Genomic DNA, 139,577 nt, shown 5'->3' on the forward strand with positions numbered 1-139,577 from the left:
GAGCTCTGTCCGGGTCCCCCCTCGTAAGCAGAAGCCTGCTGCACATGCCAGTTGCATGCTGAGAGCTGGAACAGCCGAGGGCTGTGGTTAACCCCAGAGGGGGATGTGGTCCAGCTGATGGGCCAGATCCAGCCCGTGCAGGCAGCAGAGCAGAATTAGCCTGGTTTGGACATGGTGGGAAAGGGCCAAGACCCTGCCCCATCCCTGGGCTGCGAGGGGAGCGCAGCATCCCAGACCCGAGCCCTGGGATCTGCTCTGAGGAAGCCCGGACCACCCAGAGTTACGCCTCTTGCCCTGGGGCTTGTGCAGAGAGTGAGATAAAACCTGCCCGAGGAGGCAGGTTGCCGAGAGGAATGTTGCTTTAGGGGCTTGGAAGTCAATACATATATATTTTTTTGTCTGCCGTGCTCAAGTGCAGAGCCGGATCTCTAAATACACTTTTGTACATTCTCTTAGCAACTACTGCTCTCTCTTTTTATCTCTTTAACAAAGGAAATGGATGATGGTCTCGACGAGGCATTTTCAAGGTAATTCTAATAACTCCCTTTACAAGTTCATGCCACCAGGGACCAGCCCAGGAGACTTGACTAGTGACTGGCTTTTAATAATGCTTCTAATCTAATCAGCCACCGTGATCTGACCTAGGCAGCTGCCCCATCAGTGCCTCAGCCGTTAATTGAAAGATAGGCTTTGAGGCTGGCTGATAAGCCAAATATTTTGACAACCTTTTAAGGATGGAGAGAGGCTGTATGTGATAGGGAATTTAATTCCCCAAGCAGTTGGCGTGTCTGCTCCCGCTTGCCGGGGTGGTTTGAGGCTGCCTGTTTCCAGCCTCTGCGCTAGCTGCAGCGATGCTGGTCCCAGCTTCTGGCACGGGGGACTTTACCCTTCCTCGCCCCTCCGTGAGGTTTGAACTAACTCTGGGACTTCGTTCCCATCTGTCCCCAAACCAACAGCAACTGCTGAGGGCAGCCTCCCTGCTCCACCGGTCCTTGTTGCAGCGCGGTTGCATCAGGATGACTCTGATGCACCAATTTTGAATTCAAGCACCTGAGCACATTTAGAGTTTGTGGCCGTAGCTTCATGGGGCTTAGTTCGCTTTCCAATCTGAATTAAGAGCTTTCCTGCACATGCATGCCGAGCAATCCAGCAATGTTAAACAAATCCATTTTCTTTCAAGTGAGTTTTCCTGTCTGTCCTCGTGCAGGCAGGCCCCTGCGGGGTGATGGGGATGCTTTAGTTTATGTGGGTCCCATCCTCCAGATAGTGCGTGAAGCCACCCGGCCGCCGTTCGGGCAGCATGAGCTGCAGAGGGCCCAGTTTGGGCAAAATACTGCCTTGGGTGCAGATGCTACAGGCAGCAGCGAGGTGCCAGACCTCCTCCTCCGGCTGGGAGGTGCTGGAAGAGGGAGTCGGGCAGTAGCAGGGCTGAGCCCAACGCTGTCACCCCCCCGAGAGCCGCTCGCCTCCGCCGGGGTTTGCAGCAGTGCAAAAAGTGCACACTCAGCCCCAAGAAAACAGACCTTCGTGTCTTGTTTGGCTCTCGGGAATGATTTACAGCTTCCACTTCCACGGCAGCCCTGTCCCAAGTCGTGTTTGATAAAGGGGCTGCTTGAATTTACATGTTAATGTCATCTATTTTCCTCACCTCTGTTCCTTGCCCTACTTAATTAAGCAGATGTTGTTGGTTGCGGTCTTTTGTTTTGCATTGCTGGATGCCAAGCTGTCACATCACCCTTAGCCTTCTGGTGACTCAGTGTTTGGACTGCTCATCCACCGAGGCGGATGCTTCTGAAAGCGTTCCTGCCACAACATCATCGCTGGGCATTTTTCTTCTTTATTTAAAAACGTGCATGTGGCTACTTTAATCTGAGGCTTATTCGACACCATGCCTCCCCTGGACGAAACACCAAATATGAGTTAACCTTTGGCCCTGGGAGAATTGATGCTGCAGTGTTACGTTTTCACAGAGGTATTTAATAACACAACAATAAACTGGGGCTTGTTAGGTTTTGCAAAACATCTGGGGTGTGCTGAGATGAAGACCTCTTAAAGCTGATCCCGTGGGCTATTAAACATCATCTGAGTCCGGCTGTGTCTTAACCCAAAGAGTTAAATGCTTGGGCCGGGGAGTGCTGCGGGCAGCGAGCTACAGCACACGCTGCTGCTGCTGTGTGTGTCCAGACACAGCACCATGAAAACTGAGTCATTGCAATGAGGCTGCTCCTTTGGTCAGCAGAGCCTTTACGTTAAGATCCCAGCTAACGATGCACCCGCCAGCAATAGCTCGGGGGAGGAAAAGGGCACTGTTCTGCCAGGCCATTAATATACGGGATGTCCGGACTGCAAATTCCCTGGATGCCTGTAGGGGAGATGTTAGGATAAACCAGCAACAAAGCTGCAACAAACTTGAGAGAGCTGCAAATGGTATGTGCCAGCTCTTCCCTTACCGAATTATTTCATTCCATTGGAGGATTTTGAAATGTGGAACTGCAGCTAGGGTTCAGCATTACGGATGCATCAAGCATCCAGGCTATAAACTGCACGGATTTGCGTTCTTACTTTCTGTTTTTCTCCCCTCAGACTGGCTCAGTCGAGAACAAACCCTCACGTCCTCGAAACGGGACTGACGGCTCAAGACATCCAGAGTGCAGAAACGCTCTCACCTGCAGACTGGAACAAAGTAGATTCCAACACAGGCGAGAAAGATGATCTGTTCATGTTTTGAGGTCAGATGCATCTAAGAGCTGACAAAAGAAAAACCACTAAAAGTCTACAGACTGAATCATGCTGTTCTGGGTGCTGTACACAAGGGACTCTTCTGAGGGCTCTTCACCAAGTCAGATGATGTTACAGCACAGCTTAGACCAAAGCTTTAGAAATCTAATGCAGATTTTTATACCTTGCTTTTATCTAAACCACGAGATGCTCTTGAACATATTTATTCATAGCCGTTACAGTTTACATGTATTATTGGAAGGTGTGTAGAGCATCTACAGTATTATGTGGCAATATACCATGGAAGAACCTTCAGCAGTGCCTGTTCCTCTCTGAAAAAAGACTATGCAACACCAAAGTCTCTCTGTATATACTTTTCTAGACAAAGGTCTGCAGATGCAAATGCAATTGCAAGCACAACTGTTACTAATCCACTGTTTCTTGAACAACACATCACCTGCCTAGGCGGAGGGGAGGAGATCTGCAGCAGCTGCTAACAGTGTTAAAATCAAAGAGGTAGCAGAGATCTTGCTTTTGTTGCGAATGTCTGTGATATTCTCACAGTTGTCAATCACCCCTATGGGTTCTGGCTGTTTCTTCGCCAGCTTTGTATGGGAATTGACACTTTTATACCCAAAGACTCTATGAAGTTTTGCACTTTAAAACTTGAACTGAAAGCAGTGGTCCGAATTGTCAAGGTAAGCAGTGCCTGTAACTTCTCTTCAGAAGCTATTTACCCCCCAAAAAAACCCAACCCTGCAATGCTGCAGATCTGTTTCAAAACTGACTACTCGCGTGCACCATTTCTGATGCGACTCAAAATACTAAGGCTCCGTTGCACTGTTGGCTTTAAAAGCAAAACCACCAGGGAGTAACAATTTGTTTTGCTAAAGCGTGTTGAAAGTTGCAGGTTGGGTGAACCCAGTAGCGCAATAGATCTGTGTTCTTAGCTCTGCTAAGTGGATTTGGCTGTGCATGCCTTTTTACTGTCTCAGAACCATTTGGTTGTTGCTCACTCAATAGACTCAAATGGAATTGGATTAGGCAACACCAATACCTGGATGTTCAATTAGCAAGAGGTGCCCCTTCCAGCAGGACTCCGATCCTTTTCCCCCACCCCCGACAGCCGCATCTCTGGTGAGGCTTGGGAAGCTGTCTTCATCTGCTCCTGGAATTGAAAATAAGTAATGGAGGTATAAAGCTTATGCTAATTAAAAGATTAACTTTAATGATCCTAAATAGTCGCACTGACCGTTTGCAGTGTTTGTGGCCTTATGTGAAGTATACTAATCTGTTTTATAGATTTGTAACTTGGTTTTGAAACACTAATTCATTCCCCAGATAGCTCTTTATAACTCTTTTAAAACTGCTTGCAGAAAAAAAAAAAAGAAAAACCTCTTTGTCAGCTGTAAGAATTTATTAGGAAACAGCTGAGTGACTCTAACTTAGATTTAATTTTTTTTTTTTCCCCCTAAGTGTTACTGTGATAAGGTATTGAGGACTTGTGAAGCTGACTCATCATGTCTCTTAATAAAAAGTGTGCTCTGTTTATCCTGCAAAATTGTGTTTAAAGCAATTTTACATCTTGAAACTACTGTGCCCGTGACTTACTTGATCTTATGTGTAGCATCAGTCTCTCACAACTGAAGGAATTATTCAGAGTCTGTCTGTGCTAAAGAGGCACACGGTAGAGACATGAACCTATCGCGTAAGCGATGCCAAAACTGTGCAGAAGTGGTTGTAGTAAGCGCCTTGTCCCGACCCCAAGGAGTGGTGATCTTCCTAGAAAAGAGCTTGGGCTGTAGGAATGGACCGTGAGGATTTCTCTGTACATTGATCTTTCTCCTTTTCTAGAGACTCTAGGAGCATGTACTGAAATGCACAATACTATATATGTATGTATATAGTTTTTTAAGAAAACCTTAATGCTGTAAAGAATATCTCTACTGAGGAAAATAAAAGTTCTACCATTTTTTGGAGTGTCTGTGCTGGGTGACTTTATTTTTACCGTGGTCCTTTTAATGTGTAGAAGCCTTTATATTTCTAACTGGTTGAATTCTCCGTCTCCCTTGATGCACAGCAGTAAGCCATCGGAAACATCCACGGGAGGTTTCTGTCCCTTGGAAGGCTGTTCCCAGGGCCATCCAGGTGGGAAGATGGCTGCAGTTAGACACTAGTCCGTGGTGTTGCCTCCAAGAAACGCTTATGGGACTGGATGCGGCCACGCAGGATGCACAGAGGATGCGCAACGGCCGCCTTCCCTCCTGCATGGGGCCGGGACCGTCACGGCCAGGTCAGTAAATCTGTCCCTGCCTCAGCCCCTGCGTCACTGGATTGTCCTCCAGGTAGGGGTGTGACGGTGGATGAGAAGAGGGAGGTTGGTGCTTCGGGCTTGTCTGCAGAGAAAACGTGATGCTGGTAACATCAAAAAACAAAATCTCTTAATTGATAGAGATTTCTGAGTCGCTGTGCGAAATGCTTCTCCCTGGGGGGGAGTTTAATTTGTACAGCTGCCTTTTAAATACAAACAGCCCAGAGATCCCGGCACAGCCCTGTGTACTCAGCCTCCCCCTGCAATTCCTGCCTTTGCTGGCTGCGAGCTTGGAGCGACTGGGCTCCCGCAGCTCCCGGGCTAATCACACTGCTAACGCTCGTCTGGGAAGCAGACAGAAATTCATTTGGGGATGCTGACAGATTTAACCTGCGCGTACCACCACGCTGCCTTTGGGGTATTGGAGCTGGGCTGTGGGCAGAGCAAAGGGGCTTTGCAGAGATGCCTCTCTTCCCACAGTGTTAGACTTAAAAAAAAAAAAAAAAAAATTCAATAAAAGTTCATTTTCCTGTTTAAATTGCCTGTTCCAGTGTGAGGAGATGTCCCAGATTATGAGTACTGAGTACCGGCAGTCTGCGCCTTCATGCATAACTGATGGCGATGCCGAGGAACAAATTGATCTTTCAGTTTTGATGTGACCTTTTTTTAAGTGCCAGTTAAGAAACTTTCAGCATCCATTTCCTTCACCTGCAATGGCTGCGTGCCTGGCGGGGAGGGAGAAAGGGGTTCACGGCGGTGAGACACAGCTATGTCACAAAAAGGCAGCTGCCTGCTGGGGGAAGCTGAAGCATCAACCGTGAGCCGGTGGCTCTGCTCACCCCAGACTCGCATTATTTTTCGGGGGGGACGTGGGGTGACTTCGCTGCCCGTTTTCCTCCCTTTGAGCAGCCGCAGCAGCAGAGGTGGTGGTGTGGGCTGTGGTTGTGCTGTGAAATGCTGGTCTGTCACCTTGCATTGGCACGGGGTGTATATAGGATGTAACGACTCCATCCATCCTATGGATGGTAGCCAGCATGGGTGAGGAAGCTAACTCAGAGCCCATCTTCAATCTCCCTCTCCAAATCACCTGCTAAAGAAACAAAACCTGCAGCTAGCACAAGCCATGTGGTTCAGAGCTAATTTCTTTAACTGCTGGTGCTGTAACTCATTTAACGCATCCCCCAAAACTGCAACAACAAACACAGCTTGTTGCTGCCGAGGTACAGGCTGGGTTTGCATGTAGACATTAAGTTTATCGAGTGTTGCTGTTTCCTCTCTGTTCAACGAGTGCTCTCGAGTGATGGTCAGTTGTGTTACGTGAGTCAAGGCCAAATCCAGCTCTGAGGTTACAAACCGGCTGACTCAGGGAAGCACTGAGCTGTTAAGGACGACCGCGTGCGGTGCAGCAGGTACTGAGCTCTGAACTTCTCTCCTCTCTCCTTGGAGCACCAAGAGAGTTTGTAAATTTGTGCCAAGCTCGAGCGAGAGCTGTAGGACTGTCATTACCCAGATCATTCCTTTTTAAAGTACAAATAAAGAGAGCAAGATATCATCTGAACACCTGAATGCAGTATTATGGTTTTTATAGCCGGCCCCAGGGTGCCGGGAGCTGTGGGCTGCTCTGCAAAGCTTTCTGTGCTCTGAAGCAAGAAGAAATAACTGTCCTCGTGGAGAAGCACAAATGCATTTTGGCTCAGGATGGAGGGGGGACTGTGTGGGAATGGAGGGGGGTGTTGGTTGAGCACTGCTCTCCTCCGCTCAAACATGTCAGTGTTGCGTGACGGCTGTCTGCAACGGCAACAGCAAACTGCCAGACCCCGATGAGATTCGTCCCTGTCAAAGCCAAGGGGAGCTGAACCAGAAAAAACACTGGGCAAAGGTGATGTTTGCTGAAAGCCTTGCTGGGACCCAGGGCAGGGGCTTGCTCAAGAGGAGCTCGCCGCAGGTCAGCAAACGGCGCTGAAGAGGTATTTTGCAATATGTGTCTTTGCCTCTGCTTTTGAACTTCTTCCAGGGTTTGCAGCACTTAATGGCGGGAGACGATATTGCAGCGGGAGACCAGAGCGGTGATGCAGTGTTAGCAAATGGCTTTTGTCAAAGTTTCCATCGCAGGGAGCTGCGGAGCCGTGTGCCAACGCGGCCGCCCTCGGCCCATGCGAACAACGAGGGGTGTGGAATTATTCTGCCAAATGTGTGAAAATATCTCCTCCTGAAAAAGCAGTCATTTCGGTGCCAAAAATCCATAAAGTTGTCAAAAAGTTAACTTTTTTACGCCCTCCTTCAGAGGAAATCCTGCTGACCGTCTCGTCCAGCTTTCCCTAAAACCTGGGGCCTCGATTTCATCAAGTCGGTGGTAACTTGGGGTTGACGGTGCCCGTGTTGTGCCCCTGCTGTGTTGCAAGATAAAATCTCCCGGAGCGGCTCCTTCTGCGGTGACAGCACAAGTCCCGTCGGACACCCGGAGCCAAGCGAGACGCAACGTGGGCTTGGGAGGACCCAGAAGCTTTCCCAGGGGACCTGGGAGCCCACACGAGGGGCCGCAGGGCCAGAAGCTGATGAAATTACCTGGCGCAAACGAGAAGCGAGGAGAAACTCTTGAGAAACTCTGCTGCCAGGCCTGGGCTTGAAAGTCCTTTTAGCAGCAAGGCGGCATCTGACTGCGAGCAATTTATCAGGAGTGAGTGGATACTGCTTATGACAGAGGGAGTCTTAATATTGCATTACTTCATTTATTTAGCACCTCTCCTCTAATGCCCAGGGGAAGGATAATGGGAAAGAGTGTTGTGAGTTGCTGGGGGTTGGTTGTTATTTTTCTTCCTTGCTAAAAGCAAACATCTCCAGCTGGTTCTTGGCTCAGAGAAGAAATATTGGCTTTACAAAAAGAAGGGATGTCAAGTCATTAAAAGCTGCAGGAAGTGGAAGTCTTCTGAGATGGGAGTGGAAACGGGGCCAGAGGGCTGGAGCCAGAAAGCAGATGTAGGAAGCGCGGGAAGATCGGAGGCAGTTGCACAGTGAACGTGCAGGTAGAAAGTAATTAGTAACCAAGCGCTGGTTAATTTTACTGCCACCGGCCTCTCACGCTGGACACGCACTTAGTGCCTTCTCTGCTGGGCTCCGATCTTTGTCAGCAGCGATTGCTTCTCACTCCCAGCTCCGCAGCAGTTCCCAGCGAGGCAGTTCCCAGCGAGGCGGCTCTCTTGGCCGAGCAGAGCCAAAGGGACCCTCCGCTCTGCCCGGAAAGCGGATTAACGCTCTGCTGTCGGGGCCACGCGGCGGCGTCAGCCGGTGCTGGCCCACAGCCAGGCGCCTCGGAGCAGGGAGCCGGAGCCTGGGGCTCTCCATCCCACCCAGCACCCGGCTGGCACCATTCACCTTTGGCAGCGCCAAGCGTCTCCCGGGGCATTAACCTGCTGGAAAGCTGTTGGCCTCGGCTGTGAGCAGAGATGTGTCTTTGCAACAGAGTGCTCGTTCCTTATTCCCCATGGCGCGGTCGGGGGGGGCTCTTTGGAGGACGTCGGGAGTTGCAGGAGCCGGGTCGTGCCAGCAAACCCAGCGTGGGAGCGCTGGGGAAAGCGGTGCCGGCTGTGCTCACAGGCAGGGACCATGCCACCTTCCAGCCCTCCTCTTCACTTTTCTTTCCAGGAGCCAGGCATGATTATCACCAACGTCACTGCTCCCACGTCAGGGCCGCGGGGTCGCTCCTCTCCCTGCGAAAGAAAATATCAGGAGAGGCAGGTTGTGAAACATCAACCCCGTCAAGTTTTGGCTCTCAAATCCCTGCTGACTCCTGTGATTTATCACTCACCCAGCTGCTACTTGCAGCTTGGAAAAGATAGCGAGGGGGGAAAAAATATGGATTTTTAAAAGCTTGGCTTTAAAGCCCACAGACTCAGGCCAAGACTCCTGTCCTGGCCAAGGTAACGGGGTAGGAACAACACTACCGGTCATGGCTGAAATACAACAGCCATCTGCTTCAGGCTGCGGTACGAGGGTAATTCTGCCGCCTTCTCCTCCCTGACACACACCTTTTGAACCATGATGTGAGAAAACCAGTATTTAGATACCAAAAGCCCCGCTGCCTTCCTTGGCTTTCAGTTTATTGCCCAGGCACCTTGTTTGCCCCAAACTTTTGCCATCAGAGTTTGTTTCAGGCAAGCAGAAGCAAACACGTGCCCAGGACATCACCAAGCCGTCGTCTCTCTAGGCAGACGGGGTGATGCCCAGGGGATTCTTCTTCCCCTCCTTTCAAACCAGCTGCTCTGCAAACTCTGCTCCAGATCACTCACTCTCTGCCTCCAAGGGTTTTTTTCACCTTTTCAGCCATCGCCATCAGCAATTTCTTCCCCAGCAAAAACTCCAGCCTCCACGCAAGAGTTTTCCCAATGCTCTCGCTGCAAACCACAGCGGCAGTTTCTGTCTCGGCTGTTAATAATCCCCTGGATGGTAACACCACTCCAGGCAAAGTTTTTGCTTAAAAGCCTTGATGATGATACTTTTCAGGGAGTTATTTGGCTTGTATCTTTGTGTTTCCATCTCCCTACCCAAATCTTGTCGTAACAGCCCCCAAACTTGCTGCTTGTCAGGTCTTGTTTTAGCTACAACCGTCCTCTCTTCCCCTGCTTGGCGGCATGAATTTTAATGTGACATCCCAGCACCAGGCCTGTCGCTTGGCTATTGCCTGTATCACACACCCATACGTATGAGCCCCAGGTCTAATTAATGTAATAAAATGTGTAAAAGTACTAAATCTCCTCAGACGTGGCAATTTTATCACTTCTATGTACTGTCACAGCACAAGTAAAACTGACAGTAAAGAATAAAACAGTTATGTCTCCGGCATTTTTTATTACTTTTAATATGCTAGCTTTTTTTGTTACTGGAAATTTAAATTATAATGGTATGCTTCACTTAAAAAAAAAGAAAGTATCCATAGCAACAGGAACATCTAAATTATTACAGGCTGATCACTTCTTTCCTAGAGTCACATCACATGCCTTTCAAAGACAGTCCCAGAGGTGCAGGATTTTAATAGAATTTTTTTCTTTAACCTTTTTTGCAAATAAACAACTGTATACACAGCACTTTCTCCATCAATATGCTGCCTACAGAAAGATCTAAACCTAATAACTGCCAGCATGCTTCATTACTCAGAGAGGGAGGGTTTCAAGCTTGCTCTTACAATCCTTACTTCATATGAATCTGTCTCATCTGTCGGTGTCTTCTGGTTATCCCGTGTGAAACTGGAGAATTTCTGTCGAGTTCAGCTGATGCAAATTCTGTCTTGAGTCAGGGGAAGGGGAAGGGGAAGACCGCTGAGACTGCAGCATCGGGAACCTGCTTGTTAGATTACAAGCTGGAGTCAGCCTTATTTGTATTTTATTCTTTCAAAATTCCTAGTTGTCACCCCCAGAAAACAACTTCAGCAGCTGCTCAACATTTAAAAGGCTATCGGTGGGAAAAATACCCAGATATTTTTCAGCCACCATCCCCACATCTGAGCTTCCTCGGTGACTTTTGGTCTGAAGAAGTTATAGCTTTCCACTCTTGAAAAAATTCCTTCACCTTAATAATGAAAAAAGCCTTACCAATACACACAGAGAGAGCTGTCAAATGTAAGAAACAAACATGCTGGAAGAAATAGAAATATTTTTTTTTTCCTCTAATCTCAATTATAGGAATCATATGCATCATCTGGATCAATAGTAGGTTGAAATTGCTCAGCCAGAAAGATTTCATTTATAAAAAAGCAGCAGCTGATAGCCTTCTTCTAAGCTCATGTATTATTATAACTGAAATTATGGTAGTAAACCATGTTTACAGGCTCTCTTGGAAAGCTCAGGTTAAGAACAAAGGTTTAATAAATGTACGTAGTAACAAGATCTTAAATGAAACCTGTATGTATCTGAGATCTTATCATGATCAGTAATAGCAGAGATTTGCTTTTTATGTCCTTTGTTTCCCACTGCCGTGTGGTACGTTCCTGGGTCATCATTTCCTGCATTTTCCCCCAGAGGTGGCTGCAATTCAAGGAGGATGTATTTGCAGAGCAGAACATGCAAATTACAGTGGAATGAGGCAGTCTTTAAAAATATAAAATATTACTTATCACTTAACCTTTGTAGAACAAGAGCTGATGTGCAGACAAGTGGTTGGGGTTCACCGAGGCCAGCCCAAAGCAAAAACATTAAAAACTAAGAAAATGTGTCAGAGTTCTTTGGCTGGTTTGATTTGTTTGTAAGGAAGGGTCAGGGAAACTCTGCATCTGTGGAAAAAGAGGGGGCTCCAAGGAGGGAGCTTGCAAGTTTTGAATACCGTTGTCATCGGGGGTGATGCCAGGCAAACGCTGTGACAGGAACCGGGTGTGTTGTCTGTCAGTGACTTTCAGATCAACTTGGTTTCGTATGCGAGTTAAAAAAAATTCAAGAGTGAGAGAAGGTGGGTGGTTAAAGACGACTGAGAATGATGCAAAAAATCTGTCGGACCTGCAGATCCGGCTCACATTTGAAAATCACCCTCTTTATGGCTCCCGTGAAATCACCTTTTAATAAAGAGTCTATAATAGGAACCTATAATTTTGTGGTTGATGCATGAGCCAGAAGACAATCCAGTTCACTCTTGCACAGCTTTATTAAAGCCATGGGTCCAGCTGGAGTCAGAAATATTTACTTTGTGTTGAGCACACAAGATCATACAGAAATACTAGGCACTGACCTTTGATACCAGGCAGCAAATTAAAGCTGTCATTCCCCAGTCTCACCTCCCTCCCAGCTGTACGGCATCAGGTCTCGCAGGAAGGTTTTCCTAATCGTAGGTGGAGCTCTTTGACTCACAGCTTCCCTGAATCCACCTTCTTGCTTCTTTGAGTAATTAAATAAATCCCAGAAGCCACAGCCCCAGGTATTTGGGAGTATTTGTCATCCAGTGGTATGTCTGTGGGCAGGGAGATGGGTCTGTGCTGCTCCACTTGGGATTTGCTTCTTAAACTGGGCCAGATTTGATCCTCAACATTTACATTTGAGGCTTGGATGCATCCGTGGTTCAGGGATGGGCAGTGGGTCAGAGCTAATCAGCAAAATGTGATTGCATGTGTCTGAGAACAGTTGGTGCTGGGAGGGCAAGACCTTTGCTTTTAAGGGGACAAGAGGGTGGACCTTGGTTGTTAAAACATTGTGATCCAGCGGATGGCTGGTGTTGTATGAGTCGAGACTAAATTCCGGGGGAAGACTGCCAGCATCTGGGTTACTTGCTCCTTTGTGGTCTCCCGTTTATATATTGAGCTGACCTGACTCAAGTCTGTCGAATGTGATGGGAGAATGGGAGAAGCTTCTGGTGAAGTTATTTAAGGACTTCAGACAGGTACAAACGTACGAGTCATTTTACAACTACTATGACAGGAGGAACTTGGCTAGCGCGCTGATTGTATTTCGTAGGTGCTTCCCCCTGCCCTTGATGCTATGTGCCTTTCCAGTTCTGCTTTTTATGTCCTCAAAATGAGAGCGCGGTCTCTCGAGGCCAGGGTAAGACAGAGCCAGCACAGGCAGGAGCAGATCTTTTCAGTTATGAGTGTTCCCTTGGCTCGTTAACCAGATTGCATAAGGAGGTGCAATACTGCTGAGCATAAAATTACATCTCTTTATTTCCTACCTGACACAGCAGCAGCAGATGAGAGAGACAGCTGCAAACAAGTTTAAAAGTATTGCTTCCTCAGAGCAAAATTCAGGAGATGAGACATTTGGGTTTCATCTGGCTAACCGAAAGCCCATGGGGAGCTCCGGATGCTGCTGCCTGTGACTGCCATGGCTGTGTGATATCGGCTCCGGGCTGGCCCAGAGGACTGCAGAGCTTTTGAGGGCACCCACCCGTGCGTTTTGCAACAAGCTGTGATTTATGGGATGCCTGTGGAGCGGCTGGTCTCTTTGTGGTAACGAAGGAGAGTCTGTGATGTGACTTCTCTTGAGAGCAGGGAACAAACTCTTCCAATGCTGGAGATCCTTTGTATGTCCCCATGCCACCTCTGCATTCTTGCTGACAACATGATCCCACTTGTCATCCCCTCTCTGGTCCACGATCAGCAGATCAGGTCTGATGGCTACAAGCTGATCTCCTCATTTTGCTTGGAGGGAGTGCAGGTGTGGTCCTGCCCTTGTATTGTCAACACTTCCCCCCTTATGCTGCTCCTGCCAGCTTTAGTTAAATGTTATTGAATTGGTCTCTTCCGAGTGATTAACTCGTTCTCAAACCCTTGGTATGAACCACACGCTGAGTCAGGAGTGATGGAGCTGGGAGCTGAGATTTGTGGCCAGAATCTGGGAAACGTTCAGTCCAGAGTAAGGTGAGCCTAATCCTAACCTGCCTCGTCCCTCCTGCTGTGGCTGCAAAGTTTGAACGAGGGAGTGATAAAACCTCTTTTAAATGCTGGCTACCCTGATGAGCTCAGGCTTTATCTGATTTGGGACCTACTAAGGCTGTTTCAGGAAGGTGCTGAAGTGATAACATAATGCAATATCTGGAAAGGTGGTTTCTGGCTGTGTGTTGAGAATAAGGGCAACAGACAGTAAAGCCAGGGGAAACCATTATCGGCATCTAGTCTGATTTTATACAGAAACACATGGTTCAAAGATGTCGCTTAGTAACATCTGTGCTGAACTCCAAACGTCCATCTGAGTTACCAGATCTCTTTAAAACCACACACAGTCTTCAAACTTGTAAAAAAAAAAAAAAAAAGACAAGCATTTCCTATATCTGAAAGACCTTTCCAGCCCTGATACAATACCGTATTCCCTCTCCTCAAAAGTTTGATCCACCAGGTGTGAAAGTCCTCTCAAAGAGCAAGAAGGTGGACATCTAGCTCAAGAGGAGAGCCCCTTCCATGTAAAGCAGCATTCTGCAATCAACCATTTGATCACCCGTCTCTTGTCTCTAGGTCGTCTCTCAGCAATGGCTATTTGAGGGCTGAAGTTCCTCCTCTTTTATCTCTCAGAGCTTCTGATGCCAACGCTGGGAGGATTTTCTAGGCTGAAATGGAAAGACCCCTGAGCAAGTTGGGGGAAAAAGCTTTGGAAGCTGGCCATTAACAAAGCACTAAAGGCTGAGCTGAATTTGCCTTTGGCAAGTACGCGCAGGCTTCCCTGGTTTCTGCAGGCTTCTTTCTGGCCCTGATTTGAGATGCTACCGGACGCTGCTGCTCCATCCATCCCGCTGGCAAGGAGTCCCAGTGCACGGGCTGCACGTGTACGTCTGCCCTCCTCCACGCCGCGCAGCCCACGGGCTGCCCTTGAGGGCCAGCACGGACTCGGTGGCTTGTGTCAGAGCGACGGCTGGAAAAACCACCTGACAAATTGAAGCAGACACAAAGCAACAACCTTCCAAGATCAGCCTAGGTGACATTGCTTTTCCCCTACCAACCAGCTAGAAAATGAGCAATTACAACCTCCCTACAGTGCTCGCTAACTCCTACAAAGGTACTTGAAAGTACGTAGCCTCAGCACTTGCTATGCTGATTCACTCCATACCCCGTACAGCATTTACAGTCTGTGGGCTTGTGCTCCAAGGAAGCTCAGCCCATCCTGAGTGTCTCTGGCTTCAAAGAGCCACAAAACCTGAGAGACTATCAGCAGCGTGAAGACTGTTGGTATTGCAGCTCCCCATCAGAAACCCATCAGCCAGGCTAGAGGACACTGTGTCCCCACGGGTCATGCGTTTCACGTCTTGATCAAGAAATCTTTGGGGTTTGTTTCCATTCTGAAGCCGGGACGGGAGGACACTGCCCTGAAACATTAATTTCCTTACCTCTCCCTTCGCCCATAACTACTTGATTTCCCTCCTCCCTCACACTTCTGATACCTGGCAGGTATTTTTATAAGCACACATTTTTTCTGTTCTCCAGTTCTCATTTTCTATTTTACAGCCTGGCCACCTGGTCAGAGCCTTTTTAATCTGTATGCAGCGTGCATGGCTGGTGCAGCCCATAGGAGACCTGTATTTAAAAATGTGTGCTAATATACAACAGCTTGAGGCACAGAAATACAAATGCTTTCTTCCCTTTCTTTTGGGCACTACTGCTGGCTGCAGCGAGCGCACTTGCTCATGCGGACATATGTATTGGGAGAGGGAGAAAGCACAAACCTATACAAGATTTTTTTAGGGTCCTTGAAGAGGTATCTGTTTAGCCTGGACGAGGATCCAAGGAAGATTTTTCTTGTTCTTTTGCATGAATTAGGCATTGCCCTATGTGCAAGCTTAAGGTAGGAAAAGGAAAGAGAAGCGTCTCCTGAAATGTAATTGGATCTATGGGTCCAAGTAGGAGATTTGTCATTCCATGGGATCTCTTGGATAACAGATGGAGAATGATGGGATGGTGGTACCACTGGGAGACATCAGGTAAGGAAAAGCATTTTCCTGTCTCGTAGGGCTTCAGCACCGTAAAATTGTTTTATTTTGTACTGACCCAGGAAAAATTGAAAGGCAACTGCAGAGAACGTTTCTGAAGTCAGTAGCAACCTGGAGGATCAAACCCCGCTCTCTCCCACCAGTACACAGCAGGGTCCTTCCTACGGCACTGGCTTTGCTGGCACACTTGCACCAGTAAAGCCCCATAGTTGGGAAGCGGCTGATAACTGGAAAGGGAGCTCCTCTGTCAGTGGAGTGCAATTGCCTCTCCAGTGCTGGGATGATGAGGCATTTACAAGCTGTGTCTGTGTCAGAGGATGTGTTTTGCTTGCATATGCCATGAGTTAGATGGGACACCTCTATTCACCAGACTTATACTGGCAAGATATCAACAGTTTAGTGTAGACCTCCCCAGGCTTCCGCATAAATATAGTGTAGACAGTGATTCATCTGAGTGATGTTAGGAGTGACCCGTTTCTCAGGTTGGGACAGATGAGCTTCACCCTGAAGGTGACTTAAAAGTTATTCTGGGCTATACTGAGCCCCCTCCATATTTCAGTGTTTACCAGTAAGCATGGTGCAGGGTACAGCAGAAAGAAGGCAACCAGCTGAGGTGGGTTTGGCCTTACAGGGAGATATTGGCACTCTGGGAAAAGTTTATTTTTTAAAAAACAGCGACAATCCTGCCTTTCAGGGGAAAAAAAAATAACCTGCAAAATAGGACTGTGACACCAGCATGTCTGCAAAGTGCAGATTCTTCTTCTTTTATGGCTTTAGCTTATGACTTCCCATGATCATTTAAAATCTTAACTCGTATTTCTTGTCTGGATACTAATGATCTGACACAGGAACTCCCACTCTGGAAACGTGAACTCCACAGTGTCTATTTTCCTGTATTGGTTAATGTCTGGATAGGGAAAAGGGTAATTCTATAATTTGGCAAAGCAATGCATAGCAAAGCGCTTCAACAACTTTTACTCCACTCTACAGGGAATAGAAGTATATTTAGCTGCTGGAACATCTGCCCCATTAACCTTATCTTTTCTTTTCTTTTTTCCTACGCACTATTGACCTCTTTGAAAGAGGTTTAAATTCTGCTTACCTTGAAAGTCTCTGGGGAGGGAATTCACCTGCCAGGGACCAGGATCCATGCAAAACACACGAGGCATTTATCCAAATCAATAACCTGGCAGCTTCGGATCACTACAGAAAGAGGCTGGTAACATCTGAGTAGTGCCAGTAAAATACTCTGGAACCTGTGTATTAATCTCAATATAATTGCCCAAAGGGCATCTACTGACCTACTTTACCCTCCGCTGTAAGTTACTGTACAGTTGACAAATGATTTTAACAGAGCCTTAGTGGTCACCTGAGGATGGCCAATATATAGTGCTATAAGCTGGAATTTTCATTGCAGCACACGGTTTAAATGACTTTTAACTCTTTGGAAGTGCTTCTTCTTCCCTGTAATGGAAATATTTACATTATCCCATTCAAATGCTCTAAGGTGTCTTTATTTCTCTTGGCCTGGCTCATAATGGCCTAATTCAAAAGCATTAAAGTTTAAGGGAAATGAGCTTGGCACCAAGGGAAGTAGGGAAATATTTTTTCCTCTGTAAGATGGATCTGTTTGTGTTAGGAAGGTGCTTGTCCTGTAATGGTGCAGCCTTCTCATTTACCGTGTGCAGGGGAGTGTCTCTGCAGCAGACTCAGGGTCTCTCTACATTGCTTCAGTAGCACAGGAAAATAATCGAGAGGGGTTGAAGGTTTGATCCAATGAGTTTATTGAGGATTTCCTAAACAGTGTCAGAGAGAATCCAATCTAGAGACAGCAATGTTGGACAGTAACTTATCCTATCTGTAGACAAATGGCCAGGGGACCTCCATGGCTCATGGAGTTATCACTTGCCATTAAGTCTAATAACTCTAGTTAATAATCTGTCCCAAGTTTTCTTATACTGCTATCTCTTGCTGAAAAAAACAAGACTGCTTGTCCTGTAACAGCTATTTTGATAACTTTCTTTGCAACCTCCATAAACTGGTGGGTTTTCGTCTTTGACTTGTGGTCTCCTAAAACAAATGTCCTCTGTGTAGATTTCTACATGGTTTAGATGAAATTGGAGTTTTTTTTCAGTATTTTTTTATAGATTACTACAGAGCAATGTATTAACCCCAAGGGTCTGCTAACCACAAGTTGGAGATCACTGTCCTAAATTATTGGAGCACTTATCTATTAGCCCAGAAGAATTCACATACTAATCCTCATCTAAAACCATCCTTTGGGCATGATCCTCTTCAGATTCAGCACCAAAGTTGAAAACTGCCGAAGCCCTGCTGAAATCACTAACCCCGTGGCATAATTATTAACAGAAGTGACAGTTCAGGCAGCAGGTCCAAAGCAGACCGTTGCTCGTGGGGCTGACATAAACCGTAAGAGCTCTGAGGCAGGTAATGAAAATGTATGACTGTGTTTCATCTTTGGCCAAAACACAGAGCAGAACTAAAAGAATTTTTTTTTTTCTTTCTTCTAGTCTGTGGACAATGAATAGGATGAACAGAAAGGCTTTTCCTCCCATGCTCCCACATGATGATTAATCTTCCCAGCATTTGAAGATGTTGGTCATTATTTCCAGGCTTGCCTTGAAATCCACACTTAAAAAGCAGCAGCAGCAGGATGTATTTATAGGATGAAAGAAGATTTCTGTGAAATATGCATTTTTTTCAACATTCTCAGAGAAACCCTAGCCCAACCCTTCAAGGAGAGCAGAGATTATCACATCTGGGGGAAAGCAGAGGCTGCTGCAGACATATGAGGATGTCTCTGGATTCGGGACTGACAATGGACTATACAGATGGTTGTCAAATAAATGGAAATTCACGCTTTGGGAGATTATTTTCCTTTAACGACTAAACCAGTCTTTAGTGACAACTAAGAAGCCTGGCAGTTTCCGAAGGCATCATCCTCGTTCCTTTCCAAATAGATCAGATGACTGCAGACTTGTTAGGAAACTTAGAATAGCCAGATTTTACCTGAAAAGGAAGGGAGGTCTTCCTGCTCCAAACACTTGAGATAAAAAACCTGCTATAGACGGAGGGTAATTCATTCCCCAGGATGCCATCAGGACCACCACATCTTATGAAAACTGCTTTTTGGATTGACTCCAGATACTTTTTTGACCCAAACCAAATATTTAAGTTTGATTTAAGATTGTTGGGTTTTCTTAATCCTTCCGTTTGTCAAAAACTGTGTTTGTTTCACTTTTCTTAGACAAAACTACTCACCAAGTTCATCAATGATTGTCTGCATTTCTGGTTAGCCTGAACTGCATTTTCTGACAAGTCAACTCTTTTTCTGAAAATTATTCTTAGACGTTTTCCACTTGGGATCTTATTTCTGAAACCATCTAAAATAGGATGTTGCTCCACATTCACAACAGCAAATTCATTGCATTCTTGTGGCCCTTATCTTACTTAAGTAGGGGAAAATGGAATACAGTCATTCTGATGATGCCGATTTTAATGAAAAAAAGCTTGTGCGGCCTGCTATATTAGTTTCTTGGTGTTATGAGAAAGTAATAAACTAGAACTGTTTCTGCTCCTTATGCTGTGTTTCTGCTTTTGCACTATTTTTCACCTTGTTTTATGTTTTCCCTGGCACAGAAGAGGTAAGATTGTTGAGACGTAGACCTTTACCATAATTAAGAAAGATTCCTCCTCTTGTGAAAGCTCATTCCTACCCAATTCTGGTTTAAGAGACATATAATGGATTGTTATCTCTGATGTGAATGGCTTTTCCCCTTTTTCTTAGAAAACCTAAGTCTGGCTGAGGTAGTGGTGGGTTTATATTGTACAAATGTCTCTCTCTCCTGCTGGCAGAGAACTGCCATTTGAATTCTCAGCAAGGCTTCTCTGCATCCCTGAATGTGAGTCTTAATTCAGATAATTAATATCTTGTATGTATGAATGTGGAGTTAAAACAAAAGCAGTCAAACCTGCAGATCAGTGCATGATGATGCGTCTCAATTCAGAGGTTTGGGGGCTGGATATGCTATTTTCTGTGTCTTGAATTTGGCTGTAGCTGCTACAAGCATTTCAATAGCTTCATAGGCAGGGTGAGGTAGCTGCCTTCTCTGCATCAGCCATTCACTCTTGACTGGTAAAGAGACGAGGTGGCTTAGTAGCCCCTTGCTTTACAGGTTTAGCACATGAATACTATCACACGAAAATTGTATGCCTGCACAGCACAAACTAAACAAAATTGGGGCAAAATCCACTACTAGTTTATCTGTTCTTGTAACTTACAGCCTGCAAACCTCCTCCTTGGCAGCACAAGATGGTCAATAGATGCTGATGGGATCGTCTGGAGGAAGAGGAAGGCTGCTGCAAAGACACATGCCTTAAACATGTCTTTCTACACCTTTATCATCTACTTTATACGTTAGTTTTCTTGCACAGTATGCAGGTTGGTACTCCAAGCTGTGGCTGGACGGAACTTTGTTGGCTGAAGTCATCTGGGCTATATATCCACCTTGTCTAGGTGACATTGCCATGGTTACATTACTATTACAATTTAGCCTTTCAGGTGTTTTATTAGAATACCTCCTACCAAAACAATTCCAGTAATCCATCAGCACATGGTCTAATGAGCAATCATGCTTTTCACTCTTTGATCCTTAAGTAACACAAGCAACAGCACACTTCCCTAGGTTAAAGCAAGCTACTACCCACACTGTGAAACTACAATCCACTTTTACATAGCAGATAATGAAGTTCCTAATTATCCAGGCTTCTCAGGAGCCTCATGTCCTCTGCTTGTATTTCTAAAACCTTAAAATAATCAATATCAGACAGATTTCTTCTGTCCTGAGTCATTACAGACCATCAGGGATTGTTTTGCTCATTCTCCCTGCGTGTAGATGAGCCCTGCTTCGAGAAAGTTTAGGGCTGTTGTTTGCATAATGTATCAGCCAGTTTAAATGTATGGATTTCCCCTTATCTGATCACAACCAGATAAAATGACGGTAGCTGCAGTGGGCCTGACAGCCTACACACATCTAAGCCTTTAAATAGACATTAGACCTTGCTGTTTGCAGGTGAGGGAAAGCAGCCTTGGGGCTGCACAGAGAGGGAAGATGCGTCAGAAGCTTTGTCCTCCCTGAAACGTTCCTCGCTGGGCCACACGTGAATAAAGAGCCCAGGATGGGAACAGCCAGCAGCCATCCCACACGGCGTGAGCCCTTCGGTCCCAGCGGGGCACTCGGCAGCTCATAAGATCAGGCTTCAGAAAGCTGAGCAACAAATTAGGTTCCACGCCATGGTAAAGTGTCAGAAATCTTTTAACTACGCACTGAAAGATAGCACCTTGTTCTGTCAACTGCCGTGCTTGTTCTTTCAGAGGTAAAGGATTCCTTCCTTTTTAAAGCTGGCAATTTCACCAGGTTTTGTTGTCAGTATCTATACTTTGTAGTAGCTATCAACAAAGTTTAGGCGTCTGGTTTACATGCTGAGGCTGCCCTGTTTTAAGGATGCATTTAAATGTACTATCCCTTTCCACTTCAATGAAACAAGGCTGAGTTGTTGGGTCGGTTTTCTTTTCTCTCTTTTTTTTTTTTTTTTTTGCCTTTTGCAGAACTAACTATGTTAGCTCTGAAACTGTCTGCCAGTAATACGGAGACTTTCTTCCATCTGCCTGCTTTATCCTTTCGTTGCTGTGATGCCTAAAAATCACAGGTTTGAGTGGTTCTGAGAGTCAGAGAGGGCTTTCTGGCTAAGAACTGGAGTGCTATTCCAGCACAAGAGAGACATCCCGGCCACTCTTGCAGCCAGAATGGAAGCATTTTCTACAGTGAGAGGGGGGAAAAAACATCAAGCCTGCTTTAAAAGATAGGCTGGAGGCTTGAGCGTAATTATCTTGCCAAACTCTTTTGCTTTGAATATTATCTATTGCTTTGTAGTTTTCTTCCTCACAGAAAGGTAGATATTAAATTCTATTTTTCTTATGGCCATAGAAAAGTAATTTTCTCAAAATTATTTCTTCCAGTCCTGCTGTATTGGCTTTGCGTGGCAAGGTTTTGGTAGCAGGGGGGGCGAGAGGGGTGGCTTCTGTGAGAAGCTTCCCTTATGTCCAACAGAGCCAATGCCAGCCGGCTCCAAGACGGACCTGCCGCTGGCCAAGGCAAAGCCCATCAGTGATGGCTCTAGTGCTTCTGGGATAACATATTTAAGAGGGGGGGGGAAAGTTGCTGCCCAACAGCAACTGCACCCAGAGAGAGCAGTGAGAGTATGTCAGAGAAAGAACTCTGCAGGCACCAAGGTCAGTGAAGGATGGGGAGGAGATGCTCCAGGCGCCGGAGCAGAGATTCCCCTGCAGCCCGTGGGGAAGACCACGGTGAGGCAGGCTGTCCCCCTGCAGCCCAGGGAGGTCCACAGTGGAGCAGATATCCACCTGCAGCCCAGGGAGGACCCCATGCCGGAGCAGGGGGATGCCCGAAGGAGGCTGCGACCCCGTGGGAAGCCCGCGCTGGAGCAGGCTCCTGGCAGGACCTCTGGCCCCGTGGAGAGAGGAGCCCACGCTGGAGCAGGTTTGCTGGCAGGACTTGGGACCCCGCGGGGGACCCACCCTGAAGCAGTCTGTTCCTGAAGGACTGCAGCCCGTGGAAGGGACCCACGTTGGAGCAGTTTGCGAAGAACTGCAGCCCATGGGAAGGACTCACATTGGAGAAGTTCATGGAGGACTGTCTCTCGTGGGAGGGACCCCACACTGGAGCAGGGGAAGAGTGAGGAGTCCTCCCCCTGAGGAGGAAGGAGCGGCAGAGACAAGGTGGGATGAACTGACCCCAACCCCCATTCGCCATCCCCCTGTGCCACTGGGGGGAGGAGGTAGAGAATTTGGGAGTAAAGTTAAAGCTGGGAAGAAGGGATGGGTGGGGGGAAGGGGTTTTAAGATTTGGGTTTATTTCTCATTATCCTACTCTGATTTGACTCATAATAAATTAAATTAATATTTTTCCCCAAGTCAAGTCTGTTTTGCCCGTGACAGTAATTGGTGAGTGATCTCTCCCTGTCCTTATCTCGACCCACAAGGTTTTTGTTATATTTTCTCTCCCCTGTCCAGCTGAGGAGGGGAGTGACGGAGTGGCTTTGGTGGGCACCTGGTGTCCAGCCAGGGTCAATCCACCACACCTACTAAACCCAAGAATTATAATGCAGCAGGACCCCCATCTTTCCGGTAATTACACTCTGCCTCCTAACTCCTTCAACACCAATTTCTAATTTTATTTGGCTTATGTCTGGAACTGCAGTCATATGCAGCGAGGGGGCTCTCTGTCTTAATATTACACAGACCAAATTGTTTTAAAAATGTAATTAAACATTTACCTTGAAGACAATGTTTTGTCTTCTTTAAGAAGAAGATCTTAATTTAACCTCATTTAGAAAACCTTTAATTTCTAAGCATTTACCTTCAAGACAATGTTATGCTAAACACAAAGCAAAACAAAAAGATTTCTTAATTTAACCTAATTAAAAGATAAGCCTTCAACTTTTCTATCACTGCTGTATAAAATGAAAAGCAAGGCATAGCCTTTTGGTTTGTTCAGAACTGTCTATTTTATTATCCCTCTGGTTTGTTCTCAGTTGTCGATTTTATTATCCTCCTTGATGCCCCCAAATCCTCTTAGAAACCAGAGCTATCTAACCTTTTCAGTCCTGGAGCCATCTATAAGAAGATCAAGGACCACCACCGCAATAGCAGAGGTTTTTGGTTTGGTGGGGTTTTGGTTGGTTGGTTTTTGGTGGTTTGTTTTTTTTTTATAAGGCTGAGACAAAATGCAGCCTGCTGCTTGAGGTCTCCCCAGGGAAGAGGAGATCTGAGGAGGGTGAAGGGTTATTTCCATTCAGTCTGAGGCCGAGACAGGGTCTTAGGTGTTGGAAGAAGGGATGATGGCAGCCCACAGAGTGATGGTCTCTTGCTGGTGTTGGCTCTGGGGGACCCCTGCTAAATGCACGAGGCAGGGCAGCAGTAAAAAAAATCCCTCCCAGCTGCATCGATGCTCAAAATAATGGAACTGGCAGCTGGCTTTCAGGTTTCTCTCCCTTCTCCCGAGCTGCCCCCACAAAGGCGTGCAAAGAAGCAAAACCAAATCATCCTTTGCAAGCAGCTCCCCTGGGCTCCAAGGAGCCTGTGGAGCATCTGCTGTGCTCAGCGAGGCTCCTGTGCGACCTGCCAAAATGGAGCAGCCAAACCTAGTCCCCTCTCCCTCATGGTGCAGCTACAGGGCAGGGAAGGGAGAGCAGCTGTGCAGAGCCCTCCTTGAGCAGCTGCTCCGGAGGAGACCGTACGCAGTTGCTGAGAGATGGTGCCTGCATCTTCCTCTTGCTCAGGCTGAACGGGTCCCACCTGCAAACCACAGGGGATGGTTCAAAGCACACATTTCAAAACCAGATAATCAAGATGCAAATTTGCCTCTGAGGGTGGCTGTGTTCAAGGTCCACCTGGCAGCCACCAGACAGCTAAAAAGCACAAGGCTTACTTTTTAGTTTTGGCTAGATGAAAACCTGCAGCGGTTGTGGAGGTGTAAGGAAGGGTAAGGCAGGATGATCACCGGCCTTGGGCATAGCTGGGTCGACAGCAGCTCCTGAGTCCTGCTCCCGGAGCTGCTCTGCTGCCTGCTATATACCACTTAAACCACTTTTCATCGGAAAATTACAACGTAACTGATTCTCAGCTGAACAATTCAAAATGTGGGGCCCTGCAATGTGCTGCCGCTAGACCCAGCAATCAGACCAGGTACTTCTTTCCTGTGGTGTTAGTTATTTATGAAGAAGGAGCACACTGAGTGCAGGAAGACGCAAACAGCAGATGATTTCTTTCCTTGCAGCTCCAGCTCCTTTCCAGCCTACAAAATGTTCTCTTTTAGCTCTTCCAAGTTTAGTCACATCAACACTTCGGTGGCTGCAGTTTACCCTTTTCTGTAAGCCTCCTCCTGCTGCAGCTCCTTTATCTCATGTTCACAGCACCCAAAAACCACCCCTGGTGACCTCCTCTACACATCCAGCTGTTTCTGAGCTGTTTCGGATGCGCGCGGTTTTGGGTGGTACCCTTTTTTTCCTCTTTCATTGCTAGTTCTGCAGAAGATGTTGGGGGTTTTTTGTAACAATTATGAGCAGAAACACTTCGGTTCACCATCTTCACCTCTGGTATAGCATTACCTCACGGGGTGACTGCCAGATTTCGTTAACGCTTGTATGGTACGTTGACAGTTAAGGTGTGTGATGAGGATTTAAGCATTTGGGATTCAGATGTGCTTCACGGCAGTTGACTGTGGGCTCATAAAAAAACAGAAGGACAGTTTTGTGTGCAGAAAGGTGGTTCCCAAGCCATCTCTGGCCCCTCTCTGAGGCCCCTGCTCCCCTCCTCATGCCCGGCAGTGCCTGCCAGGCCCTTGGGGCCACGTCCCCCCCAAGGTACAAAGTCCCTCCTGGGGGCCTTGACCCTCTGGCACACACCAGACCTCGGGCAGCAGGCTGTGGGGGCTGCGCGGGTAAATCCGCCCCCCCAGAGCCCTCACAACGGGTGAGGCGAGGGAGAGGCGACACGATCCCCTCCCCGCACCTGCCGAGCCCTCACAGCTCCCTGAGCCCGCCCTGCGCCCTCAGCCCCTATTTAAAGAAGCTGGATCCCCCTCCGCCAATCGCAGCGGGGATGGGGCATTCCTGGCAGCCAATGGAAGGCTGGCTGGATGAAAGGGGCGGGGCGAGACGCTCCCCCAGCTCGAGCCGGGCAACTGTGGTAAACAAGTGGGCGGGTCTCCCGGCTTTCCTGGCGTTTGGAAGAGCCAACGGGCGAGGCCAGGCGAAGCCAGCCAGCCAATAGCGAGAGAGGGCGGAGAGCGGCCCTGGTGGTGAGCGTCACGGCGGGCAGGACCTGGTCTGCTGATTGGCTGGCGACGCCCCCGCCTCCTCCCCCGAGTGACCGTTGGCAGGAGGAGGGGCGGGGCGAGGGGCGGGGCGAGGGGCGGGGCTGCCGGCGCTGTCGCAGTGAGCGGCGGTGGAGGCGGGAGGTGCAGGCGGGCTGCGTGTGCGGGCACCGGGCAGCGCAGCCCGGCGGGTCCCCTTCGGCGGGGAGGAAGGCGGGGCGGGGAGGAGGTGAAAAACAGAGGCCTCCGAGTAGCTTGGTGCAGTTAGGTGCTTCCCTCCTGAGTGATTGGATGGGCAGGAGAGAGGAGCTGCTCCCTGGAGAGCCCGGCAGGCAGCCAGCCTCTTCCTCCTCCTAATTTAACGGGCACTTGTGAGCGTTGACAGCAGCGAGGGGTTCTCGCATTTGAGATGCGTGGGCAGGACTGAGAAGATTTTGCTCACTGTAGGACCCAGAGTGGCTTGGATTTGTCAGAGGGGTGAGTAAACAGGGCTGGGGGTAGGAAAGCGTCTGCCCAGCGGGTTTGACGGCGTGTTTGGGGGGCAGCGCCGTTCCTACCCGTAGGAGTAGGGGTGATATGGGGCTTGGAGGTAGATCTTTAAAACGCGTCCTGCTTTTTGAAAGTGATCCTGCTTTTTTTTCGTGGTCTGAAAGTTGAGCTCTGTCTCTTACAGCGCGCATAAGGAGGGGATTGGTGGGGGCAATGGGTAACTCTTAACAGCGAGGCAGAGATTTGGGAGAAAGGGGGAATTTGCCGGGATCTATGTAGCAAAAACAAAATCCGTAGATTTTTTGCCTCAAGAAACTTACCCCGAGCCGAGCTTTCCGCCTGGCTTGTTTGCAGCCCCATCGTCTCCAGCCCTCTGCGGGCGAAGGCAGCTCCTGGCAGCCTGGTGAGGAGAGGAGCAGCCTCGTCCCTGTCGTCTGCTCTCTGTCCCTGGGCACCCTGCCTCTCCCGGGTTTTTCCTCGCTCCTCGTCAGGGCGCGGATCCTCCTCTTGGCCCCAGGGCTGCCCCGCCAGAAGAGCCTGGCAGCCCGGAGGTGTAGGGGATGGTGCAGAGCTGGGAGCTGCTCGCAGACTAGAGAGTTGATGGCAAGTCCGGAGAGAGGGAAAAGGAACTAGTGTGGCTGGAGCGGGGCGGGGGGGGGAACGGCTGGGGAGGCGGCAGAACCCTCCGGGACAAAGGCTTATAACGCCGGCTGCATCCTTCTTGGTGTTGAATGAAGGCACTCTTATCTCCCCCCCCCCCGCCCCTCCCCGCAGAAATGCTGCAGCATGAACCCACCGCCTAGAGAGAAGGGATCGCACCTCCTCGGCACCGCTCCCTGAGCCAGCCCGACAGCAGCCGTCCGGCGGGGGAGCCTGCACGGGGGACGGACGCCGGGAGCAGCCCAGCCCTGCCGCTCCGCCGCCCGGCTCCGGCGGGATGCGCTCGCCGCCGCCTTCATGCCGGAAGGGGGGACTCTGAACCGCCGCTCCGCGCCCTGCGAGCCTCTCGGGCAAGGACCCCGGGCAGCGGCGGGGCCCCGCGGCGTAGCCCGGTCCGGAGCCATCCACGTGTCACCCGCCGGCGGTCCCCGGTGAAGGCGCCCGCTCCAGCCGGCGGTGCGGGGGGGGCACCCCTGAGCCTTTCGCCGCAGAAGCCAGCGGCGTCCCCCGGGGGGGCGGCGGAGCCCGCCCGGCGGCCGCGATCCGGTGCCCCATGGTGCTGCTGCGGAAGCTGCCGGGCATGCCGGGCTGGCCGGCGGCGCTGGGGCTGCGGCTGCCGCAGAAGTTCCTGTTCCTGCTCTTCCTCTCGGGCCTGCTCACGCTGTGCTTCGGGGCCCTCTTCCTCCTGCCCGATTCCTCCCGCTTCAAGCGCCTCTTCCTGCCCCGCCGGGCCACCGCCTCCGCCTCCTCCGCCTCTTCTTCCTCCGCCTCCTCCTCCTCCGCCTCCTCCTCCTCCACCCGCGACACCGACCTGCCCCGCAGCCCCCCCGCCGCCGCCGAGCCCCGCCACGCCAGCCCCGCCGCCCCCCGCCGCCTCCGGGAGAAGCTCCGCACCGTCGCCCGCATGGCCGGCCCGCCGGCCCACACCGCGCCGGGCTCCCGACAGCAGGTGCAGGGCGGCGAGCGGCGAGCCGAGCCCGCCACCGGGGCTCCCCCGGCCCGGGAGACGCGAGCTCCGCTCCGCTTCGACTACGAGCGGTTCCGCCGGAGCCTCCGCCACCCGGTGCGGGGCAGGCGGCCCGGCGAGGACCCCGAGACCCGCGCCCGCAGGATGAAGATTAAAGAGGTGAGGAGCCCGTGCCTCCCCTCACGGCCGTGTCCCCCCCTCAGTGAGCCCTCGCCTGCCCTCACAGCCATTCCCTGCCTCAGTCAGCCCTCACCTCCCCTCATGGCCGTGTGACTCCCCTCAGTGAGCCCTCACCTCCCCTCACGGCCATTCCCTCCCCTCAGTCAGCCCTCATCTCCCCTCATGGCCGTGTTCGCCCCTCAGTCAGCCCTCACCTCCCCTCATGGCTGTGTGCCTCCCCTCAGTGAGCCCTCACCTCCCCTCACGGCCATTCCCTCCCCTCAGTCAGCCCTCATCTCCCCTCAAGGCCGTGTTCCCCCCTCAGTGAGCCCTCACTTCCCCTCATGGCCATTCCCCTCCTCAGTGAGACCTCACCTCCCCTCATGGCCATTCCCTCCCCTCAGTCAGCCCTCACCTCCTCTCATGGCTGTGTTCCCCCCTCATTGAGCCCTCACCTCCCCTCACGGCCATTCCCTCCCCTCAGTCAGCCCTCATCTCCCCTCATGGCCGTGTTCGCCCCTCAGTCAGCCCTCACCTCCCCTCATGGCTGTGTGCCTCCCCTCAGTGAGCCCTCACCTCCCCTCACGGCCATTCCCTCCCCTCAGTCAGCCCTCATCTCCCCTCAAGGCCGTGTTCCCCCCTCAGTGAGCCCTCACTTCCCCTCATGGCCATTCCCCTCCTCAGTGAGACCTCACCTCCCCTCATGGCCATTCCCTCCCCTCAGTCAGCCCTCACCTCCTCTCATGGCTGTGTTCCCCCCTCATTGAGCCCTCACCTCCCCTCACGGCCATTCCCTCCCCTCAGTCAGCCCTCATCTCCCCTCATGGCCGTGTTCGCCCCTCAGTCAGCCCTCACCTCCCCTCATGGCTGTGTGCCTCCCCTCAGTGAGCCCTCACCTCCCCTCACGGCCATTCCCTCCCCTCAGTCAGCCCTCATCTCCCCTCAAGGCCGTGTTCCCCCCTCAGTGAGCCCTCACTTCCCCTCATGGCCATTCCCCTCCTCAGTGAGACCTCACCTCCCCTCATGGCCATTCCCTCCCCTCAGTCAGCCCTCACCTCCTCTCATGGCTGTGTTCCCCCCTCATTGAGCCCTCACCTCCCCTCACAGCCATTCCCCGCCTCAGTCAGCCCTCACCTCCCCTCATGGCCGTGTGTCCCCCTCAGTGAGCCCTCACCTCCCCTCACAGCCTCGTCCTCTCCTCGTTGCCCCCACTCTCCTCACACAGCCCTCACTTCCCCAGCCTTGCCCCCATTTCCCACACAGGCCCTTCGTGCCCCTTTCTCTCGCCTTTGTCCCAAGGAAGGTGACAGGAATTGGGGGGTGTCCCTTTCCGTGGGGGTGTCCTGCAGCATGGCCTGCCAAGTGTCAGCGGGCGGACATGCCCGTCAGCATCTGCACACACCTTCCCTCACCAGAGAGGAAATGTTAGGGCAGCCTGATAGGGTGTGCCTAGAAATTAAAGAGCTGAAATTGGGCAAAGGGAAATTTCAGTTTGGTTATTAGGAAAAAAAACTTGCTTGGCAAAAGGTGTCTGCGGTTGTGCAAGAGGTTCCCTCCCCAAGATATTGGCATAAACCTGGCTGCTTTAAACAAAAGCTGGTAGGTGACAAAACTTGCGCTGGTCCATGGGGATGGACGGACGGGATGTGCCGTCACAGAAGTCGGGGAGGAGGCGTGAGGCTGGCTGTCCCTGTAAATCGTTTTGTCGCTTACTCTGGCTTACTTGAAGGCTGCCCTCGCTTAGACCCCACCGAGCCTGGGTAACCTCATCGGTAGGGTTACAGGGGTGTAACGGAGGGGAGAATTTGGCCTGGTGCCTACGGTTCGTGCATAAAAGCCTGGCAGCCTCACGAACGTTGCAGAGCAATCTGTGACCTAGTTAACCAAGAGCTATAGATTCTGTGTAGTATTCAGTTGTGTTTGTTGTATCTTTTGCTATGATGGGTGACCAACTTGGAGTGAATTTTGGTGTAGTAAGAGGTGCCGATAAGTAAAATGCACAGATTTAATTAAGCAGAGTATGAATTTCCTGGGTTTGTTCTCTCACAGAGGTGTAGGCATTCAGCAAAGATGCTGCCCCAGGTTGAACAGAGAAGGAAGTCAGAGTAACACACCGAGGGCTTTAATCTGCTGTAACCTGTGTTTTAAAAACAGTTTTTTAAAGCTCCCCTCCTGATATCTCTCTCAGTCATTAAAACAAAGGCTGCACCACTGGTAAAATTCCAACTTCTCTGCCAGGCAACCAGACACAACACACCCAGGGGTGCTGGGTTTCTTTATGATCCCAGGCATGATTGAGCCATCCTTTCGTTCTGCATCTCAGCTGCAGGGTATTCAGAATATTCCAGTACCCGGCCGTCTCGTGTGCTTGGAGTTGCGGAGCGTGTGCTTGAATATGCTGCAGACTCCCACTTTCAAAGTATGCTAGGATAGCACAGTGTACCCGTGAATAACCCAGCTTCCACTCTACAAACAAATCAAATTGGAAATCAAATTTATGAAAGCTAGTGGAATTCAGTCCTTTATTTGTAGTTAATTATTTTTTAAATATAGGATTATTGCAAGTTGTATGGATTCAGCCCCATCTGTTTGTAACAGCCATAATCAGCGCCGGGTAGCAGAGTTAGATTTTTTCAAGGATGAGAATCCATAAATACTAGTTTTATGCTGACAGCTAATTACTCTTCAAACAGAGCCGTTATTCCTTAAAAGTGGCTGCACTTCTATTTATTCAGAAAGAGAAACAAGTATGGTGCTGAGATATGAGACTGAATGTGCAAAACAAGGGACGGTGGTGCAGCTTGTGGAAGAGATAAGGTGTGTCCTTTTTTTGTGAATCAAAAAGACATGAAGAAAACAAACCAAGAGAGGTTAGAAGACAAATGCTGTATAAAAAGAAACAGATGGGTAAAAAAAAAAAAATTGCAAGGAAGAAATAAGTCGAGTAATGATACAGCATTTGGGTTAGCAAATACTCTTCACATGATGTGAGAGACACCAGCAGGGGCAGGTAGTGGGTTTGCTGGCTGTTGTAAGGTGTTGTGTGCAGTAGCAGTAAGTAGCTTTTCTCTCCTTCTGCCAGAGCTTTTAAGCCCTGTAACTTGCTAAAATGTGTTCCAAAGTGTCCTGGTACTTAAAGTTTTGTTTGTTCCCTGCCACCCCCTTAGGCCATTCTTACAGGTCAGCACCTATATAACTGGGAGGATGAATATGGATGGGATTTGTTGATTTTTTTTTTTTTTTTATTTCCTGCCCTCCCCCCCCGCCCCCATCTGTCTGCCAGAGCCTAGATGAACACCAGGAGAAAGAAGTGGTGGATGATCAAAGACTAGGGCTGATGCCCAGCCTAGAGACTTGGAACTTTCTGTTTTCTTGTAGGACCCTTCAGTCTGAGCAGGAGTCCGAGCAGGCATCTGCTCTTTCCCACCCAACCTCTAAGACGCTTGATGCTTCAGCCAAAGAAGAGGGTGTGTCATTAGTTTCTGGGCTGTTAGGTGTGGAAAGTGTCAACTAACGTAGTCCTGCTAGACTTTTTCTGCTTAAAAGATAGTGTTGTCCAGACTGTGAAACCCACCGCTGTGGTATCTCCCACTTTACTGCTGTTTGGGAAAGCTCTGAGCAGCGCTAGGGGCACTGGAGCTGTTTGCAGATTAAGGAGTCTGGCCCTGGGTATATCTGCCTCGCTGACTTGCGTGCTTTGAATGCTGTGTTTCCTAGTAGTCAGAAAGGAAAGGAGGTGGATTCTCAAGTTGAAATGGCATGTAGAATTCTGTTAAAAGAAGCGAGTGCTGCAGTGAGCTGAGCTGACGTGTGCATGCAGGTATGTTGCTTTGCACTGGGTAACTTAGCAAAGTGGCAGATGACTTAGGTTCAACTTACCTTTTTAAGGACAAGTCCAGAGTCAATAAGCAGTTGTTTTCCTGAGAAGCAAAAAAGAGAACACCTGTATTGCACAGACTGCTTACTGCAAAAGGTCATTGGTCACCTGGAGAATTGTCTGGGATATACTGCTGTGTGTTACTGTGGGCAGCTGAGTACTGTGGGCACTCTGACCTTTTGAAGAAAACTGCAATAAAACCAAGTAACAATCTCCCCATGCTGCAGGTAGAGAAATTTAGAAGAGCCTGGGATTATTCATCTCTTAAACTGACCTCTGAAAAACATTAGTTCTGTAACTGATCGGTCATGCATGGCTTCAGGGACTAGCTAAGTTTTTACATGTGCCAAATACTAATAACTGATGTTCAAAAAAAAAAAAGTGGTTGTAGTTGGAAAGTGACTGCAGAAGTGCCACAGTGGGATTCCATATTTATTTGCTCTCAACAATTTCCAGATCAAATTGGCTCAGTGAAAAGTCAAAATGATTTCCCCTCCAACTGCCGCTACTGCAGACTCAGCCTCAGATCTGGGAAAATCAGACCATGTGGTTTCTGCCTTTTGCATCATAACCAGTAATAAAGATTCTGCTATTGGAGCTGAGCTGACAGTTTTGCTATGATGGATGAAGCAAAACAGACCACTTCTTGCTGTACTGTTGCTGTGTTGGCTTCATGGGTCTCATAGGTAGGGAAGCTATGGGGAGAGAGAAGAGCATTCTGCTGAAGTATTTTTATACCAACTCTACTAATGCTGTCCAGTGCTTAAGGACAACCACTGCAACCAGCTAGACCAGAAAGTGTCCACTGAGGAAATTAAATTAGCTAGCTTACTCCCAGTCATGAGATGTGAGAAAAATGTGAACAGTGAAAGAGATTTACTGGTTTTTCTTTTCCTCTTTGGGTACAAAAGGCAAGTTTCCTTGCCTGATGTTCCAGAATACCTAATACCTTAACCTGACAGTGTCCTTTGTCCCCTTCAAGTAAGGGAATATGTCAAATTCAGGCAGGCTTTTAGTTCTCTGCTGGGATTGTACCCTTGGGTTTGACACATGCATTCATTTTCTCCAGATTAGTAATACTGAAGCCTATTTGTTTTTCAGTGCAGTTCTCTACATCCTGGCTTTTCTTCCTGTCTCCACCTTCATTTGCCTCACCTTGCTGTCTGCTGTCCTCTTTTAACACAGCTCTAAAGATGTATTTGCTTTTGAAAATCAGACCCCAGGGGGAAGAAGGCCATCAGAGTCCGTGTACACAGTTATCCTGCATCACTCTGCAGATTAGCAGGCTGCTATTAAGGTAGATCAGTCTTTTAAACACGAATATCTTGACAGTTTGTCACTGAAAGATAATTGCAAGAAACAGGAACGTTATCAGGAGCTCAGCTTTTGTGGAAAGTTACTTGGTGTTGGTTGCTGAGTTCCCTTTCTGTGGTTTGGACAGTCCTGAGCAGTGATCCCTTCCGCAGTGAAGAAGCACGCGTTGTTGGGACAGAGCTGGGGAAGTGCTGCTTGTTCTCCGTCTGAATTTGTGCCGCAGCCCTGACCCCTGGTGGGAGAAGTGTCTGGTCAGACACTCGTTCCCACTCGCACACCTTCGTGGAGGCAAGCCGTGAGTATTCTTAGGGGATTTTACATGGGTGCATAAGGACCGGGAACTGGATTTTTGAGCCCTGCTTTCAATAAATTGATGATCACACAGTTTGAGTTACAACTGGTCTGTTGGTACGATGCTGTGAATCACATTATCGGTCGTCCCTGAGCCATCTCATTTCTGAAGCCAGCAGTAAAAAGATTTTCAGACATGTCCCTTTCCCTACACTGTGCAACTTCTGTTCTTCCATTTGGAGAAAATGCTTTTTCTTTCTGTAATCTGGGGTTGAACAGAACTACAAGCAAATAACGTAATCTGTCAGTGGCTTCAGTACGTGAGTAGCACCACACACAGTTCTAGATGGAAGTGCACCTCCCCACGCACATCTTTCTCACTGAGGCCTGTAGAAAACATCTAATCCTTTGTGCTGGTCAAATCCAGTGACTTCCAACAGACTTAATTTGGACACTGGGGGTAAAGAAAACTGTTCTCAGGAAATACTTTCTATAATGGAATAGAATGATGACCTCAAACCAGTCAGGTACAGTATACTGTGATCAGATCATAATTCTTTCTCTGGGGTAGAAATACCTTTGCAATGAGAGAATTTCTCTGCAGTTTGAAGCACTGGCTGGCTCCAGGCTTGCTGGAATTTTCCTTTGCTCCATGCTTCTTCTCATGCATTTATTTACTGAACCTGTGAAAAAGGGTACTATACTGTAAATCCCACAAATGGTGCATACAGTGTATTTTTTGCTTCACTAGCCTTCGGTGGATTCATGCAAACAAAATTGAGACCTAACCTGTCTCAGCCTCTTTCGGCTGTAGGGTATAGAGTTAATTGACTAAAAATATATTTGTTCTGTTGGCATAATGCATGAGTATAGAAAATACTTAGCATGCTGTGATCTGTGCTACAGTGCTGCTTGCCTTAGAGGTGCTAGTGATACCTTAGTGCACACTATTACTGATGTTACTCAAGCTGAGGGCATTTTGGAATTTGGGTGTACTGTGCACTTTGAAGACATTTGTTCTTATCTACAAAATCTAGCGCTGAAAGCACTTGTTCCACAACAACTACAGGTGGTGTGAGACTAGTTTATAAACTGCCACTTAAAGACAATGCAGTATTCGCATAACAGCAAAATTGTTGGAGTGTGGACCTCTCCAGGCAGATTACAGATAATGACTGAATACAAGTGCTGGACATGGTGAAATGAGTTTCCAGGACATACACAAGCGTGTTGTGCAGAAGGACCTACACCTTGCTGAATTACTTCAGTAAATACACATAAGCTCTTTGAAAGTTCTCAGATAAAAAGACAAGGGGTTTAGTGCAGCAGGGCTGGAGCCTGGCTACTGCTGGTCGCTAACATCCTGCTGTAACCACATTCGCATACCATCAGGGAGCAGGACCGAATATGGCTGTGGTCTAAGTGGGGGGTCGCATAGCTGGGGGGGTGCACTAGATGAGGTGGCCTACTGTGCCTCACTGCGTGGTACCAGTGGTGGGCCAAGCTCCTGTCACTCTCCCCTGTTCTGCCATTAATCTGGGGACTGTGTATATGCAGTTGTGCAAGTATTTACTAAAAAGCAGTCACCTCAGTTAAGATTCCATCTTTCCAGCCAAAATACTTATAGACTCCTGATTAACTTTTTAATCAACGATTAAATCCTCCCCTTAATGGGAGAAAGATTTTTATGTCTAGTGTTCTTTCCTTTGGATCTGGATGCAAGGCTTTACCAGATTATGTTAATCAATCATGTTTGTTTTATCTATTAGTCTATTATTGTTTAGATTGTTTATAATTTTGTTTTGATGTTTTTGCATTTGTTTTTCAGTATTTAAAACAATTCAGATTTTAGATGGGAGACTGAGAGGGGGAAAGGAGAATGTATCTTAGATCAGTCTGTCATTTAGATCTGAATATAAAACTGACATGAAGCTGTCAAAAAGAGAAAGCAGGAAAGAGTATCCACTTCGTTGGTGGGAAGAGGAAATCTTGTGCTTGCAGCATTCTTATTTTTAAGCTTAGGAAAGAGCCTAAATTTACATTCCCCAAAAAGTACTTTTCACTGAGCGCTGTGAATGGATTTGGCATGAGAAGCGAACACACTCCCATGATTGCTGTCTTTACTGCGTATCCCCTTGGCGCTTCAGTTCATCATATGACACAATATTTTGGAAGGGCTCCAGAGAAGCTGTCATGGGCAGTGGTGTCAGTGATCCGTGCATAATGCGAGTGTATTGTGCATGATGGACCCGAACCATTGTAAGAAAGAGAGCACAGTGGGAACACTGAAGGACTGGATAATAAACATCCTCTATTTATGGGACAGTCGTGTTACTCATTTGTACTCTTACTGAAGGGGGCAGAGCACCTACTGTTAATTAGAACAGGACACTTGGTCCTGGGTTCTGTTCCTGACAGCAGATTCATCATGTCACTGTATAGATCCAGTATGCACCTCTGTAAAATGGGCACAATTTTTTTTATCCCTAATCCAGCAAGCTAATATGTGGCAAAACTGTTTCCTCTCAGGCACTTCAGCATTCCCTGGGAGGACACTGGTGCATAAGTAATGGCTAGAGGTTGCACTAAACTGAAGTGACTTTAGTGCTTCCCTTTTGCATCTACTTATCTTGACAGCAAAGATGCAGAGTCCCTTGTGTGTGTATCTGCTGCGTACTAGAATCAAAGGAGAGATCTTGACGGTGTTTGAAAAGGGAAAGTGTGTTCTTCAGACTTATTTCTCCTTTTAGTAGAAAGGTAGTAGAACCTGGCTTTCTAGGAGTAGGAGTTCTGTGTGCTGAAACCCCCATACGTCCTTAGATGGCCCTCATGCAGTTTGTGACTTTCCCCATCCTTGTGTCTGTAGTTCCTTCTGTCACCCACCCCTGCCCAGTGGTGTCTGTTGCTCTTCCCAGTGTCCCCCCTTGGCTGCGTGGGCCAGAGGCAATGATCCAGCTCCGGGTGCTTGGTACCCACAGCTGCCTGCTGCTCAGCAGGCTGTGGCTGAACAGAGCAGGAGCTTGTGCTGCTCTCCTGCCTTTAGTGGGGCATTGTGTGGGTCTCTCTGCCAGTCTGCTGGCAATTTGCACTGAACTTTAGTTTCTTTGTGACCTTTCCCCTCTGTCAAACCTGATCAAAGTTTTCCAGCTCAGAAGTTACCGGGGAGGACGGGCAGACGACAGCGGAGCAGAAAACAGTTCTTGGGCTTATTTGAGCTAATTGTTCTGATGGTTGTGATTGAGTGGGAGCCAGGAACTCGTTAGTTCTAATCTGGCCTCCAATACTTCTATTGCATGGCCATAGAGCTGTTGTTAAATTTCTCTCTCTCTTAGTTTATTAGTGGGTGGAACGATATCCTAAGAGTAAAGCTGCAAAGAATAATGAATGCAAGAGATTTAGAAATTCTACAGCATCTCATCGTGCCAACAGCACTTGCACAGGATGATGATGTACAGTGAAGCTATATGTTCAGTACATCCTAGAGGATGTCTCTTCTCTAAGAGCTGGTACTTGCTTCAGAGGAAGTCAGTGACACAACTCCCACTGATTTATGGAGCAAGATGGCTCTGAAGACCGTCTGTACTGAGAATTGGAGCCATGTTAGTAACGTCCGAGCAAACCGTGTTTAAAACAGGATTCTTGCTCTAATTGTGTTAACATGATTTCCCTGGGCAGTTAAGAAAGTGCATAACCATGTACTTTGCAAAGTAACAAAAGATAATTATAATGTAATCACATTTCATCCATCCTGAAACCCTTTGGCTGTCTGGGTTAGCCAGCCCAGCTCACAAATAAAATATTTCCAGTGGAAATGGGATGTTTCTGGCTCTTCTTCCATCTGAGCCTCCATTTTTCTCTGGAGTTATCTAGGAAGGTCAAGTATTTATGTTGGTAGTTCAGCATTGTGCTAGATAAACACAAACAAATCTTTGTCTGATTTCTGGTGCCGTTTTGGCTTTCTTGAAGGCCTTCCTCCAGTACTGAGACCAAATACTAGTTGTATTTGATTATCTTATCTAACAGACGCTTGTTCTGCATGTTAGTGAGCTCTCCAACAACCAGAACATTGTCGCTGCTGGGTGTGGATCTGCCCACTCTCATCAGTGGCTGCACAGTAGAATAATTCACAAGATTGATTTTTGAAAGGCAACTTCTTGGCTGGTGTAGGATAAAGCAATAGACAGCTGTCTTCTCTTCTGGTTCTTTCTTTTCTGGATTTCAAAGACTTAAATAAAATTTTGAGTTGAATATTAGGGTGAAATTTGGTAAGTGGAACAGAGTGGAAGCTTGTTCCTCAGGTCTTGAAAGGAAGCATGGCCAGAGCAGTACTGTGGGAGCCACTTCCACATTGGCAGGGACATGGAGTCTGTGACCTAGGAGGTGCCTTCTGTTTCTAATTTTGATGAATCTTTATGGTTCTTTTCTTTAGTTTATTACTCAGATCCCCTAACTTGTCATTTCTTGCTTTATTCTTTCAGGAGTTCATTAATCATTGTCGTATGATGACTGTCTAGTGCAGTGCTGGAATGATGCCAGGGCCAAGCCCTCATCCCTCTTCTGATGGGAGGTCAGGCTAAATGAAAGCGAGTCCCCTTCATCCTGCCAGCTGAATTCTAACATTGTTCTAACATCCATTCCACCAACTTCATTTTTATTAAAGATACAGTATTTGCAACCTTATTTGTATGATTTATTGTTGACTGTGGGACTCTTGGAAGAGTTTATCAGCCTCTGGCTAATAAATTTGCTACTGTGGTCCAAGAATCTCTTGTAAGACTTTTGTAAGGTGACAACTCTGACATGAGGCTCTAGGAAGGCTGTGAGTGAGTTTCTTGTGTCTGTTATTAGCTATTACCTTTGATAAATTATTGGTCTAATCTCTGCTGACTGCTTAATGCTTGAGAATTGCTCTGTTCCTCTCTTCAGAAGTTCAAATCACAAGTAACTCTTGAAAGGGGAGAGGAGGGAGAGGACAGCAATGCTCCAGTCTGTCCCTCCGAGCAAGGACTACAAAGACAGATGGGGAGCAGGTGAACCAGCAAGAAATCATTAAACTAAACTCATCCTCCCAGATCTCTTCTGTTAAGCCATCCAAGTGTGAGATAAAGCACGAGGTGTGCTGGCAGTTCTTGACTTCCCTCTTCTCTCCTGTTCCAGCATTTGGACTGATTTCCAAACAGATGTTTCTTCTGCTCCTTACGTCCATTCTCACAGTGGCAAACAGGAGCGATGCAGGGTAACTCTTGGCCTGTATTTACATTTTTTCGTTCTTTCTTTCCTTCCTTCAGTTATCCCATCTGCCTATGACTGCTTTTTGGGCCCGTGAGCCATCCATGTGTCAAAAGCAATTCACGCTTTACTGGTGCTGGGAGGAAAGAGGCAGATCAGCTGTGTGGTCCTGAAATGGAAAGAGTGAGACGTGTATATTGAGCCGCTGAGTGAACCTGTGACCGTGCTAAGTTTTTCTTCCAATGTGAAAGGATTCCTTTCATATCTTACAGCGTGGGTCCTATTCGGAGCTGTGATTCCCTTTTCCAGATTTAAGGGCTTAACAGAGGCGTGATCAATCTGTTTAGGTTGTCATTAGCCAAGATTGTACCTCGAGCTGTTGTGTGAGTCAGTTCAGTTTATCCACCTGGCTCCCTATGCTGACTTAGCAGCTCCGAGTCACTCGTGTTCCAAAGGATCTTGCTGTGTCCCAGGCTGACAAATTTCCTCCCAAAAGAGGATATGGCTGATTGTGAGGGTGGTCTTCACTTTTTATATCTGAGAATGCTTTGGAAATGTTTCTTTGGCTGAACTAGAGCTCTTCAGCTGTTGAACTTGGGCTGCTGGATTCAGAGCCTTACACAGAAGCTCAGCCTTCTGGTGCATCATAATTTCCGTAACCATGCTTCATGGTGACTGTCAGGATGTTTCTGCTCTGGGCAAGGAAGGCTTGCCTCAGGACAGCTCCGTGGCAGATTTACACACAGAGACTCTGGTCTCTGTTTCGTCTTTCACTTCCATACCCACAGAGTATTCCTGCCATGGTCCCACTCCAAGGCTCAGGAGTACAAAGCCTTGTATCTTCTCTGTTTTGTTTCTTTTCATAATTGATCTGTTTGACATCTGTCCCACAGGCTGTCAAACAGGTAGGCTTAACAGGTTCTAGAGACTTTTTTTCTTTTTTTTTATTATTTTCCTTGAAAAAGAAAAGAAATATGTCCCCACACTTTTTTTTTTTCTTGCAGTCTGCCCATTTTTGGTGAGTTGTCGCTACAGCTTCTTTTAGAGCATCCCCTTGGGCTCTGTCTCTCCAGAAATGAGAATCCTGTGCAGATGGTATCTTTAGAGAAAGAGAAAATGACTTACCTTGTCATAATGCAGGTCTGGAAAAACAATCTTGCTTAGTGTTTGTGTTTCCATCCACCTTCCCTTTTAACATGGATGTTTAACTAATCGTTGTACATCATTCACCTGGAATGTTGGTCACTTTTAAGGAGAATTTGTAGTCTGTGTGTAATTAGGGATTTACGAAGACAGTGTGCTGTACATGCTTGAAGGGACATAGTTGAAATGTAGGAGCCCTCAAGGCAGCCTATAGGTATGTCACAGTGCCCAAAATCCAAAGAGCTAGGGGAATTTCCTGCATGATTTATGCTGCAGGCACAAAACTCAGGAGGGGGACTCTGAGGTGACATTTGATGAAGCACAATTACTAGGTAAGTAATTTTTTTCTGATTTCTTTCCTCAAAGCATGCTGCAATGAAATAGTAGTCACTAAGAAAAGCCATTACCAGACTGTCCAACCTAGAGTTAAAAGGACTTGAAAAATCCTAATAATAGTGTCACACACAGTGTATTGCTTGCTTTCTGGGTCCACCTGCCATCCTTTGTGCATGCAAGCCCTGGCTGTAGCTGTAGGAAGAGTTGTTGCGTGTTTGACAGACATCTCCTAATATGCAACTTTGTTAGCAAAAGTAATCTTGTGAAGTGAACCATTACATTAGGATGTAAAGGTAATGATTTGTGACATTGCAGGAGTGTTGGAGAAAATATTTGCTTGATATGCCTCTTTGTGCGTGAAAGTCTTGATGTATGTATTTGGATATATGGTACCTTTTCACTTCCAAAGTGCAGCACATACAGTAATTCCTGAAACTAGCATCATGGTAAAGCATAGCACAGTGTAATGTAGTTATAGGTATAGGTATATATAGGTATATTTATGTAGGTATATTTTAATACTTCTAAGTATCTAATATTCTAATATTAGAATATTATTATCTAGTATTCCAATATTTTACAAAAAGAGATTAATTTCCTATCTTCCGTTGTTACTTGAACATGTTCTGATATCTTCTACTTTGAAAGCACTTTTAAGTGCTACAGATATATACTCACAACTTAAATTTCCATTTAAGAAATCTGGTTTGGATGGGAAATCTGAATGCAAGGAAGAAGTAAACCAGAGCTAAGTTTAAATTCTGCACAGTATCAAAAAAACATCCAATGTTTTATAAGGACCTTAAATTTCTTTTCTGATTTCCTCATACTTACAGATGTTGCTCAAAGAGCTACTTCTGCCTTCATTCTGTAGTAATAACAAGGGAGATCATAATTATTCCTATGGTTTTAAGCTCATCTTTCTTGAAGTGTCCCCTTTTCAATTTTTAATCTTTCCTGTATCTCACTATTCACTTTCTGTATGTTTGCTGGCACAACATCTTCACTTTCATCTGCATCACACAAGCTACAGTTAGATTTTCTCTTCAACACTGACCCCAATTTTTTTTCAGCATGCCAAATTACCTTTTGAATATCCATCTATGGAAGAAATCATCCCTCAAATTTAATAGGATCAGTTCCTCTGGCTAAGACGGCTGGGTGCAAACTGGACATCATGGATTGCCTTTTTGTGCACATTCTCTAAATCTCATGACAGCAAGTGCTTGAATAGCAGTTAGAGGTAACAAGCTTAGGACAAGAAGAATCTTCATCGTTTTTATTGCTGGACTTGTTGTACAGCATCAGCTTCGGTCATGCTCTGGAATATCATATGTTTGATCAGTGATAGAGGCTCGGAGGAAATACGAAGCTGACAGCATTAGGGTGGCCGAGAACACAAATACCTTTTATTTCTATTAGAATTTTCTGCAAGCTTTGATTCTGGGAAGCGAAGGAGATGAGACTACAGCTTTTCTCATCTCTACTAAATCACCCTGTGCTTTGGTCTAGACTTGCAAATTTGTTCTCCAAACCATTGTCGTCCTCTTACAGTCTAGCATCTCATTAAGAAACTAACTGCAAAATCAACTGCTCTTGCTGACATGTTTCCTGATTTAGATGCAGCTGGATCCAGCTGGGTCTTAATGCCTGAGATAGTCCTATCGAAGGATTTTTTTTTTTTTTTCCCCCCTCTTGACACGGTTAAATCTAGTTGCATTAGGAATTTAATTAGGAGTTAGTTTAATTGTGTTTCGAGCTGTTCTTTTTCCCATTCAGCTTTCCTAGCAGGGGCTGTGAGTCAGGAAGACTCTTGAGTTCTATTTCTGTCCTTGTCACTAACACTAACGACCTTGGACTACACTGTGCTGGTTTTTTTCTGTTCCCCCAGTGCAAATCAGGCTTCTAGTCCTGTTTTTTCCTGATTGTGGTGGGGAGAGAGTGCTTACCTCTGCAGATCTGAGCTGAATAGCTCTCCTTTACTCAGCTGGACCGTCTGTCTGGGAACAGCAAGCAGAAGTTGAAACTTTTTTTTTATTGCATCTTTCTGGAAGGTGCCTTGCAGCTGTGTGATGGAAGGTGATTTCTTCTAACTTCATAAAGAATTCCTCCATTGCTTCCAATGATGGAGATCAGTTTTCTGAGCAATGGTCTGCTGTGTCTTTGGCTCTTGTGCAAGAGAGAGTGAGCTGTCATAGTAACTGATGTAATATAAAAACACACCTATGCATGTTTGAAAACAAGCTGCCAAGACTTCGCCACAAAAATCTAAGCAAAGCCCCACTCACCTGTTGTTTGAATTACTCTGTTATTTTTACTTCTAGATAAAGCAACATGTAGCAAGTAATTCAAAGTATCTATCTACCATCTACCACTAAACAATCAGCTGATGTATTTACAGTCAGTAGGCTGACAAGGTTTGAAATTTTGTTTTAGAATTCGTTACAAAGAGCCGGAGCACATGGGAGGAGTTGTGTGCTGGGGCTGGTGCTTTGGGTGTGGAAACACAAGCCTTTATCTTGTATTTAAGGAAAAATTGAGTAGAACAGTGGCAAAAAGGCAGCTGTCAAGGAGCTGAGGCTTTCCTGAGCTTTGGGTGTCGTTCCAAAGGGTGTATTTGCAGAAATTTGCTTTTGAGGAAGTGGGCTTGCAACAGGAATCAGTCTTGTGTTATCTGGGAGGCTAATCAACCTCTGCCTCATTACGGTTGTGCGTATAATCCCAAGTGTTCACTTGCACTGATCATCTCTTTGACTAAGAGGTATGTCACTGTGTTGATGCAGCTGCAGCAGAATAATTTATACTCTCCTGAGGCAGGGACCTTGCCCAAGTACATGCACTTCTCGCTGCCATATTAAGTCATCACTGACGCCAGGTGCACGTAGACAGGCGTTGAGTTTTGACCCTGAATCTGCCACTGCCATCTCGTGGAAAATGGCTCTGGGTCTGCAAGATCACTAGGTGAAAGAATGTGGAGCACAAATTCACCAAGTGAACTCAGTCCCACACTGTTTAATACACTTTGGTTATTTATCATGCCTAGTGCTCTTAGAAGAACAGGATGAGGTCTGTGTTGTAAATGGATAAGTTGAGGCACACAGTAGTGGAAGTTGCCCGGCAGGTGTATGAGAAGGGTCAGGAACAGAAAGCGGTTGGAGTCAAGGAGATTGTGTTCACTTGATTTTGCCAGGGCTTTCATTTTGTGGTAATAGACTCAGGTTTTACTGACAGTCACCCCTTTACCATCAGTTGAAAGAAGAATGATACTTTATTTAAAGTTAGAGAAGTGGGGTGACGTTAGATTAACACTTACCAAGGTGAGACTCTGTAATGGTTATCAGTTGTTTGAAGGCCTATTAAATGAAAATCTCTGCAATTCGCTTAATGTTTTATTCAAAGACGGAAGCTAACATGGATGCTATAAAACAAGCAGGTTAGCTAGCATGTCTCTAAATTGCTCAAGTTCCTGTTGGGATCTATTGAATTTACTGTAATCTTTAATTATAAAATGTAATTACTTTAGAATGGATTATCAATGTTGGTGTCTGTTTCTGTGGGTTGCTTAGTAACGTCTTTCATGTGCTGAAGCACTATCTGTTCTGCGAGTTACAGGCTTTTAAACCCGTGAAGTAAAAGCCTGTGGATATTAGTGTCTGCCTAAATGGAACCTTTCAATCAACTGGCATTAACACGCAGCTTTTTTGTTATTATTTTGCTATTATGTAAAAACATTTCTAAGGACGATGTCCCAAAGAAGTAGCCTGAGAAGTTGCTCAGCTTTATATTAAAGATTTTCAAATAAATTCTAGCCTTTTTATAACATTCTGCCATGGTGTTTGTATGGATATTTGTATCTCCATGTGATAATATTAGAAACAGCAATGGATAATAAACATGGTATTGTTTCATTACCTTTCCCACAGTCAATCCTGAATTATACAAGTGTATGCAAGTCTGATTAGAAAAAAAACCCCATCCATTATTCCAAATATAAATGGCTTATCCTGATGTGTTCAGGCAGACTTTTTCTTCTGTCTGCAGGACTGACAGTAGGTTCCTCTTTTTCTCTGCATCTTGTCATCTGGCGAATTATTTTTTACACAGCTGGGGAAAATATGTGGCATTATATTGCAGGTTAAAAGTCCAAACTGGAACAGGGCTATTTTGGGGTAGCAAGAAGGTTAGAGATGGGAAAGAACAGGTCCTAGTTTTGAGACTGATGTGACAACTAATCTTCCTCCAGCTGCAGAGAAAGGAAGAGAAACCTGACTGGTAATTTGAGGTGGGAAAAACCAAGTAAGAAATACAATAGGGAAAGAAATATTGAAAATTACACGCTTTTTTTTTTTGCTTTTTCTTTCTTTTTTTCTTTTCGAAAACCCAAACCGGAAATTTCTTAGATAGCTTAATAGTTAAATATTTGAAGGGGAGTTGAAGAAAGGAGGCTAAAGAGCCACAAAAGTGGTTATCTTGTGAAGATAATGGCTTTGTGTAATGTTCCTTGGAAGTTCTTGAAAGGGTCTGATTGGTTGGTATATTTAGATTTCATCTTTTAAGCATTTACTAATTATCCCAGCCTAGATGGATAAAACTAATCAAATAGCTGTTTGGGAATGCTCTGCATTTTGAAATCTTCCCTGCTAACAAAAGGAGGGCAAGTGACAGTGTGGGGGATTTTTTTTTCTTTTTTTTTAACTCTCATCTCTCTGCTTTTTGCAAGTACATAAACCCAGGGATTTTCAGTGGTTTAGTTATTACAAATATTAAAGGACATCAGATTTGCACATCTCTTCAGAGTGAAAACACTTCCTTGGTCAAGTTTTTATTCTGAGCCCTGTTTCTTCATTATCTGGATCACAGAACTCACTAAACGCCTTTTTGTTCTGAATTCTTCCCGACTGCCTTTCCACTGGAGTGTGATGTTCCATAACCTCAGGTTCCCTGAAAATCAGTAAAGTGGTGGCACTCTGAAAATCAAGACTGTAGTACAAACGGGCAGAAGCTGTAAATCCCAGCTGTTAAGTATCTCCCATGTTACAGCCTGGGTGGCATCATAAAAGCACTGCCAGACCGAGGAGCTGTGGTGCCCTCCTGTAGTATGTCATGTAGTGTGTGCCAAGAGGAGGGGGTGTTATCAACCTTGTTGATGCTTTTATTTACTGAGTGTGGAGTGGTGATTTTTATTGTGTGATTTGGCATATTTGATTTTAGAAAACATAAGAGTTCTTGTTAAGACATGTCAAGAGCAAATGGAAATGAGAGAATGGGCAAAGCTGTGGTAGCCGAGTAGGTGCTGTTATGGTGTGCTTGTTAGGCCTAGCAGATGGAGAAGTTTGGGGTATCAGTGAAAACATTAAATACTTGTATGATTTCCTGCTGCAGTATTTGAAGGGACAAAAGCATTTAGTGTTTGGCTCAGTATTTTAAAGGAGAGTACTTATAAAGCTGACTTCTAAATAAAAATATTTCCATTCATTAAATAAAAAAATGCACTGAAAGCAGTTTTAACCTAGGCTTGTTCTGCATTGGTTTTGTGCAATCTAAATACTGCAGTGTTGTGAACCTGCAAAGACGTAGTTGAAGACCCTGAACCAGCAAACAGCTCGGTGCCGGACTGCACTCAGTGCCTGGCTCTGTGTGGCTGCAGGCTGCTGCCCATATGAAATACACATGGGCTTGAGAGCAAGATCTTTCTTGGGTTTGGATGGAGCAAAGCACAAGAAAAGGTAATGGCCTAAATGATGAAAGTGATAGTGTGGGTTTTCAGAATTCAGTTTAGTTACTTGTAGCTGATTTTCATATATAATCGTCTAGCTGGGTAGCTGAAAAACTAGAAAGTAAAAAGTGACTTACAGATTATAGAAAAGAAAGAGCAATCTGACAAATTCAATTGTAAATTTGGAAGTCTCTGCTATAAATCAGCTGAAATCCAGGGTGATTAGAATTTCCGGGCCAAATAGATAATTGTCTATTAGATGGCAGATGGCATACTGGTAAGAACAAAATCTAAAATTATGGATCTATTTCCATAATTTTTGTGGTTCTGGTGCCATTTTTCAAATCTAAAATGGCATAACGTTAATGCTGACGTATTGTGATTTGTCATGACTAGAATGGCATCAAATATTCACTTCTAACCTTGGTGTCTCATCAGAAAGTGGACTTAAACACCTCACTATGCAAATTTCCATTTGGCACCCCTCAGCTACATCCTCTTGTGTTTCAGCTTGGCATTTGGAACCTCTGTCAGAGACAGCTTCTGAAAGCTCCATCTCAGTCCTCTGTACAGTATATAAATGTGGAGTCCCCACTTTTAGAAACTTGATGAATCTCTTTAGTGGTTTGAAAGTTGAACTGCTAAATTTGGATTGGAAAGACAGCTGCAGAAAGCCAGAATGGGCAGAACGGCGCAGATGCTTTTGGCTTTTAAACTTTTCCAGTTGCTGCTTTTGGACCCATCATTAGAGAGAGGAAAGCTTGATCTTGGAAAAGGAAAGGGTACCACATTATGCATCTTGCCTCCCAAATATACAGGGTTTAAAAGCAGCGAGCAGAATTCTGTTCACGTAAAGGAAAACTGACAGCCCTTTAGTATGACGAGGCAGCATATCCAATCTCATCCATCCTCTGTCGGCCTGATTATCAGCTCAGGACAGAACACAGAAGGAGAGTTTAAGACACTGCAGCCAGCACAGCCTAAGAAATCATTTTGTAGTGGAACTTTCTGCAACACCGTGACAAATGCAGCTTAAATGGTTGAATAGGCAAATTAAGAATAAAAGTCTTTATTCAAATAGCACTTGGGAGTCCTGTGTGAAGTGAGTCACTTCGGGGAGTCTGTCAGCAGGCCTCATGTAGTCCCTCCTTGTGTGAGAAGACAGAAGGAGAGGAGGAGATTTCCCTTGTAGGACATAAGCGGCTGTTGGAGGGAAACCCAGGGTAGTTTTCTTGACTGTGATGGAGGTGTCGGGGAACTCTGGGTCCCAGACAGTCATCTGCAGGAGTGTGGCAGAGATCTCGCATGCTTTGAAGAAGAAACATCGGACCTTCTGAAATGGAGGGGTTAAAAAAGTGGAGGAAAGGAAATAACTTTAGATTTCATACTCAGCTTAAAATGAAGCTGATTCAGAATTACAACGTTAGGAGTTTTATGCAACTAAATAGAGTCATTTCCACATCCTCTCCATGTCTAGGCCCTCTGTGTGCCAGAAGGGTGGGTCCTCCTTTCTCAGCTCTGATTTAGAAGAGAAATGAACCAAATAGATTGCCTAGCTGTTTCCTTTCTGGTGCATGAGCCCTATCGCTCACTGTGGGAAAGCTGTCTTTATGGAAACACAATCTTTCCTGCAGTAAACTTCAGGATCAAGCTCGGAGACATAAAAGCATTTGATTGGTACCGTTAGAGAGAGTCAGGAGTTCTTCAAAGATTTGCCCTGTTACGTTCATGAAGAATGAGAACTTCCCATTTAGAATAATGCTGCCACTGAAAAAAAACCCAGGGATCCAGTGAAAATAAAATGAACACCCCAAGTCATATAATTGAGGCATGTCTGAGTGAATTTTGTGGAGGGTTTTCTTTTTTTTTTTTTCTTTTTTCCATGGTCATTATTTAGTTTCCTTGGAGCAGAGTACTCCAGTGACTAATTCATCCCACACTGAGTTTTTAAAACCCAAGTTGACTTTATTTGTTTGTCCAACATTCCTTCCTCTGGTGGTGTTGGAGTCTGAGTGTTATCAATCAGTTCAGCAAATGTTTATCCTTGTCCATATGACCAGCTCTCTGAAACTTTACTTTGGAAGCCTGATGTTTAAAAAGTGTGTGTGGGGGGAAATCTGGTGATGTGGCTTTTTGTGTATGTGTGCTAATTAAGGAGGATACTGCCAGAGGCTTGCAATGTTGGGTTTGTAAAACACACAGCTGGAGGGAAGGACAAAAGTAGGAACTGAAATGACAGTAGGCATTTCAGACCAAAGTAACCTGCATATTCTGATCCTGAAATAGAGCAGTAAATGCTGTTGCAGACACTAGACAGGGGCACTCTGTGGAGGAATGATTTGTTTTAAACTGTCATTTTCTCTCAAATGTCTTTTTTGAGTGAAGCATTTTAGAAGACTCTTATCTTTGTTGAGCGGCAGTGGAGAATATTGTCGATTCTCTGAAGCTGCTTTCTTCCCCTTTGTTATCTGACTTTTTTCCAGGGATTGAATCAAAGACTGTACAGGTCACTGTGATGCTGGGGCTGAAACTGCTCAGAGCCAAGCTGTGTGAATTATAAAAGGGGGCTTTATTTAAGGCACTCCTTAGAAGCTGACAAGTCCTAGTCTCTCCTAGCTGAAGAGAGGATATTTGTAGGTTTAAGTTTTCGTACCAGCTGGAGCCAAAGGGGCAGGAGGACAGAAAAAGCTGTGGTGGTGTGTGTGTGTGTTGGAACTTGCACAAACATGCTGCCTTGGAGTCCTCAGGGAAAGGTTAATGTGCTGAGCCCAGGCAGGACAGTTTAAATATCCCAAAAGGAATTGTTTGAGTTGGAATGGGCTTCTCAGAAATCACCCTGCAGGACTCTCTTAAGAAAGCACTTTCGAGTTTTGTTAGGAAGATATCAAAATGTCATGGATTTCCCCTTTCTCCTTTATGATTGTATTCTGTTAATTAATAGAAAGCAAATTTCTGTGCAGTCCTTAAACAAAGACCAATTTCTTCCTTTGCTCACCACAGTATTAAGTGCATTGTACACCTCCATGGTGCTGCTTTGCCAAAGTTGTATGTGTAACTGCTGCAAGGCGGGCAGATGGTGGGTGGTTTTGCAGTTTGATCAAGTTTCTTTATCACTATCATAAAGAAATGTGAAAACTCAGAAGGTAACATCTCTATACTTAGGGATATATGAGTTTTGGCCTTGCATTTTTAGCCCATTTTAATTACTATTCTGAAATACTGATACTCTGTGAAAAAGGTCAGAAATTCAGAGATGGAGACGTCCTTCCAAAATTCCCACTTGGTTTGCACAGCCCAGGGGAAACGTGGACTCTCAGTGTGTTGGATACTGTGGTACTTCTGATATGTGCCATTCCCAAGTTCTGCACCAGGAGCGATGAGTTTGAGACTTTAGCAAACTGCTGAATGCAGCCCCATTCATAAGTGTTCAGTGCAAATTAAGGTTCTATAATTAATGGGCCATTGGTTGCTGGGTTTAGCAGTGAATGGGAAACTCCCATTTGTTCCCAGAGCTGAAGTTCAGAAAACTTTCGGTTCTGTTAAGCACTTTTATTCAATTTTTCTTTTTACAGATGATGAAATTCGCTTGGGATAACTACAAACAATATGCACTTGGAAAAAATGAACTGCGACCGTTGACTAAGAACGGCCACATCGGTAACATGTTTGGTGAGTTCTGAATCAATTTTAGTGCAATTTTGTTGAATTTTTTTAAGGTCATGTCATGTCCATGTCAGTTCCTTTCTCTGCAGTGCAGTGAGGTATCTGTAACAGCTTTGATCTCTTTCCATTCTTATGAAGAAAGATTTTCAACACAGGTCCTAGGGGTTACCTACCCATACCCCATTACTGAGAATCTCATTCCTAGAGGCATCTCTCAGTGCCCAGCCTGTATCACCTCTGTGTACAGATCTAGCACCAAACGTGTCTGAGAACAGTGCTAAAACCAACCAGTGTCTTTATTAAAACATGAAATCAGTCCAAACGTGACGATGCTATTTGTCTAAGCTTGTAGACGTCAGGACATGACCAAACTGAGCATTTTCTCTCTCATTGCTCGTGTTGAGCAAGATGTGAATTCCATGAAATATTGAGTGAGTAAATCAATATTAAAGGCTCTTTATACTGTCTGCTTACTGGCTTGTACGATTTTACTCTTTAGCAGATTACCTTTTTTTATGTGAGCCATTACATAATTTCAGTGCTATTCCCCTGCTCATTCTGGTGGGATACTTGTTGACTTTTTGGGATATAAATTGTCTTTTTTTCTTCATTTGCACTCAAAGCATTTCACTGCTCTGCTCACTCTGCCCTAGCTTGGCCTTGCCTGCACAGGTTGTGCCATGGTGAGAAGGCCAGCAGAATCTGCTTTAGCAGCCCTTTCCCACCTGTCCTTGGGGAATACTTGCTGTACAAAGGTGTCTTGGCTTCTTTCCACAAGAGTCTGTTTTGCAGAGATTATGTCCCAGAGTCCCTCACCCAGATTAGGGTGGAATAGGGTTCCTTAGTGGGCAAATTATCTGCAAGCTTTATTTCCTCAGGGCAAAGGGATTGGACTTACACAGTTTGAAGAAACGCTCCCATTCCTGTTTTTGCACTTTCTAGGTGTCCCAGTCCTTCTTTACATCAAGTACATGACATGGGTGTGATCTTTCAGACCGTAGATGTGGAGATCTACTGCTTTGTGTGGAGACTGAGTACAGCCTCCTACACAGGCCTCATTATCCTTGGAGAGCTGTGAGATGCGTGTGGAAGTAAAGGTTTGAAGGTGGAAATAGCATCACATGTATTCTAGGATGGCCAAAACCTTGAAGAGCAGCAGCCCTGTTTGGCTTCTGGACTACAAGTGCAGGTGGCCCTGATGGAGATGGCAGAGGAAGGGCTGGCTTTTAGTTTAGCCACAGCGTGGGGAGAAACCTTGGTGTTCCGCTTGTGGTGCCACCGTCAAGTCCTTTTATTGCCCCAAATGAGGCACTTGGCTCTTTAGTTCCTGCAGAAGTACCAGGAGAGTTAACTAACATCTGGTTGTGCAATACTGTAAGTTGCATGGAAGCTGTGTTAACGATTGCTGGGGTATCTGGAGGAAGCAGTTTTGGCAATGTGCCTCGTACTAGCACAGGCTGTATATGACCAGCCACTGCTCTTGCCCAGTCTCGCTTTGTCAGGAGCAGTGATTTAAGTTTGTCCATCCTTTGCCTTCCTCTTTCAATGCCCCAAGAATACCCAGGTTTCTTACTTGAGAATTTCCATTAACTTCAGCACTAAGTTAAGCATTTTGCAACTTCTCCATTCTTGCAAGCTTGTCAAAATTCCTCAAGGAGCATGCCTGTAAACAGACAAAAATATTGAAAGCTTTTAAATGCATTTATCATGCTAAAACAATTGGCAGTACTTATGCTAGTTTGTAGTGTGCCTGTGAGCACTCTCAAGGAAAATGCTTTGGAGCACAAGGATTTGCAGACAATTGCAGAAGAGAAGCTACATGGTACATTTCAGCCTCTTAATAGGCTTTTCCTCCTTTTAACTGTGGCTGGTAAAGAACGGAAGCATTAGGCAATCCGTTGCTGCAGCCCTCTATCCCTCCTGTCTTCAGAGACTTTTAGAAATTAGGACAGGGCACTGTTTGTCGTCGTCTTTGTTGCCCATTCCCCCTCCTGTCACATCATGCATCTTTTTATTCCAAACTACAGATATAATGGAGGCAAATCGGGTATTCTCCAGGCTGGAGGTGTCAATATTAAGCTGAGATTTCTCTGCAGCTGCTTCCATGTGGGAGGGAAGGAACCTCTTTGGGGCTATTTTCAAGTATGTTTGTGTGCATAAGAAGCAATCAAGTTCTTGAAGGGTGATGCATTTTCCTGCTGTGGATGCGATGCTCACTTGTAGCCTAGCCTTCAGTTTAGCAGCCTTACCCTGGGGGAAGCAGGGGAGCTGCTCTTTATCAAATACTCTCTCTAATCAAAGTAGAAATACAAAATAAATGTTCACCTTCTGCTCCTACATAGCATTCTGCTTCTCTTAACAGCCAAGAGCTAGCATCCCTCCCCAATGTCTGCCTCAATGTCAGGAAAATCACAGGCAGAAAAATTCCTGTATCTCCACCCTAGTTAATTTTCTTTCTCCTCTGCCTTGGAAGGTGGCAGCTCGCATCTGGGAGAGTATGTGTACAGTTTCTGTACTTCTTCATACCCAGAGATCAGACTTGCCCACTACCCAAGTAAGTGCTAGGCTGCTACGTACACTGGAAGACAGTGTTCCCACTCACTTGGACTTGGATCTGGTGACTTGGTCTTACGTTCCTACTTGTGATTGATGCTCTCCAGATCCTATTCCTAGGGCATCAATTTCATCAAGATTCTCCCATGTTCTGGACATAGCTTATTTGTACAGAAGTCTTCTGATTGCTGTCATTTATAATCATTGCAACTTGAAAGCCCTTTCCTTAAACCCAACAGCTGTGGTTCTTTCCTAAGCATTATTTATTCATCTGTGATGCTTGTGATAAGATGTGCCATGCTAAACATCCCATCCCATGCCCTCCAGAGGGGTAAACATGTTTTAGTCTTGCAGCCATTTCAGATTTGTGATGATTTCCCTGGGAATTATGCCATGGAAAAGGGCAAAGCACACTACTAGAGTGGAAGGATGATTAGAATGTTAGAATAAAAGCTGCACTACAAGGTTCCAATGTGAATGACTGCACAACTGCAGGGTTTTCAGAATTATCTGCAAAATTTTTCTCCACACTTAAGCTAACTCAAGGAAGACCTGAAGAGTATCTGGCCACTGTTAGAATCGGGCCCAAAACATGCTTCTTTAGAACTATTTAAGAAAAATGGCACAGCTGGGCTTGTGGCTAAGGGTGAAGGCTAGAGATGTGCAGGTATGTATTCTGTTCCCAGTGCTGATCTAGTTATTTTAACCCTTCTTACCCCAGCATCTCAGCATTCCTGTCTTTGGTGTTGTGAGCATTAAATTAATTGATGTTTGCAAAGCATGTTGAATTCCTTGGAGTGAGGCTGCTGGAGAGGGCAACCATATGATGTAGCGCAGCACTTGAAATGCACCTGTCACTGTGATATCCAGCATTAGATAGCTGAATTATTATTCTGCCTGCTCCCTGGGTCTGTCATAGCCACTTATTTTTCTGACAAAATGTTTTTAAAATCCTGTTAGCTTTACAGAGTGTCTCTAGCTATGGGAGAGTGAGCTGACATCTCTTTCTGCTCGTGCATCAGCTGAATTGTCAGTTACGTTTTGATTGCAGTCTTTTAACAATGATAAGGTAAGAAGCCTGATTTTCAGATATCTCTTGAAGTGTGCAGTGCTGGCAGCAGCAGAATTCTTCTTTGACTTATAACCTGAGCCAATTTGCTCTGAAATCAGTGACAGCAAGTAAATATGGAACCTTGCTGTGCTGTTAGACAGTCATTTTTCACCACCTAACTGCACATTAGTATATTAATTTTAGTATAAAAATAGCAGTCCTTAACTAGGTTTCCTCCCTTTTTTCCTCTCTCCCCACTTGAAATCACGCCTAAAATTATGAATTGCTCGCCACAGCCATTGCTTCTTTCAGCATATGCTGAATTTGTGCATCTTTGTGAGGGTCTGTAGCTTTATCTGATGTGAATCCATGTGACAACTGTCACGTCTAGGACACAGCCAGGTCACCAGAACTGGATGGCAAAGATCTGACAGCAGCTGGATCTGAAAGATGTAAGGCGTTTAGACTTCATCTTTGTGTAGGGCCCTCTGTGTTGTTCCATGTTTGATTGCTTGGTGACAGAATACACAGGGCTGTCTGCGCAGGCAGGGTAGCAGTTCTTGGAAGATCAGTGGCTGCTTAGACTGTGTTTGTATACTCAGCTCAGACTTTGGCCTGAACTGTCCTGACTGTTTTGAAGACAGGAGGTCATTGGTCTCAGCTGCCTGGAAATAGTGCTATTTTGGCTCTCCAGGATAAAAAAAGGATTTGAAGTGACCGGGGAAGAAAAGTAGTGACCACGTGAATATATACGGAGAGGCCTCTAGAAAGTACCAAGTTGACTGTCCTGAGATTCAGAAACCTTCAGGTTTTTTCTCCCTGGCAAATGCAGTGCAATCTTACCAGACTTTCTCACTGCACTGTGACACTGTGACCTGCCCAGTGTCTGATCTGGATGGAGATTCAAGTAACATCCCTCCACTGGACTTACACCACCAAGCTCCTTTCACAGGAACTTTTAACAGCAGCTAGAGTGCTCTTTGATCACCACCTCAGGTGCTGGGCCCGACTGGACACAAAAGGCTCCACGTCCCAGAGTTAGTCCCTTCAAACATCCAGTCTTGCCTGTTGAGCCAAACATTTTCCAAATAGCTGCTTCCTTCATCAGTGATTTAGCTAGGAAACCATGAAGCAGGCAGGAAGTGTGCCCACCTCAATTAGAAGCAACAGGAGTTGATGTATGAATATTTAACATGGGAAAAGTAATTAGATGAAAATACTAATTTAGCAACATTCTAACTACCAGAAGAGAAATGGTAACCTCCAATTGTGCAATCATTTGGTACAGCTTTTCCGTTCTGCCTGTGAGTCTCTTTCCCTGTGATCGCAAAATTACAAAACCCTGGAGTGTCCTTTTATGTGATTAAAATAGTAATAACAACAACAATACTACTACTAATAATAATAATTGCTCTCTGAATTTGTATGCTAAATTATTCCTGCTGCCTATTGCACATGACACTAGATGGTTGGCTCCATGGGCTCTTTAAAGAGAAAAATATATTGTAATGAAGATGTTGCTGGAACACTGTTGCTCCCTGGCATCATCATCTTTTTTTTATGTATAATGTTACCCAGTTTAATATTATTTTCAGGAAGGGCATTTTGAGTTGACGTTGGCTTTTGCTGTCACGGAAGTCTGTAGCAACAAACTTATTTCCTGTCAGCAGGAAGCAGTGAATCAGGATATCCTCCAAATATCAAACTCGTTGGAGATTGGTTGTGTGATTCATGTTAGAGCTGACATTTATCCCTGTTACGGGGTTTTTTTCCCCTGCTTTCCACCTGCCAAAGATCATTCCTTCCAGACACCAAGGTTGTCATTAATTCTGCAGGAGATCTGTTCCCACTCTGCTTTCACCTTGGGTCATGCTGAGAATGGTGGCTTCCTTTAAATGTGCTGTTTCAAGCATTAGCTCAAACATCAGGGCTCCACTGAACCCTAAACCTCACACAGAGAGATTTAAGCTTATTACAGTGGCTCAGCTGACAGGTGAGTAACTTGTCAGCTTGAAATACTCATTTAAAAAGTTTAAACAGAAAAAAAACTATTAGTGTCTCATATAGTGGCCTAGGGCCTTCTTCAAACACCTTTGCTATCAAAGCCCTTATTCTGGGCCTGAGCTAGACCTGATCAGCTCCACTGTGGCAGGAATTCTTGAAAAAAATTTATTTGAACCGAATAGATTAATCTCCCCTCAGCTGAGATTTACATCTTGCAAAACAAAAAGCAAACTTAGAAAATTCAGTGGAGAACAGCCTTGGCCTAAGATGCAAAGCACAGATGCACGTTCCAGTGTCTCTCTGCGTTCAGCCCTTTAGATAGGACAGCTGCAAAGATTGGACAGCAAGGGTTCGGTCTGAGCCTGTCTTTAGCAGGAAACCGGGCAAACTTCACATTATCTCAGTGTAAAAGCATTAATCATCCCAGGCTTCCTCATGAGTTTCATGAACTTTCCATTGACCCTGAACAGTTTTGAGTTTAATGAGGCCTAAAAGTAGGAGAGTGTCTTGGGATTTGTCAGAACTGCTTTGCACAGCAAAATGGAGGAGAAGGAAACAAAAAAAAATTAGAAAAACAGCCATTAAAGTAGCAAATGAAAGCAGAAAAAGAAAGAAAATTTTGTTGAGATGTTGTGACTAGAGAGTGTTCTTTGAGACCTGTTTTCAAGATGCTGAGGAGTAGAACATACAGCGGTGTGGAGGAAGCAAGCCACGCGTGAGCAGCCCCGTTACCATGTAGACAGGGGAACAATCCAGGCTATAACTATTTTTTTTTCCCTTTTTTCAGACTCTGGGGACTGTATTTCAAAATACAGTGAACTAGTCTTTAAGCTTTTTTCTTCTTTCTTTTATTTTTTTTTTTTAATCACCCCGTTATGGATGTTGTTTGTGCCTCATTCCGGACACTAATTATGCGGAAATAATTGTCTAATCTTCAGAGATATTGAGCGTGTGATTAAAAGGCATCCAACTGAGAGTGGGTGTAGTTGGACTGCTCACCGATTCTTCTCTGGATTACGGAGGCGTTGTGGCAACTCCACAGCAAAAGCTGAGTTGGAGGTTTGGCACTTCCAACTGGCTTGAACTAACATCCAGCATCCACTCCAAGGATCTTAATGGCACCCCTCTGTGTTGACTTGATAACAACAGAGAATATACAGAGTTGAATACCAACCTTGAAGCTCCTGACTACACAAATACCTCTGCTTTGGTCAGAATTATATCTTCTAGAAATGCTGAGGGCCATTTGTCTTCTAGCCACCATTTGCAATCAGATGCTTTACGTTATTGCTGCTGCAAACACAAACCCACCTGCAGACATGCACTACCAGAAACCATGTAAAAAGGCAGAGCAAGTTAAGAACATTTTAAAAATGTACTTTTAGCTATGCCTTTTTATGTTGGAAGTATCTTGAGACTTCTAGTTTTCCTATCTTTATCCCTCTGTATTTAGCTTTTCCTTGTTTATTCAGAGGAGATGGGTAGCTATAAACTGTGTAGCAAAAAGCCCACTTATCTTCTTTGTTTTTAATTCACTCCTTTTCCACTCCTGAAACTTCTGAAGAGATTAGGCAGTTTCAGAACTGGCTTTGCTGTGTTAGATTTCACATTTAGAACTTAACTGCATTATCATATCTCTTTTTGTGCTGCTGCTGAAGTTTCTTGCCACCCTCATTATGTATCTCATTGGATATTCATCTGGATTAGTGTTAGATTTTGACATTTTTCTATTCACCTTCAGGAGATCGCATTTCAAATGGATCCTGCTACAGAATTTCCTTTTCTATAATTTCTCCAGGTACTTGTTTCCGATTTTTTTTTTTTTTTTTTATCTCTGCTGGCTTTTGGGACAAGAGAAGTCTCTTATCTCACTTAATCAGTAGGTTTAACATCATCCCATAGGATGTCAACTTTCAGATTTGTCACTGGTTTCAAGGTTGGATCTGTGTGTTCAGAATATTGTGGTAGGCATTTGTCATTTGAAGACCTTTATACTTTTAAAAAATACTCTCTTTTAGCCTCTCAGGATTGTTCTTGTCTCTAGAGAAAATTTTTTGGAAGTTCAAGAAAATCCCTTAGCCTTTGCTTGAGGCATCAGTGTGAAAAATGGGGAGGATTTTTTTGGACTTAGTAAAATTGTTCATCCCTCTTCTGATGTTTTATTCTCAAAAAATCTACTGCACCCTAACACACTTTGTATGCAGCTCCCAAAAGAAAAAAGGAGAAAAAACTCAGTGCAGGAAAATGAACGTGTTTCAAGAGAAAGTTCTAAAGGCAAAGATTGTTTCCATACCAATTTCAATATACCCATAATATCCTTGCTCTGATAAAAACATGCAATTAAGAACACCTAAGTTACGCCTATTTCTCGCCACAGTGCTTCTATCTGAATACACGATTACATAGGGATATCATTTCTTCACAGAGCTGGAGGATGGGAAAGCACAAATTATGCAAATACTAAAGTGTAGTGTGGTCCAAGATGACAGCATTCGTTGTGATGGTCTTCGCAGCAGCCTTGATTTGTCTGTCTCTCATCTTAATTTTCAAACTCAAATCTGTGCTGTGTTCTGCAAGCAAGAGCAGATAATTCAGAAACAAAGAAACTGAGGATCAAGTTTTTCCCATACGTGAGAGCAGAGAGCTTTCATTGACTTCACCAAGGCCTTCTTCAGGCATTTGGAAGTGGAAGTCGCCTTCCAGGCATTAAAATTAACACCTTTTGACTAGGCTAGAACATTCCTTCTCTCTTGGCAGGCTGCATCCTGGTTGCTGTGGGAACCAGCATTTTTAATTTCCTGACTTCTGTGTACATCCAAAATTGTAACTGTGATGTACTCTGTCACTAAGGTAGCTTTGGGGGTTTGCAGGGAATCGAGCCATCAGAAAGCATTTTACGTAGCACTTCCTTTCCTCAGAATCACTTTGGTGCATCTCCAAGGGGCATCTTCATGGGGCTTTTTGGAGACCTGCAATTCTCATTCACCTTAATGAGTAATCAGAATAAAAAAGGAACAGTGAGAAGTCATTTAGTCCTTCCCTTCTTAAGCCATCCCTAAGCTACCCTGTGTTGGAAAGTCATTGCAGGCATTCTGCTTCAGTGCTTTACAGTTTTAAAGCTTGTACTGGTGTCTGACCTCACTCTCCTGTGGAAAGTTAAGCTGTGACTTCTTGGCCTCTCCCTGTGGATGTGGAGAATGGTTTACCATCTTACTCTTTGCAGCATCTCTTTGTGTCTTTGCAAAATGTTGCCAAGTTCCCTTCAGTCTTCTCCCCTCAAGGCTGAGCAACCCCAGACCTTTCCAGCTTTAATTATAGGTCACATGCTATGGCCTTCTTCTCAGTGCTGTTGCTCCCCTCTGAAGTCTCCAGATGAGCCAAATGTTTCTTGAAGTGAACTCTCTGTCCTGGCTGAAGTGTTGCCAGTGCAGAGTGGAGTGCAAGAGCCCTTTCATGTCTTGCATGTGACACACACCATTTACCCATCCTGGCGGGGGGGTTTGCTCCTTTTTGCAACTTTACAACATTGTTGATTTGAGCTGCATTTGTGATCTGCTGTAGCCTCGGTATCATTTTCTGCAGAGTGCTGTCTAACCATTTATTCCTTATGCTTCATGGTTCGTTCTTCCCTCAGGTTGAAATACATTGTCTGTCCTTATTGAATTGCATCCTGGTTATTTCAGACTATTTTCCCAATTTGCTAAGATTATTTTGATATCTAATCCTGTCAAGCAACGTACTGGAGAGCATTTGGAGTCTTTCAGCCAGGGTCTTGTTGGTGTGACTTTTAACAATACAGGAGAGAAAAGGAAGAATATGGACAGATGGTTCCAAGTGATGGAGTTACCATGGCTTAATGTGTTCCTGCTCATCAGCTGAGACATGGTAATGGACCATTTGCGTTCTCCTGACCCACTGCGTTCACAAATAAAACGTATTTAGATTCTTTCATTGTTGATTATTAGGCATCTTAGCTCAGCTTGTGAACAGTAACTTGAGTGCTTAGCAGTATCTGGATTGATAGCAGGTGTCCGGGCCCAGCTCCTCCATTCTGTTGCATACCAAACAGCATAATTAATCCCATTAACTTTATTTTGAGGCAAAGGGTAGTTTCATTCCTGTATCTCTGAATTCTGCTCTCAAACCTGGGCTTGTGTTAAGGGCCAGATCATTTCTGTGAACACGCTATGGGAGGTGATGTTTGCTTGTCTGGACTATAGATAAAACCACGTCAGGGATGAGCAGTTTTATAACCCAAAGTAGAATGCACTGTCTGTTCTGCAAAGCCCCTTCAGAGCGTATCTTATCTGCTGAGGGAAAAATGCCACCTAGAGTTACAAACTGCATCTCTCTCCTGTGCTGTCATAACACATCTGCCACAGCCACTTTTGGGGAAGTGTGTTTGGAAGATAGAAGGGCACCTTCTTCCTGATTATTATAATGAAGCATCTCTCCTTTGAATTCTAAGATGAATTAGCAGTCTCTGCTCATTAAATGTTACCTGTGTCTCTCGGAGTCCATGGGTAATAGTTGCCAGTAGGATGTGTGTGTTTGTTTTAATAGGCCTGTTGGGACCCCTCACATGAAATGATGCAAGTCCTCAAGGAGGTATGTGAAGGAGCAATAAATAGTATATAATCAGATTACCTTTAACCAGTCTAAAATTAATTTCAAACATCTAGAAGAGGAGAGACCAGCAGTATTTTGCCCCACCAGTATTGCTGCTGTTGTCTTCTGCTTAACCTTCTTGAACTGTTCCTCCCAGAATTACTCCTTGCTTGCCAAACTACCTATCTTTGCCAGAAGTAATTACCTCTGCTTCACTGACATCTGAGCCCTGTTGCCCAAACAAAGGAGAAAACCTCTTTCCCGAAGGAGCGTTTGAATGATTATTGCTTTCAATTTTCTGCTGAGCTCTCCATAGCCGACATAGTCTGCCTGCAATAGAATCTGTGTGTCATGGGAAATGGATTGGATACATGTGCAGTGTGGATTTGCAGTATCTTTCCTGTATCAAGGATTGTGTTCCTGAGGCTGTCAAATGGCTTCCTCCTCTATGACACTTTCAAATAGAAACAGTTTGATTTGAGCTCCAGGAGGTTTGGAGTCATGCAGTGACGGGACAGTGCCTGTTGTTGGAGGATCGCTAAATGATGAAAGATGGTTGAATAAACTGGGGAAAAGAGGATTAAACTGGGGAGCTGCTGCCAAGTATTAAATACTTAAGAATCAGTTGGCAATAGGTGCTTATCATATATCTTTTCTTCCTTCCACTGAAGGAAGTAACTATCTGAAGGGCTGTTACTGTGACAAGCAATTCATTTTTATGCCTAACACCTTTCTTTTCTTTTTTTTCCAGTGCATAATAAGAATATTGCTAGCCTGTTCCCACCAGCCTGATCTCCTCCAAACACAGTCTACTTTGCCACATTCCTAAATGAGCATGAGCTCTCTTTTTCTCTCTCTCACCCATCACTTGTTCAGGGGAGAGCTGCCACTGCTAGTTCAGTTTGAATGATAGGCTTAATTCTTCAGGGGAAATTGATATTTGAAAAACATGAGTGGTTCGTAATCCAAAAAAGCTATTTCTTCCCCAGCTGGAACACATTCTGTATTAAATTTGATCATAGCAGCCTAAAAGCCAACACTTCAAGATGCTTCTCTGTGGTGCCAGATTTACCTAGAAACTGTGCAGCTCATATGCTAACACCCATTGTGTAGTGCAGGTGGAACTGTGATTCATTATCACTTGCCGTGAACTCGGAATATCGCTCCTGTTGACAATGAAAAACAGACTGAGCTATCTTGTGGGCCAGATGTTTGGGCCATCTTCTTAATGCCAGTCTTCAAAATTCCTTGCCTTTAGGTGGGCGGTGGGTCATCCTTATTTGGCAGATGGCTCTTTCAAGGTGGTGTTCTCTTTTAGGCTGTTTGCACAGTCTAATGTACCATAGGCTTTGCTTCTTCCAAGCCACGTGCTCCAGGATTAGTTGCTCTCTTGTTTCTAAGCATCTTTTCAGGGAATGATCAGCACTTTGACCTTTCCTTAGTTGGGGCAAGCGTGACATTATCCACCCTACAGTGTACAGGACTAGGTTTTGAGTTGATTTAGGTAATCTCGGCATTGTCTTGAGTGATGCCCTGCATCTAGTAAAATGCATAGGTTTCTGATGAATCCACTAAGTATTCCTTCCAGAACTGCAAGAAAATTAGCATCTCCAGGATCAGATAATTGATAGCTGAAGAAATTAGTAGCCAGTTGGTAGCCTACAAAGCAGGGTCATCATTCTGTCAGCTACCAGAGCTAAATCTATCAGGAATCACGAAGTAGAATAGATGAGGTGTGACACGTCAACATAAACTGAAATCAAGGGTGGTTTGTATCTTGGGGTGATGGAGGCTGGTTTGTTGGGATCTGCGGGGGCTTGGCACAGTACCCCCCCATGTGTGTTGCCCCTGCTGCAGGTAAGGACAAGCACCATGGAGAGGCAGAATCTGAAGCGAGCCAGAACTAGTGCAGTTAGTGAGCTAACTTAGGGGTTAGTTGTTGCCCCAAGACCTCCATCGATGGCTGCTCACAGCTGAGGTTGGAAGGGGAGCGGAGGACAGAGCTGCCCACGGCAACTGCCTGTGAGCTGCTGGAAGCCAAGGGCTCTGTAAGGTGGGTTCTGCTCTTCTGCGTAGTCACCCCCTGCTCTGTACATCAGGGGAGTGCGTGTGGGGTGGAGAGTATTTGGGGTGTGACTTCTGACCAATATCTGGAGAGGAGAATGAGGAAGATTAATAAGAAGACGACAGGAAAATAACCTTGGATATGAAGTGTTTTCTGATGAAGTCCCTGAAGTGTAGGTGCAGTGGTTTATTTGGAAAGCAAAGAAAAATGAGGTTGCTCAAAAGTTAATGGACTTTTTTTTTTTCCAGTCTGCAGGAGAATGTGCTGATAAAAAAAGAAATAGATCTTTTCTAATTCTTGGACTACTTTTTTGTCGCCTTTATCTCTCTCTGGTGCTACCTTGTTGTTCAGATGTAATTTGTTTAGTTTACGTTAAATAAAGGGAATGAAGTTACTCTGTGTTACAGCTATCAGGTTCACAGACGAAAACCTCAATAAATAAGGCACAGTGGCAAGGCTGTAACTCAAGTCTGGTGGTGTTGGCTTTGCAGGCTTCATCTGCAGAATGTAGGTACCATTCATAGGCAGCTGAAGGACCAGGTTGTAATGATACAATTGTGAAGACTTAACTGAGAAATTTTCTTTCTTCCTGAAAAGGCCTGTAACCTGTTTCCTAGTTTCATTTGGATTTTCTGTTTAATTTGTGTCAGCTGAACAAATAGTACCAACCCTGTCCTAGTCCTACTTGTAATGTGAGCAGATTGTCTTTCTACTTGAGAATATCTTCTGGAACTGGAGTTTGTCTTCCAGTACTGATACCTAGTGCAAGGTTTCCGTGCTAGAGGACAATTATGAAAGGAAAAGTTAAAAAATAAACTGGTGGGAATGTTTTTGCGTGGTCAGCAATGCCATTCCAGAGGGGAGATGAATGGCTAGTGCAAGGTGCTTAGGATGAACAGAGACAGAAATACCAGGTCAGATGATGGTGGATAAACTAATGTGATCGATGGAGATGGTGAGACAGCAGCTGACTAGGCAACAGGCCAGTACACAAGGGGCTGTTTGCTTAGTGTCAGAGGGGTAGCGTGTGCCTTGCTGTCTATTGACTCTTGTTTCTCGTCTTGCTGTAACTGGTACTGAGTAGAATAGGCTAAAACTTTGGTCATCGTGCTGCAGCACTTTGCCTGAATATGGATTTTTAAATCGTTTTATTTCTCTAACCAGCACGTTATCTTCATTTAAACTCTTTTTCTTTTTAAACTTGGAGGAAGATGCCTCCTGCTTTTTTGCTGGCAGAAGAAACTGAGGTCCAGAGCGGGCAGGGAGCTCTAGTCTAAAGCCAGATCCTATCTCAGGAGTTCCAGGCTCCCAACCACTTGTTCTGCCCGACCCAGAGCACTCTGCAGAGAGGACTGGCAAATCTTTGCCGCAAAGCAGATTTTTCAAGAAACTGTGCAGTGATTTTCACAGGTTACTTTGTTGCCAAGATTATCCTGAGCTATGTAAAAAGTCTCTGTGTCGATTTCCCCCAGAACTCGACAGTATGCCACTACCCAGAAGCTGTCTGGTGACGTGGTCTCAGCCAGCTCCCAGGCTTCTTGCACAAATCTCTGGATAAAAGTCAAAAGTTCAGTCTGGTCTCCAAGCACTATCAGTGAGAAAAAAAACCAAAAAGAACAAGAAAATCAGCACTCGGAGATGGTTGCTTTTCAAACTCCTGTTTTAACAAGGCACTGATTTTAATCAAAGCCAGTTCAATCTTTTGAAGCCTTCAGTACCAGCATAACCAGAAGAAGGGGTCTCAGTGTTTTCAGTTCGTGTTTTGCCCTGCATCGCCTGCACCCCAAGAGGTGAAGATAAATAACCAGTAACAACTGGAGTCTTTTGTGCCTCAACAGTTAACATGTTCATCATGTTTCATAGAAACTGCATCCTAATTTTTATTCCAAACAAGATTTCAGCACTAATTTTTGTTTTGACAAATATGATTTGACACAAGAACAGTGGGAGTCAAGACCTTTCATTTTTGATCTAGGTTTACATTGCACTGATCTAAATTCCTCCCCCTTTCGCTCTTGCCTTTCAGTTGTAAACTTGGTTATTAAAGTTAGCAAAAAGCTATTTGAAACTCTCTGTTCTGTAGCATTTAAACAGTCCTGCTATATGCAAGATTAAGTATGATAGCTTCCTAATGACTTGTGCTGTTCATTTTAAGCATTGGCACAATGCATTACTGTACAGATTTTTTAAATGGCTTTGTTGAAAATGAAGGATTCGGTTTCTGTTCACTGAGAAACTTCATAAAGGGTTGTTTGCCAAATGGCAGGACCAGGCCCCCTGGGTCTTAGTCTTCGTGACATTAGAGGCGATATTCCTTAACCTCTTTGCTTGCTCTAGTGCTTTGGCACTGCCTGCTGAATAGGTGTGTTGGTGAGGTTAGTTTGGGCTTCCATCCATCTCTGTGACAGACAATTCATAACAGGAGCATAATAGCAATAGCAGGGGTACGTGGCGCTCTAAACACAGGTGATGTGGCACAAAGAAGAATTTTATTCAAGCTAAACCCTGATGTCAGGGAGATAGTGTTGAAAAGCTGGTGAAGATACTCCTGTCTCCTACTGCTTGGGAATCCTTGCACCATTTCCATCATTGCAAAGGCAGTGCATCTAGGCACACACTAAATTCATCATTATTCCTTGTACCTAGATAGCAAAGCTGGTTAGAGTTGAGACAGGGAGACTGCCTCATTGCATGGGATGTATGTGCCATTTTGGCTTTGCAGCAGGGCAGCAGCACTTTAGATCACACACCTGCAAGCCATCGTGCTTAGTGGCTCCCCAGACACAGAGTGGCTGTGGGAGTTAGGCAAAGCTGTTGGTGAAAGGCACTTCTTCCTAAGGAAGAGGGCTATTAAAGACCCCACTCTTAGCTACTCATTTGCTGAAGCATCACTTTTACAGCTTTTTTAAAGACTCTCAAGGGACAGACTTGCAGCTGGGAGCCCTTCAAGTCTCATATCTGGCCTATGATACTCCAAGTTGGCTATTTTGGGAAGAGGGGAGTGAGGGAAGGCAACTCTCTGTGTCCCTCCCATCACAGCTGCTCCACTTTGTCTGGAAAATCAAACATTTGCTAAGCTATGGAGGCTGAATATGTCCTGGGTTAGGCCACTTGTTTAGCCATTGGGAGTAGCAGGTGCAGGTCTGTGTGCTAAGTCTGGTAGCAAAAGGACTTGAGCAGGTAGATCCCCAGCCTGTAAATACCTCACCCCAAGGAGGTGTTCCATTTTGGCCAAAATTCCTTCCTAAAGCCCGAGTAACTTCCCACAAAAAAAAACCCAAAACAACAGAAGAAAGCAAAAAAAAAAAACAAAACCCCAAACCAATACAAAACTGATTTTGACAAAGGAGTGCTCTTTGATCCCAAAAAGTGATACCCATCAGGTAGGAGAGCTGGTTGGACTTTGTAGGAATGGAGCTGGAAAAGCCAGAAGGAAGAGCGAGGGCTTGGTTCACTTGTGTGAGCTGGTATAGAGAGCATGCAAGGGTTTTTCATGAGATTCTGGAGAGAGGTCCTGAAATGCAAGCTGCTGTACTGGCTGTCCCTTCTCTTTGGGCCTGCTATTCTGCATCCTACTTAATGTAAACCCTCTGAAGTAGGATGAAGGTAAATGAATCGTGCGTTGTTACCAATGAGTCATTCTGTTGCCTAACTGTTGTCTCTTCTCTTGTCAGTGAGTCACCGACACCTTATTAGAGCAGCTGATAGACCCCAGGCCTTGTTCCTGCTGGAAGGAGTGTGATGGGGCTTTGTTTCAGTGGCAGCTGGATAGGCTGAAAACATGGCAGGAGGCTCAGGCTCCACGGCCCAGAAGGCTGATAGATTTCCTCGGTTATGGGCAACACTGTAGCAGTTTGAACTGATAGAGCAGGAGCAGAGCAGGCGAAGGCAAACCATTTTCTGAGCGCAGCAAAAAACACAATCTATTTTCTGGTGCCAAGGGAATGCATTGAAAATATCCTGGATGCTCTTGCAAGTGCTCTGAAGTCTCTTTGTTTTTCACTTTTCTTTCTTCACAGTCTGGTTCTGTCCCTCTTCCCTTTCCTTTCCTAATTTTTGTCCTTTCCTTCAGTCCCTGCTCACTCCTCAGTCATGTAGTTCCTGTTAAAGAAAAATCTACCCAGTACTGTGCATCTCAGCTTGCTATTGTGTGCGTTCAAGGTGCGGAGGCTAGAGGCAGAGTTTATATCCAGCTGAAGGTTTTGACCTTGGCTGCAGGAAGCTGTATGAAAAGTTGTGGCTTTCTCTGACATGACTGTCTTCTGTTCTGTGTAGCTCCTACAGAGACTGAAGGAGAGCTAAAACCAAGATAATGTCACAGTCTCCTGATAAAAGGCAATTCTTTGGTGTGAAGGCTTTGTCTTTTGCTCAGTAGATCATCCTACTTCCTAAAAAATGTAATCCTGTCCTCTGGGCCCTTTCTAATAGGGGAGTTCAGCTGTGCTGTGTGAGCAATGCCTGGATCAATGTTCTAGCCCAATACAACATGTGGTCATCCCTTGCTATTCCCAGGCAAGCCTGGGTTGTAAACGTGAGCAAATGCAAAGTGTTCACATCGGTTGAATTTCACATATGGATTTGGTGGCTCATGAAGGCTTCAGCAAGTCAGATGTAAACTCTCACTGCTCTACTAATGATCAAACGTGCAGTTTCTGTTGTGTACCTGATGCTGGTATGTTTGATTGGCCTGTTTCTGCCTAAATTGGTGGGTTTGATTTGCAGATAATGGGTAGCTAAAAGGAAGTTCACAGATGCAGCAGCAGTTGTGATTGTTACCACAGTTATACTTAGTCCCTGCTTGGTGTTTTGCAGTGCTTTTCAAGCCTTAATTAGCCCTTACATGTTTGGCAGGTGGTAGGGTAGATATTCTCCACCTTTGATCAGCCCTCATGGCCTCCCTTTGAACTATATGTTGAGAAGAAAGCTGTTCCCTTTTCTCCTCCACGCGCTACCTTGCCAGGATGCTGAAGGAGAGCAAGGCCATGGGATATGTGCAAATGGGTGAATCTTGTGCATGTGCCAGGGGGCCCCATCTGTTACTCGTAGGTTCCCCACTTGCCTGACTTGGAGCTTTTCACCCTTTACAATCCTCATTCAGCTTGTGATTGGGACCACGTATCTGTCACTTCTTGGCCATAGTCCACGGGCTCACAGTCAATACCTTGTGTTAGGGTCAGAGGAGCCCCAGGCTGCAGTGGCAGCTCTTCTCTTCTGCCCTGTGCTCTGCAGCGGGTTCAGAGAGGGCTGTCCTTTGCCTGGCAGGAGGAGCCTGGCTGGCAGCTCCCCTGGTAGCCTGGCAGGCTTTTGTACCTTTTAGTTCCTTTGGTTGTTGAGATTGGCATATGTCTTCCAAAGTGTTCCCCCTCTGGCCCGGTGAGCACACATTAAACCTCCTAATGAGCCTTTGGAATTGAAACTCTTGCTGCAAGTGGCTACAATGAACCCCTAAGCTAGCAGGCAGCAGGGACGAGTCAGGGATAGGAGAAGAGGATGAGCCCTTCTATTCATATTAACTACCCCAGACTAGAACAAGCTGCTGTGGGCTTTATCTGTGGTTTTTAGAGATAGCGCTACCATTAATTCTCATTAAGGCCCTTCTGAGACTATTGCTTGAATGGTCTTGTTCCTCCAGACTGGCATTAAAGCACGTTCCCACTGAGGCTGTGGGAGTACAGTGTGCATACAATGCCATCTCCTCTCTCTGGAGTGCTCCATTCAGCACCTTTCACAAGAATTATGTTAATTAATGTTACATTTGTTAGTGATTTCTGCGGCAGTGTTCACAAGCGAGCGGATGGATGCCTGTTCCTCTGGGTGGGTGGAAGTAGGAACAGAGCAGCCTTGTTGCCTACATGGATGTCTCCATTCTTCTTATGCACAAAAGAGCAAATACACTTGTGGCTTGGGACGGGGTGGTACAGGCCCTCCTTCAGCTCAAGAAGAGATGAACCTTTGTATTGCTACCATGAGCTGCTGCTTCTGGTGTGCTGCTGTTCTCTCACAGATGAAAGTCCAGGCAGAGGCCCTGCACTTGCTGTCACAAGAGCTGCCATGAAGTCCTTCAGTTAGAAATGCCCCTAGACAAGCATCCCTGAGTTCTGCCTGAGGTCCCAGTTCTTCCCACTGCTCCCAGTGGAGGGTTCCTCTTTCCCATTCAGAATGGCCATGGGCTCTCACTGGGCAGTGTAGGAGCTGGTGGGGATCGCAGAGCTGTGTCCAATAGACACACCTCCCCTTTTGGCCATCAGTGAAGTGACATTGCCTCTCCCGAGGGAGGTGTATCTCCACTCCAAGCCAGTTTTGCAGCAGGATCAGGGGGAGCTTTTCATAGCGCGCAGGGCCTTAGATTAGTGGAGACAGGTAGAATCTCAGACATGAAGTCCTGCTTAAAAGTCATTGCTACCATTTCTGGGTACTTTCAGAAGGGTTTCTTTTGAGGGTTTCTTGGTTTCTACTTTAAAGCTTCCTCAGAGAGAGTACAATGAGGCTGAAACTAATAATTTAGAGAGGAGAGTATCTGCAAGAGTCAAAAGTGACAGAGTGGGTTTTGATTACTTTTCCTTTTGAAGCTGCTTCCCCTTTGATTATATCCCTCACATTATAATGTATAGATGTGGAAAGGTGATTATTTTTTAACATCTCTCAAAAGCAGCATGTCAAGCAAATATCACCACCTTTATAAATGGGTGCATATATATTGTAATAAACATGCTAGGGTACGTATAGCACCATCTTTTGACAGCTGAGTATAATCAGAGCCATTGGACATTGTATCACAAACTCTGTCATGATCTGATGAAGCAAATTGAGCAGGAAGGAAGATGCTCCTGTAGCAAAGAAGTAACATGCCAGTGTGCACAGGGGGGTCAATCTCCTTCCTAGATGTGCTCTCCGTCCTGGCAAGTGACAGAGTCGCACCAGCAAAGTCCTGATGCCTGGTTTGCTCTTTGCATAGTTGTGGAGGGGAAGGAGGTTCTTTTTTATCATACTCGTGAGACGGCTGAAGCTGAGACGGTAGCTCTTGGTATTGCGATAGACTTCGTTAGCTGCAGGAAAAAAAGTCAGCCATGCATTTTGCAGTTGCTTCAAAGCTGGTGCAGAAGAAAGGAAACATCGACAAGACCCTTGTACAAAACACACAGCCTGCGGTTCTTCAGATACAGAGTGTTTAGGGGAATATTTAAAACAAATGTTTAAAATAACACAAAGACAAACCAGCAGGGAAGCAAGGTTTGCCCTCCACTTTGTCAAATACAGGGGAGGAAAGCTAAGCAACTCCAAGCTATGCTTTAGCAAAGATCCGAGCATGTTCCTAATCCCCGATGCAATTCATGTATTTAAAGGCCTTACTTGCTAAAAACATAAAAGGCTCTGTCAATTCAAGCAATATTTTTCACTTCAATTAATCATCCCAGAAAATTGTAACTTTATTGTCTCTTTGTCTCTGTTTAGTTTGAGCAAATCCAACTCTTCTCATTGTCTCTCTGCAGATTATGAAAGGCTTTGTGGATTATATCATCAAATTAAATCAAGCCTGTTAGTGTTACTCTCAGAATATCACAGTAATGGGCTGTGCCTCAGGCAGCATTGCCCTTCGTTCCCTTTTTAAAACGTTTTGCCTGCGTCCATGTTGCTCTGAGCTGGTATGGCTCTCCTTGCTAATAGGAAAGTGTATAAAAATCACATAATCGTTAATATTGAAGAATCATTAAGGTTGATAAAAGCAGCTCTGACTGCGATGATGTTGTTTTTCATGGTGACTGCTTTTGGAAAACATGCCATACAAACATCAGCTCAGCTGTTTTTTAGAACCCACCAGTTGATCTAGTGGCTGTTTGACTCCATCTATTGCACTCTCAGAGATAGTTCCAGTTAGATGATAATTTTGCAAGCCTGCAGGAATAAATGGATTTCTAGAGGCTGTCTTTACTGCCTTCATCCCTTTTCCACAGCCCCTGTTTTTGATGCAGACAGCATCCGAAAGCCAGCAATCTGTAGTTGAGCAGTAGAGTCTTGGTTGGGTTTTCATTAAAGCAATGATGTGCTGACTGGCTGAAAAGTGTCAAAACTGCAATCTTGTAACATCAACAAAATAAGGCAAGATGCCTTTCTTACGGGAGAGGAATGCTGAAAGCATAAATGAGCCCTGTATGAAATTGGTGGATCTGAGCACTTCTCTGAGGAAAAGGTATGATGTACTTCAGACACGGTCACCTTTTTTCCTTAATAAGAAAAGACCAAAGTCTTAAGGTTCATGACACATGACTCACCTTTGCCTTCCTCTTTCCTCTGCAGTAGTTGCTTGACAGTGCATCCAGCTGGGTTTTCCTCTCTTAAGTAGAACTAGAATTGAAGTAATACTGAAGGTATTACAAAAGTGCCAAGCCAATCTGAGCATGCAATAAAAGGCTGCGAAAGCTGGGGGAATTTGGGGTAGTATTTTAAAGTCTGTTAGTGAGAAGAAGGAACTGACCTGAGCCAAATAGAAATATGTCTCGGGAAAACCCCTGGGCATAAGCAGTGCGTGTGAGTCTTTGTGGTTACACTGGAAAGGGAGATGATAGGGACAGAGCCGGTACAAGCAGTTTCTCCTGCAGAAACAAAACCTGAACCTCATCCAAGCGTCGTTGCTGCCAGGGACTCCCAAGAGGTCTGACCATCAGGGGGTGGGTAGGAATGTGGCTGCAACTGAGCAGTGGCGGGGGGGGGCCTGCACATGCAGATTGCTGACGGCAATATAGAGGCAGCTTCACGCCTATGTCCCTGGTGTGTTACATCCGCAGAGGGATGGCTGATGATGATTCCAAACTGGAATCCTCCACATGAGGATTTGAGTTTGCTGAGTTACCCAGGGAAGCAATGGCCTTTGTAATTTAAGCACAAAGGGGTTTGAGTCACAATGTGCTTCATACCCTTTGCTTTTCCGTGTTAGGAATACTTTTAGGGAAACCTAACAGAAATGAAACCCCAGCACTGAGATGTTCCAAACCCAGGGTTGTTAACATCTCTAGTTTCATTTAATCTCAACTGCTACAAGATTGTCTGTCTACATACCCTCCATAGTTTTCGTGGCATGGCATGCCACATCATTCTGTCTCACTGGAAGTTCTCCTATAGTCCATTTGTGTAAGACAACGCTTGGCATGCAGTTTTTTTACATGAATGACATGCTTGGTCCAAGTACTTGGGTGGCATTTGCTTCATCTGCATGTGTCCCATTGCCATCTGCTGGAGAACGGTGAGCATGCTCACAGGGACTGTTCTGTTAGCCAAAGGAAGGGAGCTGTCCCTAGAGTCACCCACTCTCTGTTCAGGATTCATTGAGATTAGTTTCTGGTGTCTCTGCTGCCAGATGAGGCTGTGTTTTGTATATATGCTGGTAGCGGGAAACCCTGGGTCATGGCATGGTGTAAAAGTACTTTGTGCCCCAGATAACAAACATTGCATCAGGGCAGAATGATCAAAGTCCTGTCTTGGATGCTCCTGCACAATAAAAATACAATTCTCTCACTTAGAAGAGGGTTATGCTTGTAACTGCCTTAGAAAGAGGCTGAATTTAGGTTTACAGCTGAACAAAGATTAGGGGTGGAATTGCCTAACCATTTTGGCCAAGACAAGACTGGAAAACAAGGCCAAGGCTTGCAGTCATGACTAGTGGCTTACAGTGTGGACCTTGAGCTGTTCCTTGGGGGTATTCTTTCAGAAGTGTCAGGCCTTTGAAAATTGGGCCTCTCCAAATCAGCCCATTTTGGGTAGCAGAGCTCACTAGTCCTGTTAGCAGATCTCAGCCTAGTCCATGGCCAGTCTGGATCCCATCCAAACATCCCCAGTATTGGGACTGGAAGCTGCTTCCTGTCCCAGCTCCTGCAGATTGATTTAGAACCAAAGACTGCATGAATGGGGCTTCATCATGCTGTTCTGTTTGAAATGCAGGAGGCCTTCGAGGAGCTACGGTAGTAGACGCCTTAGATACTCTGTACATCATGGAACTCGAGGAGGAATTCCAAGAAGCAAAGAAGTGGGTGGAGAAAAGCTTTGACTTGAATGTGGTGAGTCAGTTACTGGGAATGCCCGCATGTGTCACCGAAATGCTGCGTGTTTGGCCAGTTCTGATCACAATCTTCTGTAAGAGTCATTTGGGGAGGGGAATTATCAAGTCTGTGGGGGAAGAAACCACTCAACTCTGATTTTTTTTTTTTTTAAGGCCAAAGGGACTACTGTGATGATTCACCCCAATCTTCTGCTATACATGGTACAGGGTTCCAGCGAGGGGCCACCAGATCAGACTCCCAGTGTCTGGCTGAAAATGAGATTCAGTGTTTAATGTTTTTTGTGTTTTGGTCTGGGTTATAAAACCAGCTGTAATTATTGGATACTCCAAGGAAGTTTTGTTTCATCTCAACTAACTGTCTGCCTGTGATAAGACAAGTTTTCTTCTTACATGCTATAGATTAAGATTGAAAATGCTGATCTCCTTGACTGGGCCCTTTGTTGCTATGTCATTGCTGGGACTTTTGCAGTGGAAACGTGGCACCTCAGCAGCAAAGTCGGAGCACATAGTGAGCCTAGATTTGGAACGAAGGGCATCATCTCAAGATGGCCAGAGATCCTTGCTGTCTGGGACCGCTGAGGCTTTCCTAGCCACTTCTTCTTAGAGCTAGTGTTAGACTTGCCGGGACTCTGGGTGCAACACATGCCTTGCGGTGCTATCAAATGAAGGATGCTGTCCTTTATCTCACTTTGTGGCCGGGGCCCCTTACCTTAGCTCTGACTGTTGGTCTCCAAGCCAGCTCTTGCATTTCTTGTGGGAGAGCTGATGGGATCTCATCAGTGGCATGTGGAGAATGTTAAAACCAGAGTGCAGTTTAAACTTTTTTTTAATGCCAGCCTAGCTGCCTGTTGTGAAAAACGGTTTTCCCCATGGGAACAATGCATGCAGCTGCCTTTATAGAAAAGCATCCTTTGGGAGGGCACAACTGGCATTCATATATTCATAAAAGGAAGACCACATCTGATAAATTTGGTGAATGCTCTCAGTATGTTACTGAATCGATAAACAAGGGACAAAATCAACTGGGAGATAATTTATCTGGATTTCATAAAAGCTTTTAATCTTGGCCTGCAGAATAGATTGATCTGCAAAGACAAGAATGAATGCTATGGATTGATCGGTGGAGTCAGAAAGCACAGCAGAGGGAGAGAAGGAGGGAAATTAATTAAAAATTGGCTCTATACAAGGAACTCTTAATAGTCCAGAAAAGTGAGGCAGGGACTCCAAGGCCCACAAGCTCTGTTTGAAGCTGAGTGCTGTGATCTGTCTCATGCTATTTCAGTCATCATCTCAAGAAAGCACTTGCTCTGATTTGTAACCTGCAGGTATTTGGAAGGGGCAGGCTAGTGCAGAGGTTCAAGTGCCCCTTTGCTCACTGAAAGTGCTGTGTTGGTGGAAGATCTTTCTGGTTTTTGGCTTTATGCATTTGCGTGAGGGTAGGAATCATTTATCATGCAGATTCAATGGCCAGGAGCATGTATTTTTTAAAGGCACATTTTGAATGCAATCGTTTTGACATTTGCTGATCATCAGCTGAGTAGGTAGAGCAAAACTTGTTCCAGGTGAGTGGGTTCTTGAGCGATTCAGTGAACCATATCCATCTGTGTCTGCTGTCTGGGGGGGGGGGGGGGCACATGGACAACACACAGTTTGTCTTTCCATAACCACGCCCATGACAGGCACCCTCTAGGCTGTGGTCCTCTCTGAGCCTGCAGACTGGGGTGAGTCTTTGAATGACAGAAAATATCTAGCTAATGCGGGAAGTGCATTACGTCTAGCTAATGCAGTACCCTCTTCACAAGGAAATGGAGAAAGTAATTTTTCCATGTGTCTGTACAATTTTCTCTTTAAATAAAACATTTCAAGGGGCAAATTTTTGCCCTAAACTAACTCACAGCTTTTTGCAAGGCATAACCCAAGATGGGGTTGGGTGGATGGACAATACATCTGCCCTAACTGATTTACATATTGTCAGCTGGTGATAAATGACCAATTTGGGTGTTTCTCTTCCCTTCAGGCTCCACCTGTCACTGTAGAGCAAATAAAGTGCTGTGAGATCTTAGACAAAAAGCTGTGTTACAGTGTGGGTGAGGACTGGGAGACTTAAGTATCTGCCTACAATCTGTTCCCCTTAGCTGCCATTTGTGTGTGCAGACTTTGCAGTCAAGTATATCATTATGTATTTTCAGAACGGAGAAGCATCCTTGTTTGAGGTGAACATCCGCTATATTGGAGGACTGTTGGCTGCATACTACTTAACTGGAGAAGAGGTTTGTTTCAGCAGCTCTGCATGTCTCACGTAGTCACCAATAATGAACTGAAAGGGTTCTCCAGCAGCTTTTCTCCGAGCATCAGATAATCCCTCCATAACAACAGGCTAAACCTATCATTTTTATGAATATCGAAATGCCACTAATGTTCTTTTAATTAAGTCTCGCATAATTACCTTGCACACACCGTGCATGGCTCATTTGCAAAGATCTTTTCTCCTGTGGGCAATTCTAGCAAGACATGTTTTTGGTTGGACACATTGCTCCCCAGTGAAATGCCATTTGCAGTGATCTTTGTCTTTGTACTTGTTCCTTTGTATTCTAAACATAGGCAATATTTCATCAAACATCGTTCCAGATTCTGCCTCAGACTAAGGAGGGCAACTGATTAGTGACAAGTGCTCCAAACTCTACTTGGCCAGTCTCTCCATAGCAGTAGTTTCTAAGATAAAGTGCCCTGGGGTACCAGGAAGGAGGGTGGCAAACTGCCAGGGCAGGGTACCCGCATCCTGCCAACTCATGTGGCAAGGTGATATAGCTCCACAAAATGTCTCCTTGCCCAGTAGGTGTGGGGTAGGTGTCACAGCCTCTCCTGTAGCATGGTAGAGCACCCATTCAGTGGATGCTCCCATCCCCCAGGAGTCCTGGCTAAAGCAGGAGGCTCTCGCTTCACTTTCCTTCTTTCTCTCCAGCCCGGCAGAGGCCAGGGCTTAATGCCGTAATCTGTTTTGTAATGTGACTGGACTGGAATTTTACAGCTGGCTGTAGAGAGATGAAGAGATTATTCCTTTGCCCTGGAAGTCTTAGGTGAGCAGAAACTCTGATTCAAGGGGGAGTTTTGTGAGTGAAGGAACTGGAAGACTGGCTCTTAAATGAGAACTTAGCTTTCATGCCATACAGTGACCGTGGCTGGGTGCTGTCCACCATAATAGGATGGGATGGCTCATCACTGCATAGTGCTACCATTGATCCGTGGAGTCACAGGAGCAGCTCTGTTACTTCAGTTGCATTTTAAATGAGTTCCAGGAATGACTTCTTTCTGTGATTTCCCTCCAGGGAAAACTCTCAAAGACTCAGTGCCCCGTCTCAGGGCCTGTCTCAGTCACAACTTCAACAGGCTTCAGATCAACAGAGCAAAAAGAAACCACATTAAACCATAAAACTCCAGCAGTGACCTCTTGAAGTGCAGTCAGCAGTGGTGCTCAGCAGCCAGGGCAGTGCCTGTCTCATACCCAGTCATTGTCACCAGGCTGAAAGGCAAAAATCAAATCCTTGTCTCTTGCTTTCCCTTCTGAACCAAACCCCTATCTCCTTGTGAGTGTATCAAAGGTCTGCAAGCCCACAGGAGAGCTCAGGTTTCCTCAGTGCTGTATTTTTAGAGCAATAAATTCCTGCTTTCTGAGAACTACTATGACAGCTTGGGCTGGTGGAGGGGGGCTAGAGGTAAAAGGCTTGTGCTTTATCTCCTAAGTCACTTACAGGCTTCCCTTGATCAGGACTAATCTCTGGAGCAAAGATTAGTGCTTGTATCAGTTTGTCCCAAAATAATTGTGTATGGTGGCTTTGTACTGCAAGCCACCATAAGCTATAATTTGATTTGAAAGCCCAGAACTGAGGCATTACAAATGGAAAAGGAGCAGCTTAGCCATGAAACCATGAATCCTTCCTGGAAAAGAGTTGCAAGTAAAAGATTGTTCATTGGAAATCATGTTTTTTTTACAACAGGAGATGACACAAGCTAGGCAAACCCATGTTGTAAATCTAACAATGCTTCACCCTAGAAAGATTTCTTCTGATTTTAATTCAGTCATTTCACCTCCCTCTGTCCTCTGCCACCCTGGGAAAAGGGAAGAATTTGTCCCCAAAGAGTAGTCTTTGTATCAGTTCAGATCACAGAAATTTGCTGCTGAGGTATTTGAGGTGTTCTGAGCTCTGCAGCTCTGGCTGCTCTCATCCAGGCTGAGGGTTTGGCAGGGGACTTGGGACTGGTTTAATGTAGATTTTTAGAGGACATTCAGATAGATACCAAAGTTCAGCATGACTTTTGGTTCAGATCTATCATGCAGTGGAACTAGGGCAGCAGCATACCTGAAACAGGAGATTCTTATAGTGCAGCAGTTTTAGTTTTTTATAATGGTGTGTTTGAAAAAGTGGATTTGAAAGAATCCAGTGTGACTAGTATTCACAAGCAGTCCATCAAATATTTATCCTCTCTTCTTCTTTTAACAGGTGTTCAAGAGTAAAGCTCTGGAACTTGGAGAGAAACTTTTGCCAGCTTTTAACACCCCCACTGGTATCCCACGTGGCGTCATAAATCTGGGCAGGCAAGACACACGTCCTTACAAGCATGTCATTTTATTACTGAATGTTTGTAAAAGACCAGGATTCGAGCAGGAACAGCAGCAGTTCCTCAGAGGTGCCCCCCTCTAGTGCAGATTCTTCGAGGTCATTTGTTTTGCCAACTCAAAACCAAGAGGTGCCTTGGCAGAGATTGCAGGTGACTCAAGTTAAACCCAGCTGTGTTTTATTAATTTTGGGCTATCCGCAGTTTCTTCCTCTACCTCTTGGCAGGGCTCCCTGCTGCAATAGCATTTTCCTCGCTCTCACTTTCTTTGAAAGGTTATTTGTAGTCTGCACGTAGCATGCAGTGCTCTGTATTTTTGCAGTGTGCCCAACTAGATGCATGTGAATTTATTCAGGCTCCACGTTTGGAAAAATTGGGAAAGGAACTGGATGGGACTCGCTGACAGTTTTGCTGCTAGAAAGGGGGGATTATACAGATCCTCTAGTTTTCTCCCTGCCAGCAGCACTCAGCCAGGTGTGTATCCTTCACTTAGAGCCACAACATTTCATGTCAGGTAGGTGGTGTTCTCATGCTGGAGGGGAGATTTGAGGCAGCTGGGTTAAATACGTTGCTGAAGGTCTCTCGGCAAGCAGATACAAACCTGGGGGCTGGACTCCCAGTGTCTGATTCTTGCTAGTAGACAGCGTTCCCTGCCAAAAAGGGCTCATTGGCTCATTTTGATGCCTACAAACAAATCCCCCAGGGTAAAAGCTGCATGCCGGCTGAAACAGAGACAGCAGGAAATGTGGGTTAACAAAAGCCTTTCGTCCTCACCTCTTGCAAAACTCAGAGCAGCAGCCGTGAAAATCATAATTCGTCTCTTAGCCCAAATCTCTTCTTTGGCTCATGTCTCTGTGAAGTGCAAGACTTTAAAATGTTTGGCTCACACTGATCCATTGCTCAAATATCACTGTCACCCTTCAGTTGTCTTACCTGTACGTGATCCCAGTGAAAATTTGAGCCACCACCACGACTTTTAATTGTCTCTTTTTACAGAAGAGACATTCTGCTTCCTCTGTGGCTGATAAAGACTCCGCATAGACTAACCTTTCACAGAAATGCCAAACCCTCCCCTGCCCTTTGTGAAGACAATTGAAACAGACTGTGTCTGCCTAGACATTCCCAAAATGTTTTGCTGATGACCTTGACTAAGAGCAAAAAAAATCAAAATAACACTGAGCCCACAATCCAGAACCCATATTACTGGCTTGAGCTCTGGCTTCAGGGCCATGAAACTTCTGTGAGGGCTCGGAGTATCAATTGATTTAGGAGCAAGGATGAAGCAAGCTAAATCTGTAGTCTGACTACTGCAGGAACATAATGAACAGCCAAAGGCTGTAAACCCAAAGGGGAAGGGAGTTATTCAGTGTGAGATAGTGTGTGGAAGTAGAAGCAGAAGAGAGTGAGGTGATGCTGTGAGAGCATGCTGACCCAAATGTCAGGGCCAAATCAAAGCCCAGAAGAGTTTTGCAAGAAGGAATTCTCTCTCCAATTCTGCTTTTGCAAGGATGTGCTAATTCCAGAGAGACCTCATCGTCTCAAACAGAGGATAGTCTTGCAGCATGTGTAGGCTTTTGTTGGTGGTAGCTTGGGCGGGTGGGTTAAAAATGACATTCAGAAATTTGAAACAAACAAAAGCTGGCATTAAGTCAATTCTGCATATACATTTTTGAGGACCCAAGTACAAAGACACCCACCCCTCCCAGCTCTTCCCATAGCCAACTGGCTTTATCTCTTCCTATCACCTCACACCACCTTTTCCTCTTGTGTCCCCTCTCCGCTGATGTGCTTCCCTGTGGCCTTCTGTTTTCACAGAGGCACTGTATCATGTCTCACACAGGCTTGTTTTCCATCCTGCTGGTCCAACTGCCACGTTGTCTGCCAGGTCCTAGAGTACATTGTCTTCTCAAGCTGCTACTCTGTGCTCTCTGCCTGTGTGTTGCACTGTGATTTCTCTCCCCATGCCTCCTATTCCAGGTCCCTGGCCCCTGCTTTCCTTCACATCTCCCCTAAACCCTCTGCACCTCCAGATTTTGCTTTGTCATCCTCTCCTGGTCTCTTTCTTGACTTGGCACTGTTTTGCTGCTTTGGATCTCCGTGAGGGAAGATGATGCAACCATTTTCAGTCCATGCTTGCACTGGACGGTGTTTAAGGAAGACCCACTTCTCTGGTGGATAAAGAGAGCTGTGGGCATTTTCTTTTGTCTTGAAGACCAAGGTCTTTTAAAGGGTAGTTTCCTCTGAGACGTTATAAAACAGGCCAGCTGTGAAGACCCAGTTTGTCCAGTCTGTAGTGCTGAAAAAATGTTTTCCTGCAGGGGGTCATTTCAGGCTGCTCTTTAACCCAAGGACACATTGCAGACATACTCTGTTTCCTCCAGACCACCTCTCATTGAGTTTTACTGTGATTTGTAACCCAGAGCTTAGGTTTCTGGCAGCACGGTCCTTGCAGGCAGGGCCTGGCTGTGTGTTTGGGATGGAAGTTCTCGGGGGACGGTTGTGTCAGCTGCTGTGACCCCACATAGCTGCTGTCACAACAAACACGGCCCTGTTTGGCTGCTTCCAAGCACTCCTCATTTGAACTAGCTCAGAAGGCAGTTTCTGTTTGTGAGATCGTATTTGTTACAACTCCCTTCAGTGCAGTAAATAAAGAAAAAGTAATTGACTCTTTATAGATATGAGAACACCATGGGATTGTTTAGCACACCAATCCCAGGGCCAGCTGCTGCCAGGTTCAGCAGATATGTCCAATGCTGTATTAATATCAACATTAACCTGGTCAGACTGGAGGACCTTTCTGCCTGCACAGGGAGGTCTCTGCCATAAACACTCAATGTTATTGGGGTACCCATTTTAGCTGCATACAGTGTTTTCAAATGAAAAGCTTGGTGATACAGCCTCCTGACGGTTTGCACGGAAGGCTGACGTTTGGCAGTGACTGAGCAATTTGAAACAGCGTGAACATATTGCTTATCTAATGGCTCTTTTTGTCTGGAGGCGAAACAAACAGCTCTGGACCTGAAATGGTTTTCCGTATATCACATGGAGGGGAAACTTTTTTTTCACCCTCAGAAAGATCATTAGATTTAGCCTCCTGGAAACAACAGAAACCCTTTTCTTCTAATAGCCAAGCTTTCAGGCGCCATCTAGTGTTACCCCCCGCCCCCCTATCACTGGAAACCTGTTACCTCATCAGTATCAACCCCAAACAGCGCTGACAGAGAGACGTGAAAATCAAAGCCACGTCACTTTTGAGATGGCTCAGCCAACCTTCCCTGGGCCAGCACCTGCAGAGGCTGTTTGGGGACCAAGGCTTAAGGATGTAGGGCATTTTCATGTCTGTGTAGATTTCAGAGAGGCACAGAGCTGTAATCTGTAGCAGTGGGATACAAGAAGGAAGTAGTCGAACGTAAAACCAAATCCAAGGGTGAGGCTGTTAGTGCTTGGAAGAGCCTCTATCCTGCCATGTCCTTTGGGTAGTTTTCTTTCAGATTTAAGAGAGAAGTGATGCCCTCCTCATGCCCAGAATTGGCTCCTAGCTCTTCTCCAAGGATGATTTCTATCCATCCCTGCCCTTTGCATGGATTTGGCAGGGTGAGGGGAGACAAACAGAAGCTGAGAAGGGATCCCAGTACATCAAAAGTAGGGGCGGAGGCACTTTGTATAACTGGCTTCTTCAAGTAGTGTTTGCCACCTTCTGTAGTTTTATGCTGGCCCTCCTGTTCTTGCAAGGCGCATGAGATGAGCACCAGTGGGGTGCTTTCAGAGTCAGATTTGTCTTGTGCAGTTGTTAAGAGTCCCTTTTTTTTTTTGCATTACAGTCAGGTTTGCCCAGTGGCATCTTTCCCCTAGTGCTGATGTTGCTGTATCCCCTTGCAAGTAAGCACATGCTGGGAGTGTCAGTGTCAAGTATACATAAAGAGCGTGAGATCTTGTTGAAACAAGGTGCTTAGGGACAGTCTGGATTCTCCATAAAATAGGAGACTTGTTGGACTTGTGGGACATTTGAGATGCGAGAGTTCAGCCCAGGCAACTTACAGACACATTTTATCCCAAAGTATCTTGTGTAGGGCAGGTTGTCAGTGTTCTTCCAAAGTTTGCTTTAAGCTGATCTGTTTGGGAGGGATTACTCTCCCACAAAAAATGCAGTTTCCCAGTATGTGCCATCCATGTGTTTGCCCTATCCTAAACAATCTCTGTAAAACTACTGCTCCATCCCACTAGAACTGTTCCATGTGAGAGTTCTAAAAATCTATGTACGTCCTTTACACGGCCCCCGTTGAGACCTGGTGTGCAGCGCGTGCACATAGCAAAGGCAGGATCTGCACTGGGGCGATGGGGGGACCTCAGGCTTTGGCTGTGTTTTCCTGGCAATGAAGACTCCCTTTTCTCTCCTTGCAGTGGCATGAGTTGGAGTTGGGGTTGGGCATCTGCCGGAAGCAGCATCTTAGCAGAATTTGGTACCTTGCACTTAGAATTCCTGCACCTCTCGGAGCTCTCTGGCAACCCGGTGTTTGCAGAAAAGGCAAGTACTTCCCAACTTGGTCTTTAGTGTTTGGTCTCTTCATACTCCTGAGGTGCTGGAGCAGAGCAGCACTTTTGTCTGCCTGCAGCAGACAATGTGGCAGCAAAGTGTTCCTTCTTCCCAATACCAGTACAACTCACCAGAGGAGAAACCTTCCAGAGCGGGATGCGGGTTCAGAAACCTGTGCCTTGTAGACTGCAGAGGTCGCCAGGCCTCAGAGCATCCTATGCACCAGCTCGCTGAAAAGGTTACAGAGAGCTCCTGTTGGAGATCCTGTCACACCAGTAGGCCCTGGGAAGGCAGCTACCCCCGTGTTTTCTTTGGTCATTTACATTTGCTGTAGCCCCTTCACCCGCCTCTCCATCACTTGCAGCCACCGGGGAGATGGGGATGTTTTTCCCAATGTCTCAGTTGTGTGAAGCTGTAGCAAAAACTTACTCAGAAAAGGACACAGCCAAAATCAAACCATCTGTTGGATGCAGACTGCAAAGATAATTGTTAATTCTGATATCCTAATACTAGTGCCTTGTACTTGCAGACCTTTTTACTCTAAGCAGGCAGTAAATGTTATGCTCCAGCCAGCAAGATTTCTGCTGAGGTTTCTTGTGTAGGAAAGGCCTGACAGTTGACATATTGGATTCCTTTTGTGTAACTTGTAACTGAAAATCTATTAATATTATACATTACCTTGAGCTTTTTTTTTCCACAAGTGATCTTGTAGTGCATGTGAGAGGAACTTAATAAATATGCTGTTGGATACCAGCAAGTCATTAGCTTTCGCTGCACGTCCCTGAGGAACCAGCTTTGAGGGAGACAAATTGTTCCTGTTAGAATCCAAACTGCCCCCATGAGCCCAAAGGAAATGGGGCCTGTCCAGAGTCCCACAGTGGGGTGAAAACAGACAGTGGTTCTAGGATTGCCAGTAAAAAGCTCAAAATGGTACTTTTCCAGGATATTTCCAGTGCAGGTCTGTCAGTTGTGAAAAAACAAGAAAAGAATTTGAAGAAGAGACAGGAAGAAAGAGAAGGAAGAAGCTGGGAGAGCAAAATGGAGAATAGGATGGAGTGTATGGAAAGGAATAAGGTTGGGGTGAGCAAGAGGAGTGTCGCAGAGGGTGAAGGAAAACTAGAAACCCAGGAAACTCTGTAAGGACGATAAAGAAAGACTGGTGATTTGAAATAAAGGAGACAAGCTAACGGAGGAGCTGAGAAAAGACCAGTAAAGGGAACAGTAGTATTGAAAGAAAATGTGTGAGAATGAAATGAAGTGGGGGCGGGGAGAGAGATGAGCACTGAAAACCCAAGGGCAAGAAGGTGCACTGTTAAAAACTAGAACTGCATCCATATTCCAGGTTCAAACTGTGGCATTTTGAGCCAGGGTCAAGCCTCTGTCCCCAGCCTAGCATGTTTTCCTCTTTGCCTTCTAAGCCCATAGAGGGATAAGGGCAGAACTTTTCTAATGGACTCTGCTGCGCTGAGCGTGCCTGGTGTGTGCCACAGAAAATGTATTGCATTCATCCTAACACCCCCTGAGAGAAAAAATGTAGGATGATGTGGGCTCAAACAGCCCATCCTGTGGGAAATTACTTCAGAGGAACAGATCAACTCATTAACTTGCAGCTTGGGACTTGTGTGATTTTAGCAAGAATAAAGTCCATCTGTGTCTTTTATTCAAACATGTCATTAATATGCCATGCTACTAAACTTCAGTAAATATTATGCAGCCTGACGACTTACTTGGAAGCACCGACTTAAGTCTGTAGCCAGCTTTTGGCGTACAAATTGTCTAATTTTATAAAAGGTTTAGAGTGTATTAGCTGCTCTGTAGGTTATAATAGAATATTTATGCTGCATACCATTTAACTTTGTCCCTTATGGGAAAGGCCTATTGGATTTAATGGGGGTGAAGCCAAGGGAGGTTTTAGAGAATAAGTACAGCTGGTCTAGCATATTAAAGGAGCTGTCTGTTGTTGAAATTAAAGGCCCCAATTCATCATGTTAAGTGACCACATGGTGAATTTAAGTACTGTGTGAGTCACTCATCCCTGCCACTCCTTTCCCTTTGGATCATGGAAAAAATCACCCTCTGCATCTCATACATTTCCACCCAGATCCCAAACCCTCAGGATTGCTTCTGGATGACTGTTAGCAAACTGCTTCTACTGCTTGCTGAACTGTTTGCCTTACAGGATTTTTAGAATCATTTCTAAAATCCCACAGAGCTAGATAAAGATTGTGCTGAGGAGTCCAGCCCTTTCTCTATCACAGACGTCTCGCCAGAGAGCCATGTCATTGGGTTCTGCTTGCATGATGATTCACAACGTTACAGGCTGCTGTGCTTGTTCAGCCAGGGATCAGCACTGATAAATTACAGAGTTCACAGTGACAGTGCAAAACTGTCAGCTTTTTCAGCAGAGAAGTAACATAGTTCTTGTCTCTCATCTCTCCTAGGTGATGAACATCCGCAAAGTCCTGAACAGAGTTGAGAAGCCGCAGGGCCTTTATCCCAACTTTCTCAGCCCGGTGACAGGGAACTGGGTGCAGCGTAGGTATCGCTCCGCGTTCAGAATCCTGCCTGGAGCATTTCAGCCTTTCCATTATTCTTTAGGAAGCAATAGCAACTGTCAGAGCAGCAAGCCAAGAAAATGCCTTGTCAGGCAGCCTGTTATACATGTGATTAGATAATGCAACCCGATTTGTAAGATGCAATATAGTAATTGTACACTTACTCCATCAGCCTTGTTTCCAGCTAAGTGTCTCACCTCCAGAGAGAATTAAGGCCTCTCTTGCACAGGGGAGGATAATGGTACATGGTTCATCACACAGATATTAGAAATCAGCACATCTTCTTGAGACCTCATCCTGCAGTCATCACATAGCCCACAGACCTACTTGGGAGTTGGACGTGAAGGCTATGAACAGAAGCACTATGAGATTTACTTCCTGAGTGTGCTGCAGCAAGTAAGGAACCACCTGGAGAGGCAGAGGGCTTACAGAGTCTCGGATCCCCCTAGGATCTAGGGATGAGTTCTCTTGTGTGCATTCGTGTACTTGTTACCATGGTACCACTGCATAGTGCAATTTTGTGCAAGAAGAGTGAGACAAGTATGTGTTCTTTTCTTTTCTCTTGTTGGGAACCCAGCACTGGCCAGCACTAAAGACATGACAATTAAATGAGATACTGTTCTGATACGAAAGAGGAGCAGTAACCGGGAAAGGACTTGAAAAGAGCAAGGAAATATTAGAAGCAGTGTACCCACGGAAAGGTTATTTACTTTCCTGCTGTACGTACACAGCCTCTTCCTTACCCAGAGAAGAGACTGTACCCCTTTTTTTGTGCCACCAAAGGGCAGAAGCTTGCCCTCTGGGAGGAACATGAGAGGCTACTTCTGCTGCTGTGCCCCAGATCTCTGACCTTACCTTTCCGCTCTGTTAAGGGTTTGCTTGTTTTGGCAAGGGAGAGTTGCTGGATTTTGTGTGTCTCTGTCAAAGGAAAGAAAAGTCTCTTTTTGCAGAAGCTGGTTTTAACCTGTCAAGTGGATTACATTTATATTGTTTAAGCAGTTTTCTTTGAGTCATTGCACTACCTTGTGTCCCCATGTCTTGTTGCACTGTTTGCTCTGCTAGGTGGCTCCAGACCTTTCTAACTACTGTATTAATAGCTCTGATTGTAACTGACAGGCAGTTGCATGGCTGCCATCATCTGAGACAGTGAGGGAGCTCTAGCTGTGAGCAATCCCTGACCTTTAACTGCCATGTCAGCACCTCTAATGGTAATTGACAGGGCTTGGCTTGAAAGGTGTCCCAACAAAGCATTTTGGATGGTTGTAGTTGTCCCATTAAACCAGAGCTGTCCTTTGGTGCCATGAGGAAAGAAAATAGGCTTCTGTGTTTGTCCCATTAATTGATCTTCTAAGTTATCCAGTCCCTTTGTAAGCAGTTCAGCTTCCTCTCCACATTTGTCTCTGCAGAGTTGTTGCAATATGTTCCACTTGAAAAGCTAATCTCCCATCCCCTACCGCACCCCTGAGATGCCATTTTCTTTAGGTTATTCCCAACTGGCAGCCATACTGCACATTTTACCAGACACAAGCATTAGTTCTGCCTGTTCATTGGTGTTGAGAGGAGAAGTGCCTGTCTGTTGCCTTAACTGATCATCACAGAATCTTTGGGAAACTGAAGAGCCGTGCTCTTAATTCAGATGGTTAAAATACTCAGCTTGATACTCAGTATTCATCTCTTCTGCCACTAATTTAATTCTATTTATGTCTGCAAATTTTACTTCATTGTACTGACCTGCTCCCACCCCTTGCTGACATCTAGAGGGGCCTGTTGCTGGTTCTTGGAGCTTATTAAAAGTAGCCTCCGATTACTTGTTCTGGGATAGGCTGATTTATGCCAAAGGACTAGAGATAGCCTCTCTCTAGACTTCCACGTCATGAGGGCAACTCATGGCACAGGCTGTTTGTGGCAGTTGCTCATAATATGACCTTGTGGTCTGAATCCGTATTCCAGTGAGGAAAAGACTGATCAGCCTCTTCTGCATCTCCAATACTGCTGGTGAGAAATAGATTAGGACCAAAGTAGGGAGGCAGCTGCAGCCTGCCCCAGAGATGTTCCCTGTAGGTGCCAGGCTCTCATTTTCTCTCTTGTCATTAAAGCTCTTTGTGGGGAGCTGTTTTTCTTGGAATTGCTGTGATTTTCTTAAAAGGTGTATGTTTGACCTGGCTGAATGAGCAGATCTTCTAAATGAAGAGGCAGTGCTGTACCTCTTCTGAGTGCCTTTGTTACCTTTAGAAAATTAAAGCACGGTCCCCTGCTGAAATAAGAGATTTGTTTATGCAAAGTGCCTAGGAGGCAAATGCTGGCAAAGCTGATGCCATATGGAAAGCAATTATGTACCAGAGCTCCTGCTTTGGTGATTTTATGAATGACACACTTAGGATCACAGAGCTTCTCTTTAAAGACAGGCTGTGCAGACGGTGTTTGCAAATAGTCTGTCCTCTTTTTTTCTGAATTCATGCGTCTAATCTCATTGTTTTGCTATGGATTATTCCATGGATCATTGGACACACTGTATCAGGGATATTTGCTCTTCAGGTCAGGAAAATGCATGGCTGTTGATCTCTCCTGTTGGTAGGATTTAGCATTTAGAATAAGCCTCAGGACTTTATATATGTACAGTGAAAGGGAAAATAAAAATCTGAACAGCTAACTCCGAAAACCCTGCTGCATCTGCTTACATTTAAAATGAGGATGGGTGTAGACACAGAGGTGGACACTGTTAATTAACAGGGATGGTTCAGTCCGTGGTGGGTAATTTGTCTTGCTGATCTAAAAAGGGGAGTACTTGGCTGCTTGAAAGAATGAATGCTGCTTTTCCCCCTGTGGTATAGTTTAAAGATATAAATCCATCCAGCAGTTCCCCCCAGGCAGAAACCTGCAGCTGTCATGCCCATTTCACAGTGCAATTCTTTAGCATCCTCCTCTCCAGTAAGGTCATAGCATTGTGTACTCTGAACAGATAGCCTTGAAAATCCGATTTCTGCAGAAGAAAATATTCAGTGCACATCCTTGTACCTGACTTTATCATTTTAATACGCCAACAGCCCCAGCCTTCCCCAGGGCACAGAGTCCCACCATGAGCCAGGAATACAAATGGCACAATTGAGAGGTCCCTACAGCAGCCCCTTGCTGGGAGCTCTGTGTGATCCAACACGCGTTCTCCCTTTCCTGAGGCAGGGAGGCAGCACCCAGTGGTTTCATATAGGTAGAGATCTATCGGTACCTGCCATTGCTTTTGGTTTATGAGGCTGGGATTTATGATGATTGCTTCATAAACAGGAAGCATCTTCAAGTTGCAGTATAAATAACTGTTGCAAAATAAGACCTCTGAATAGTTTTGGTAAGGGATACTAATGCTTTGTAAAATGACAGAACATTTTTCTTCTGATTGCACTTTCCACCTTTCTTCCTTTTTGAAAAAGAAATGCTGCAAGCTCTCCCCAGGAAACTGGAAAGAGGAAGGAGAGAACAAGGGCATTAAATAGGACATGGTTGTTTGCTCTTTGTAAAGCAACTGCTCATTGTATATCATGAACCTGAAGTTCTTTTCTGGCTTTCCCACCACAGACCACGTCTCCATTGGGGGGCTTGGGGACAGCTTTTATGAATATCTCATCAAATCTTGGCTGATGTCAGACAAGAAAGACTCTGAAGCTAAAAAGATGTATGATGATGCCCTAGAGGTAAGGAGCAGGTTGCTGCTCTGTATTTTTTGTGGGGGACGTTGTTCATCAGAATGTTTCAGGCAAAAATGTCTTAGATCTTTGGGTTTCCTTGGTATTCACTCCTGTCCACTAAGTTAGTAAGTAAGTTATACTTACTATCCACTAAGTAACCTTAAATCCTGATTTTCATCCCTTTAGGCAATAGAAAAGCATTTGGTCAAGAAGTCTGCTGGAGGATTGACCTACATTGCTGAATGGAGGGGTGGCATCTTGGATCACAAAATGGGTCACTTGGCTTGCTTCTCTGGGGGCATGATAGCACTTGGAGCTGAACACGCTGGACAAGAGAGGAAGCAACATTACATGGATCTTGCTGCAGAAATAACAAACACATGTCACGAGTCTTATGCACGCTCAGGTAAACCTGTGGGCTGCCTAGAAAATGTTAGTAAGGGATCGCCTACAGCCTTAGGAGACTCAGCTTTTGTGTGGCAGAGGTTGGCAGTAGGCTGTTTTGTGCTTCAGCAACATCTGCATCCCTGTGTATGATTTTCACTTGTCTTTTCTGAGATATCTAGAAGAGAAAGCAATACATTTTACATAGCGGACAGCTGGAGCAGAGGGACAGGCAGATGTGAGCTTCTGTGGCAGAGTTGGGAAATGAACCCAGAGCTGAATCCTAGTCCTGCCTCCCAATCACACAACTAGCCTTGTCCCAACAAGACTATAGTTTGAGTCTGTCTTTGCGCATCCCTTTGCAGACAAGAAGGGGAGATTACCAGAGATTAATGGCAAGGTGTCCCACTATATGGAGCAGAGCAGCTGAGAAGTCCCACAGGAAGGTGTTGGAGACCTGCAGCTGCTGGTAGGAACCAAAAAAATGAAGTTGCTCAGCCTCTCCCAGCTATCTAAGCAGAGGCTGGCTAAGTCTTTCCATTTCACAAGTCCAGTAAAATTTGTTTCACCACCCAGTGTGCTTATCAGTCAGTGCTTTGGGAGAGCAGTGACTGGTGATGAATGAGAGACTGGGTTAGTTCTCTGCCTGCAGGGCTTTCAGCAAGATGAGCTTGCTTTGGACACCACTCCTTTGTTTGTAGGCATCTCTGTAGCTCTTCTGAGACTGCAGGCAGTGAAGCAGCAGTCTGCTTTCCAGGACCTTGTCAAGCACAGGTCGGCCTGCACTAACTGTTCCCAAAGATTGTTTCACACCTTCACCATATCAGCAAGCCCATATTGGCAGCCGGTGTCCAGCATGTTTGCCCAATAAACTTCAAGCTAACCTGAAATGATGTTTGCGAGTAACTCTTTTTTTCCTCCCAGCACTTACAGAACTAAAACAAGCCACCTGAACTAATAACCCTCTGGTGGTGAGCGCCTGGAGCCAATTTTCACCTTCAACAATATCCATCAGCATAGAAAGGACAGTAGCAAGCCTACCTGCACTGGTTACAGTGCTGTCATTTCAGCAAGCTCATTGTTTTGCAGAGAATGTCTGTGCATGTCACCCTGGCTCTCAGCAAATAGTCCAACTAGTGAACACTGTTAGATCCCCATGCAGACAGGAGGGCCCAGGGAAGGTGTGCAAAATATTTAGAGAAATAAAAAGACTCCCTGAAACACAGCCTTGTGGTAGACACTTGGGTGCAGCAAGAGAAACCTTGTGGCATGATCATAAGCAACCTCTATGCTCAGTTTCCCTGTTTTTCAGATAGGGAAAGGGTTGGTGGTGAAAGTAGGGATCTGAGTACTACCTAATGCGTGCAAGAGATTGAGATTCTCATGTAAGGGACACTCAAAAAGACCAAGGTACTCTTAATGTTTTGTTTATAAAATACCAGTGAAATCGATTAAGCCTTCCCCATCATCCTGATGTCCTCTTTTCAAAGAGGCTGCTTATGGACCAGAAGGAAAGGCAGAATTAATTGCAGGTCTCAGGTACTACTTTTTACAGCCTCCCTGCCACAGTGCAGGCGAAATGGCTCAGTCTGGTGAACTGATAACTGTGAAACAAACCCCCTGCCTGGGAGCAGTGTATCAGTATCTCTGCGATGGCAGGGTCAGCTGCATGGCTAGATTTTCCTTTGAATGTGTTTTCTCTTTGAGGCTTTATGACGGGGTCTGCCTCTCTGTTTTTTCTCATCTGGGTTCTGAGTTTGTCTTCAATGACGAACTCTGCTCTCAGGGTCAGGGGCAGTGCAATTCCTAGGAGCGAATACCAGCCCAGCAAAAGTGCTAGGACATGGGGGGGATTTGTACCTGCCCTCTCCATGCCCAAATCTGGTCCAAGTCTGTGTCTTGTCAGTTGTATCCACCCTCGGAAACATTTTATCCTCACCTGGACAGTACCCAGACATACCAGAGGATGAGCAACACCTGGAGTGGCAGTGGGCACAGCTCACGCACTCTGTAGAGTTGCCCCTATTTTGACATCAGCTGTGAGGCTGATCTGATACACAGGCCTGACTGACCTGCTAGTCTGACCTCACGCAAGCCTTCGTTAAATGTTGGCACTCTGAGCAGCATAAAAGCACCTGGACAGCATTTACCTGCTTTCTCCTCAAACTGGTCATTGCATGTGTGTGATTTTGTCTAGATACCAAACTCGGCCCTGAAGCCTTTCGCTTTGATGCTGGAACCGAAGCCATGGCAACCAGGCTTAGCGAGCGCTACTACATCCTACGTCCAGAAGTGGTAGAAAGCTACATGTATATGTGGCGGCTGACACACGATCCCAAGTACAGACAGTGGGGCTGGGAGGTTGTGAAGGTACGGTTGGAAAACTCATGGTAATAACTCTTACAGGCTGCTGGATTCTTACAGAAATCTTTCCTTCGGTCAATGAAAAGAGCAGAAATTATTTAAATTGTGTTAGAGACTAAGACACATCAGCAATGGGGCAGGAATACACAAAATAGTACAATTTAGTGTTGTGTCTCTGTTGATCATTGTGAATGTTTTCTTCTCCCTTTTGGGCTACGCTAAAATCAATCAGTCAGTCAAAACAGTGGAGGTTTATGGGAGGAGTGCTGCAGACACCAAAACCTGCTATTAATGTAACAGCCCTCTGCAAAAAGGAGTCAACATTCTATTTGAAATATCTCAACTGCTTAGAACCACTGGTTCGTAGTTGGCCAGGGAAAATCAACAAACCTGCTTTGCCCTTTGTCTCGTCTTCTTCCCACAAAGACAACCCAGCCAAAAAGTCCCTCACCTCTTTTTAGCTCATGCAATAGCCCGTTGGCTGCTGCCCCATATCCTAGCAGGGGCTGCGTTTCAGTGGCAGAACTGTCATTTGTCTACTGCCCTGGAAAAGAGGCTCCGCCAACAGTTAGAGTTGCTACTTGAGATCTGGTTTTGCTATGTGTGTAACGTCAAGGTCAATCAATCAACTAAGTTAGGTGGTTTATGTTTCTCTTGCTATTTCATTAGAACTAGCTTTATTCCCAGAGTCTGGAGTAATCACCATGCTCTTCAGTGAGAGACAAAGGCTACTACAAACCTGGAATTTAATTTGTAAAGCTGACTTGTAGTGCAACTGATGATGATTAATGAGTTACTCCATGCTATTGTGTGTTACTGAGATTTCTTTTGCTTTCTCAGGCCCTGGAAAAACATTGTAGAGTAGAAGCTGGCTTTTCTGGCATCCGAGATGTTTACACCACAACCCCAACCCATGACAACATGCAACAGAGTTTTTTCCTCGCAGAGACTCTGAAGTAAGTCTAGTATCACAGAGGCCTTTCAGAGTAGCATAATTCCTGCAGCATCAACACTCTTGTCTGCTTAATAAGTCTCTAAGAATAAGGGGGAAGTCTTATCCTCTGTGGGGAAAACTGGGCTGGGCTTTGGGTGCTGCAAAGCTTTGGTAGTTTCCTCCAGTAGAACCACTGCTGTCATTGGCACTCTCGAGGTTTATGCTCATGTGCCAGATTTAAAAGACTCTTCCTGTGATACAGAGCTGCTCTAAGTGGGAGGCTCTGACTGCTGAGCTTCCTTGAATTTAGCCAATTTAGCCCTGATGGTTTAAGAGACAGCTGTCTCCTCTGCCAGATTAATGTCCTGCATACGGAGGAGGCATGACCATGGCTTGAATTTGCTGCCCCTTGGTGCAGATCTGCCTTTGCTGGTAGCGTGAGCTAATGTTTGTGGGGTGGCTGAGTGCAGATGCCTATCCCGTTTTGCCACCGTTGCACCAGGAGTGGTAGTTTCCAGCAGGAGAGTGAGACAGGCAGTCAGGAAATGTGTCACCATAAACCGTGGCAGCTGAGGCCAATGGCAGTCCCCATCACAATCCTGCTGACAGTGCTTGCTTGTGCGTGCTTGGAGTTCTGCTTGAGTTTCCTTTAATCTTCCTTTGTGTCCATCTTCTTCCCACCCACCCTTGCCTTACGGCTCCAGGTACCTCTATCTTCTGTTCTGTGAAGATGATGTGCTGTCCCTGGACGACTGGGTGTTCAACACAGAGGCTCACCCACTGCCAGTCAACCACACGAACTTTAAAGCAAGTGTGCAGTAGTGAGGCCATTGCCCAGCACCATGCTTCTGCAGCATCGGCGGGTTACTGCATTTCCTTTCCATTAAAGGAATTCGCATTGTTCCTAAAATGGTATTTTGGGGCACTAGTCCAATTCCGGACAGTATTATATTGGGAAGATGAAACCATGACGTAAGCACCTTCTTTTCCTCTGTGAGGAGCTCTATTAGCCTGATAATGAGATGTTTATTCTGGGCCATATTGTACACAGTTCATAGACATTCCTTTATACAGAGAATTTATATGAAATCCACTGACTTTGCTTAATAGTGGCCAAAGGACTGGAAGTTTGCCATAAAATAGACTTCACACACACACACATCCTCCTTTTGTTTTTCCGTTTCATTTTTGCCTTTTATATACTGTTGGATTTATCACCTTTCTGATTAACAGTTTTCAATATACTGTGCTTTCTAGGCGGTAAGCTTTCTAGGCTCTTTAGGAAGGACAGGATAGGAGAACGAGGAAGGGGAGTTGCCCTTTATGTGAGAGAGCAGCTGGAGTACATAGAGCTCTGCCTGGGGATGGAGGAAGAGCTGACTGAGAGCTTATGCGTTAGGATTAAAGAGAGGACAGGTAAAGGTGACATTACAGTGGGTGTCTTGTCTGCTGTAGGCCACCTGACCAGGAGGAACAACAGGATCGGGCCCTCTACAGACAGATAGGAGCAGCCTCAGGTTTGAATTTGCAGGCCCTGGTCCTCATGGGGGACTTCAACCACCCTGATATCTGCTGGAGGGACAACACAGGAGGACATGAGCAATCCAGGAGGTTTCTTGAGTGGTTTGATGATAAATTTCTCCTCCAAGTGACAGAGGAGCCAAAAAAGAGAGGTGCTTGTTGGGGATGTGAAGATGATGGGCAGCTTTGGCTGCAGTGACCATGAGATGGTGGAGTTCAGGATCCTGCAGGCAGGAAAGGTGAAAAGCAAGCTCACAACCCTGGACTTCAGGAGAGCAGACTTTGGCCTCTTCGAAGATCTACGTGGAAGAGTCCTGTGGGATAAGACCCTGGAGGGAAGAGGGGCCTGAGAAAGCCAGTTAATATTCAAGAATCATGTCCTCCAAGCTCAAGAGAGTTCCATTCCAGTGAGCAGGAAGTCAGGCAAAAATGCCAGGAGGCCTGTGTGGATGAACAGAGAACTCCTAGCCAAACTTGAACACAAAAAGGAAGCATATAGAGGGTGGAAGCAAGGATGGGTAACCTGGGAGGACTACAGAAACATTGTCTGAGCATCCAGGGCTTACATTAAGAAAGCTAAAGCCCAAATGGAACTTAATTCAGGCAGGAATATCAAAGACAACAAGAAGGGCTTCTATAAGAACATAGGTGACAAAAGGAAGACTGGGAAAATGTGGGCCCACTGCTCAACAAGACAGGGGACCTGGTTACACAGGACACGGAAAAGGTTGAAATACCAAATGTTGCCTTTGCCTCAGTCTTCACTAGCAAGACCAGCCTTCAGGAATCCCAGGTTCCACAGACCAGGGGAAAGGCTGGAGCAAGGAAGATGTACCCTTGGTGGAAGAGGATCAGGTCAGGGAATACTTAAGCAAACTGGACATACATAAGTCCATGGGCCTTGAAGGGATGCACCCACAAGTGCTGAGGGAGCTGGCAGATATCATTGCAAGGCCACTGTCAATAATCTTTGATCGATCATGGCAACTGGGAGAAGTGCCCAAAGACTGGAGTAAAGCAAATGTCACTCCTATCTTAAAGAATGGCAAAAAGGAGGAGCCAAGGACTTACAGGCTCGTCGGCCTCACCTCAATCCCTGGGAAGGTGATGGAGCAGCTAATCCTGGAAACGATTTCCAGGCACGTGAACAACAAAAAATTCTTCAGGAGTAGCCAGCATGGCTTCACCAGGGGGAAGTCATGCTTGACCAACTTAATAAACTTCTATGATGAAATGACTGGCCTGGTAGATGAGGGGAGAGCAGCAGATATTGTCTAGCTGGACTTCAGGAAGGCCTTTGACACTGTCAAAGGAGATCATCATAGACAAGCTGTTGATGTATGAGGTGGATGAGCAGACAATGAGGTGAGTTGAAAACTGGCTGAATGGTTGGGCATAGAGGTGGTGATCAGTGGCACTAAGTCCAGTTAGAGGCCAGTAGCTAGCAGAGTATGCCAGGGATCAATACTGGGTCCAGTCCTCTTCAACATCCTCATTAATGATCTGGATGATGGGGCAGAGTGTACCCTCAGCAGGTTTGCTGACACAAAACTAGTAGGGATGGCTGATACGCCGGAGGGGCGTGCTGCCATCCAGAGGGACCTTGACAGGCTGGAGAAGCAGGCTGATAAGAACCTAATGAATAAGCAGAAGTGCAGAGTCCTGCACCTGGGAAGGAACAACCCCATGCACCAATCTATGCTGGGGCACCTGGCTGGAAAGCAGCTTGGCAGAAAAGGACCTAGGGGGTCCTGTGGACACCAAATTGACCATGAGCCAGCAGTGTGTCCTTGCTGCAAAGAAGGCTAATGGTATCCTGGGCTGCATCAGACGAAGTATTGCCAGCAGCACAAGGGAGGTGATCCTTCTCCTCTCCTCAGCACTGGTGAGGCCACACCTGGAGTACTGTGTCCAGTTCTGGGCTCCTCAGTACAAGAGAGACATGGACATACTGGAGAGAGTCCAACGAAGGGCCACGAAGATCATTAAGGGACTGGGAACATCTCTCCTATGAGGAAACGCTGAGAGAGCTGGGACTGTTTAGCCTGGAGAAGAGAAGGCTCAGGGGGGATCTTATTAATGTATATAAATACCTGAAGGGAGGGTGCAAAGAGGACAGAGCCAGGCTCTTTCCAGTGGTGCCCAGTGACAGGACCAGAGGCAGTGGGCACAAACCAAAACACGGGAGGGTCCCTCTGGACATGAGGCAACACTTTTTTACTCTGAGGGTGACCAAGCACTAGCACAGGTTGCCCAGGGAGGCTGTGGAGTCTCCATCCTTGGAGATATTCAAAAGCCACCTGGACACAGTCCTGGGCAGCTGGCTTTAGGTGACCCTGCTTGAGCAGGGGGGTTGGACCAGATGACCTCCAGAGGTCCCTGCCAAGCTCAACCATTCTGTGATTCTGTGGTGTTAAAATTGTAACTAAATCAAAACCTGTCTGCAAAATTCTTGATCCTAATGTATTTTTATATACCTTTTCCGTGCTCTTAAAACACATTTACCGCACATCACATCTCATTTAACTTTCCTTTATCGTTTTTGTGTTTTTCTACTTTTATTTGGAACTAAATGTTATGAGTCACTTGTAATAATTTCACTGCTGTAATAGTCAAATCTGTGAAACAGAATAAAAGTCTTGTAAAATAAAAAGCATGTTTGGGTTGATCCTCTTTAAAGCCATCTGTCAAAGACCTGTTACATCATGCTTGGAATAACTACGTGACAATACTGGCTGATTTCAAGAATATTTCACAATAGATGTTGATTTCCAGAGTAATCTAGCCAGTGTATGGACAGCAATTCCCATCTGCACCAGCTCTCTTAAATTGCTTGTTCACCATCTGATACGGGTTAGCAGGAGTTCTACTAAATGTCTTATTTTTCTAGCAAAAAATAAATAATCCCCCACCAAGTTTGCTCTTCAGTATACATTGTTTCTGGAATGAAGTAACAGAAGAAAAAGAAAGGAAAAAATTGAAGCCAGATTCTTCCACGCATCTGGCCACTGAACTAGTAGTTTAGCCTGCATGTCCTCTGTGACTCTAAGCAGGATGACTGTGCAGAGGTGTTCACACGCCACTCCTGTTCTGACCCTGGCAGTCGTGAGTACCTGCTTAACTGTTCCTGCAACGGGGCTGGATCTGGGATCGGCATCTTTTCTCCCAGCAGCCTTTCCTCTGGTCACTGCAAAGCTGCGTGGCCCTTGGTGATGGAACATTTTTGTTCATTCTTTTGACATTCTCTTGATATTCAGCAACTCGGTTCATTCAGCAACTTGGGAAGATAAAGTTGCTTTGAGCAAGTTGTGAAAACAAAAAAATGTGTTTCTAAATTCACGCCTTTGTAATTCGCCAAGAGAAATAAGGTTGTCAGATGGGGACTTAGTGTTATCCTGGGGATAAAGATACTGGCTGGTAAGCTTGGCCTAGAGGGATGGTTAGTGGTAAGTAAACATCTTGGGAGTGAGTTGTGTTATCCGAGAGATTTGGATACAGGGAAGCTGGTTTAGCTCAGAGGATTTTTATAATAGATTAAGGGAATTCCATAAATAAAAATGTCCTGCTCTTGGAGTAACTCAAAACACTTTGCCTGGCAAAATTGAAACCCCCCAAATAAATAGCATGGTTCTAGTTTCCTTTAGAAATATATCCTTGGTGTTATATTAAAACTCTGCTCTTGTTTTCTCTTCCACACAAGTAAGCAAGAACGGTATTGGTAAAGTCCCATACACTTCTAGAGGAGAGCTGCTGCTTTCCTGCAGTTCAATGGCTGCATCACAAATAGGGAGTTTTTTTAGTTGCCGAGCATGCCTGAGGATGTAAAGCTTATTGATAAATTTGCTTACCAAGACACCTGCATGGAGCTCAGCACCAGTCACAACGAAAGCATTTTGCTGTAAACAGCCATGCTTGAAAATTTCCACTCTCGTAGACCACAGTTCTGCAAATACTTCTGCCTGTGCTCACGGGTATCCACAGTTAAATCCCTGAGGCCAGTGCATTCATCACAGGTATCAAGTTAAGCATGCATGTGTTTAGCAGGAGTGGAGGTTTGTTCCAAGAATCAGCTTTGTTCCAAGGCCTGGCCCCGATCCACAACGGGGATTTTTCTGTCCTACGGCAATGCAGGTAACAGAAATGTTCGCGCCGCTGGTGTCTTGAAATGCTTGTGCTCTTTCCTTGCTCCTCTGCACACCTCGAGCCTTGGCTGGATGCTCTTGCTCAAGCAGAGCCTTCAACTCTGGGAGCCCGGTGTGCAGAAGCAGGCTCTGGGATTTCACCTCTCTGACCTTGCACCCACCCTGTATACTTCCTGCTCGGTGAAGGTGGCAGGACTTCTGTTCGGCCAGATGGGAACCCCTCTGTGTTTTTAGTTTGAGTAGATAAATAAATGGGGTGTTATGTTGAACCAGAGGTTTGGTTTTAAATGTCTAATGGAAGGGGTCTGGGAAGATGTGTGTCTTTGAGCTGCTTTCCTGCCTTTCAGTCTCAGGCATGTGGGACACCAGTGGGAATTCTGTTGTTGATTTATGGTGGGTTTTTTCTACTTTTGAGTCACCTTACCAGGAAATGTGATCAGCCTAGGTTATTTCCCATTTCCCCTGTTACATTCAAATTCAGAAACCGTGATTACCATTCTAATTTTCACCATCGGAACACGTGGCCCTATTTTATGTCAGAAGGAATTTCCTGTAAATGAAGTTGTGATAAAAGAAAGTTGCATTAGTGGTAGAGATGATAACTATTAACTATCGCTTGTGGAACAGCTGGCTGTTGTCGCCTGGCCATACAAGGAGATAAGACAAAACTATCCAGAAAACAAATGCATCTTTTTGTAACCCACACTTCATTTTTACGGCGTTATTAAATTCCCTTGGAAGGCTTTCAGCAGAATTGGTTATTGAATTCAAAAGCCTGGCAGTCATAGTATTTTTCCACATACATTTTGATCTGATCTATTTATCTGATTGTTTCAGATGTGATGCATCAAGCGCTGGCTGCCAGTGCTAGCAGGTTCAAAGTTTCAGCAGTTGCTTCTGATCACGTTTGGGTCTTTGGCTTCATTCCCTGTGGAGCCTCATACAGGTACTGTGCTGTAATTAGGAATCCTCTCAATAAAACACTCCTGCATTGTAAATGCTTTCGTTAGTGAGAGCCAGCGAGTGTCAGAACTGTTAAGTGACCCACCAGATTGGATTGCTTGCCACTGAATAGGAGAGGCCAAGGGGGAGTTAGGAATGCAAGCCCGTGGGAATTGGGTAGGCATTGGCTCTTGCTCTTCAACTAAATGATCTGCTTTGAAATGTCTCAATCAAACTTCATTTCACTCCGCAGCCTTTGCTGGCCATTCTTTTTCTAGGACGAACTCTGTGTTTTCCATGGCTGTGAAGCTTTGTCACAGCACATCCCCAGAGCAGGATGCAAGTCCCTCTTCTGCAGTAAACACACCTCCGGTTTTCTTGTCACCTTTGAAAAGCCCCATTTGAAACCAGACTTGGATACTCCTTGTTCCTTACTGTTTTCCAGAGGATTAATGTTTTTAGGCCTCAGTCTGGTCAGGACTTGCTTCCTCAGGGGGGGTTCTGTTTCCAGGTGCTTTCTCCATTTGTGCACAGAGCTCAGATTTTAATGCCGCCTTCCATTACACCATGATCGCTTTGACTTTAAAACAGGCCAGGGTTTCAGGCTATGGGAATGGGGCCATCAATTTAAACGAGGACAGGGTTTCTCTGCTCTTGCAATGTGCCACCCTGGAATGTGGAGTTACTGCGTGTACTCCGACATATGGAAAACCCATCCCTCTAGTGCAAAAAAGGTCGCTCCAAGTTTTTTATCCCTGCTACCAATTTATCACTATTTTTCTTATTTTCAGCCGGACACTCTCACTGCCAGCAAAGGGGAAATCTGGGATAGCTTTTCCTGCTGGGTGAATTTTCTTGGTGGAAATCTTCCTTGTCATTTCTCTATCACAAGGATTTCCTTTGATACCGGTGTGCCTGGGTGGGCCACGCAGCGTATGTTTGGATATTTAAAATTCTTCCTGAGCGCTGTAATCTGTAATCTCAAGAACCAGCAATGTAGAGCCGGGAGTTGTTGGTTTTGTTCTCCTCTGAGGAGGATTAGTTCCCAGCAGATGCCCTGAATTATTTCACCTTTTGTCTTTCATTCTTTTTTCCTATCAAATAATTCATGTTCGTCATCTTTATACAGTCGCTGATGACACTGGAAATGGTTCAGATGTAAAATGAGCCCCTCTGCTTCTCGTCTAAATGGTGTCATCTTGGCTCTGCCAGCCACCCTGTCAGGTCTCCTTCTCCATCTAGCTGTCTGCAGGCTTTGTCATCTCATATCACCTCTTGCTCTTGCTCGTTTCCCAGACACCCAAGTACATTTATCCTGTTTCAAAGCTATCTCGTCCTGTTACATTTTGTGCTCTGAAGGTACTTGCTAGGTTATTTGAGGTAAGCAAGGCTCTCCACACCTCACTGCCCAACCTAATGAGTCTGGGAAGTTTTAAAGCACATCTGCTTAAAGTGCTTGAGTGCTTAACTCATTCACACCTGTCTCTGCTCCCAGACATTATTTCAATGCTCTGTTAATTCCTCCCATCTCCTTCCCATGGCCCAAGCATCAGTTCTTTGATGGATGAGGAGAGCAAAGAGCTGTGGCAGAGTTTCGTGAACGTTTTCTTCTACGGTGGATCTGGCAGAAGGAACCTTCTCCTTCCTCCCTTGGCCATGCAGATGTAACAATCTGAGTTACGAATAAGCCAGTGTTTATTCTGTTGCTGGGCTCCCCAGTCTGGTCCACTGTGGTGCCCAAGCTTGCACCCTCACTGCAAAAGAAATGTCAAGGGCTATGTGGAGATCTATGGCAGAGAGAGGAACAGTGCCCAAGTCCCAGGGAGAAGGCTGTGCCTCCCCTTCACTGCCTGAGTCCTGCTCCCTCCGGTCTTCCTTGCTTGGTCTGCAAGAAAATGCACGGTGTGATTTTTTTATCTTGTCCCAGGAATCGCTCAAAACTCCACGCACTCTGCTCCTGCTCTGCCCAGGATTACCAGCCTCTTCCTCCTTCCTTGATGCAGCTGCCACTACTCTCTTAATGGCTTGGACATGCTCTCCTCATCTCCAACCAAAACGCTCTTAAACCTAAAACAAAAATGATTAGGCAGGCTTAGGAAACAGCAAAAGCTTCAAAGGATTAAATGCTAACGCTTCCTGCTGCCCTTAGAGAGATCAAACATTCTGTGCTGTTAGCCCTGCAGCAGCAGAAAATGGTACTAAATCTTCCCCAGCAATCAGGGGATTTCAGCGGCAGTGCAGGATTGCATGTAAGGAGGAGCAGGAGACTGATTTATGAGGAAAGATTAAAATGACTAAATATATATCTCTTGGCCAAGCCACTGCTAAGGAGCAGTGTGACAACCATGCAGAAGAACCTGAAGGGCACAAAGAACACAGGGAGGGTGGAAAAGTTTGGGGTGTCCTAAAGGATCGTAGAAACGACTGAAAATGTGGGGTGACGGTAGCAACGACTCCAAATTTGGGGATCATGATGTGGTAGAGGAGGTGGAGGCTCAGTGATGGCTGCGGGCGAGCACCATCGCCTCGTGGCTGCAAAGTCATTGCCATCCCTGCAATCCTGGGGCCTAAACCCCGGTGAAATCACTGCAAGTGAAACTGCTAATATATTTAAAACAAAAAAAAAATCCATTTTGGTGAGCTGAAACCAAGTAGAAAAGCAGGATACGGCTCTTTTGGGGAAACGCCGAATTGAGGGCCAAAGACCACTTTGGAAATCCGGGGGGGGGGGGGGGGAGGACGCGCCACTCCCCCATCGATAATTAAAAGCAAAAACCACGGAAAGCAATGAGGTTGCTGAAGAGAAGGGTGATTAATTTCCTCCAACGGTCCTCGCAGCGGATAAATTTAAGGCCAAAAAGTGGGGTTTCCTCCGGACTGCATAAAGGTCTCTACGGGGCCCGGAGGGGGGGAGAGGGGCCGGACGGGGGCCGGAGGCCCCCGCCCGGCCCCTCTCCCCCGCTCCGGGCCCCGCGGGGAGGACTCAGGCCCCCGCCCGGCCCCGGCCCCTCCTCGCCGGGCGCTGCCCGCCTGACGCCTCCCCCGGCCGGCGCGGCCATGGCGGCGCGGCGGCGCTGAACGAGACGGGTATGGCGGGTCCCGGCGCGGCCCCTCCGCGCCTGGCTTTGGCCCTGGCCGCTTTGGCAGCGTTTGTCGCCGTTAAGTACTACCGGGACGCTGAGGCAACCCGGCAGCAGGTAACGGGAAGGGTGAGAGGTGGCGGGGGAAAGAAGGGGGGGGGAAGGCGGTCCTGAGGCCGCGCTGCCCCTCACAGAGGGAGGGATGAAATGGCGGGCGGACCCGATCGCGCCGCCGTCGTGGGGATCGGGGGGGGGGGGGGGGGGTGGCGGCCGCGGGGCTGAGGGGAACGCGGGCGTTGAGGTGGCCACCGGGGGTGAGGTGGCCGCTGCTGGGCTGAGGGGACCCCCGCACATAGGCGGGCAGTGGGATTGAGGTGGCTGTGGCCAGGCTTGAGGTGACCGCCAGGCATCGGTGGCTACTGGGATTGAGGTGGCCACGGGCTGAGATAGCTGCCACCGGGCTGAGGTGACCGCCAGGCATCGGTGGCTGCTGGGTTGAGGGAGCCATCACCAGGCTGAGGTGACCACAGAGCTGTGGTGGCTGCCACGGGGTTGTGGTGGCCAGAGCGTGTTGGTGGCTGCAGTCTTGAGGTGGCTGCCGGAGTTGAGGTGGCCACCGCCGGGGCTGTGGTGACCATGAAGCCGTGGCAGCCGCTGCTAGGCTGTGGGGACAAACAGGTATCAGCAGCTGTGGAGCTTGAGGTGGCCACCGCCAGGCTGTGGTGGCCGCCACCAGGCTGAGGTGACCATTGAGCTGTGGTGCTCACCACACACCAGTGGCTATGGGCTTGAGGTGGCCACTGCCAGGCTGAGGTTTTGCAGAGCTGTGGTGGCCACCGGGCTTGAGGTGGCCACAGGGATTGTGGTGGCCACCACAATCACAGAGCTGTGGTGACCACCAGGCACCGGCAGTGGCCGTGCCTTTGAGGCTGGCTGCCCCTGCCAGAAGAAGGAGGAAGAGCAGGAGCACCAGACCTGGCCCTGCTCTTGGCATAACGCTTCGCTCCTCCTCTCGACATGGCCTCTGAAGGTGTCTTTCCTTCCCGCTCTATTACCTGTAATAAAAAAGGCCCCAAACTTTCAGATGTTTGTGGATTTTTTTCATACTAGAAATGCAGGTCTTGTGTGCCCTGACTGTAGAAGCAGCAAAGGAGTGGAGGATGTGAGCTGAAAAATGGGAAGGCTTTTTAGGGGCTTTGTTGTGTTTTGTTTTTTTTTTTAATTAGGCTGATTGACATTGGTTTTGATTGTAATCTGTATAATTCAAATGGCTGCTGCATGCTTTGGAGAAAGCGTGCCTTTTTTAAAGATCGTACTCCCCTGGCTCTTCACTTGGGCGTGCCTCCTTGAACATCTAAAAAGGTTCACGGGAAAGAGCAGACTTCTTGTTCTTGATATTTCTATGGTAAAAAGACAAGTGTTTTTAAATGATGGCTCTTTTCTTTGTCTCTTCTTGCATTGCAAAAAGGGGAGAATGGCTCAAACCAGTTAATTAGAAGAATAATTCTGACAGGGGCAGAAGGGTCAGGGCAGTCCTTCACAGGGTGGCTGAGAGGACCTCAGCCCTGCTTGACGAAAAGCCAGGTCTTCTGGAGGTTCTGTGTTTCCTAGAGGACAGGCAGACGGCTGTGACTGGGCATTGCTGGAGAGGAGAACAAAATGTGAACAGCCCAAGGTTTTTATTTTTCCTTCATCTTGCTGAAAACATATGTCTTGTCTCTTTCTATGGAAATGTTTATTTAGCTAAACAACCCACAAGCAGGTGGGAGAAGAAAACTCTTTGTGAAAACCACAACACTCTTCCTCTACAAAAAGACTGAAAAAGCTCAGTCTTACTGCTCTGGCACAAACAGGGAAACTTTTTATTTCTTATAATCCCAGATTAGAAAGAAAAAAGAAAAAACCACAAGCTCTGGAGAGCTTTCTTTAACATGAATGTTATCGGGAAGCAAAGGGCAAAGCCCTGACTTCTCTCTCCCCTTTTAAACATAATTTTTATCATCCCTTTTGACTGAGTGCAGCAAGACGGGTGCGTGCTCTGCAGAAGTCTTTGTTCCTCCATGGTTGGGGTCTTATCTCCAGCTGGGTGGGTCCCTGGGGCCCCAGTGGCGAGGCTGTGGACAGGGGCTCGCGCGATGGTGCTGCTGAGCTGCCATGCTTTGTGAGCGTAGAAATGAATGTTTCCAGAGGGAGCAATCTGTCCTGCAGGGTTGTGCAGAACTGATGCGCTGTGCCAGTACTGCCTGGAGCGCGCCTTTGCTGGAGAAGTGGCTGTTTTAACCTGCACTGGGGAGGGCACCGTTGTCTGGAGGAGGCAGGAGCCCGGTACCAAACCTACCAGCAGGGAGGCTGCATTCAGCCGGCTGCTGGCACACGTGTGAGATGTGTGTGCGTGCACATAAGTTGCCTGACCGCAAAGCTACCACATTTCTGGCCAATTGCGGTTGTAGGAATAATTATCTGATGGTTCTGCAGCTGATGGTTTTTTATTGCTTGACCTATGTGAAAGTGCAGGCTGAGGGGATGGGAGCGTGCTCTCAATTCTTGTCTGTAGATTGACTTTTGGATGCTAATGTCCAACACCAGGCACCTGTATTCCCCCCTTCATGTTCTCCTGTCTTAGACGCAGTCAGAGGTGTTCTTCTGTATGTGTGGGGTATAACTGGTTCCCTTTCTGCCTTCAGCCCTGTTCAGTAAATGATCACGACTTTTTCCTAATACTAAGCAGCAGGCGGTCTAACCAACTAAAAACTTTGTCGCTCATTTGCCTCCCATCCCTTGAGGTCCCTGTCTGTGAAGTGCAAAAAGAAGAGAGACTCTAAAAGATTCATCAGCAGGGAATCGCTGATGCGCTGTGGAGAGGACTAGGAAATGGACCATCTCTTCAGAGCTCAGTACTCATCCAGGACAGCCTCCTCGGCAGAGGGGGAAGCCATCTTTCGCTCCCGGCACGCTTCCCTGCGCCATGAGCCGGCTCCCAGACAGTGAGCGATCACAGGGGCCCTTACGAGGTTAATGCATTACGTGCTGCGCACAAGCAAGATCTAGAGCCGAGAGGGGTACTGAAGCCTGGCCCAAGGCTTCATGACGTGACCCTGGCACATGGCTGTCAGGGAACAGGGCAGTTGCGCAGGAAAATGTTGTTATCTGTTTACAGGGCCAAGGATGTGCATCCCCATTCATTTGGGGAGCAGAGGCACAATTTTGGCCCCAGGAACGTGGACAGTCCAGAGTGGATTATTCCTGTGTGTAGATAAATAACCATCTTGTTCCTTCATTCCATCTTTCAGCTGTGTAGTTTCTGCATGCTCCCTTCCTTGTCTTTCCTCAGCCATGTCTGCGTCCAGATCTCTGGTTTGTATTCCAGGGTCTTTATTTTTGTCTGCTTCAGTCCTAAAACTGCCCTGGAAGGCCCTTAAGTGCTTTTGTTGCTGCAGTTGACAGGAGCAAAGCCTTCCAGGCTGCATTAGTGCTGCTTCAGGCTGGCAGGCAACAGATGGAAAATAAACTAGTTCAGGAGCTCTGGGGATGGTAATGGTGCTGCAGGCAATAGAGAATAAACACGGTTAAACAGCAGAATACAGAGTATTTATCCTTGCAGCTTTAGGCTTTTACGGGGGGTGGCAGGGGAAGCTGCCCCAAATGATGGGTCACAGGGGATGTGCTGCAGGCTGGCTGGCAGTGATGTGGCTTGTCTGACTTGCTACATCTCTCTTCCTCTCACACCAACGTGGAGCTCTCTTGTTCTGCCTGCAAGTTGTTCCTTTCCCTTCACTGCCAAGTGCTGCGGAGTGGAAATGACTAGAAGAATCTAGAGCCTTTCTGAGGCTGCTCCAAGGGAGACATTGCGTTTCAGTAGTGTCTTCCACTGGATGATCTCTGTGTGGGCTTTGCAGAGGGAGAAACTGAGGCGCAGCGTGGCTGGGATCTTGCAGAAGTTTCTGGAGAAGACCATGGGATTTGTGGCTCCCCGATGTATGGCCAAATGAGCAGGCAGTGCTCCCTGCGGAGCAAAGGTCTGAAATGCTCCATCCAGTCCTGAGGCTAGAGACCTGGAGGGGATCCTGACCAAAGCAGGGCAGTTGTGTACAGTAATGCTGGCATGGATCTCAGCACGGGTGTAAGTTAAGTTGCTTTCTGCAGAGTTACAAGGGCTCAGTTCATTTCCTTTGTGTTTTTGCAATGTGGATAGTCATGTATTTGACTGCCTTTGTTTCACTGCGCATCAGTTAATTACAGAAATCACAATCTCCAGGTGCTCTGAATATCTGCAGGTTTAGGACTAACTATCTGGAAAAAGTTGGAAATTTTTCTGACAAAAGACTTTGAGGCCGACTCAGAGCAAATGATTCAGTTTGAATTACTCAGCCAGATGTAGTTTTAATATGCTCATGCCAACAGTTCCTGGACACGGATCCCAGTTGTAAATAGCACAAAATCCTGCCAAGGGGCGTTAATCTTTCGATTTGATGGCTGTGTTTGTGTGCTGGAAAGAATGCAAATTAACTCTGAAGCTGAGAGGGGCTGGAGTGAATTTCTGCAAGAGGTTAGAATGAAAGCTCACTTGCCTATTCTTCCCAAACTAGGAGCTGGCCCTGAAGTCTTTGGGAAGTGAGGGGCTGTTTCTGTTTTCTTCTCTGGACACAAACAATGATCTGTACCTCAGTCCGGAAGAGTTCAAGCCAATAGCTGAAAAGCTGACGGGTAGGTATCTATCTACCTTGCAGAGCTCTCTCTGCACAGACCGAGCAAAAGCCAAAGATAATGCACTCAGCAGTTTGTATCCGTGTCTTTATTTTTTTCTGGGTGCTGTTTTGGGCCTTATTTACATGAGGAGAGGCTGCTAAGCTTTACGTGTTTTTGAAAAGGCTTAAGCACTAGACATCACTTTCACAAAGTAGAGTTTTTATAAGACAGAAGATCCCATTGCTGGACTAGCAAAGTACATAAGTTACTTTGTCTAGAGCTTAAAGGGGGATTTGGGATGGGTGAATGCAACAAATACAGCTCAGCCCAGGCTAGGCCAAAACTGTTAGTGAGTCGCAGCACTTCATTCATATGCTTCTCCAGCTGTAGCAGGCTCTCCCAGATAGCAGTTGTGAGAGATCATGTTTGGAGACTGTACCAGTGCATGGCAAATGTCTCTTGGTGGTGCCAAGCAGGAAGAAGCATGGTGATTATAATGTACAGGAGAGCTTACAGTACAGTCGAAATACAGACAGTTGCTTGCTTGTGCTGTAATGAATTGGCTAAAGCATGTATTCTGATCCCTCCTAGGTGAAATGAGGCGGCTTAACTGAGCCATGGGGTTTAGAAAGTCGTCCGCTGAAAAGAGGGCTCCACTTTAATTCATGCAGCTGAAGCTGGTCTCTGGGGTGGGTCTGAGTTCTGCCGCTGCGTACAGCGTAGGGACAGCTGGGAAACTCCCAGTGCTCCTGGATTTGCCAGGATAAATGTGTAATCGCTTCACAATTGCTTAAAAAGGGAGGGAGGGGAAACAGCTGCTTAAATTCCTGTCCCTTTGTCTAGGGGTTGCTCCCATCTCAGAATTTGAAGAGGAGGAGACGCCTGATCCAAGCGGGGAGACGTTGTCTGTTGTGGCTAAATTCCAGCCTTTGGTCATGGAAACGATGACGAAGAGCAAAGACGGTTTCTTGGGAGTAGGTGTCGTGCAGGATATGTATGGCCAGAAATTCTGGTATAAACGTGTCCAATGGACTGGTAACATCAGCTGGAATAAATGCTAGCGCATCAGGAGGGGGAGATGGTGTTGCTCAAGCCCATGGGATTTGCTTTGATGAGCAAGCTCACTGCTTTCTGCGGCATTTCATTGTTTTCAGTGCACTCGGCAACACTGTGCCCCAATTAATACGCCCTTCCTGGGAAGCTTGAAGCAGACATTAGAGATGGCTCTCCTGGAGCTAAGTCCGAAAGCAGTGGTGATACGTGGTATGGTCCCCTCTCTCCCATTTCCTATTACTCACTTAATTGAAAGTTGACAGAACTATTTGGTGGTGTTTGGGCTGGTAGGAAGAATTTGAAATGTGGTATTTTTTTTTCCCCTTCTCCAAAGCTTACTTACATCCATCAGCATTACTGCATGTTTGAAGAGGCCAGTCTAGGCTCTGATAGTGTCTTTTGTTCGCAGATTTCTCATGTCGCTCTGTCTGGGCTGAGGAATTGGACTGCCCCAGCAGCCCCTATGAGCGTGATGCTTGCCAGACAGTTTAAAGCCTTTCTTCCTCCAAAGAATAAACTGGATCTTGGGGATCCATGGTGGATAATTCCTAGTGAATTGAACATCTTCACTGGGTATCTTTCCAACAACAGATTTTACCCTCCGCCTCCCAAGGGCAAAGAGGTGAGATATGAAACTCAATTTATATATACCTGAGAGGTAGTTTGTATAAATGTTCTGCCTTATAGCCCAGATGAATCACAGGAGTCCCTAGAGCAGACAAGGCTGTTGCATTATGTCTCCCTGGACTTTCTAAGGGAGCAAAAAGGCTGCAGCATACAGCCAGGAGCAGCATCTCCTAAATTGGAGGTAAATGGAGAGCAGGCAAAAGCTCTGGGCATCTGTTATGGCCAGATGAGGCTGACTTGAGTAACTTCATCTTGCTTTGTTTAAGCGTTTGGGTTTTTAGGCTAGCCTTTCCTGGACAGGTGGGGGAGAGGGTTATTCAGAAAGCGCTTGTGTGAAGTAATCATACCGTGTGGAACAGTTGCCGAGTGCCACCCCAGAGGTGGGCGTTTCATTGACAAGTGAAATGATGTGTATACATAGTTTGTAAAGGCAGGCGTGTATATTGCTCTCCCCCAGGGTGCCCAGGTAGGTGTTAGTGATCACATAGTTGATACACCTTCGCAGCCTGGTGTGTTTATTGATTGCATACCCACTCTTTCAAAGTCTTAAGTAGTATTGATGGAGGCAGCCTCATAGATCAGTTTACCGTACTCAGACATCCAAGCGACTGGGATGATGGAAACTTGCGAACAATGGGAATACCATAAAAAGCGTGGAAGATGGATTTATTTTTAAAAGCAGTCTCTTGCTTTATCTCCTTGTTTTGTGATTAGGTAGGTCTCTGAGCTAATTTTTAAGTCATAGCAGTTCTCTTGCCTTCCTGATCTGGTGGGGAGTTACTCTGGAGCTGCAGCTGACCTGCAGTAGAGGAACTGTTCTCATTTTTGCTCTCTTACAATTCCTTCTCTAGATCATAATCCACAGGCTTTTGAGCATGTTCCACCCACGCCCCTTTGTCAAAACCCGCTTTGCTCCCCAAGGAGCTGTGGCCTGCATCCAAGCCATCAGCACGTTCTACTACACGATAGCGTTCAGGTAAGGCCATGGGTTTGGGGTGTTAGAGGAGGGCTTGGGGGCACTTCTGAATTTCTTCCATATCTCAGGGAAGTGGAGAAGGCTGCTGTGATCCTGTGGCAGAGAGTGTGCATGTCATTGCATGGGCAGTCGCACTCCCAAACAAGATCCGATGTGTCCTGGCTGGGAGGGAGGTGAAGCAGTTCGGGGAAGAGGGCGGTTCATAGCCAGCTCTTGCCCATGTGTGATGCTTTGCTGACACCCAAAGAGGGCACCCGTGCTGCCAGTGTCACTGAGTCCCTGGTGAGGCAGGGACTGTTGCCCACATGCAGGACAGCAGCCATCCTCCATCACTCTTGGTTTGGAGCTATCCCTGGCTGAAAGGGGAGAGTCTGATTAGCAAGAAATTTGTTAGATTTTGGTTAATGGGGGTGGAGTGCCTTTCCAAGGGGGAGAGTCTGGGGAATTGTTCTCTTGTTTTACTGGAAGTGTTACACACAGCTTTTATTTGCCTGATCAGGCTGAAAGGGTGGCTGAGTGGGTCTTAGTCTGTTCCTGTGTTTCAAGGAACAATAATGTAATTCATCCTTCCTGGATGGACACTTACTGCCCAGTCCCAAAAGACATCAATATTGGAGATGATCCTGACACAGGGGATCTGCTCCAACCTTTTACCCTCTTCATTGTGTGACATGAAAAGCTTTTTGAACTGAACCTCAGCCCCAATTTAGCTTCATAATTTCTCGTGCCTGGAGATAACTTCCCTGCTGTCATCTGCAATGCATAATCCATTCTGTCCTCCTGGTGCTGCAGCTGATGGCTCCTTTCTTGTTTCAGGATCCATGCTGAATTCCAGCTGAATGAGCCACCAGACTTCCCTTTCTGGTTTTCCCCAGGCCAGTTTACAGGTCACATCATCCTTTCCAAGGATTCTTCCCATGTCCGAGAGTTTAAGCTCTTCGTCCCTAACAACAGGTACAGCAGTTTCTCTCTCTTCCTGGGTGCTGAACAGTCTTGAGGATTGTTTTAAATGAAGCCCAGTGGAACCCAGGGGCTCTGGGATCCTGTCCTGTGCAGGAGTGGGGGCTGTGCATGGGGGAGACTGGTGGGCTCTTTTTTAATGAAGATATGAGTGCGGTGACAGCTCTGTCCTTTGCAGTATGTGGGCATCCTGGCCCGTGCAGGGAAGGCAGATCTGCAGCCTGAGCTTTGGGCAGGCTGGTTCTGCTGTTTGCTTATCTGTTTTCCCCACACATCCTTCTCTGCCAGCGGTCATCACGGTCATCATGTCCTCAGTTCTCTAGATACAGTTGCTCCCTAAACGGGTTCTGATGCAATTTTTCAGGAATAGCTCTGTTTATCAACAGGTCTGGGGCATCTGGCTTGGAAGAGGCAGGGAAGAACAAGGGCAGAGGAGGGACATGGGAGAAGCAGGGCAGAGGTTGCTGGGAACATGGAGCATGGGATTGGGGATAGTTGTCCTTGCACAACCTGGCTGCAACTGGCATGTGCTTCAACTGAGCGTCCAAGCCTGAGCTGTCCCTTGCCAAACCACTTTAGAGGGAGGTACCTGCAGGCCCATGGGAAGACACGCAGGGATGGGAAATTTAAGTTGTCCTGATACTGCCCTAGAGACAGGCAGCAGCCTCTTTGTTAGTAGCACTGCTGCAAGCACTGCTCCCTTTGACCTGTCCCAGCAGTCCCTGGCTGTGGCAGGGACTCTTGCAGATGTCAGATACCTGTTGGAAGCTGCAGAAGGTGTCTGTGATGGATGAGCTCACGCTTTTCAGCCAAGTCCCTGGAAAATCTGGCTGAATTGAGCTCTGCAGTTGTCTGTAAAACTGGCAAATGCATCCCTACTAGTTGCTGAGGATCCCTGACCCATTTCAGGGTCTGATTCGCTCACCGGTAGCTGTCCCTTGGTACTTGGAGGATGGGGAGAGACAGGCAGGTTGTGGAGAGCAGCCCCTGGCAATCCCAGTGCCTGGCTTAAAGCACTGAAGTTCAGCAAAGCCTGATGCTTTTGCTTCAACATATTTTTTGCTTGGTGTTTCACAGGTTAAGGTTTTGTGAGCATAGCTTCGCACTAGCTCATCCCTGCTCTCTGGCAAGCAGCTGGAAGCGTTTCAGGGGAAAGAAGCTTCAAATCTCTTTGCCCGTGACGGCTGGAGTGAAAATTCTATTATAACATTACCCTGGCGACTCAATCCCTATGGCTCTGTCAGCACATTTGTTGCAGCAAGCAGACACTTACGGCTCTGCCAGCAACTCCTTACAAAAGCCTTTTGCTTCCAAAAAACACTTTTAAGAGTTCCGCAGGATCAGAATGTGCAAGTTAAGTGCTGGGAAGGAAGGGGGGAGCAAAGACACCTCTCTCTTCTGTACTCTGACAGTACTCAAAGGTGTGAGCGCATTTGCCCAGAGTGTTGCGTGGGTGCCTGGGCCCTGATCCAGCAGGGATCTAGTGTTGCTGGTCTTGTGCAGGGAACACGGTGATCTCCAAGGAGCCAGAGGCTCTGGGCTTCAGTGCTGACCCTGCAAGAGGAGCACTGGGTGTTCTCATTTGTTTGGGGTTTCCCATACACAGCTTTAGCCTTGGATGACTCTGAACATACTGGGTTCGCCTTGCAGGTCTCTGAATGTTGATATGGAGTGGCTGTATGGGGCGAGTGAAAGCAGCAACATGGAAGTGGATATCGGTTACCTGCCTCAGGTCTGTAGTCACTCTCAGTCCTCCATATGTGTGCAGCATCTCAGCAGGGATTTATGCTGCCATGGTCCTGAGCTGTATAACCTCAGTTATCCCTGTTCTTTAGAGCTTTCTCTTGAACATTTCAATATAATAATATAACCTCTGTTGATCTGTGTATGTCCTCTGCAGCAGCGTGGCTCCCTGTTGCCAGTTCTTGTAATATTTTTTTTTTCCGTCTGTGTGGGTTGAATCCTAAGCTCTTGGAGTCATGCGACTTTTTCAATTTTTAAAAAGTTGTCTGACAGGCAGGGGGAAGATTAGGAGCTGAACCCAGGCCCTGAGCCCAGAGGGGAGTACGAACAACAGTGTGTCTAATTTAGAAACTGCATGTGGTAACCCCAGTTCTTGGGACAGGAAATGTAAGTCAGGATTTTGAATGCCTGAACTTAACAGTCCCATTTTCTCCTAAACTAGATCCATGTTTCTTTTTAATTGCGAAAAGTCAGGAAAAGAGACTTGCAAAATAATATCAGATGTACCAGAACACTGAACTGCAGGGAAGCTCCTGAACAGCTTTCCCTTTTGCACCCTCTTGTGGCTAGCCGCGGGCTGTGTAAGGGCTGTGCTGGCGATATGAGCAAGAGCTTCAAACTAGCCCTGCAGGTCCCAATGATTTTAAGGATCGGGTGTCCCACAGTCAAAAATCTCCACTGGGAAAGTGGGAACATGGAGTGAACAGGTCTCATGCCTTTCCAATCTAGCGAGCACAGTCAGACAATAACTGAAGGAAATGAAGTTGCTTTCCTGCTATTCCCCAATAAAACACATCTGCAACTGGTAAAGTGCAGCTCTGGGAGACAATAGATCAAGCTGTATCTTCATTAGAACATGCACAGTCTTATTTTGCATCTTTATCCTGTCCTGGAGTACAGAAAAACCAGGAGTGGGGTGTCTGCAATGTCCAACTCAGCCTGTTCTCCTGCAGATGGAGCTGGAATCGACAGGGCCTTCAATCCCCTCTGTGATCCATGACGAGAACGGAAATGTGATTGACAGCAGGGATCCCTCAGGGGAGCCCATTCAGTTTGTGTTTGAAGAGATAACCTGGCAGCAGGAAATCCCCTGGGAAGAGGCAGCCCAGAAGCTGGAAGTGGCCATGTATCCATTTAAGAAGGTGAGGAAGGGGCCGGGCGCTTCCTTGGGACATTTATTTGGGGTGGGTAATCTTCACTGAGATGTCCAGTAACCTCGAGGACCAGCAGAAACCAGAGGTCACAACCTGGTCAGCATTCAGAATAGTGTGAGGGTCTCCCAGCTCAGCATGTGACTCCCAGACACTCTGTGTGGCTTGATGGACTTCCAGTTTCCAGATGAGGGAGTACAGCATCTCTGAAAGGCCATTTGGGGTCGAACAGCAGCACAGGCAGGAGCAAAGCCTAGAAGTCATGTGTCCCGGGCTTGTATTGTAAATGTAGACTCATGCTTCCTTCCTCTTATCAGTAGCTGCCGACGCAGTTTCTGAGTGAAGCAGGTAATCACGCTGCTTACAAATGGTTTTCCTCTGGCATTACTTTTGCAATGTTCAGCTACCTTTGGACCAAGCTTTCCTTATCAGCAGAAAACACACAATCCGCCTGTGCCTCTGCATCCCGCAGTGAGACACAAATTTATAGCATTGGGTGACCCAAACTATTTAACATGCCAGTAGCCTGTGGAGCAGATGGCTACTGCCTGTCACTGCTTCCTTGGCTGAAGGGACACGTTTCAATGGCTGCCTCCTTGTGCGTGAGCTTACAAATGTCCCTTTGAGCTGCCAGGATGTTAATAAAGTTCCCTTCATTTGAGTGATTGGAACAATTTCTGTGCAGGGTCCCTCACAGCCAGTTTTTAGGCCATTTCAGTGAGGTTTTGTAATAAATATCTCAAGGCCAGATTTCCCAGGCTGCTGAGGTGTGTTTGTTGACAGCCTGCCTGCAGTTGTGCAGATGCTTTCTGCAGTGTGTAAAGATGGGGTTGTGCAGGTGCCAGTAACAGCCCACAGGCTGTGTGAGGGGCTCGCTACAATCTCACTGGGAGATGAAGTTGTCCTTGGGGAAAGTACCACAGTTGTCATTTGCTTTAATCTGCAGAAGGTACTGCAGATTAAAACTCGTGTGTGCGTCACCTCTGGGATGTGGCAGGTCTGGTTCCTTCAGACCCTGCTCGTATTTGAGGTGGGCTGTTCTGTGTCTATTTCTCAAGCTGTCTCTCTGCCTCCAGGTCTCCTATCTTCCCTTCACACAAGCTTTCGAGAAAGCAAAAGCAGAAAAGAAGCTGGTGCACTCGATCCTGCTGTGGGGTGCCCTGGATGACCAGTCCTGCTGAGGTGAGGACATTCCCAGCGTGGCTGGAAGAATGATGTACCTCCTTCAGGCTCTGAGAAGAGCTGGGGGTCAGGGAGCTGTTCACGAGCCAGCGGTAAACGTTGTGTTACTCGTTTCGGCACTGAAGATGCTGAACAGAAAAAGGCTGGAACTGGGTGATTACTGATCAGGGCTTAGGTCCCCAGTGGCAGGATCAGATCTATTTGAGACAAGCCCTAGACCAAGTCACTAATTCAAGTGCCTTTTTCAAGGTAGAGGCATGGGTCTGGACTTTCTCCTTTCTCTTCCCCTCTCAGTCTGCATGGATAGAGGCAGCATCTGCAGGGTGAAAGGGACACTGCTCTCTGCTTTGTCCCTGACACCTGCACAGGAGAAGCCAGAGCCAGATGTGTGGGCCTGGGGTTGTCCTGATGTGTAGCTGTTTCCCTCCCCATGCCTAAGAACTTGCATGCCACATTGGGCAGGAGTGATGGGTGGGAGAGGGGCAGGTATCTTTAGTCCTACTGCCCTTAAAAACTCTTCAGCATGTATGGCCTCTGCTCAGCATGAACAGCAAGAGGCACTCAGGGTGGGTCCACAGGGCCTGATCCTTTCCTAAATGCACCACACCAGTCGGTCTCTGTGGCAAGCTTGTCCTGGTCCTTCTGTTGCCTTGCAAGTGGCTGGGGTCTGCTCTGGTGAGTCTTCTCTGCCAGCAGCACAAACGGGAAATAAAAAGCTATGGAAAGCTGCCAACAAAGCAGAAATAAGACAATGGACCAGGCTGGGGGGAGCCTGAGCCAGCTGCCACAGCAACTAGAGTGTTGGCATCACAGTGGCATCAAACATGGCAACTGTCAGCTCAGGAAACACAGCAAACCACTGTCTGCCTCTCTTCCTATGCCAGGTTCGGGGCGAACTCTCCGGGAGACCGTCCTGGAAAGTTCGCCCATCCTTGCCCTGCTGAACGAGAGCTTCGTTAGCAGTTGGTCATTGGTGAAGGAGCTGGAAGAGCTGCAGGTGAGTGTTGCAGCCACATCTGCCATCTTTGCGTTCAGTGCTGGAGAATGCAGACAGCGCTTGGCACGGGGGGTGCCAGCAGGAGCAGGGAGCTCACACCTGTGCCAGTGGGGGATTTCAGTTCCAAGCCCTCCATGTCCTAGCAATTACAGGGGCCAAGCAAACACCAGATGGAGGCAGGCTAAGAAAATGGCACCATCACCCCTTTCACTCTGTCATGGTGCCAATTTTAAAAGCTAAACCAGATGCTTCACTGCAAGATAGCCCTGCCCAAGGCCATTTGTGCCATCAACAAACTGACTTCTCTGTAACCCAGGGAGCAACCAAATACTGTCTGAACCCTGAGTCTCCTGATCGCACCTTTCCCCACTTACGAGCCTGTCTCTGGGCCTGTGCTGTCAGCTGGGGTCAATCACGGAGCTGGAGACTCTGGGAGAAGCTGGGATCAGGCTGTTGGTGCGCCTGGGAACTGCCAGTGATGGGGTGATTTTATTGTTCAGGGAGAAAATCTACAGCTGAAAAGCGAGGAGAAGACTGACTGAAAGGGAATAGTAAAGCAGATAGTGAGAACGGAGCCAGTTACTGCCATGCTGCAGAGTAGCTTTTTGGTCTGCCTTCTCCTGCGTTCGGTGTACTCCTCCTGTGCTGTTCTGCTAGTTTTGGTGTGTGCAGGCATGTTTCTTTGGGGTCTCCTTACAGAGCAACAGAGAGAATGAGTTCTACAGCAAGCTGGCTGACCTGCACCTGGAGAAATACAACTTCCCCGTGGAGATGATCATCTGCCTCCCCAATGGCACAGTGGTATGTTCATTACCCCTTTAGCTGGGCTTGGCTCTTCCCATCAGAATGTGCTCTTTTCAGGGTCATCTGCAGACCCCGAAGCGAGTGTCTGCTCCCCCAGCCATCACCTGGCTCCTCGAGCCTTTGTGGGGCTGCAGTCCCTCACGGTGCTGTGCTCTGAGGGATGCTGCGGCAGACAGACAGCAGCTCTACCAAGAAATCTGAAACAAATGTCTTTTTATTCAGAGACAGAACAACAGCAGCTCTGGGTGCAGGGAGGGGAGAACAATCAGACTTGAACCAAATGTCTGCCTGTGTTTCCTCATTGTCCCTGGTTGGAGTCAGTGACCTTTGGGAAGCCATTGTAGCTTGTTTCCTGCACCCATTGTCCCTTGTGCTCATGCTTTGGAGAAAATCCCTCCTTATCAGCACCTTCTAGCACATTTATCTTGATTCCCCAAGTTTGTCACAGCAAATCAGCCATTAGCAAGTCCACATGCTTCAGCTCTGCTGTTGCTCCCCAACAGCCCCCCCACCTTGGGTTTGAAGAATGACAGCAGTTCCTGACACTTGACAGTGCGGTGCTTTGCTGTGCGTCAGCAGCCAGGCTGTCTGTAGTGGAGAATCCTGCCAGGGCTAATCTGATTGTGCCCCACACTTGCCAGATATTAGCTAGTAACACATGCAGTGAATCCTTGCTGTCTCTTTAGTGGCTCCCCTCCAGATGAGGGATGGCTGGTGGCTTCAGCTCAGCCTGTCAAGGTTGCCGTGTTCAGTGGCCACATGTCCCCCTTTCCCACCTCCATGGGGGAGCGGAAAGCACAGAGGCATTTGAAGCTCAGGTGCTGGTTTTGCAGCTGAGCTGGGCTGAGAGCACACACCCCAGCAGTCAGCGTGGTCGGGCTGCCGTCTCCCCAGCCCTTACTCAGAGCTAGGTTTTACGCCTGCATGATTTTTCCCAAATCACCTTCATCTTCTTCTTAACCTAAGCGAGGGGTCAGCACTCTTGGGGGAAGAAACAGCCTTTCGTACCTCTTTTTCTGACTGTAAAATGCAAACCTGAATCCTGGATGCTGAATTAGCATTTGCAAAGTATTAGAGATTCTTCAAGAGTTGTTACAGTTTGTCACCTATGTCCTGGCCAGAGGCCAAGGCAGTGGATGGGGAATTGTTCTGGCCCTTAAAGTCTCCTCATCTTTTTTTTTTTCCCAGATTCACCATATCAATGCCAACTACTTCCTGGACATTACTTCTATGAAGCCTGAAGATGTTGAAAGCAGCATCTTTAGTTTCTCAACCAATTTTGAAGACCCTTCAACTGCAACTTACCTCCAGTTCCTGAAGGAAGGACTGCAAAGAGCAAAACCATACCTGCAGACCTAAAAACAAAGGCACCTGAATGCCCCACAGAGATGGCCAAAGACTTCAGAGATCTATTTTGATTACAGCAATTCTTCCTCATCTTCATGCCAGACATTGATGTTAAGATGCAGACAGTCCCAGGACCGGGGCTTTGCTCTGGATGTTGGTTTGAGGCTAAGTTTCAAGTGATACCAGTTTACATAACCTGCCCTTTTGAGTTCAGGCAAATTTTTACAGGAGTGAAAATACTTGAATCTATAAACATTCTCGGTGCATATGCCTTGATTTGCCACCCACCCTCGTGTTTTTCCAGCTCCTGTTCAGACTCTGTGGTGAAACTCGCGTAACGGCTGTACCAAGCGTCACCCGGAAACCCTGATCTCAAGGACTGGACTGTGTGTTGAATCACGGAGAACAGCATTGCCATTACGACCGAACACTCGTGGTGCGCGCCTGTGCCCTGTGGGCGAAGGTGCAGAATCCAGCGCAGGTGGGAAGTTCCCTCCTGGTAGCCGGTGTCCTCCGCACCTCCTCGCCAGCAGCAGCTCTGAGCTGTAAGCTGCCTGGTGGCTTGGATGCCAGCTCTTCACGATGGCATTTATTGACAGCAGTGGCAACCAATGCATAATGGGACTGTAGCTGGTAATGCGTAGACATGAACGTAGGAGGTTCAAACTGGAGGCTTGAGCTCTGGAATGGCCTCCTCCCAGCACCCTGTGTGACAGGGTGGGAGAGCTGTTTCACTTATTCAGGTTCTTTGCATCTGAGGGAGGTGCTGAGGTTGACACAGTGAAATTAAGGAACGGAGACCAGGGCATTAGAGGTATGGTGCAGCTCAGAGATGTCAGGCGTGAATTAACTCGGGGGGGATTAGGGGTCAGAGCCCCATGAGCTCCACCAGTGCAGTACGTGCACTCCAGGCTACAGGACATGGTAGTGAGCAGTGCCCCCACCCCATTCAGCCCAGGGCTGCTCCCACCCCATCGGCTTTGAGAGCTTTGTTCTCCCAGTGTCTCCTCGGAGATGGTGAAATGCTCTGTCCATGTTTGCTTTGAGCTTCCAAGTCACGATGAATGATGAACCACAACGAAATTCCCTTTGGGAACTTCAAGTTCAGTGTTGCCCTGAGAGCATTAACTGGTTGAGAACTGAGCAGTTTTAAAAGCCAGCAGTACTAAAATTTTCAGGAGATTTTTCAAAGAAATTGTTAGGACAGAACGCCATTGTCCCTTATCTGTAACCACCCTGAGCAGTTGCTCCTACTCTGTACCAGTGCCTGGCTACAGAGTGAGCGTAATTTGGAGAAGGAAAGGTTAAATGAAACGGGTTTTAAAGTATATTCCTGTAGATAGGTGAGGAGACAAAGCATCTTCAATAGATGGCTGCAAACAGCCATGGCTGTTGATGCTTTTTCTGCTCTCTGAAGCACAATTTTGTTGGACCAAATCAGACAGGGAGAAAAAGGGAGAAAAGCCTTTTTTTTTTTTTTTTTTTTTTTTTTTTTTGTAAGGGGTGTTTTCATTCCTGGGTTCCAGGACCTGGGAGGAACCCAGGCATCGTGATTACCCTGTCCCCACCCTGCCCCAGCCCTCCTGTCTGTATCCGTGCCTGGAGACTGAGCTTAGATGGACCTCTGGGCTGAACCAGTGTAAGTTCACTTAATTGCTCTAGTGAGATTAATTACCCCTGGGATGTTTCTCAGTATTGGCTTTATAACTATGCATTAGCTCTGCACTTTTCTTGCACTCCAAGGGGCCTGCAGTAATGACAGGTTTGGATCTGGCAGCGCTTTCAGCTGCAGAAAGTGCCAAAGCCTCCAGGCGGTGTTTGAGACCGAGCTCCTGTCGCAGCAGCGGTCTCGTCCCTTTGGGGGGGGCTTTGGTTTTGTCCCTTCAGGGCACTTTGGTCCAAGCAGAGAGCGGCAGAGGAGACCGAGTACCTGCCTCCCCCCAGCTCCTTGGGAGGCACAGCTGCAGCGTAGATCTGCCCTTCTGGCTTTTACAAAGCTTCACGTGAGGTATTTTTGCTGCACCTTTCCTGAGCCCCTCAGTCAGGGGCTTCGGACTTCCAAGCTGCGTCTGTCAGTTGTGCTCGGGTGGAGAGTTTATTCCATTTCTTTATCCTTCCCACTGGTTTTGCAGCAGAAGGGGCTGGAGAGGGCAGTGGCTGGGCAGGCAGGGATTGCTTTTGTCTTTCAAGGCTTGGAAAAACAGGCACAGCAGTGGTTCCGCAAGGCTGGGGGAGCCCCTCGGCCTCACGCTGTGCCGAGGTCGGGAGTTGCACGGGGCAGCATCGCTCATTTGATCCTGCAGAAGCAGAGGTCCCTGGCAGCGACAGTGCCTGCGACAGTCCCACGCACAAGTAGGGTCCGTGCCTGAGCCTGCGGTGAGCCCCGGCTCGCACGAAGCCTTCGGCATCCCCGAAAATACCTCGTGGTTTTTTCCTCTGGTGAACCGCTGGGCTCTCGCAGCTCTGCCTGGAGCCACCTCGCAGCGCTCCTGGGCTGTCCGAGCTCGGGGTTAGTCCGAAGGGTGGCAGAAGGAGCCCAGGCAGCCGCCCCCAGGCTGGAGCGATCTGGGGGGTCGGGGGGGGGGAACTGTCCTGTGTCCCCCCATTAACTGCAGAGCTGCCTAATTGATCTGTCGCTGCCCATTCGCTGCCGTGGGTGGGCTCCGGACAGAAGCTGTTGCCGGAGGCTTTTATTAATACGTGCCAAGCTTTTTGTCTCCTCTTTGTAAACTTGCTAAGTTGTTTTTTTTTTCCGATAGGTTTGTGATACCTCTTGGGGCGGGGAGGAGGTGCTGCTTTTCCCCACCTCCTGGGCTTTGTGACGCTCTGGTCCGAAACCCAGACGGGGCCAGAGCCGATGTTTTCTCAGCGAGGGTCCGGGGGGAGAAGCAGCCCCGCGCGGTTCGGTGCCGGTTGGCGTGAGGGGGCCCTCGGGCCCCGGCTGTAGCTGCACTCGTTAAACCCATCCCACCACCTTCGGCCTCCTGCACTCCTTGCCTCCGGGCGGACGGGGCGGGGAGGGGGGCTGGGGAGGGGGGGGACGGCGGGGCCGGCTTTGGGTGGGACGGGGGCGGCGGGAATGGCTCGGTGTGAGCATGGAGCGGGCTGAGCCACGACGCTGTCAGCCTCACGCCGCCATTACACCCCTCAGGGCGCCATTACACCCGCCCCCCCCCTTCTCCGGGGGTCCCGGCGCATGCGCGGGCGGCGGTGGCGGAAACGCGGGGGGCGGGTTCTGCTTCCGGGTAATGGCGGCGGAGGGGCCGGCAGCGGGGGCCCTGCTGCACCGCCGGCCCTCAGGTACCGGCGGGGTCCCGGGGAGATGGCAGCGGGCGGGAGCGGGGCTGGTCGCGCCTCAGGCTACCGGCCGAGGGATGGGGGCTCGCTGCTGGCCGCGGGGGTGGCGGGGAGGGGCGCCTGGCTCGGCCCCGGGGGCTCCGTGTGGGCCTGGGCCGGCCCCGGCAGTGCCCGCAGCGAGTCGCTTCTGTCTTCCAGTGAGAAGCGCCAGCGCGGCGGGGAGCGGGGTAAGATGAGCCCGGTCCGCGCCCGCGGGAGCCGCAGCACCCAGCGCTGAGCCCGCCCCGGCGGCCACCGCCAGAGCCGGAGATGGCAGCGGACTCCGTAAGTGTAACGGCCGCCCGAAACGCCTCCCGTTCCCGGCGGGCACCCGGGACCCTTCACCACCACCCACGGGCCCCCTTCCCTTCCCGGGCCCTTTCCCCACCCCGAGCTCTCCCGTGGCCGGTAGCCAGAGGGCCGTCACAGCAGTCAGTGCGCTCCCAGCTCGGAGATTGAGTTTAAAATACACCTCAGGAATTTAAAATGTGACTGCGTAAGACCAACGTTCAGGCATTGCGTGCGTAACAAGCCCCAGTGATAAATCCATGAATGGATTTGGTGGTGGACTGAGTGATATAACCTGTTTGGATTCCGGTTTGTCATTGTGGTGTTCGCTGTCCCGAGTCTTGTGCTCCCTCCCGTCACGAGAGCCTGTGACGGCTGTAAAACTGGCAGAGGGGCAGACAGAGCACTTCACCTTTTGAATCCAATTCAGAAGCATCCAGAGATCACTAAAACATTTGCTGTTTCTGAAAACACCCTCTAAGGCTGAAAACATCCTCTCATCGGCCCTCAGCTGGCATAGGCATTGAGTACACTTGTCATTTTGCCGTCATCCAAGAAACGTTTACAGTCTTATCAGTGCTGCTCGTATTAAAGCCCATGTGGAAGCGAGAGTGTTCCTTTAAATGAGACTTTCTTCTGATTTAATTTTTCTCCTGGGCCCCTCATGTGATGCTGTTTTCCTCCTTTTTGCATGTTTTCATTTGGAGCTCAATGTCTGTTACTGAGTGCTTTTAGTTTTCAGTCCTCAAAATACTCCACCTGTGTTTAAAATGCTCCTTAAGTAACTGGCTGACTTTCAGCTGAAACACTGTTTTATGGAATGAGCTAATAACCTCAGTTATTAGCAGGTTCCCAATTAAAAGTACCACTCAGCAAATAAAAAGTCAGAGATCAGAGCTCTTGAGTTGATTGTATAGCACAGTTTCCAATTTCATAAATTTTAAGAAAGGCAACTGACTCAAACTATTAATGATATCACATGGATTCTTGTAGACGATCCCCATCTGGCAGAACAAACCCCATGGCTCAGCACGCAGCGTTGTCAGGAGGATCGGGTCAAACCTCCCTTTAAAACCCTGTCCCAGAGCAACCTTTGAGGTAAGCAGATTCATAAGGGATCTGGTGATCACGTATAGGAAGCTGCTGCTCCAGAGCAAGGCAAGGCGCTGTCACAAGCTGCTGTTTTGTCAACCGCATGTGTCTGCAGAGTTGTATTCACAAAACTCATGTAGCTGTATAGTTAAGAGGGTTTTATTCCTTTTTTTGGAAATTCTGTTCTTGTAAGTGATTGTTGGCAGCTTGAGGAAAATACCTCCTGAAATAGGGTCTGTGGACTGGGTTAGCAAGCTAGAGGAGACAGAAACATGGAGTTGCTGAACCAGTGCTTTGTTGTGTGACCTCCAGCAAGCCCCCTGCCCTCTGGGCCCGTGTTTCCTAAACAGTAAAACAGGGTTTATGGAAACGCTTACGTCACTGTTTAAGCTCAAGGACAGTGCTAGGACGTGTAGTGGCAAAGTGTTGCACGTGGCCTTGGCAGCATGCTAAGCTGTATCAAGTATCCCTTTGCTGCCTTGCTGTTCAGTCTCGCAGAGCACAGTAACACACCAACACACCCAAGAACACGTGCAGAAGCCGACACATGCAAGCGCTACGTTTCCATGAGCCGAATGGTGTTGCTGTCGCATATCTGACAGATGCAGCTGCAGACCTGGTGCAGGGGAGAAGGGCTCTGGCAGCCGGTACAGCACATCTGGGGTGGCTTCAGGAGACAGGACCGCTGTCTCCTTAATGTAACTTTCTTTTTAGGTTCTACCAGATGTTTCGGAGCTCTATTTAAATGATGTCCCTCCAGTCCCCACCTTGGCAGACATTGTGTGGATAGCAGCAGATGATGAAGAAACATATGCCAGAGTCAGGTCGGTTTCCTCTTTGTGTCTGCTGGTCCTTACTTTTATACACTGGTTTATTTTGCACAGTGTAGGCTGGACATTGATCACATGATCACAACTTCCAGTCCTCTCAAGGTCTGATGTGGTGCCTGTTGAAATACATTTTTCCCAAGAGACAGGAGAAACAAAAAATTGGACAAAGGACCATGAGAGGAATTCCTGTAGGAACTGCTAAGAGCCTATGCTGTGCCATATTTTACTCACTGAAAGATCTGTGCAGAGTAACCCCCCCGATTTGTGGTATTTTCTGGTTAGAAAGTTGAAGAGTTGAGTTCTCCCGGAATTGAAATGTTCTACACCCAGGAGTTTGGTTCTGGTCAGTTGAATTTCCTTAAAGCAGGGCAATAGTAATGGGTAGCTTCTGAAAGATAAAATGGCCTTTGAAATCAGAGGCAAAAGTTAATGGGTGGCATTTCCCACATGCACCCAGCACTCTGCCTGGCATGGAGACACAGTTGCCAGCAGAGAAATGACTTGAAACCATGTGAGCGCACCCAGACTTCTGTCCCTGTGTCCTCTCACCACATCGTGTGCTGTTGGGTCATGATTTCTGTGACAGGCTTTCTGTTCTTTAATGCAGAGAGAGCACATACAGCAGCACAGCACATCTAAACAGTGGTACATACAGTGGTACATACAGCATAGCGGTGCAGAGGCTTAATTAATTGTGTTGAAGTCTTCTGCTCTCCTGAGGTGGAGGCAGAGCGTTGCTGAGCATTGTTGTCACGGAGGGGTCTGGACCTTGTACAAGACCAACAGGTTTTTGTCCTGTAGAAGTGACACTCGCCCGCTGAAGCACAAGTGGAAGCCGAGTCCCTTCACTGTTATACAGCGAAATGCTTCAGTCCCCAACCTGAGGAAGCAGGAGGAGAAGCTGCTCGCCTTGAAGAAACCTGGTTTACCAGCGCTGAGCCGAACAACAGAGCTCCAGGATGAGCTGAGTCACCTTCGGAGTCAGATAGCTAAAATAGTTGCTGCAGAGTCAGGTAGGAATATAATGAGCTTTTTTTTTTTTGAACGAGAAGAGCTGAATTAGTGAACCATGTTATTTCCTCCACACATAGCAGACTTGCCTGTTGTTTTTCCAGCAGAGCTGTGGCTCCTGTTGGTGGGACGCTGTCTTTGGTGTCAGCTCAGTGCTGGTTCTGTGTTTAGGTGTTCCATCTGTTTCACTGGAGGAGCCCTGCTTGTTTTTAAGAAATACCAAGTGCTGCTTTGTGACTGCATTTGATCCAGAGGCCGCCTCTCATCTCAAGCACCTTGTTTCATTAAAACATTTGGTGTATTGTTGCCATTCCTGCTCCAAGTCGGCCAGGAGTGAGCGGGTTGCATTTTGATTTGGGTAGGAGTGAGATGTTAGTGTTTGTTTCCGTTACGAAAACGACAGTGCCGTTTCTGTAGCAAATAAGGTATTTGGGAAAAAGCCTAGCTGAACTATTTATTTCTTTCTTTTAGTAAAATTGTGTGCAGTTAATAGCCATGTTTTAGCCACAAAGCTGAACTGTGAGGAAAGACTTTTTACTTCTCTTCCTTTCATGGTTTTTCCTGTATACTCAGCTCTGAAAATATGATGGTATTTGGTAGGATCCAAATCCAAGTGGTTCTACAAGTCTTGCTGCAACAGTGGCTGGTTTAGAATGTGGAAACTAGTAAGATAGAAATACGTTGGTATCTATTTATGGAGTGTTCCGAAGGCAGAGTTGTCGATCTCCCAACTCAAAAACATTGAACAGTTTTGCAAACTAAAGGAATTTAGTCCTTCTTGAAGACAGTTTTTCTTAAAAGCTGCGTTTCTTGTATGCAGAATACTTTTGCCAGTAACCAAGGTGACAGCTGTATTATGGCTGCTTTCCAGGGGAAAGAAGATCCTATAATTCTTCCCATTATCTTAAAAAAAAAAAAAAAAAAAAAAAAAAAAAAAAAAAAAAGGCAAACCAAAAACCAGGCTTGTGCCACACTTGGAATGGTATCAGGCGGGTTAATTCCTGTTTATAATGGGTAATAGTGGCTGATGAAACCTTCCTTATCCTACATCTGAAAGAAAATATTTTTTAATTCCCAGATTGCTACTTTGTGCTGCACTGCATGGTGCGTGCAGGAGACCAAATCTCTCATGATCTGCGAAAGACGATGTGGTTGTCTGATTATTGTAGCCCCAAGGGACTTGCAGCTTTAATGGCTGCGTATATTTAGTCCAGCTATCCACGAGCCATAAACACATTTGAACATGGAACAGAGTTGTGGTGTTTGATTTAGCTGAAGTCTGGTTTCTACGTGAGAGATCTGGGGTTCTTTTTCAGTTCTGTGGGGTGGTCAATGGACTCTTAAGAATCTACTTGATACCAATAATGTAAATATATGTGCCGCCACATGAGAATATATGGGATGGTTTTAGCATGCAAAGTTGCATTTAGATGAGATCAGGTATTTCTGATGATCCACGCACACTCACAGAGTACCCATCTCCTTGTGCTGGTGTTTCTTATCATCTTTGGTCCTGTCACAGTACACGGGATTGTGTATGCCACTTGACTCGTACAGCAGCATGGTAAAATGAAGCCGCTCTGGGGGTGAGGGAGCCACATTACCCTCAACTCTGCAGGGAATAAGCGTAAAACAAGGCACCGCAGATGTCCCCTTCAGAGAGGCTGCGTGTGTCCTCTTTCTTCTTCATGCAAGATCAGAGGAACAAACGAGTTGGAATAAAGAACAGGGGAAATTCTGTGATTTTTTTTTTTTTTTTTTCCTTCTAAGTGTTGTCTCAGCTCTACAGTTGCTCAAGCTGTGTGCTAGAGAAGTCCATTTTAATTCAAGGAGAGTAATAACGAGGAAAATTAGAGATCCAAATGGGAGAAAAATGATTTAATCATTTAATACTTTTTCTCTCCCTCTCTACTCAGCAATGTGCCTGGTTGTTATCAGCTGGCATTTTGAGAACAGTTCGTATTGACTTCGCATCCTCTAAGTCAATAATGGGGAGCTGTGATTTAGGGCCTAGCTGTAGCTTGGTAATCTGATGAAGGAGATAACTATTTAGCAGGCTTATTTTGGAAAGCTTGATGTCAAAAAAGAAATACTGTGCAATCTGCTTTATTATATGCTGTTAGAGAAATCCCTTAATTGGAAATTGATAACTATCTACAAGTTTACTCTTGAGGCCAAGGGCATTAGTGCTTTTTTTTTAGGTACAGTTTGTTTTCAATACAGGAAGGTTCTTTCAAGGAGATGTGCACTAAGCATTTTTCTGGGTTTTTGGTTGTTTTCCCTTAGTGTTTTACACTGGAAATATCTAACTCATTTTCACTTAATAACACTCGGAATTTTTATAGCTGTTCTTATCCCTACTGCACTTTAAAGCATGAACAAATAAATCCCATCTTCCCTGTGGAATACGTGGGTGCTATTCTCATTTTACAGATGGTGATGGAGAGCAAAACGGGTCAAAATGCCTGCAGTCACAGAGTGAATTGCTGTGACCGTTTAGTGCAAAATGCTGGAGCTCCTGAACCGGCTCTGCATTCTCACCAGGTGTAATAGTTATGGGGGAAGGAGTCTGAAAGGAAAAGAAAGGCAAGCAGTTCTCAAGGTGATGAAAAAAAAAGAGGAGGGAAGTTAAGACAATTAAGACCTACATTCTGACACAGGCTCCCTCTGTGACCCTGAGCAGCAGCTAAACTTCTGCTCCTCCATTTCTTATCTGTAAAAATGGAAAAAGTGAACATTACCCGACTTCTGCAGGGACGGGGTGCAGTGTTTGAACTGGAGGGGTGATACAGTGATGGGCATGAAAGGAGTAGAGATACATAAGGGGGTTGGTGGGATAAAAGGTACTGGAGAAGGTCTTGTGTTGCAACACGGTGTCGCAGGAAGTAGAGTGGACATGGAGGGTGACAGAATATGATGAATTTGTTTTCTTATAGCATGGGGGAGGCTGGCTGATGATGCCTCTTATATTCTGTTGTTTTGGGGAAAAAAATACCTATGTGGTTTGGTATTAGTTTATCTCTCCACCTATATTGTTTTCTTTTTCAGCTTCCGCTTCATTAACACCAGACTTCTTATCTCCAGGAAGTTCAAATGCATCTTCTCCTTTACCTTGTTTTGGACCCTCTTTCCAATCTACAACTTCCTTTGTCATTAGCGATATCACAGAGGAGGAGGCAGAACTCGAAAGCCCTGAGCTCCCGTCAGTCTCCATGCTTTGTTCTACAACCTCCGAGTGTTGTAAACCAGAACCAAAGGATCCTGACGATGAAGATTCTATGTCTCTTTCGAAGGCCAGCAGTTTTGCAGACATGATGGGCATTCTTAAAGACATTCATAGGATGAAGCAGAGCAAAGACTTGTAAGTGCTTCCTGAACTCTCTTGATTTTATTTTATCTCTTTTTTTTTTTTGTCTGTCAGATCATTGTAGACACTGGACATTGCATTCACTGCTTGTTGGTGCTGCTCTATATTCATGATTCACAGGGAGGGAAATACCTGTGTATAGTAGAACTTGCTAACGCTTACGTTTCTGGGGTTTTTTTATTGATGGCTTACCTGCCTGGATACAAAGCAACAGAGAGGAACTCAAACCAATTAGCATGACGTTTGGCTGTTTCAGCTTGTTCACCTGAAAAAAAGCTTGTGTTTGCCCTGATGAAAACCAGAACTGTGTGTATTGGCAGCTTTCAGAGTGAGAGCTGCACTGCTTTCTCTGCTTGCAGTGCTTCCAGGTGCTGGTGCTTAGACCATCTTGCAGACCCAAGCGGTTGGGAAGCTCAGCAGCTTTTTCAGCGTGGCACGTACAGGAATTAACACACGAAGCTTTTCAGCTTCTCAACTTTTGCATCTGGCCCAGCTCTGAGCGTGGGCAGAGTTTTCACTCGTCTCATGACGAGTTTACACATTGATCATGAGAACACCTCAAGCTGCTGACATGCCAGCTGCTGCATGGCTGAGGCAGGATTCTGCCCAGCTGATACAGTAGATTCTTTAATGTTAGCTGTACTGCCTTCCTTTTACATGTGAAATCACAGTGATGAAGTTCAGTTTCCACATTTTTCAGCCCAAAGATCTATCCAGCCGTTATGTTGTGTGAGTAAGATTCCTGGCCAAAAATAACATGCTGTGTGATGGCTGTTCACAATTTCTATGCCTAATTCAGTTTAAAAGAAATTAAATTCTCAGCACAGAAAAAATTACATAGTCAAATGAGAGAAGTACGTTCAGCTTGCATCCAGAATGTCAGTACGGTATTACACATCCATAATTCACACTGCGTACCCTTTTGCTTTTGTTTTCCTAAGTGTTAAATATTACTCAAATCTTAAACACTTACTTGCTTTATATAAATGCCTGTAATCTTTCTTGGGGGTAAGCAGAATTCATGGACCACAGATGAATCGCTCCTCTTCTTTCTTCCTGTCTGTTGCAAAGCAGTGCTTTGAGCATCCAAAAATAATTCTGAATTATTAGGCAAAGGGAGAGAGAATTCTCGAGAAAAATACCTGCTGTTGTGCGCGACTCAGCCACGTTGGCTCAGGAGGGGTTTGGGTTAGGCTTTAGGTAACTTCCCTGTTAAGAGTATAACTAACTGTGCCATTCTGATGGTCATTCATGGGCTCTGTTAAATCCAGAAAAGCTTGCAGGTGCTTCATGTTGTGACATGTAATGTTTTAACTTTATTAGAAACGTGTACCTCTAGGACTAAGCATTTACATGTAACAATGTAATTATCAATCTTGTAATTAGTGCAGACTTTTTAGGGTAAGAAAACTGCCACCATCTGTGCCAGATGAATATAGGGAAACATGCATTATTTAGGGGAAAAAAGACTTGTACAAATACAGATTATGGTAGGGAAATCCAAGGCATTTCTTATCCACGCCTGGATATGCCAACAAGGCTCCTGCCAGCACTGGCCGAATCGCGAGGAGTCAAGTGCTGACTGGGAGGAAGGCTGTGAAAAGCAGCATGTAGGTGACAGGGAATGTTGCAATATAATGGGTCACAATTTGAATTCAATTTCCTCAACAGAATGTATGAGAACAACTAATAATGAAGGTGTTTGATCTTGCTGTTACTGTGGGAGAGAAGGTGTGTGAATGAGTGGGAGGAAGAGATGGCTTGTGCACGAAGGAAGGATTTACCAACAGCCTTGATTCTTTTTAATGTTACAGGAGATGGGGGAGAGCAAGGATTTTGTACTGTAGAATACTTGGGGGGAAGGGGATAGCTGCCATATCCCTCCTGGCTGGGGTACGGAGTGAGCAAAAGAACCGAGTCACCAGGACCCTTCTCCCCTTGCGACAGCTTGACCAATTTGCTGGGAGCTGGGTCACACTTGCTGCTTCTGCTGTTGCTGCTTGCGTCAAGGCTAGGAACATTTTAACAGAAAAGCTTGAGACTGTTTCTTGCTGGAGTCAAACTGTTTTCCTCTCGTCTGTTTATCTATCTCAGCCTCTAACTTGCCTCCTATGTGCAACAGTGATGTTTTCGGATATGGTTACTACAGCTTAAAGCTGTTTGAAGAATCACAGGTAGTTGAAAAATTACATTAAATAAATTACTGCTGTTCATTACTTGATGAGGTTTAATTCCTAGACACAATTCTCCAGTGTCGATACAGTTGTGAGAGCAGCCCCATGCTTCTGCAACTGTACTCACCTTGTGGACGTGCCCTTGGGTTACGCAGAGCAGTTGTGCTAGTGTAGGTGTGCAGCACTTGTAACACTTAAAAGGATCATGTACTCTTTAAGTGGATGAAGGTACCAAATGATGCTTAACGAGATAACTACATAGATGCTTCTCTGATGCTCCTGTTTAGGACTTGGTGCTTAAACACAACCTTGGAAGCTTCAGGAATGAGTGAGAAGCGCTTGCAGAAATGTGCATGTTTCAACAAATGTGAAATAGAGCCTGTTAAAGTGTCTGTGATGCCCTCTGCGAGGGGAGTGGCTGAGTGGTGTGCCTGCTGGGCCGTGCACTCAGTGTGGGGTTAAAGACAGGTAGCGTGAGGAGCTGCTTGGACTGTGAGTACACTTTGACTTGTAAGTACTACTGTTACGGCACTGAACAACTTCATTTTTCCATGATTATTTCCTTGGCCCTTCGAGTGGCTATAAAGGGCTGAGACACTGAAGGTGAACGCTGGTGCTCCATGGTCTGCTGCTGGTTGTGCCTCGCTGTAGGACACTTGTACCCTTTGGTAGGAGAGGTTCCTTTCCTCACCCTGGTGTGGGTTATCTGTCCCTTCGCTCATCCTTGTGATCAGCACAGCTCGAGGCTGGGTCAGTGCTGTCTCTCCTCACTGTTCTTAGCGTCGCCTCCGCCTCTGGCTGCTCCGGTTTCCCCCTGTCCCTCTTCGGAGGCAGCTGACGGATACTGGGGTAACTCTGAATTCTCAGGTTTGCCCGTGTGGAAGGAAGGGTTTGGGGAGGGCTCCAGGCCCTGTACTCTGGTCTCTCTCTGCACCCTTTTCAGAAGGAAGGGCTCTGTCTGGATGAAGTGAGAGGCATGCTTCTGGCTACAAAGTCATCTTTTAAATAGTGATGCATTTATACAACTGTAAATTAAGAAGTTGCATCAGACAGAAATCTGACATAGCGCTACAGGTTACCGGTGCAAGGTGCTCAATGGCATCTTACACAGCTTACCAAAAGCCTTCAGTGTTAATTTGAGAACAAGCCCCTCCCAAACACATACGGAAATACTCTGGGGGGACTTTTTCTTTTAGGAATGCTTAAAACACCCATAATGTTTTCTGACCAAAGGAGGACTTCAGCTATTAAAAAAAATAAAACAAACAAGTTAAGGTCTGAAATTATTATTACAGGTTCTAAACAAAACCTTAGTGAGCAATTTATGATACCTGAGGAAAAAGAACTGGGTTTTGGCTTCCTGTAAAACAGGCTCACTAACGCTTCTAATGCTAACTGCTTGTCTGCACTTGTTGGAAGTTGAGGCAGGATGCTTTGATAACAGAATGCTACAGAAAAACCTCATGTGCAGTAGCTCAGCAGAGGGACATGTATGCCAGCCCTCCTTTAAAACACCTGTAATACCCATATTTAAATATAAAAGCATATATCCATTGTATAGCAAAATTAATGAAAAAAAAATACTTCCAGGACTTCAACTCAAACACCACACCACTTGTAGATTTATATTGAGGGGACATAGGCTGTAAATAATTAATGAAGCTTTATTTTACTTACTTGTTATTAACACAGTTGAATTATAAAAAGTCTTGATGCTGAGATTTTCAGGATACTCTTTGATCCACAAGATGAGCTCCAGGTTTTCTAAGCCAAAATGAAAGGCCTGAATTTTTAGCTGCTTTTTCTTGTTTTGCGGTGGTGTTCTTGCACCTTCTCCACTTGTGACAAAAGCTGATAATAAAGGCTGCAGAAAAATACTGAAAAGATTCTAACCAGAGCTGTAAAGCATCAATTTTGGCGCTTCTCTTTACTAATACACTGGGCTTTTGTCTTCCATATAGAAACCGAACTTCAATGAAGGAGGAGGACCCGGCCGTTCTTATAGCAGAAGTTCTGAGAAGAAAATTCGCCCTCAAGGATGAAGATCTGGCCCTGAAGGAGAAATGATGTTACTGTCACTAAACTCTGTAAGCAAAAGTGTTATGCTCCCAAAATTTTCTCCACAGTAGCTGCCTTCCTAAGGATTGAGCCTTTTGCCTCTTTTATTAATTAGAAATGGTTTCTGCACTGGACACTTACTTAGGAAAGACCCTACGGATTTGATGTGTTTTCCATGTATTGTTACATTTAAGAAAAAACTTTTTAAGAAGATGGAAATTCTTTTCCACCTGTATTTTGATGTTGATTATTGATAAGGATCTTCTAAAGAGTGCAATGCGTGCTGCTGGATGACGTTCTTTTGACCTACAATTTTCCTTAGGTTCAAATTAAGCATTAACTTCTAACGGCCTTGTTACAATATAACTAGTTACCATTGCCAGTATAAAGGGATGTCAAACATCCAATTCTTTCTCTGTTCTGAGTATGGTACAGAGCTACTGAGAATAAGCTAAGTAATGCTTCCAGGTCTTCAGTGTTTAGGAGGTTGTTGAACCACAGTGGTAAAAGACGTCTTCCCAATAACTCTGTCTGACCCAGTGGTAGGATGAAACTGTAGTCAATGATCAAACCACTCGGTCACATCTGAGGGATGCTGGCGGGTTTTATTATTCCCTGGGTATTTCTTAACTCAGAAATTATCCCCACAGTTGCATGACAGAATGGCCTTAATTTCTTGCCAGTAATTTAATGTTTCATTAATAGTCCTTGTATTCAGATAATGTATTTTATTTAGCATTCAAAAAGTCTATTTATTGAACTACCAATGCTAAGAATCAAGCACCCACCACAAGAGCTGTCATCTGAGAAAAGGGAAGAAGGAACTTGGCATTGGCTATGGCTACAGTTCTCACTAACTGAAGAGGTTTCCTTCAGCTACACATTCTCTGCAATGTTCCTCATGGTTGTATTTAAAGTATGATTTTTTTTTCCTTTATATAAAATGGAGCCTTAATAAGACAATGGTCGTCCTTGATCTTATTAACATGCAGATGTCCAAACATGTCAGCAGTGGTGCTTGTATCTGGGGGAGGTTGGGGGTGTGTATGGAATTTCAGCTGCTGCAGCACTGGCTGATGGTGCTGCAGACAAATGCACTCAGATGCCAAGGATTTTCTTAATCCACCAGGCCCTTAGCCCTTGAAAAATTAAATCATCATCCCCACCTTAGAACTGAGAGAAGAGGTTTATATTACCTCTGGCCACCCAGAGAGCAAGAGCAGAAATTTAAGACTTAATCAGTTTTATAGGGAGTTGATAGAGCTCTTCCCTTCTCAGATGCACGCCAAGAGCCACTGGATGATGCGATCGTTCTCCCTCTCCCAATAAGGCTCCTCTGCATAAGGATGTGGTGGGAATACACCTGCTTACAGGGGAGATGGAGCTGTAAGCAAGAGTCCCTGTTCCTGGGAACATGCTCCATGTGCAGGCTGGATGTAAGAGCTTATCAGCACAATTAACTTCTGGACTGTGACATAACTCCAGTTGCATCTATTGTACTGAAATTCTGGCCCAATGGGAAAGTAAAGCTATCTCAAATGGCCACACTTACAGTGTTAAAGACAATACTCAACATTTAAAAAACAACAACAAGCAAGAGTAGAGAATTGGGTGGTTGCTGCTGACAAAGCAGGTGGTTGTTCTGGAGGGTGATCATGGTCACAGATGGACTCTGCTGTCTGCTGCTTGTGACCCCTGGGGTTTTTGAGCAGCTGGTCCCTGCATTTTAAAACAGATACAATATCTAAAGCATGCCCATCCAAAACCCTGTGTATCCAAAAGCAGGGGATTATGTTGAACAAGCCGTGTAGGGGAACTACCACTGCTGTTAGTGAGACACGGTGGCAGCTGCCACATGCAGTTAAACCAATACTGACCAGTTCTTACTCCAGCCCGCAGCACTCACTGCTCCACTTTTCACCTCACCAGGGCCAGACCAACTGCATCAACCTGCAGCTGTAAGCCCCTGCAGGCACACCCTGCTCCATCTAGGTGCATCCCCACCTGTGAAAGAGCTACGAATTCAACATTAGGATTACAGTTCAGACTTACCAGAACAGATGCACTGTTTCAATTCCTCCCCTGTCACAGTCTTCCTCACTTTAAACCTCCGGTAAGTCTGGCAACAGCAGTTCAGTGCTGTGATCCCACCTGCAGTTAGTTAGCAGAGGTGCATCTTTCACCACTACAGACGCACAAGCTGAAACACGTGAGCCTCCCGTTATTGCCACACACACCAGCTGTCAGGTACAGGGGCTGGCACAACTGCGGTTCTGAGATAAGCAGAATGTAGCTGAACCTAGAAAACCTTTACATTTGGACTTCCAGGATCCTAAGAAATAAAGACAGGTTAGCAGCAGACTCTTTCAGGCTGGACAGCAGCATGTTACATAAACACCAGACAGTAGCCACACAGGCTGAAATCATGATTGAAACAGTCAAACCATTATAAACATACTTCTTCAAAATTTTATTTTTATTAAAGCAAAATTTCAGAGAACAAAGAGGTCCTGCTGTTGCATGGGTCTACTGCTTATGCTGGCTAGACCATACATACAGAAACAACAGGTACACTTACCTAATTCTGACCGCTTTCTTACAAAATAACGCTTTCCTGAGGCTTCACAAGAGGTCATACAGGCGACCCATTCAAGGTCACTTATCAGTGTTTAATCACTCTGTTCCCCTCCGAATCCTGCGTGAACAGTAAATCATAGCACACATCTAACCACTGCTCCCCCAGTTTGCTCACGCTCCTGTTTGCAGCATCGCTAGAACGGCCCTCATAGGGAGAGTCGGGCAGCTGCCTGCGAGAGCTGCCGTTGTCCTTGTGAGGAGATGGGACATTCTGGCAGCGGTGAGCGATTACTCTGTTCCCCTCGGAATCCTGGGTGAACAACTGCCTGCAGGGACTGCTCAGTCCCACCTTACTGCCCCATCCCTCCTCGGCTGAACCAGCACCAGCGTTCTGGCTGCGCTCTCTCAGAGGCTGTGCTCTAGCTGGTCTTTGTGGAGATGAATAAGCGCCAGCAGCCCAGGTACTGTCTCTCATTATCGTAGGATTTATATTCTCAGTCTCAGAGAAATCAATTAAAGAATTCGCACTACTCAATTGGTGTGGTTTCTTACTCTGGTTTGCACCAAGTCTTGGTTGGAAATCAAGTCTGGTCTTTGCCGCCTCCAGGAACAGCTGGCCCGCTTGTTTGTTTATCCCACAGTCTGAAGTTATGCTGCCGCTTGCTGAAACTGTTTCTCCAGCAAATACATCGGACTCATTTCTGTGAGCAATGATCCGGTTGCCCTCTGAATCCTGGGTGAAACTGAAGAAGCAGCAATCCTCTCCTGCCGCACAGGAGGCTTCACTGTTGCTGTGGGACTCTGCTTGTAACATGGAAGAGTCTGGCAAAGGAGTCGACGAGGCTGGTGCTTTCTGTGCACAACATTGGGGTGTAACCTGCACCATCACCTCCTCAGCTCTGAAGGATTGTTTCTGGGCTTCCTCCATCTGCGGCAAAGCCAAGATCTTCACAGGGTAGGCAGGCAAAGAAACACCTTTTTCTTTACAGTCTTCATTCAGGATGAAAGGAGATGGCCTGGAGTTTTCTTTGTCTTTTTCATCTGAAAACAACACAGAACTGGTTAAAGCCTGAGCTGGCACACACATTTCTCGGGGGTTAGTCACTACCCACAGCACCGTTCCTTGACGCTTGACTCAGAACTGCTGCTTTACTGCTCCTTCAAGTAGCACCACGCAGACTGTTCGACACCAGACTAGCACTGCTGCTGCCTCACGGTCATCTGTGTTTGTGCTGCTGAGCCTGCCATGGAATGGCAGCCTAAAACACTGGAGTAGTTCAACTAAGCGAGCTTCCCTCAAGTGAGATGCAAGAACTGCATCTCCAGGTGCTCCAGTTTTTGGCCTCTCTGCCTTCTTCCTCGCAGCTTACCAGGCAGTTCACCTGTGACATTGCCTTTAAAAGCAGCAGCTCAACAGTTAGTTACAAAAAAACAAAAAAACCAAAAAAAAACAAAAAAAACCCAAACAACAACAAAAAAACCCCCCACAAAACTCCACAGTGAAACTTCTACAGCTTGCCTTCATCACCTGAAGAAGGCATCAAGTCCCATGTTTGCTTCTGAAACCATTTAATATAAAATTTAATACAACCTCAATATATACGAACTCATCGTCAATTCAGGATAAGCTAAAAAAAAAAACAAACCCCCCCCCAAAAAAAAACCAAACCAAAACCAAAAAACAAATAAGAAATACTCCAGCATCTTAAATCCTACAGACCTCTGACAAACATCAGCAGCATTCAGTGAATCCAAACACACACGGTGAGTAAGTGAACACAATCGAGGGAATCAAACGACAAAAAGAGGAGAGCACACAACACATTCAAAAGGAGTAGGAATAATGAATCCAAAGCAAAAACCATCAATGGCCCTGTCACAACACAAAAATCCTGTCAAATAATTGAATTGTACAATTTAGGTAATGCTTCCTCTCATCTGCTTATTGCTAAACTATTTCAATGTCGATAAACTAGCCATTACACAACTTACAATATACAAACAACTACACAATCCTGCACTGCTGGTTCCTGCTTCCATTTCATTTCTTTATATTTGTTAATTTGAGACCCACGAACAAATCCCAGCTTCTTCTATTCCAGAGCACAAAAGCAGCCTCAAAAGCACAGAGGTTGTGAGCTGGCTTAATTAGCTTAAATATTCCAGTTCCCTTGTGATTCCTTCTTTGGTTCAGTTAGGATTAAACACTGTATTCTTCAGAAAATGCTTTGTCCAACCCTTTATAAAAAGCTTTCCTCACTCACCTCCCGCTGATTCCCCTTACAGGGAGGTTGTTTGAACCACATAACATTAATTTTCACTTCCAGCTATAATGTTCTTCCAAGGGCATTTAACTGACAATTTAGGGCTGCCCTCATTTAGAGAAAACCTGGCATGTAACACTCTGGATGCTGCCCTTTCCCCGGGCAGGGAGAGCTGCCCACAGGACACCACCAGGCTCGGTGCTCCTGCCCAGACCGTGCCCTGCCCCAGCCGAAGTGGTGTTCCCGACTGGATTGTCCTTTATGTGATACCATCAGGCAACCCAGAACTGGACGTTTTGCCACCTGGATGGTTTGTGTCAGCGCTCGGGCTGAGCCAGGCATCCCAGCATCCCACTGAAAACTTCAGTTTTGCAGGGAGTAAAGCCCGGTGCATTATTTAGAGTTCAGACTGCTCTCCAACAAAGACTGGCTACAACTGCTGCTACTTGGTCTAAGACTGTAAAAGGTGCCTGCATTTAGATTAACCATCACAATACAATCCTTTCTAGGAGTTCAAACCTTTAACGTTTACCCTCTTCACTAGAAAATCCACTTTTCTGCCTAGTAAAGCTGCCAAGAAATAAAGCGAGATGGCTTTCCTACGATGGCCTGAATCTACTTTCCTACAGGGGTATACGCTGTTCCCCGTTACCTGTCTGAGCGCTGAAGAAGGCAGAGATGATGGTTTGCTTGGTGCATGGCTGAGAGGCTCTTGTCTGCGTGAAAGTGACCGAGGCGTGCTTCCTTTCCAGAATTCGACTAGGTGCTTTTGGTTTGGCTACGGGAGGCTGGGTAGGGAAAGAAACAAGTGGAAAGTGAATATAGGCCGCTAAAAACAATTCTACCCTTCTTCCAGCATTGTGGCACAATTCCCACCTTTGTTAAACGCTCCAACTCTTCCTGTGACGCCATCGCAGAATGGCTGAGGTTGGAAGGGGCCCACGCAGCTCACCTTGTCCGACTCCCTGCTCGAGCTGGGTCACCCCGAGCAGGAGGCTCAGGACGGAGGCTGCAGGCTGCAGGCTGTCCCTGCCGTCCTGCACCGTCCCAGCTTTGCTAAACCCCCCTCACGCCTCTTGAAATAGTTTCCCACCGCACCCGACTCACAGCCTCGCTCTGCCAGCCACCCCGAACTCCCAGTACCACAGCATCTCCCACCTCCACCCCCCCGGGAACCACACGCTCCCTCGGGACGGGGGTCTGGGCACATCCCGCCTGGCTGCAGCGGCCCACCACCACCACCACCACCACCACCCCCGGCCGGGACCCCCCCACACCGAGCCCCACCTGCGCCGCGTTCTGCTTGACCTCGGCGGTGTCCAGCCAGACATCGCACGCTTCGGCCTGCTGGGCCGCGTCGCCTTTCCGCCTGCGCTTCATCCCCGGCACCGGGCGGTCTCCGGGCGGTCTCCCGGAGCGCGGAGCTCAGCGGGGCCCCGAGGAAGGGCCGGGGCCGGGGCGCTACCTCAGGCGCCGGGTCCGGCCCCGCTCCCTTCTTCCCGCCTTCGCCCCAGGCTCCGCCCCCGCCTAACGGCCGCCAACGGTTACCGCGCGCGCTCCTGGGAAAGAGGGACCAATCCGAGCGGCTAGGCGGGATGAGCGGCAGGTCGAGCCCCGCCCACCCCGGGCCGTGCCCTATATAAAGCGGCGGGGCGGCAGCTCCCTGAGGAGATTGATGGCGGCGGGACCGGGAGCGGCTCCTGAGCAGCGGGAGAGGGGCGGCCGGTGCCAGAGGCTCCTCGGCAAGATGGGGGCGAGCGCCTGCAGAGATGCCAACGGTTGGGGGGGGAAGAAACAGGGGCTGCTGTGCAGGTCATAGGGAGAGCAGCACAACACACCTGGGGTTTTTCCTCTCCCTGATGCTCTCCTGGCCCCGGCCCAGCTGTTTGCTGAACAACCCAAGCCCTGACACACCCCCCCCAGCCCCTCTCGTCTTGTCTTTACAAGCCACAGGCTGCATGCTTCAAACCATTGCAGCCAACACACCAGCACCTGCTGAGAGGGCCTCATCCACCCCAGGGGGTGCAGAGGCCCCTGTTGCTGCACTGGGGCTCAGCCTCCCTCATGTCAGCCCCAGCCACACTCTCTCCATCTCTCCTCTTACTGCACTTTTCCCTCTCTCACAACCCCACACTCTCACCAGGTAAGGGACAGGGTCCTCTCACTGCACAGATAGCTCTGTACAACTCCCTAAGCCATATAAAAGGGGCCTGAAATGATATTAAATAAATGTTCTACCCTTCTTTGTGGTTTATACAAGCTCACCTCAGTCTGTTTCCACAGGTTAGATTCTGCCACCACTAATGGGGGGCCAGATGGCAGCTCCTTACCTTTTGCTTTGAGACCTGGTAGCTTCCAAGAACCTTTCCCAGCCCACTGCTGTTAAGAGTACAGAGCTGCAGCACTAACATTTTGTTCCCACTGTTTATTCAGACATGTGAATTAAACCAGTGTACCATTTTAAGAGCGAGCTGGAACTAATTCTGAAGTAAAAAAGCATAAAATGCAGCTCTTACTTTCCCTCCCTATAGAGACCACTAGTTCCTGAAGCATTTCACTCCTTTTCTCCTCAAAGTTTGTGGCCAGATCTGTGCCAGCATCACCACAGCTGGCTGGAGATGAACCATTCAGGTAAGGTCACCTGCTTCTCCTTCAGGGCTCTTACTCTTCCTTGAAGCTCAACTTGTTCTTCACCTTCCGGGCCATGTAAGCAGCTGTGAGGACAGAGCAGGTCACAGTGAAGAGGCACAGGGCAGAGAAGTTATGCGCCAAATCACCCTGAAGAGTGGAATAGATCTGTCGCCTGGATTCATAGTCCAACACCACTGCCTCGATCTGCGCCAGCGTGCAGAGTACCAGGCACACGTGAAAAATCTGATGGCTCTGCCCAAAAAAGTGACATTTCCCAGGGAACCACTTCTCAGGGTAAGGGTGTGAGAAAAAAAAGGCACCGATGAGGAAAAACAGCACCTGGCATTTGTGGTACAGAAGGGCCGGGTCAGCCCGCTCAGAGGGCGGCGCGGTGTAGATGCGGTGGACCACGGGGCTGATGTCCAGCACATACGCCAGGCTGGAGGGCAGCTCCTGGCAGAGCCGGCTCAGAAGGCAAGCGGACTGGTGGTACCGGTACTTGGCATAGCAGGAACCGGCGCAGGACAGCCACGCTAACAGGACGGCCGCCGGCATGTAAAACCCCTTGATCTTCTCGTGCCAGCTTGGCTCGATAGCGTAGTAGTAGTGCCCCAGAGCGCTGCCGTACTGGTAAATGGCAACCCCCACGTAGTCCATGAAGAAGAAGCTGTAGTGCCAGAACTCAGATTTGGCCTGCAGAAGGTGAGCAAGGGTGCTGAACGTCAGGTAGGTGATGGACGCCACAATGATGATGAGGAGGGGTTGGGCGTGCAGGTCCTGCCCAAAATCCACCCGCTGCGAGAGCTGCTGGAACCGCAGCAGCAGGATCAGTGCTGCCACCAGATGGGTCCAGACGTTGATGGCCTCGTTGTGCTGCTGGAAGAGTGTCGAGAAGTAATAGCACCAGGTCTGCCGCACCGGCCGGTAGCCGGTGTGGATGTAGGGCTTCCAGAAGACCTTCGGCACCTCCGAGCTGCTGACGGTGGAAGGGGAGAGGGGGGCCATCAGCTGAGGGACCTGCCGCACGTTAATGAAGAGGCGGCTAAGCTTTTCGGTGATGACCGTTGCCATGATGCAGCCAAACTCCAGGACACCGCTGCACAGAACAACCTTCGGGATGGAAAGAAAGTTTTGCTGTGGGGTTTAATAGTGACTTTACCCCCCAAAAAAGAAAAACCAACCCAAATCAACAAGCAGGGGCTGTTTAAATGCTTTGTCTGGTTTTGGTTTTTTTTTTTCAAAGATATGTAAAATCATGTGTGACTGGAGGACGGCCTCATTATAGCTGAAACAAAAGAATCACCAAAAATAGTAATAGGAAGGAGGCTGAAGGGAGATTTAAGAACCCCTGGAGTGCCCCATGCTGCACAAGCGACAGACTGTCTGGAGGAGTACAGAGGTAGAGGACACCAGTACAGGGTTAATTGACACAATAATTAACACACCAGGACACATCAGTTCCTAGCTCACCCTCTCCCAGCAGTTTGGGAACTGCTAAACAAACTAAACATCCTAAACAAACTTCCCTCTCCAGGAGCAGCCCAGAGTTTCCCCCTTTTAAACTGTCTGCAGTATCTATCTTTACAAATAACAACGAGCCGCGTTCCCACAAGCAGTGAGGTGACCTGCTCTGCCTCACAAGGGGTGCATCCGAGAACATAAATAACTGTAACACCAGTAACAGAAGACACAACTTCTGTGTTTCGAGTTTTTACTGTCTTTTTTCAGCTCCTGATTTTCCATGTGGCTTTGCACAAAAACAATGCGGCTCAAGTAAGTTCATCCTGTTGCATCACCGAGGTCCAGCAGCGTAATCTTTGCGAGCAAGCGCTTCCATATTTACAGTTTTGAAGCTGCTGTCCTCACCAAGATAAAGGCAGCCTTACTAGCTTGTTCTGCCTTGTCATGGCAGCCTTAAAAACATATTGAACAGAACATGCTCTAAATGAGATTTCCCCCCTCTTTACCTGCTCTTGCTCAGACAAGTTCTGAAGAAGACAGCCTGACTCCTGTCCAGCTGCAGTGCTGATTTACACCTCAACTCCTGGCAAGCGCAGTCGTTTCAGGGACAGCTCAGACAGGAAAAGCTCTTCAAAGTTTGGGAACAGGAGGAGGAGGGGTTGGAACTGTTTATTTTAAAAATCTCTGTAATTTCCTAATCAAAA

General features: G+C 46.6%; 6 protein-coding genes across 21 annotated transcripts in view; 4 read left to right on the top strand and 2 right to left on the bottom strand.

Annotated features, from left to right (window-relative positions):
• The window catches only part of LDLRAP1 (low density lipoprotein receptor adaptor protein 1), a 20,438-nt gene extending 15,741 nt beyond the window's left edge, over positions 1–4,697 (top strand). For all 4 annotated transcript variants that reach the window (XM_052810784.1, XM_052810782.1, XM_052810783.1 and 1 more), the window contains exons 8-9: positions 493–527; positions 2,584–4,697. In XM_052810784.1, coding sequence (XP_052666744.1) covers positions 493–527; positions 2,584–2,728 — 180 coding nt within the window. In that variant the 3' untranslated portion in view covers positions 2,729–4,697. The remainder of the gene's footprint in view (positions 1–492; positions 528–2,583) is intronic.
• A 20,785-nt stretch (positions 4,698–25,482) lies between these two features.
• Positions 25,483–94,762, top strand: MAN1C1 (mannosidase alpha class 1C member 1). Its single transcript, XM_052810450.1, has 13 exons — positions 25,483–25,812; positions 26,599–27,610; positions 49,089–49,185; positions 71,394–71,509; positions 73,701–73,781; positions 76,011–76,105; positions 80,527–80,650; positions 83,101–83,194; positions 86,782–86,897; positions 87,078–87,297; positions 89,473–89,645; positions 90,480–90,595; positions 91,278–94,762. The coding sequence occupies exons 2-13, from the start codon at positions 27,038–27,040 to the stop codon at positions 91,393–91,395; spliced, it is 1,923 nt and encodes a 640-aa protein (XP_052666410.1). The 5' UTR covers positions 25,483–25,812; positions 26,599–27,037; the 3' UTR covers positions 91,396–94,762.
• A 5,436-nt stretch (positions 94,763–100,198) lies between these two features.
• On the top strand, positions 100,199–118,757 carry SELENON (selenoprotein N). Of its 3 annotated transcripts, XR_008238619.1 has the most exons (13): positions 100,199–100,375; positions 104,845–104,962; positions 105,788–105,918; positions 106,407–106,619; positions 107,476–107,600; positions 108,417–108,554; positions 110,211–110,292; positions 111,257–111,445; positions 112,531–112,636; positions 113,521–113,633; positions 114,333–114,434; positions 115,626–116,265; positions 117,672–118,757. XR_008238619.1 is itself a non-coding variant. In XM_052810495.1 (12 exons), exons 1-12 carry the CDS (start codon positions 100,268–100,270, stop codon positions 115,794–115,796), a joined length of 1,596 nt encoding a protein of 531 aa, XP_052666455.1. In that variant the 5' UTR covers positions 100,199–100,267; the 3' UTR covers positions 115,797–118,757. The 3 variants fall into 3 exon arrangements, 2 of the variants coding, with proteins under 2 accessions (XP_052666455.1, XP_052666456.1); XM_052810495.1 differs by having other exon boundaries at positions 115,626–118,757; XM_052810496.1 differs by lacking the exon at positions 100,199–100,375 and adding an exon at positions 104,045–104,378 and having other exon boundaries at positions 115,626–118,757.
• On the top strand, positions 117,323–130,903 carry MTFR1L (mitochondrial fission regulator 1 like). 6 transcript variants are annotated; one of them, XM_052810504.1, is made up of 8 exons: positions 117,323–117,792; positions 119,280–119,405; positions 120,402–120,506; positions 121,215–121,324; positions 122,132–122,343; positions 125,390–125,702; positions 128,170–128,392; positions 129,844–130,903. In XM_052810504.1, exons 2-7 carry the CDS (start codon positions 119,391–119,393, stop codon positions 128,342–128,344), a joined length of 930 nt encoding a protein of 309 aa, XP_052666464.1. In that variant the 5' UTR covers positions 117,323–117,792; positions 119,280–119,390; the 3' UTR covers positions 128,345–128,392; positions 129,844–130,903. The 6 variants fall into 6 exon arrangements, with proteins under 6 accessions (XP_052666464.1, XP_052666463.1, XP_052666467.1 ...); XM_052810503.1 differs by having other exon boundaries at positions 128,170–128,374; XM_052810505.1 differs by lacking the exon at positions 117,323–117,792 and adding an exon at positions 119,018–119,084 and having other exon boundaries at positions 128,170–128,374.
• A 1,495-nt stretch (positions 130,904–132,398) lies between these two features.
• AUNIP (aurora kinase A and ninein interacting protein) lies at positions 132,399–136,430 on the bottom strand. Its single transcript, XM_052810497.1, has 3 exons — positions 136,069–136,430; positions 135,434–135,569; positions 132,399–133,558 (listed from the first exon to the last, which is right to left on the bottom strand). Exons 1-3 carry the CDS (start codon positions 136,159–136,161, stop codon positions 132,603–132,605), a joined length of 1,185 nt encoding a protein of 394 aa, XP_052666457.1. The 5' UTR covers positions 136,162–136,430; the 3' UTR covers positions 132,399–132,602.
• A 761-nt stretch (positions 136,431–137,191) lies between these two features.
• PAQR7 (progestin and adipoQ receptor family member 7) overlaps positions 137,192–139,577 on the bottom strand; it is a 5,463-nt gene continuing 3,077 nt past the window's right edge. For 4 of the 6 annotated variants that reach the window (XM_052810502.1, XM_052810500.1, XM_052810498.1 and 1 more), the window contains one exon: positions 137,192–138,522. In XM_052810502.1, the coding sequence (XP_052666462.1) occupies positions 137,443–138,522 (1,080 nt within the window). In that variant the 3' untranslated portion in view covers positions 137,192–137,442. The other 2 variants (XM_052810499.1, XR_008238620.1) reach the window with 2 other exon arrangements.

This window comes from Harpia harpyja, chromosome 16 (assembly GCF_026419915.1).
Source record: "Harpia harpyja isolate bHarHar1 chromosome 16, bHarHar1 primary haplotype, whole genome shotgun sequence".
Classification (NCBI taxonomy): Eukaryota; Metazoa; Chordata; class Aves; order Accipitriformes; family Accipitridae; genus Harpia; species Harpia harpyja.

What these genes read in the sequence shown, in the direction of transcription:
- MAN1C1 (XM_052810450.1), top strand. Translation starts at nt 27,038, where the DNA reads ATGGTGCTGCTGCGGAAGCTGCCGGGCATGCCGGGCTGGCCGGCGGCG. An exon ending in CCACATCGGTAACATGTTTG is followed by an intron (nt 49,186 to 71,393) that starts GTGAGTTCTGAA and finishes TTTGAAATGCAG; the next exon opens with GAGGCCTTCGAGGAGCTACG. An exon ending in ACTACTTAACTGGAGAAGAG is followed by an intron (nt 73,782 to 76,010) that starts GTTTGTTTCAGC and finishes TTCTTTTAACAG; the next exon opens with GTGTTCAAGAGTAAAGCTCT.
- MTFR1L (XM_052810504.1), top strand. An exon ending in GAAACATATGCCAGAGTCAG is followed by an intron (nt 121,325 to 122,131) that starts GTCGGTTTCCTC and finishes TTTGTCCTGTAG; the next exon opens with AAGTGACACTCGCCCGCTGA. An exon ending in AATAGTTGCTGCAGAGTCAG is followed by an intron (nt 122,344 to 125,389) that starts GTAGGAATATAA and finishes TTTCTTTTTCAG; the next exon opens with CTTCCGCTTCATTAACACCA.
- AUNIP (XM_052810497.1), bottom strand. Translation starts at nt 136,161, where the DNA reads ATGAAGCGCAGGCGGAAAGGCGACGCGGCCCAGCAGGCCGAAGCGTGC. An exon ending in TCAAGCAGAACGCGGCGCAG is followed by an intron (nt 135,570 to 136,068) that starts GTGGGGCTCGGT and finishes TTCCCTACCCAG; the next exon opens with CCTCCCGTAGCCAAACCAAA. An exon ending in CTTCTTCAGCGCTCAGACAG is followed by an intron (nt 133,559 to 135,433) that starts GTAACGGGGAAC and finishes TGTTGTTTTCAG; the next exon opens with ATGAAAAAGACAAAGAAAAC.